Raw genomic sequence first — 144,179 nt, forward strand, 5'->3', positions numbered from 1 at the left:
TCAAAGGGACGGTTTCACGCAAGTCGCAAAAAACATGCGCGTATATGAACAGAGACTGTGATTTTCGATCCTCAAGAGACATTTGTTGCACAAAAAAGCTCGAATATGTTTGTTTTTTTGTTTTTTTTGTGGTCGCACATTAAGTAAAATATATAGTTTGGTAAAAAATAAATAATTGTTGGCCGGACATGGTCCTATCTGAAAACGCGGCATACAAGAAATATCAGTCAATTGAAATATCGTTTTGCAGGATTGTGTCCAAAACCAAACCAATGTCGACACAACACTCCGGTGTTCGCCGTCGCTCATAGATGGCGGTAGTTGTCCAGAGCGTTGCGTTTGCCGGTTGTCTGCTTGCCGCCGTCGCTTATAGATGGTGGTAGCTGTCCAGCGTGTCGCGTTTGCCGGTTGTCTGCTTGCCGTCGTCGCTCGTAGATGGCGGTAGCTGTCCAGGGTGTTGTGTTTGCCTGCGGTCTGCTTGCCGCCGTCGATCATAGATGGCGGCAACCTCGCCTTTCAAAGCCGTATATTGGGAGAGTTTGGCCAGTGGGTGTGGCGACAAAGGCGCCGGAGAGGAGAAAAGTAAATGAAAGAGAGGAGAGCGCCGAAGGAGCGAGAGAGAAAGAAGGGAGCAGAGAGGAGACGACCGCCATTTTTTAGCAACGCTGTCGGAGACTGGTCGGAGAAGAGCACTGCTGAGGCTACGCGTCGTCTGCTACGGGCCGACTTCTTTTTTGCCTGAATAAAATTTTGTGGCCATACGCCGAAAAATCTTCATTTATTAGCTTTTTAACCCACCGAGGAATTACAGAATGTTGTTTTCTTGCCAGAGCCAGCGATATAAAAGGCAACAATCGAGATTTAGATGCCGATCCCACGCATTCCGCCGGGAGAATGATCGAAGATGGCGGCCCTCCCCACTCAGGTGGGAGCAGCCGGGTGTTCACGCGCATGCGCTCATGCCTCTCGCTCTACGCCGCGTGCTGATTGGCTCACTTGGGAGGAGAGCATTACGGCGGCGAGATCATAGACTGACCAAACTCTCCCCATATACGGCTCTGCCGCCTTTCCACTCTGGCTTGTCGACTTCCGGCCGACCATTACTTCATTCCCACCGTAGTACAGCTTCGCTGGTCTTCCTAGGGAGCGTTCATGTGCGCTTTGCTAGGGTGGTGCCATTCTTTGTCATATCACTCGCCGACAGACCGACGACCATTTTGGTTTTCTGCGATAATCGGTGGGGCTTACAGCCCTCCCGGAAACGAGCAGCTTATCTCAGAAGCTTCGCCTAGCGCTGTGGAAGCCACAGGAGGGAGGGAGGGGGGAAGAGGATTAGCGTTCTCACCCTCGGAGGGGCGACCTATAGACACAAAGGCCACTTTCCAGCGCACGGCGAAACAATGGAGAACCGAAATGGCGGTGGGAGAGGGACTGGGAAAGGGAAACGGGCAGTTGGCATCACCCTATGCGAAGCGCACATGAAGGCACCCTAGGTCTTCCTTCTTCACCAAAGTGGAAAGGCTGAGAGCTTTTTCCTTTGTGCGCTGCGGGGCCCTCCGCGGCGGCGGATCTATTGGCGCTCACAGGCGGCACAGGTTTTGTGCCGCTAATCCTTTTATATCATGTTACCGCCAAGGTTGTAGGCTGATCTGTTTGCAAAGTTACTCCGGTTTCTTCCTTCGACGCTACACACCGGCTGCTGAAACAGGCACCGAGTAGCATGTTACAGGGTTACCTTGATCGCTCCGGCCCATGGGCGTTTTCGAGTCGGTTGTACGAAAATGTATTAGGAATTTTCCCTTCAAATTTACCGTCCACCTCTGTGCTGTCAATTTGTCTTTTCCTGACAACCCCGTAGCATTTTTACGCTTTTTAATAGTAATAAAAGTGTGAAGAACGGGTGTGTGTACACCCCATTTATGGCAACTGCGTTGGCGTCAATTTGGCCATATTTCTCGTTTTATAACTTCTAAGCCCCACAAATATCGCATTGTGTCTATGCAGATTCTGTTTGAACATATTGTAAACGTGAATTTCGGAGATTTTAAAGAATATTAAAAATGGCCTTTTTGATGCATATTCAGATATTCCTCTGTGAACCATTCTTGTATTTTTCTCCCGCTAGCGAGGACAACAATATTTTTTGTAACAATGAACTACATACACCGAGACACACTGGAAACGTTTTGAGACCTTGGCTTTTATAGATACGGAGAAAAAAAAATCGTTCACCTCGAGCGTTTTTGCGCAATGTGCTGTATTGCGATTTTGTTTCTCAAAATAACAACCCTGGTACTGGGTCATTAATACTTTTTTTCAATCATTCCTATGCCTAGCTTTCAGTAGATATTTCTAGAGCCGAAGCCAGAACAGTTTTTTGGGCTGAAGCAGCCCGAAACGCCAACATCACGCAATACGCAAAACGCGCACATGGCTGAGAGGGTGAATACAAATTGTTTTCGCAAAGACAATTTTTTTTTTCTTTCCAAAACAATGATTTGTTGCATTCTTCCGGGCATGGGGCCAGGAAAATATTTTTTCTATCAAAATTAAAAATGATCGCCGGACATGGTTGTTCGATCGTATCTGAAAATACCCAGCATAAAACTGCTCAAAAACGAAATATTAGCCTCATAGGGTTGCTTTAAATTGCCCTTTTGGCTCCAATTTGTCTGCGATATTCCATCCTAGAAAGCATTAAGCGTAATCTCTGTAGGTGATTGGTAAAATAGCTGTGGGGGTTTGTTTACCGCTATCCTGCTTTTTTTCCCCGCGCAAAAGAATACAGGAACATGATTACGATGTAGTTCATGTTTGAAAATTCAAACGCACAACGTTTCCAAAAACAACTAAAGGACGGACTGATGCACAGCTGCAACGCTTGTTGGTACATCAATCGCATTAAATCATTCATCTGATAATATGAGTGTGTCAAACTCTCTGACTGACGGAAGGGTATTACTCATATCTGTATGAAAATCTGCACCTGCAATTAAAGTTTTAGTTTTTATTTTTAATTTTCAACCACAAAAGCAAGAAAGTAATCGTAGAATATTAAGTGTTCTTTATATATATATATATTTCCGTTTTGTGGCCAATAGCAAGCAAAAAGCATTGCCCTAAACACAGCGAAAGTTTTTCATAATCAGGAGTAATCACACTGTAACAATCAAGCAATGTACATTCAGTATTGTCGTAACGTAGCAATGCAACCCCGCCACCTCAGCTAAGGGTTGTATTGACCCTTCGCCGAAGCATCGAGCTCATTTGTGCTTTAAGTATTGGTTGCATAATAACGGGAATTGGAAAACAAAATTTAATAAATAATCAATTTAAACACGAGAAATCTGTCGACTTTGTGTTTAAATTATTACATTCATTAAAAGAGGTGGAAACTGAGATACAATCACATTCACATCTTTCGGCTAATAATGACGTTTTTGTTCATTGTAAATGCATGTGTCCCCTCAAACTCTGCACAATTAATTCATTAATTTTTTTTATGAAGGTCATGGTTGCTTTTAATGTAAATAAGGAGTGCTCTGTCAATTTTCCGAACCAAAACTTTTTCGTTTTTTACCAACTAATGGCGTAGTTTTTGTGTGTTTTTTTTGTTTCCTTTTTTTCTGAAGTTTTTTTTAATGAAACGTTGCTGGGCAGTGTTCTTAAGTTTGATTTTATTTTTCTGTCCCATCATTCTTGTTCTGTTGCCTAATATATATAACGATTACTCCACGGACGTATTCTTGTTTCCCGGGTGGCCTATGAGCAGGTACAACATCAGACGCTGTTAGATGAGAGCGCTCAAGCTTGTCAGCCACCTCATCTAGCGAAAAATGCAGGCTGTCAATTTGCGTCATTGTAATTCTGTGGACTTCTATATTGAGCCAACTGCTTCGAAACTGAAGCTCATACAACCCTGGCTGGAGCACATCCTGTAATGCTTAGCTGGTCTCATACTTCAGTTCGAATGTCTTCTTTCTCGTTTTAGGTTTTTAATATCGGTCGTTTGGTTTGTTATGTTTCTCAAATTCGTGAAACCTGTTTTACATGTGCTCTACGGACTGTTCCATTCAATCTACATTTCCGTTTAGACTGGGTAGACTCAGGTTTCTTCTTGGTGGATGCAAGAGGAAATTTCACGTCTAATTCAGTCTGCCTATCATCGCTACCACCTTCCCGGGATGCACCGCTCCTGCACTCTCAACTCTGCCACGACTTCTCTTTGGCTCCATTAAAAAACAAAAGGACTGCTTAGCAATTTACGCAAATTTTGCAATGTTGCACTCAACGTCATGCAACGCCGATAACAAGAGGTGAACAATGAAAAGCGTGCCTGGTACTAAGACACAAGTTTTTTGTGCATTCGCAGATGGACTTCGTGCTATTTAAATCGGGCCTTTACAGTATCCCAAGTGTAGGTTTTTTGGGAACTCGATCTCTCTAGCTAACTAAATAAGGACCTTATATAGTTAACTCTCGGAATAAGATAAGGCCATGCCGGGTGACCTTCCCCCCTTACCAAAGTGTGCTCAGTACCAGAATATCACACGGCATATGCTACAAGTTATAATAATATTTCTAGACCTATGCCGTCTTTTTTTTTCTTTCCCACATCAAGATAATTTAAATTATGTTATGCTGGTTAAAGATGAATCTTGATTTCCGCGCGAAGTGGCACCCAAAACAGTTCGGCATTAGCGTAGTAAAGGAAAGCATATGCTCTAGCCTCACAGCAAAGGGGCAACGTGAACAGTTAGTGCCCTGCGGAAGAAAAAAAAACACAACCTCATTTTTTTCCAGGTTTTTACAGGTAGCACCTCCATCTGAAATATGACAAAGTTGTATTTAATTTCCTGCCGAACAGGTCAGTTACGTCAGCTTTTGTAAAACTAAGGCGAGAGAGGGGCGATGGCATGACCAGTTTAGCGGTGTCCCGATAGAAACGCTTCCTCTCTTCTTTATTCAAATATTTTTTTTTTAAATGCTTTCAATAGCATTATTAGCTTCTGCGTTTTCTCCGTAATAACTTAAATCAGGTGCCCGCTTGACTGCGCCGTAATTGCTGTCAGCGTCCATCCGCAAAGAAAGGTACAGCCCTCCCAGCGTCCGCTAAATATCAGCAGGTATCATATATTTATTATATATGAATTTATTTATTCTACCCACCAACAGACCTCGACCTAAAACGGAAGCGCATGAAAAAGTATTCAACACAACGCTGCAAAAACACATTGTAACAAAAGTGGAATGCTCCTCTTGAACGACAAAATGTCATAATCCAAAATGTCAAGAAACGATGTGTCAAGATGATTTAAGAAGTTCTGCATGCGAACTAGGAGAGGCAAGCAATACATGTTGTTAAAGTAGATGTGGGATTACAGCAAAAATGTCTCTCAGGAACTTTATTCTTGACGTGAGATACTTTGATTGAACAGTCGTGACAAGAAAGCAAGCACATGAACAAAGTATTAGATCACCACTTAGCCCGAAAAAGCACAAACCAGTGCATTTTCACTTTGAAGTCAACATTCACACATCCTAGACCGCCTTTCTGTCGACTAAAAAATATTTGAACATCGCGTTCTTTCCAAACAAGAATTCCAAACAAACGTCCCACAGACGCGTTGCATTTGTTTTTACTTCAATCGTTTGGTAAGCCGCAGCGGAAAATGAATACCATACACAAAAAGTACCGCGTTCCATACGTAGCTTTGGCTTAAAAGAATTCTTTTTCTATTTCTTGCAACTCCGTACCCGCCCAACCTGCGGCACCTAGCCTCACGCCTCCTCCTCCGCATTATAGCTTGTTTAAATCTAGACTGACCCACAAGTAATTAAACAACGAGGCGGTCCACCGAACTGGCAAAACAATTTCTGACATCGACGGCCATGATCGCAGCCAAACACCGGATGATTTTTTTCTTTTAAATAATTATCTCCGCCCTTTACGCTCTACAGAACATTTTATTGTGCGTGAGCGCACGCCGTAGCTTTGGCCTCAAAGAACTGACAACTCAACACATCATCTGCGTAAGCGAAAAACTTGATTGGCGACACCACTAAGCCAGCCCCCCCCCCCCCCCTTTTTCCGTGTTTTAATATCATGCCTCTTTATTTGGCTTCACAGGCAGGAAGTGAGAGAAAGAGTGAGCAGCTCCCTCCTCCCCCCTTTTCCGTGTACTCATATCATGCCTCTTTAATTGGCTCCACAAGCAGGAAGCGACAGACTAAGTGAGCAGCTTCCGCCCCCCCCTTCCCTTTCCGTGTACTCATATCATGCCTCTTTATTTGGCTCCACAGTCAGGAAGTGAATGAAGCAGTGAGCAGCTGTACTAAGTGTCACTTAGGAACTAGGGTAGTTGACGACTTTCTGCGGCGTGTGTTACATAGTCCGGCATAGTTGCTACGGAGGCGACCATCAGTGTCCTGTCGTACTTAGTCCAACATACTTTGTACGCATGTAACCGTCAATGGCGTGTCATACAATTTGGCTTCATGCTCTCTCAGTCTGCAAATTGTGTTTGAATGCGACAGCTCTATAGGGTGAGTGGCGCTCTTAATTCAGGTGGTGCCTGGGGCAAGATGAATTTTAGATTTCAGTGCCTGGGCTGTGTGGTGCCTTTCGTTCAGGTGGTGCCTATGACAGGGTTTTATATGGGAACAGACTACGACAGGAAACCACGCGGATACAAAGTCGTTACGCTGCATTTTCTGGGTCACCATATAAGGAAACGCGTGGTTTCCTGCACTCTCCACTTTCCCTCGTTCGGCGAGCTCTTTTCACACCACCTGCTTCTGCTATTCTCTTTTTGCCCCTTCCACTTCTTTCACTGCGCGCGCTTTCTTGCACCACCTGGTTCTGCTTCTCGCGGTCCAGTGTGCTGGGTCCATAGCTAGGTTCATTTGCGGCTTTCACCCAAAGCGGATTTCACGGAAACCAGAAAACAAAGACCTAACACGGGAACCAATCAAGAACGTTAGTTTTTTCTCGTGGATATGATGGCACTAGTTGGTATAGCTCAATTCGGACTCTAACCTAAGTGGTTGGAATTTGGGGTCCACAAATATGTTTTCGCACATTACCATGTAATATGCGAAAACACGTCCCTGTTGTATTCTCACGAACATGCGTCCCTGAATGCGTGCACGCCAAAGGTCACAAAATTGTCACAATTCATTCCTTTTTTTTTTCTTCCTAGCTTTTAATATGTTTTCTGCTCGTGTTGTGATTCTGAGGCAGAATTATTAAAGAAACGGATGGGGTTTGGCGTCACATGCATACACATCAACACGGACAGATGTGGCGTCAAGTACAGGTAGTTCCTCCTTCTCCCACTAAATTTAGGGAAGACGTTTACCATGTCCAGTGACCTAGACTGTTCAGCACTTCATAGTGAGATTGAACGTACTGTGCGTTCACGGGAGTTGGGCAATGGCGTCTAGAACGCGTTTCCGACTGGGGGTTTTAACGTCCCATCGCGGACATACATCAAAAGTCGGCCCGGAGCGCCAACAAATGACGTCACAGGAACCGGAGCGCCATGCTGTCAAACGTCGCGATCCTGGCGGTTGGTGGTAGAAATGCAGGCGAAAAGCACGAGGAAACGCGAGCGTCGCTGTCGTCGCGGCGTCCCAAAGTCTGACTGCCAAAGCATCCGTGGACGGCTTCATATGAGTGCGACCTGCAGCAGAACAGTTGTCTGCCCCATCCACCGCCGCTGCTGGGAGACCGCCAAGATCGTGTCCGGCTAGAGCATAACACTTTTATGACGTCACAAGGCGGAAATCGAATGACCACATTCTGGGGATGTGAAACGTTCTAGCACCATTGTTTGTTGGGGGCCTGAACTTTCTTTTTGTGCTGTTTTTAACACAGAAAGTGTACATGACCTGGGATCAATAGACAGGTTACGGGACGCCACGAAAACCATCACATATATACTAAATGTAATGAACCTGCGTCTTACAATATTTAGCGTCGGAAACATGTGACGCGCAAAATATCGGTCACCAGACTTGGAGGCCGGAGCTACGTATTGCGCGAAATTTAGCGGAAAGCACAGCGAAGAAGCACGATCTACTTTGTCATAAAAAACGACTCTAGGCGGTGGCAGGTTAAGTATGCAGTAACAGGTCCGCCTTAAGCAAGAACTCCTCGCCTTTTCCCAGCTTCCATTGCAAGTGCCCTAGCAAATAAAAAGTTCGGCTCCTAGAGAATCTTTACTAATGTACTCATTTATGTAGAGAATTAGAATATATGTGTGTATGTACACTTTAAATTATATATATGTTACCTTACCAAGATGTGCACGTTTCAACCGCCAAAAGCATCGCTTCTTCCTCCGACAACCAAGTATTGTAAGAACTAGCACGCGCGGCGTGTGAGCAATGCGTAAGAAATATTTTTCTCCCGAGGTGAAAACGAGTAGAGACATAATTTGCACCAACGTCACATCAGCGGTAATTCACGGAGGCTTGCCTCTGAACGCGTACAGTGGCTAGTAATGTAATCTAGAATGCGCAAATGCCGACCAGACCGCGAAGACCACGCAGTCTACCTGACCGAGAGTGGACGGTTAGGACGGCAGTAGAGGCGTTTCAAGGTGAGTACTAACATGCAGCGGGATGCCTTCCCTACACCCCACGAAAGCACGGTTTCCGTACGACGGAGTGGTCTGTACCAGCCATGGGTAACTTACTTCTAAAAAGTAATTCGTTACAGTTACAGTTACTTTCAGAAAAAAGTAGCCAAGTTACCGTTACAGTTACCGCAACAAAAGAGTAATTCGTTACAATTAAAGGTTACTTTTAAAAAGTAACGACGTTACTTTCAGTTACCTTTCAATAGCACAAAAATTAAGGAAAAAGTAGTGTTTGAAAGAAAATAAATTATAGACACGAATCAGTCGGGCTTCTACCATAGCCGTAAATTCAAACTTGATAATTTAGCTGGAAAATTAGTCAATATTATGAAAAAAATAAACACCAAAATTCAACTGGATCTCAGATTTGAGCACGAAGACTTGTTGTCGGAGTACTCCTTGTTGCAAAGTTTGCATACTGCGATCAAATAGTTAACAACCACCTTCATCACAGAAATATACTCTGTTTGCCGGCCGTGCTATAGTTGCGTGTTCTGTTCTCATCAACATCGATATATCCTTGGTAGCACTAGCACATTGCCGGCTCGTTGACGGTTGCGCTGGGTTCATGGACTCCTTTGATATATTTCAGTTCGTACCCGGCAAACCAGAAACAAGCCCTGCGCAACAGCAGTAAATTTTGCCTCCACCGTTGAAACCACGCCAGAGTAGTACAAATCAAATACGAAACATGCGCAGTGCAGTGTAGTGGCGCTAATCAAAATACGAAACATACGAAGTTTCCTCCGCGTGTATTGTTGTTTCACGGTTTATTCACTCGATTAAAAATCGTGCACAGAAAAACAAAAAAAAAAAAAAACGCAACAGAGATAGTGTTTCAATATACTAAGATGTAAGTGTTCAGTCACAAAGTGCAAGCAAATGCGTAAAGATAACTACATTCTTCTTTCTTTTTTTTTCCTTTTCTTTTCATAAAATCTACAGGTGGCTATATTCGGGTCGTGACTCGCGAGAAAGAACGCATTCTCAAGTTTGTGCAAGGCCAACTGGCACTCGAAATGTCGAAACAGACATTTTGGAAAGTGCAAGGAATTGCTAGATTATGCTCGTTTATGATATATTGTTCACAAAGAACTGAAAAGTAACGACAAAGGTAACGTCGTTAACCCAGTAGCACAGAGCTCCGGGAGAATCTGGGGTTTGCACGGCGCATTCTGGGACTGGGTCGGTCAATATCGGCGCGCAAATTGCCGGATTCCAGCGGCAATACGCCCGCCTGAGAGCGTGGCGTCGGAAATAAAAAACAACAACAAAAAAAAAATGTCGGTCTTTCGTTGCCGTAAACTCCCGCTTTCTGCCGGAGGAGACACGCGACGTTTTCCTCCTCTGTCTCGCGCTCCCTCGCCCTTTCCGGGCATGAGCTCGAAGATTCTGGCAAGCCGCTGCAACGGACATGCGCAAACGGTTCATTTCTGCACTTCGCGCCAAATCCGTGCGCCCGGCGACGCCATCGCGAACTTGTGCAGAAGTGAAAAGGTGCGGAACGAGGAGGATAACGGCAGCAGGTGAGTACAGCGCTTCCTTCAATTAACCTGCATTTCTTTTTGTAGTTTGTTCCGGGCGCTTGCCTTACGTCGATATGTGTCGGTTAGAATGGGAAGACTGCATGTTTTCAGCGCTTCGTCGCTTTGAGAGAACCTGGTGGCCAGGCCGCCAGGTTCACTCAAACGGAATACATTCGAGCGCTCTGGAGCCCGCGCCGGCGCAAAGTTGGTGTTGTTTGCTTCTTGTTTGTTCGGAAGTTGATGTCAGTGCCCGCCCAGTGCTATAAAATAGCTGATTGAGCCGGCGGCCGGAGCCTGAAAGCAAAGCTATGGTTGGTGTAGCATAACGAATGAAAGCATATTCCTGCCAGCACATCGGGGTCCAAAAAGCAAGATCTGTCCTCTCCACGGTGTTAGCTAATGATTTCTAGGTGTGGACTGTGTGCTTTTCGCGGCTACCAGAGGGAAGTTGGCTCGTCGCTTTGGTTTTAAGCGACGCCGGCAGATGTCTCGTAGAGCTGGAGTCATCCCGGGACACTTCTCCCATGCTCTTGGGATTTGTTTTTGCTCTCAGGCAGTCGCGCCTTTCGACGGCTGACATTGTCAGCCGTGGGCACGGTGGCTGCCGGATGATGAGCCTTTCAGATACTCGTCAACCGAACGTTATCCGTTTGATCGCGCCGCACATTTAGCCGCGCAGTTTCCTCACCTAAAGCGTATACCTTGCACCGTTGTCCTTGCGTGTACCCGAAACAGTGGCAATATCGAAAGGCATAAGAGCGAAGTCTCTTTCAGAGAAAGCGTCGGTTGAATTTGATAGCCTTGGCAGCTAGAGACTTCGGACTCCCAATCGGTCGCATCGACAATAAGACTTTTCGAGCAACTGGATGTTTTTCCTGCAGCGATCGCGAGGGGCATTTCGAGCAGAAGTAGATGTGGCTGACATGATCTAGCCCTGCCATTCCCCGCACGCACGCCGGAGTGTTTCTCGGGCAATTGTAAAGCCATATATCTACGTTCTTAATTACTCCCTAAAGATATATGTTCCTAGTGAGCATGGCGGGCTGGGGCTGTGTTTTTGTATTACAGAATTTTTTTTTATTCGTTCGTTTTTTTAGTGTTTTGCAATGCATGTGCAGTAAAATAATAATGTTCGTTGGGTTCTAAATTAACTGCAGTGACTTACTTTACTCCTGCATTGTTGTATGTCATACATTCGCTCACAAACGTTTCTGTATTCGCAGTTATCCCACTACTGCACTCAGAGCCCAAGTTTGGTGAGTCTTCAATGCAAGTTGAAATCTTCAATAAATTAATCCTTTAAGACAGAGGCGATGCACCCTTATTGTGGCCCTTGCCACGCAGCAGTTGCTTGCGAAGTGCCAACTTTCATGCCATGAAATTAAATGCTAATGGATAACCTGACAGATCTATTCATTCTGAGTGAAGTGCACGGAGACATTTCTTTAAATTTACAGTAATGTGTCTCTTCAGAATTGATGTTACGACTGAAAAATGTTGTCAACGCTCCTCTCGACGTACTGGCATATTTTATCTCCAGGCATTTCACATCATTACAAATGGAGCTAACAAAGAAAGAACCTTGCAGTCGTGCCGCTGGCCAAACACCGCAGCCAATTTAGACCACTGGTATGTGCCGTGCAAAATTTAAAAATGCGAAGTTGACTGGAGTGCAACACTGAGCGCGACCATTTAGGCTTTCAAAATGCTTCCACCAAACCTAAATGGCTGCACTTGAAGGCTTTGCTTTCCTTCCAGGTTATAGAAGAACAGAATATATGTATTCACTCAAGGTTCAACTTTATTTTTGCCTCATGCAGGCTGACCAGCCATGAATCCAAAACCAGGCCAATGGTTGGCAATTGTGGGGTTCTTGGGAGAAGAAGCGACCAGCTCTGTGCCGCTTTCCTGGTTGACCGAAGAGCTGACGAAGTGCTACTGGCCGACAAATGTCACAAGTGGAAGACGGTAGTTTATGATCAAACTTTATTCCCTACCTGGACCATGGCGCAAGTTCCCCATACGTGTCTTTGGATATGCATGTAAGTTTAAAACGGGAAAACACATTCGAAATGAAACTACTCTAATACCTGCTTTTTAAAACGCAAATGCTTGCTTTCAGCGTCCTATGAAGAAGCATGCGAGAAAGTCACTCGCTCTCTGGACACGTCTACAATAGACCCTGAGTCAACAGTTGATGCAAATGAGCTTGACAGTGACCTTGAGGAACCTCGGACTTTCATAACCCTGAGAACGTAATATACCGCACTGACCATTTTAAAATTACCCCCACTGGGGTAATTTTCTACATTCTGTTTTTATGTCGTTACCATTCCAGACCTTCGCTCACTCCAGCTGTCCAATCTGTGCCCTCTCTGCTTGCTGGAGCAAAGAGCAGTGGGGTCTGCAGGCAGTCCTTTGACGTCGTTTCGTCCGCTACCATCAACACAACAGCACGAGCCTGTATTCAAGCACCAGTAGTTAACCAGCGTGATGAGAGTGGTAAGTAAACTGAACATTTTGTTCCTTACATGTGATATCGTGCAACATAAATTCAAAGGATATCTTTGAACCTAAGGTTGCATTAATTTGCATCACGGACTAACCTCTTCGATGCGCTAATCATAGCTCCACATTGTCTTTTCGCAGCTCTCTTTAAAAAGATTCTCACCCTTATGGTTGAAATAAAAAATACCGTGAAAAGCTTGGAGGCACGTGTGCAACGGCTACAACAACAGCTGAATGGCCTCTGTCCAGGAACTACACTAGACACTCAGCTGCCTGCTTTCCCACTGACATCAGAAAAAGATGTGGCTGCACTGGAGCCTAAACTTGGGCGCCCTGAATTTCGAAAGGAAATGTTAAGCAAAACATGCAACTTCGTCATTACACTGAAAGGCGTTTTCTCTGCCAGCTTTCATCAAAATTTCCAAGATAACATTTGCAATACATATTCCTCCGTTGTGGCAAGGATATATAATCCTTCATACTGGGCGGATTCTCGCATACTATACATTCCTATCCTGCTGAAACACATTGACGCAAACACTACCACAATTTCTTTATTTAGCGTGGTTATTTTGCCTATCGCTTGTTTCTCTTCATATTAATGTACTTTCATTAAAATTAGGACACCAATTTCACCTAGCAGAAATAACAACCTCAATAAATGTTTCGCTTCGCATACCGGAGGGCGTCATCAGTGCATACAGGAAAATGAGAAAGTTTCGGTCAACGCAGCCCTACCTATCCGGAATGTCCATGTATACTTCCAGAAGGAGGCCACGGTTTTTGTTGCACCCTGACGCATCGTCGCGGATGAATGACTCAAATAGCTTGCGTGCGCCCCACCTATCTCCCTTCGCCTCCGTTGTTGCGGCCGTAACGTTGAAATTATTTCCTGTAGTCCACGCGTAGACCACGAACCCTCTTTTGAGATGAATCGCGTTCGTTGCATACTTTGTCCCGGGATTTTTTTGTTATCAGTTCTCGTTCAACTTGCGGGTCTCCTACCTTGAACGTCTTGGAGGCGAGACGTTCAAAGATGCTGTAGTCATAATGACAAAACGACTCCTCTCAAACGAGGTGATGTTACTGTACACTCTCAAAGGCACGACCACCAAAAAGTGCTTTGAATCTCTGCCTCTCTGTGGATACATGCGAGGTAAAACCTGTTTTCTCTCATATCTCGAAATAATTACAAATTTGATTGGCAAGGGTAAGACTCAAATCTTGATGGTGTGTCGGAAAAGTTCAGGTAGTTTCTCTTAGTGAAAGGCTGCATTTTCATTCAGCGCATTAAAGCGCATCAGTCGTGCGTGTTCTCATCGTCATCCATCATCATGGCAACCAAACCAGTCCTACTCCGAAGTTCATTCATTGTGCTTGACGTGAAGTTCTGATTATATTAATAATTATTTACGCGAAAAGATAAGAACAAAAAGCAGAAAAAACAACATTGTTCTTTCACTGAGACAGCAGAGTAGTTTGTAGATAATCGAAAGGATGTGTCCACGTCCTCCGCGGTTTTTTTATTATTTCGCACAAACTCATTAATCAAGCAGTATTCACTATAGTAGCAACATATAGAAATCATCCTGTTGTTATATATATGTACAGCTGTAAGGTACAGCCCTACGCGATATGAAAAAAGAACTTCCGACAAGGCAGTTTCTTCAGCGGCATTGGGCCCACAATGGCCATATGCACTTTAATTTGAGGGAGATTGCAACAAGGGTTCATTCTCCAACACCGCCACCTGAAACTACCTTGTCGAATGGGACTGTTATGTGGCTAGAGACTGTATGCTCATAATGACTTGGTATGTCACAACTGCGGTGTACACGCTGTATCTTTGTGTTTCAGATGTACTGCTTAAACGCTTTCCTTCCACTGACGGCACACGGATCGCACAACGTTTTGGAAAATTTTTCTCAGGAGCCTCCGACAGAGAAGGCGGTCGGGAGAAACGACGAAAGGTGATGAGAGCAACAGTGGAAAACAGAGCACTTCGTGGAACTGACACACCGACAGATGTAATTTAAGTAGAAAGAACTATGTTGTACCCTGGAAATTACGTAACTGGATATGTTAAAACATGTTGAGCCTCAAGAAGGGACACTAAATTAGTTATTTTTTGGTACGACCCTTCATGTGATAAGCTAGTCACTAATAAACAAAATGTTTAGTCAAATTTTTTGCGCAAATGTCTTTCTTTAGATCCCACCGCAGAGGGATGCAGGTCAGCGAAAATACCGCACGCCGGTACGTTTCGCTACAATAACCCGCTACGAAAACCAGAGGGAGAGACCGATATCGGTCTCCCTTCTTTGCTTTTCGTAACGAGCCTTTGTAGCGAAACGTGCGGACAGTGCAGCGCAGCCCGTAACCCTTCGGTGTTGCAAAACACCTCCGGCCCGGTGTCGGCTGCCCGTGAAAATGCCGAAAAAGGGCGAGGCCGTCCCAGAGCCGGCCTGCACGGTTGTGCTATTGGGAAGGCTCCGGCCCAGCTACGGCGTTTTGCGGTACAGCCGCAAAACTCTGCACACGGCCCGTAGCCGATTGATGTTGCAAAACAGTTCCGGCCCAGTTCCGGCTGCGCCTGAAAATGTCGGAAAACGCCGAGGCCGCCCCAAAGCCGGCCCGCACGTTTGTGCTACTGGGGTACTTTCATGGTTACCTCAGAAAAAGTAATAGAACTACAGTTACAAGTTACGTTCTTAGAAAGTAACTCGTTACAGTTACAAGTTACCGAAAAAGTAACAAAGTTACAGTAACGCGTTACTACCAAAGACTGGTCTGTACTGCCTGGTCGCCGTCTGCGCATTCTAGTAGATCCTATCGCTAGCGCCGCTGCCTAGTTCAGCCTACATTTTGCGCCAGCCAATCTGTTTCTGTGGGTGAAAACGAGTAATAATAAAGAGTTCTAGTATTGAGTAAAAGAGCAAACTAATCCGCTGTGCGCTTTTGTTAACGCTGGGTGCAAAACGTTGCGCATGCGCGTCCTGCTCGTGCGCCACCTCAAGACCGTAGTGGGGGCTCCGCTTACTCGAAGCGTGAAACAAGTATAACGCTAATGCAAACGCACATTGCTTGCGTTCGCTCGTATACACACTGAAAAAAAATTTCTAATTACCAGCAGCACGATGCATTGACGTAACGTGGAAGCCATGTATATGTGCGAAGTGTCAAATATGGGCACTTTAATCGCTGAGAGGGTATGAACGGCATGGATGACTTTAAGTTGTCCTGCCTCCAGCGCGACCTTCCTACTAACGATAAAGCCTCGGTGACTCTTCGAGCATGTACGCGCAACCGAAGCGAATTGGAATCTAAAGAGAACCTACAGGAGATCGGCATCCGAAAGAGGAACACTGTCGTTTTATTCCTGCCGATGACTATAATAACCATTCCACACAAAAATAATGCGTCTCCTAGAATTGAATTTGTACTACAATCGACCTTTTTCCTTCAGGTCTCCAAAGCGTAATGGGCCTCAGCGTGCCAGGTCTTGTTGCCAGCGTCCTCTTCTATGCACTCATCGTGGCCGTGGGCTTCTGGGGTGCCCGGAAGAGGCTAAGAGGGGGAGCCCGGACGAACCCAAGCGAGGACCTGATGCTCGGTGGCCGTAGCGTGAGCCTTGCTGTCGGAGTGTTCACCATCATCGGTATACCGCAAGAAGAATGTCCCACGTTGTGTATACATGGCCTGCACGCAGGGCCGTAACCAGGGGGGGGGGGGGGGGGGGTTAGGGGGTTCTGAACCCCCCCCCCCCCCCCCCCGAAATGTTTTTCTGTGTACGGCCCTGGTCGGTGCACTTGCAGCCAGCCGATTTTAATCTCCACCTCTGCGCACGCGCAGTGGCGCCGGTCGGCTACCGGGTACCAAACCGGGACCGGTTCTCCGGTTTGCTATAACTCTCCATTATATGCCACCGATGCACATGATTCATAGGCAAAAATAAGACAATAGACATTTTCAAAATGGCCGCCGTTGTCCCCGAAACCCCCCCCCCCCCCCCCCCCCCCCGAAATATTTTTCTGGGTACGGCCCTGCCTGCACGAGATATCATCGAATCACGCTGGAGGTTATTCCTACCTTAGGCTCATCGATACTGACAAAGCATGGCAGATTGCCACGAGCCGGGGCAGCCGAAGGTGAAAAAAGTAGGGCGGCAGACAAAAGGCATGTAACGAGCACACCGCTGCAGCGAGACGCCGAAACGTGCTTGTCCCGCCCACCTTACACTCTCAAGAAAAAAGGGTGCAAAATGGTGTATCGTTACACCCTTTTCCCCATATAATACACCCCAAAATTTCAATTCGATGTACAGCACCCTACAGTTGAACAGACGGCCCGAAATTTTACGAGGGGCTTGATTGCCGTGATGGTACAACATTTTAAATAGCTAAAGTACGTATCAAATACCACATAAAGAAAACACCGAGTTTTTACAGTAGGGCCAAGAAAACCTCGATTATTTCTTTTGTAGTCAGTAAAGCGTACATTAGCTTATGCTAATGCTTATAGTCAGCGCACAGCAAACGCTGTGCGCTAACTATAGCCTCCCCGCGAAATGCTCTGTGCTACCAGATCCTCGCGCTCCAAATCTGCGAGCGGGCACTCTATGGCTCCGTCATCGAACTGCCAGACTTTGCGAGTATAGAGGAGGCTATGTTCCTACTTGTTGTCGCAAAGGAAAGCAAATCTGGTGGTGCGGAACGTACGCGGGAAAAGTATGCTGCCTAGAACCCGTGTCCGACTGCTGAGTTTGCCGCGTCCTAAGAAATGCTCCCAAGAGTTCCGCCTGATGACACCATAAATGTGCCATGTTTTCGTCGCTGTCCTGGCAGTCTCACAGCAAGGCCGGTATATGTAGCAGATACCTGTTCTGCTAAGGGTGCTCTCTAGCTTGGCATACCATTAAAACTGGGGCAGCGAGAAGTTGAGACCCAACGCTAACAGTGACACCCGTGATCACTCGTTCTTGCCGGGACTTCTAGCACCAACGGCCAAAATTGTGACAACCAACAACAACAACGTAAGTCGGCTACAGTGACGTCACTTGTTGCAACTTCTGGGCCACTTTTGATGTATGGATAGGATAGGCCGCTAAACACACTAATCAAAAACGCGCTGCAGTCATCGTAGCAGGACGTACACGATCAGCAGCAAGGCCACCAGAATTAGCGCTGATGTGATGTCAGTGCAAGCCATGTATTAAAATTCGAGCACACTGTACTATGAGCGCTGCAATTTTTTGGTGACTCCCCCTTACGGTCCCTTTTTTTGGCGTCACGACAATGATTTGCCTTGCCGTGACGTCGTACCATAAGGATATCATTCAGCAGTTGCCTTGTGCAAGGGGAACCTCAGAGTATGTAGGATGATAAGGAAAGTGGGGATTAATGTATGATGTTGATTAAGTGACCGTACCGACCATGAAGGATCAAAGCATATTGATGAGTGTTGTGTAAAAACGAGTTTTGGAGCGCAGCTCTTCGGCGCCCGTTTGCGGCTTGAGTGGCGTCGCCGTCGCCGTCAATGTAACCGTGCGTTGCATCATGGGTAACATTCTATAATGCAACGCGCAGGACTCACTCTTGACCCGCGCGTTGTATTATGGGACATTTCCCATAGTGACGTCACGAGGGTCACGAGTGACGTCACGAGGTTACCCCGCGTTGCATTATGGAAAAGTTTCCATGATACAACGCGAGGGTCACTCATGACCCGCGTGTTGCAGGGTGGTCGATACAGCGGTTCTGCTGCTGCAGGTTGCTCTCCAGCTTGCCAGTCCACGGAAGCTTCGACACCCAGGAGTTGGGACGCCGCGACGACAGCTACACTCACCTTCACTCGTATTTTTTTTCTCCAAATCTTTCACGCCCCACCGGCAGGATTGCAACACCCGACAGCATGGCACTTCCACGTTTGTGACGCCATTTGTTCACACAACGGGGACCACTTTTGATGCATGGGCGTAATGGCGGCCCAACGCACCAGTCGGGGACGCGTTCGGTACGCCGTTGTATCCGACGCGCAAGTTCCTCTGCTTCTTCAGCAGGGATTGCGGTGACGTCAGAAAAACGCCCAGCTCTGAATGACTCCGACTTGAGGGATAGTTGGTAGACCTCAAGGTAGCTAGCATCGAGGTCTACCCACAATCCCTCTGTCAGAGACATTCAGAGCTAGACGTTCTGACATCAGTGCAACCCCTGCGCAAGAAGCCGACAAACTTGAGCTCCGCAAATTTAAAGCCTGTGCACTGGAATTTCAACATCATCATGGTGAGATTGGGCGAAGACAGAGATTAGAGACGAGTGCTGCGTCGACGTTCGGTTGGGCCTCGTATCCAATCAACGCATTGAAAAATGCTCGGCATCGGGCTTGGGTCCAATTGCTGAGTTGGCGCCATCTGACTGGGATGACGTTCCATGGACCCGTTTAGAACAAACCCACGTACAACGAATTAGTGTCGATATCAAATTCATGGAAAATTTAAATAAAAATGCATGTAAAAAGTACATTTTATAACGAAAAACATATTGGCTATAAAGAGCTTTTTCCCCCCGGGAAGGCTTCCAAAAACGCGCAAACGGACGACTTCTAGCCCTGTCCCTCCCCCCACCTCCCCTCAAAAAAAAAAGTTGGAAAAAGAAAACAAATTTCAAAAGCTCAAGCCGCGAACAAAATTGAGTGAAGAGAAGCAGGCCAGAAGGGGAGAAAGCTAAAAAAAAACAAAAAACACTCAGCACGCACGCACAGAAAAAAGTTCCTCTCAAAGCGGTAGCCCACAAAGAGAAGCGATTAAAGAAAGGAGATAAGCTAAAAAAACAAACTCTGCGCGAAAGCAAAAAAAAAAAAAAAAATCATGAAAAGAATTTTGCGCGGGGTTACAAGCAGAGCTGGCCAAATTACTCATATTTTGTAATTAAATTACATTACTAATTACTTTGCTGAAAATTGCTGAAATGTAATTAAATTACATTACAAATTACCACAGCCAGAAAGTAATTAATTACCATTACAAATTACTTTTAAAAGTAATGAAATTACTTTCGCATTACGTTTGTATACTTTTACAGGCTGCGCCGACACAGGCGCAGCCTGTGTAGGCGCAGTTTCAAACACTGCTGGCGGCTAAATTCTCGTGTTTTCCCACTGCATTTTGTGTTTCATGGTGCATGTATTTTCCCGAGGACATTGGGAAGCATTGTACTACATTTGAAAAAAAAAAGCAGTAAACTATTTTTGTTGGGTACGCGCGTAACAGAACGAATGCAGCTGGAATGTTAGCTTTTCTTTTTTTTTACGGTAAGTTTTTACGGCGCCGTTCGATTAGCCGCGTGTCAAACGACAAAGCGTTTAGCTGTCGAAATTAATTAACAACAGAAGATAGCCGAAAGGAATGCATTTTTCACGCTCACAAATAACATGTTTACCAATAGACAAAGGAACGCACGCGACTGATCCGTTTCCCACCCCAACCCGGACAACTATTTTTGGAGATGTTTGAGGATCCTACGCGGATTATCTCTGGGAGGGGGGGAGAACAATTGTCATTGTTCGCAAAATCGCGTCGAGGGCCGTTCCACCAGGGGACTTAGTTCGACCTACTTCCCCTCCTTCGTTTCCCGAGAATGTCAAGCAGAAAAGCTCGAATGGCAGAAACTTACCACCCCTATTTCTCACAGTGGAAGATAACACAGAGAGGGTACGCAGCATGTATCAGAAAAAGTAAGCGGACACTTTTAAGAGGGGCCAGGAAACGTCGAATGCAAAACCGCAAAACATAGGTAGAGAATCGCGCTGAGCGGGTTTTTACAGTTCAAGAGAGTGGCAGAAAATGTCTAGCTGATAGCGGGCGCGAGAGTCGCACCAGCCGCATTAGCATCAGAAACATGGCGGCGACCAAAGAGCGTTTTTTAGAAAGCTGTAGAGGAAAAATAAAAAGTAAAATAAAAAGAAGAGCGCTCTTGTGTATTGTGGACACAAAAAATATGCCTGGTGCGAAAAAGTAATTAGGTAATTTAATTACAATTACCGTCGCTGGAGTAATTCATTACATTACTAAATTACCTGCTACAAAAAGTAATGAATTACATTACTAATGACTGGTACAAGTAATTAAATTACTGTAATTTCATTACAGTAATTGCATTACTGCCAGCTCTGGTTACAAGGCAGAAGCGAAGAGATAAGAAAAAAAGAGAAGCTCTCACCTTACAACGAAAGAATCGTGGAAGTTCTTTGTAAATGGTTTCTGCTATATTGAACTATTTGCTCAATCGAACTGATCGGGGCGTTTCCTGCTATTCGTTATAAATGGGTTTGACTGTAGGAGGACGTTCGTAGGCTTCAATTATTGCGGGTGGTTTCGAATAGGCTGAGGAGCACGAAATAGCGCTCCAGAGAAACTCCTTACTTGATGCGAGCTTGGCAATCTTTGGGGACTAGCATAAGCCTAATCCGGTTTTGCTCTAAGGCGTTAGTTTGTGCCAGATTACTTTTCTTTCGCGTTTATGGCTTCTTTTTTTAAAGGCTTCTTTTTTTAAAGAGGGGGGGGGGGGGGGCAGGGGCCGCTTGCCAAATAATTGTTCAGTTGCCAGATGTGAGCAAAAGATGCCATCAGGAATGGAAGAACCAGTAGGGAAGGCCAAATTTGGCACTTGTCTGCCAATTTAGGCGTAAAATGTCCCAATAAACCTCCCAAAAAAATTCGGCTCTCGTTTGCAGACTTAATGCTCATTCACACTGGCACATTTTCTTACGTTAAGTTAAGTTATGTGTAAGTCACCGAAACGTTCGTGTCGAGGATGTCGCGTGTCGTGCTTTCTCCTTGAACTAATAGCCTCGATTAAAGGGAAGATGTGGCATATCTACATTTGACAAAAAAGAACGCTTGAATTGCGTTCATTTGGCCTTTAGAATAGCAGATATCATAATTATATTGCAATGCGACGCCCCGGAAAGCCATACGAGCAATTTCAAAATAGGCGTGAAGCCCCGCCTGCCTAGCCTTGGGCAGCCAAAAGATCCGTCGATGACGTCACGTACAGCGACTGTCTTTCGCGTTTGGTTTTGCGTTTAACAATACTTGCGCAGCAAATGGTTTGGGTATTCGGGTTCACGGGGTAGAAATACAGTAAAATCACTTCTAACCCCTTTTTTTTTTTTTCAAGAAGCTCCGTAGCTTCTTTTTAATATGAAGCACACAGGTACCGGTGACTTCAACGTAATATTTCGTAAAGTAACTTAACGTAAGAAAATGGGGCAGTGTGAATGAGCCTTTAGGCTCAAGGATGCTAGATTACAGCCAGACTACTCGCAGTTGGAGCCTAACTTTGGAAATTGTTTGGCAATCTAGGGCCAAGATGCCCATACTCTGGCAAAGAAGGTCAAGTTCGCTCTACCTTGGCTTCCTCGGGCTATCTAAAACCTTAAATTCCCTGACAAAAAGCAAATTTTGGCACAAAAATTCTGTTGTACTTTGGCGGATTTTCTATTTGACTGTCTTTGCGTAGCCACCTGGGTCGACGGAGGTCTCCTCAGCGGCATCGTGGAAGAGACCGCCGTGCGGGGTGTTCTCTGGTGCCAGACTCCTGTGGGCTACTCTGTCAGCCTCTTTGTTGGTAGGTTCATCACGCCTCTCCAGCAGTTTTGTAATGGCGCGCAGCATGGTGCATAATGTAGTACATATTTTAATGGAAGCAAATTTAAGATTTCTGTTGCGTTGCAGTACTGTTCGGTCTTCAGCTAAATTTAGCGAGTTAGCGTCCTGCTAAATTAACAGGGGACGCCGTGTGGGTGTTTTGGCACGTGGATTTGTGTACCCATATCCCTAATTCATTCTGCATACGAAGGTAGACGGAAAGTGCACTTCATCGTTTTAATAACGACTGAACGCGCTACAGACTTAATCTCTCACTATACTCATACGCAAGCTAGGAATGCAGCACTTCTACTCTCAACCACCCAGTGTTTAAATGTATGAAGCGGTCTTGTGCAATCCACTGTCTTGTTAATTAATCTTTCTATAATGGTTACTTTCATCTTTTAATTTTGTATACGGACTCCATCTAAGAGCCCAATCGGCTGACAATATCAATAAATGAATGAATGAATGAACTCTCGCGCTCCTTCTGCCAACATATTTCTCCTCCACAATCCCACATGTCCCAGAACTCGTGTTGGCTGACGCCTTTCCTGTTTGGCCCGCGTTGTGAATCAATGTCGCGGCCTGTACACTCAAGTGGTGTTTATTTGGCACGTTCTTAACTGGTATTGGACTATAGTAGATCTCTTCAAATTATCAAAGGCATCAAATGGCTCGGTTTCGATCTCGAGATATTTAGAGCTGCTTGGTATAAAAGTGCGTATAATGCCTAATGTCCAATGTAAATTAACTTTATTTGTCACTTAATTAGTAGGGCGCTATACACAATTCTCTTCGGCGTGAGCAGTCACCTTGAGTGACTTAGAGGTGTTTAATGGGGCACTTTAAACATTTCTAAAACTACGCATTTAAAACTAGCTGTACTAGCATATTTATTGTATTTTAAAGAAATCTCAGGCAGCCCTTAGCAAAAAGAGACCGTACTTCAAAAGAAGTTGAAATATATTGAATACGAATATTCATTTTGTATTTATTCTGTATTATTTTGGCCGCACTCGAAATACGCGCGAAAGGTATTCAAAATAGATTATAAATATGAATCAAAAAATATTTTAGATATACCAAAAATATTACCCCTTCACACTCAAGATGCCATTTGAGCAATAAAAACCGGTTACACAATTTTTTTTATTTTCGATTTTGTCAGCAAATGTGTCCCTGTGGTATTTGAAGGCGCTACTAAATACATATCACGAAGCTACCATAGAAATGAACGCAAACACAAACACCATGACGCACTGAACAGCTCATTCACAGTCCCGTTGACTGCTCTAGAGCCTTATATAGCCTACATAATGAAGGTAATCATTTTTTTGGTGACCACCTCTGCGCTTATTATGGTTCCAAGTATTCGATCTTCTCCTCGGGAGTCTGTCAAAGGGGAAACAGTGTTTTGAAGTTCGTGGACGATATCTCTTACTAAAAAGCATTCGTACAACAAAAAACAATACGGCGCAGTCCTTAAAACAATATCCACACAAATGGCTCATAAAATACATGTTATTGCTTCTCTGCGTAGCACCACTCAGGACAAAGCGAATCAAGACAGTTTCTTCACTTCAAAATACTGTAAACGACTTTATTTTCTTGAGGACCTAAATCTCGCAAAGCTCGCGAATCGCCTACAATTCCGAAAAATAGGTCACGTGAACAATTCCGGCAAAATGTAAAGACGTTAAAATGTATATTGCGATCCCACCGCGTCGCCAAAAATTAGAATTTGCGAATTATTCCAAAACTCCAACTTTGACCTAAATCGTGAAATATTGAGCCCACGAAAAATAAGTATTTTACACTAGTCATTTTGCCTTTCCTTTTTAGTAGTAGACTATTTAATGTGGTGGTTAATATGTCACTATATTAAAGTCACTATTCGCATCACGTACAATGGTGAGTATACACGTTCAGCGAACTAACATTGCGCTAACAAAACCACGCCAAACGCACCTGTTCACAGCACCTGCTGAAGCTTTCCAGCATCAGCAAATGTGGTTGTAGTTCCCGAACCCCGTTTGTGATTGGTGTGCAAGGAACTGATCAGGTGTGTTCTTGATAGGAAAAAGGAAACAATAACATAAACTGGGCTGATTTATCAGTGCGATGCTGCGCAATTCAGTTGACAAACTAATCAAATGTTGTATTTAGGCGCTTCAGTGTACTCCATATCTGCTTGAAGTGAACTTCTAGAAGGGGAACTTTTCAATATTTTGGTAGGTTAAGTCAAATTACCAAAGTATTGCAGTCAAAAGGTACTTAGAGTATAACACAACAGTATTTACGATTTTCAGGCATTTTAAGAGTATTCTGAACGTATTTTTGATTGCTCCATTTTTTTAGGGTTGGAGTATATTTTGCATGAATTAAATAAATATTTCAAGAAATATATGTGAAAGGTATTTTGTTTCTATTAATTTAGTATTTACATATTTCAAAACGCATGAAGGGAACTTCAAATGTAGTTTAAGTAAAGGTATTTTAAAATGATTTTTAGAAGTATATTTTAGTATTAAGTAAAAAAAAAGAAGTTTATATTTTCGGTCTATTTTTCGTGTACTTACAATTATGAACTGTATTTCAAATACACTCAAATTCGAATGTGGTATATTTCAAACGTATTACTTTTCGCTAAGGGAGGCTATTAAAGTAATAGGTTAATCGTTTACTAAAATGAATACCAAGAAAATATACCTCTGCAGGTTTCTGTTTGTTTTATAAAATTAATACTAAAACCCCTTCAAGAAATATTGGCGGTGGCCATTTCTTGTGTACGGGGGCGTGATTGGATACGAATCCTCACCGGCTGTTGACGCAGCACCAGTATTCCTACAAGCTGGGCCGAGCTGGTCCCGAACACTGACGCTACCCAAGTGTTCAATGCATGCTCGGAGTACGTACCCAAACAAAGACGGACTCGATTAATTGGCGCAGCAGCAACTAGATGGAGCGCACTTTCGAAAACGGTCTATTTTGTGGAAGGGTGCCACAAAAGCGCACGACACGAGAGCGCACGACGGGAGAGAGCCGCGACACGGGAGCGCGTGCCATTAGAGCACGCGTCACGAAAGCGTACGGGCGCGCCTTGAGAATGATCGGTATTAGAGTCTTCAAACGCATATTTTCTCGGATAGCGCAGTTTTTGCACGTAAGTTACTTGCCCAAAAATATTGTAAATTAAATGCAACATACAGGACGTGTTTTTTTTTTTTTATCAAAACAATATTTGTTTAAAAAAGGGCTTTGTGCTTTGTGGATATGGTCTTCGATATATGCTGTTCAAGGTTGGTGGACATTGGAGGTACCGATATATGGTAAAATATGTTGGGCAACGAACTAAAAGTTTATTGCTCAATATATTTTACCTATATTGGTAAAATATGTACGTGTCGATTGAGGACAAACAATCACGTCGAGTCCTGGCCCAATGTTCTCAAAGTCCTTGGGGCTGCATCATCCGGGAACGTACAAGCTAGTGGCCACATTTCAAAGAGAGCAGAGCTTGACAGAGCAGAAGCTGTCGGATGTACTTCGTAAAGAGCCACAAAGGTGCAGCAAGGCCACCTACGTTCGCGTAGCGATGAATCTGAGCAAGCTAGTTGAAGGGTACGACCAAAGGTGCGTGCTGGACTACCTCCGAGGTTTCGCGCAATCATTCAGTCTTTTATTTTTTTATTTCTTAAATATTATGGAACGGCACTTGATAAACAACTATTTCCGACACTCTGTATCTTGCTTCTTCATTTCGAGTTTGAGAAAATTGAATTTTCTAGACTTCCCACAGGTCTGAGTACTCAACCAATAAAAGGGCGTAAAGCGTTCGATCCGGGAAAACATGTATATTTGAAGACTCAAACACCAGTCATTCCCAAGGCGCGGACATGCGCTCTCGTGTCGTTGCGCTCTCGTGTCGTACAGACCTATTTTGTGACACCTGCTCAATGCGCAATTATAAAGTGAACGAGTATTGCGCATTTTTTCTAAAAATTCAACAAATAAAATGTTTTCTGGTACACATTTGCTAAATTTAGAAGGTTTTACTGATTTTCATTGTTCTATAGTTAAACAAATAAGAAGTTTTCTAGGACAAATAGCTTATTATGCAAAAGATGCCTCAGAGATAAATGTTTGAAGAAAAAATTATCTTCCATTTTTTTTTATATTAGCACTGAGAATGCGATAGAAAGCAATCACCCAGTCCTAACTTTTGTACAAGAGAAAACAATTAGTCTTTGTGCTAAATTTTGTGAAGGCTCCCTCAATATAATATTATTTTTCCCCCGTCCCCAAAGAGTATCCCGCGTGTCGTTGAATTTTTGACAGACTGTTAATATTTGTGAACTGATACTGGATTTCTAAAGGAAAATATATGTCGAAAAAAAAGAAGAGTTTTCCGCATGCGGTTAAAGATGCGGCTTGCGGGTTAATATTTTCCCAACTTCTTGTTGACTATACGTTCTAAACGCTCCTTCAGGCAGGACTTAAACACAGTCACAGCGCTGCGCCTGAGTCCCTTCGTCTACTTGTATTTATGTTGTATTTTTTTCGCGCTTTTTTAACTATATGTTTAGTATGCACCATCGACCAACCCACCTCCAAACATTAATGAAATATGTGGTCCGGTCGGTGGCTGTAAAGTGTAATACTCGCGTCTGCTGCTGGCGGTATCAGTTAGCTGCGGGAGTACTAAGGGATAATTTATTTTAGGCTTTGGGGTTAGGGCACACCGACTCAGGGAGCTTGTATTCCCGATAGCGTCACATTGGTTTGAAACTATGCACAGTGGAACTGAAGAAGTATGAGACGAGAGCGCGTGGGGAATGCAGAACGCCGAGTTCTGGTTGGAATGATTGTTCCGTAGACCAGAAGCTAGCTGCCCCTGTCTCCAGTGCACTCGTCGAGCGGGTTTTAATTGGAAATCCAAAGGGCCAACGCCGACGTTCCGCGTTCTAACGCGTTCGACGAATGCATTAAAAACAAAGGTTGCGTCTTGTCTCTCCTCCACTTTCGAGCGCGTTCGAATGCGAATGCAAAAACGCTGGTCGCCGGCGTTCCGCGTTCGAGCGTGTTCGACAAGTGCAGTCGAGACAATGGCAGCTATTAAATTTCGGTCTACCCACTAACATTTCGACCTAGAGCTCGGCGTTCTGACGTTTAAGCGCGCTGTCGACTCCTCCTCTCACCCATTTTATCGGCTCATAGCTACTATACGCGAGAAAGAAAAATGCCACGAGCGGGTTCCAGTTGTTCCACCTTTAGCACAAGCTTGCTACCTTCGACAATACTTTGCCGGCCCATGAACTTCGAGCATGGACACGCAGCAAAAGCGCAACGGAATGCAACGAGCGCCTGGTGGAGGCAGGACACCCGAAAGAAATATCCTGCGCTTCTTCCCACTAGCCCTTTCTAGTATGCGTCGTTTTTTCCGCCGCTTGGTGGCGGGTATATGTGAACGGGTCATTTCTTGCTTCCGTGGTTTATAAACTGCACTTGTTTCTTTTCTGATCTAAAATACTGAAAAAAACTACTTTCATACATAATTGAAACCGTTCGTGACACTTATATTTTGTATCTAGACTAAAAAAAACAGCTTTTAGCGGCTCTGATTAGTAGTAAGTCCAGGACCTAAGAAGTCACAAATCGCGCGCTTTCGGCAACGCGGGTCGCCCTCGTAGGTGCCGGAGGTCTCCGCGTCGTCCGGTTAAAATATGACGCACTGATATTTACTTACTGTCTCGTCGCCCGCTCACTTGCCCGGACCCCAAGAGACGTGGAAACCGCAAAAAAAAAGTTAGACGTTTAAATATGATTGCAGGGCCCCTTTAAGCTTAAACGTACTATAGGAGGTGCTGGCCCTTGCCATCTCTGCTCTTGTCTCTGTCTCTTCTCTAAGGCCCTGGTTGTTCGAGTACAGCAACGCACGCGTGTCTAGCTTCAGCGCATCACGGAAAATAACGTGAAAAGATAGCATGGACGAAGACAAATAATTATTATTTAAAACGTGCCGCGAAACAGACTGGACGGAAGAAAGGCGACAAACAACCAGTGAACTTACAACTGAAGTTTTAATCATCAAGGCGCAGCCTATATACACGATCAAACAAAGGAAACACACAAAGCCAATAACACCTCACACTCTTAGAAAAATTAAGGGTATCGACGGTCCTCCATAAGTGGAGGAACGGTTTTGTAACCTATGTTCCTTTAAAAAGGGAGGAACTCTCGTCCCTGAAGCAGGCGAGCAAATAGTTCCTACGTCGCCTGCATCTCATTATAGCGGCCCTGGATCGAGCAAATCGATCTTGAGGCTTAACGGGACGAGAGGAGCAGCAAATAAAAGCGTAACACGAGCTTTCCGCGAGCTGTGTTTATTTTCGAAGCCAGATTTCCCCGAAGGTACAGAAACTTCCGTTTCGAAAGCAGTTACTCAGTCTTCTTGTCGTCAGCACTGCGATGTTAAACAGAAAACAGTAACCCAGTTACTTCGCGCCCTTTACGTCTTACCTTTGGTGTTCCTCGACTCACAATTCCTTCGCCAACCGCACATCACGAAGGAATGGAAAACCAATCCGCGAAACCAGAAGCCGTTCTCAAAAGAACAAACTTGAAGCCGCTGTTGAGCGCGTAGCTCGAATGGTTAAATCGATAGCAGAGTCAAGCAGAGTAACTGCAACTAGCTAGGCTAGGTGGCGCTAGGTACCGCCCAATTCATGCTCTACACAAAATATTTTTATTTCCTAAGGTCACCATTACGCATCGGGATCTTCGGGAACCTTGATCTGCGACCTCTGCTATAACACATGTAGACACATTCCGCATACTGCAAGCATCAGGTGAACATACATTTATTATAATGGCCGTTTTGAACGTACGGAATATCTCGGTGACTCCCTAAGCAACAATAATATTCCCAGCATGCTCATTTTTTTCCAGCAATGTCTTACCTCTGAGAGTATATCGAATGGCTCAGGGGAAGGATCTCTTATTAAAAAGTAAACGCTCGATCATGCCGTAATTACTTGAAAGCCAATAAATCAAGCCGCTCCAATGCGGTTCGAAGCCATGAGTTTGGTTCCCCGTAAAACACGTCGTTCGTAGCCTGTATTTTTTTGTAGCGTTTGTTTTTCTATTTGGCTGCAATTGCCGTCTTGAATTAGTCTCTGTAGAGCGGACTTTCACTCAGCTGGAAGTGATGCTTCACGGGCAGAGAAAGCGTTTTTCGATCAACCTGAATGCAGTCAAAGCCGCGACTTGCGGCAGGTGTTAAGTGTATTTGGCGACGCCGTGGCGAGCTCGAAAACGTCTAGCGCTCATCCCAGCGCGCCACTTAAAGGGCAGTTTTTGGAGGAACCATAGTATATTTAAACAGGACAATAAAGGGTACCTTTTTTTTCGATTTTACGTACTATTTCTTTTTAATGCTAAAATTCCACACTGTAAATATGCGTACTTTCCGTCACGATTTTGTACTGTTGTCCTTGCCCCATAGCGCAATCGCTCTTGGGGACGAGACAATTCCGAGTTAAATTGGCCACTGTACGATAGGAGCTCCCTGTTCAGACCAGCGTTCCAACATGACTATCCGCAAGTCGATCGATTGCACGTGCCTAATCCCTCAAGTGATCTTAAACTTTTCAATGTAAAGCGGAATGTCAGCCTGCGACACCCCGCCCCCTTCGATCACGGCCCGACCAGCGGCATTAATGCCCGACAGTTTGCGTCATCTCATCCAGTTGTTACACCACTGATACGCGAACATACGGTCGCATCGGCGATAATTCCAGTCTTCTGTTCACAACCCACAACACTGCCATCACGATGTTGCTGCTATATTGCTGACACGCAGAAATACAGAACCACGTTGAACGCCAAGTGGCACTCGGCATCGGAAAACAGATCCGAACTCAGTGCGGAAGGCACCCAGGCAGCCGGCAGCAAAAACCTGCCTGTCGTGGACGCAGTTCCTGCGATTTTCATAACGTCGAAAACGTCAACGCAGTTTCGCGTGGTTCCGCTACTGTAGGTCGGCGTGGGTCCCGCAATCCAAGAAGGCCCATCTTACCCAGTATCCATTTCTAGCGGCTTCGTTTGCTCGTTTGATAAAATTAGTGGTAAAAATGTCAATGGAACCGAAATGTTCTGCACGTTTGGACTAGACGACAAAATTACATGCGGCCTTCGTTGCCGTTGAAGCTCTATCAACCCAACAACATAATTAACAACGTGCGTGACGTGCTCAGAAAACGAACCCGAAAGAAGGTGAGTCGAGAGCGGGCAAGCTTTCCCCTGTCTGCCTGAAGAAGGAGAAAAACGTTTCGTTCCTCCCTGTTTCTCGCATCCGCTTGGGGGCGCGTTAGCAGAAGGGAGGAAGACGGGACGTTGCTACCTTTTTCCTCCATTTTTTCTTAGAGTGCACTGAAACCCGCACAATCATCGGCCATGCTGTCGTCCTGGAAAAAAAAAATCAAATTCTTTAGCCGACAAAGGAACTCACGGGGCGCCACTTCTGTGTTGAGGTCAGGTCAGTCTATCCCGTCTGTTTCGCTGTATGTTTTGAATAATCATGCCTTAAAAAACGCGGCCAAGCTTCACTTCTGAACAAAGAATAACACGACCAAAATATTGGTTTTGTCAACTTTTTTTTTTTTTCCCCGCGGTAGTTTTTTACGGCATTTTCCGCAATGTATTTATAGCGGCTAGCAAAAGCTGTCGATCTCTTTCAGTTGGAGCGCTCTTCTCGGGTCGTATGTGGCGTGCCGGCCACGTGACCCTCTTGGACCCCCTGGAGCAGGCCATCGGGAGCCGCATGACGGCGGTGCTATTCATTCCGGCCCTGGCCGGAGAACTCTTCTGGTGCGGCGCCATCTTGAACGCGTTAGGTGGGCTTTGTCTCTCTACGGTGCACATCAGACGGGTGAACTCAATAGCTTCTAGATGGCATGGTGATAGATTTTCCAAGTCACATACCGAAGGCCAGTGCCAGTGCGAGGCACAGGCATCGGTTCGCGTCAGCGCTTGGCTGCAACTGATGTTCCGCCAACACGATCCCTATCCTGATTTTTACCCAGCACTCGTGTGCAGTCTGGGCCCCGCGCTAAGATTCAGAACCACGGCTTTATTAGAGGAGGTATTGGTGAACTACCAGGATTCTGCCAGGAGTGTGACTCATTCTGCGTCGGTGAGACTGGTCAAAAATGGAACAGCCCCTCAAAGTAAACAAGAGGGACGTACAAAGGGACACATATTCCACGAGGTCGAAAACTGAACTAGTTGATCACTGCTGGAAAACGGGTCAAAGCTTTGCTTTTCAGAGCACAGTGACCTTGGCGTGAGAACAAAGGTGGGGCCCCCGAAAGTGTTTATATTTCAGGTGCATTCGTAATGACGCATCCTCCAGCCATGCCAACCGAGGCCCCATTCATGGATGTCCTTGAATAGCTTTCGGGTCTCTGTACTATTTTCATTCGTGTCCCTGAGCACGCAGCGATGATGGCTGGTGCGTGGGAGACGAAACGTCCGATTAAATTGTTGACGTTGGGAAGTCAAGTCGGTGTAGTGTTCTTTATAATTAAAAATAACAATGCAAGCTCGTACTCATCCCATTCATAAACCAACGTAGTCACACTTGACCCTGTGACGCTGTGCTGATTTCCGGCGGTAATAAAAGAATAAATACGTTATAGTGAGCGTTTGACCAATCGCAAATCGCGACCCTAGTGACGCCTTTCGTCGTAAATGCGGTTAATAGTCACTGAGAGTCTAAGAAATGCAGAGCCTGGCGACTCCCTATCGCATGAATACTGTCAAGTCAAGTCGCGCCATCAGCCGATAAGAACGCCGAAAAACGACCCGAAAATCGTGAACATACTAGGCTACGCCCTGCGTGCTATCAGAGATAAAAAATAAAAGTCGTTTACAATTCCCTGTGATGCCGAATTAGAGCGCAGCTCTTGAGCAGGAGGGGAGGGTATGTGCGTGTACTTTCACGAGGGTGACTCCACTCGTGACCCTCGTAACGTAACACGTCGCCCTCGTGACATCACATGTCACCCTCGTGACATCACATGTAACTCTTGTGACGTCACTGGTGACCCTCGTGACGTCTATAGTGGCTCTCGTGACGTCACACATGATCCTTGTGATATCAGATGTGGCCCTTGTGACGTCACTGGTGACTATCGTAACGTCATTTGTTGCCTCGAGATGTCACTGGTGACCTTCGTAATGTCACACGTCACCATCATGACGTCACTGGTGACCCTCGTGACGTCACTGATGACCTTCGTGACGCCACTGGTGACCCTCCTGACGTAACTCGTGACCCTCGTGACGTCACTGGTGACCTTCGTGATGTCACTGATGACCCTCGTGACATTGTTCGTGGGCGCGGTTACGCCGACGCCGCTCAACCCGCAAACGGGCGCCTAAGAGCCGCGCTCTAAAAAGACGGCAGGCTTCTGTTCCAGGATGCAAGCTTCACGTCCTATATTTTTTCCGTCTATCCCCCCGGAATAACCGCTCATTCACACAGGAAACGGATCCGCGTTCCAGAGGCGGTTGCGAACGCGGTTGTATGAAGATCCAGTTCAATCGCACGCGCAGTTGATGTCATCGGGTGCACGTACAATTGTACTTTATCTTTATAGAACCGCGTTCGCAACCGCTTTGTGAACGCGGATCCGCTTCCAGTGTGAATGAGCGGTAAGAGCGCTCCGTCGCGCTTTTTAACGTGCCAACCGAAATCAATTGCAGGCGCCACGGTGAGCGTAATCACGGGCCTTGGCTACGTGACCTGCGTGAGCGTAGCGGCATCGGTGGTGGCGCTGTACACCTGCGTAGGAGGCCTCTACTCCATCACGTACACCGACGTCCTCCAACTACTCATCATGTCCTTCGGACTGGTAAGAACGACTCTTGAAAGTCACATGTTAGAAGCAGCGGCGTTGTTAAAGGGGTAGGGAAACGAAATTTCAGCGCTCATTTTCTGGCTTTAATGTGTTGCATGTTGCACCCTAACCTCAAAACACCACTCTTCCGTTGAAAAGCACAAGAAAACTAATTTTAAAGCTAAATAAAGGATCTTCAATGTGCACCTGGTGGATGCATGCGGAGCCTATTTGGGAGGTAGTCTAGCAACGTTCTGGAAACTGCTACGTAGTCGTGACGTAGCAGTTTCTTTCGGAGCAGCGCCGCTCTTTGGTATTTCAACATTTTCCTTCTTAGCTTCCCTCCTCAACTCACAAGTCGCGCATTGTACCAAACGGTTCAAGAAGACGGAGAGGAAGGACTCCCCTCTTTCTCGGACCCTCGTTCGTGCAACCGGACATAGCCATTCTCCCCCTAGAAGATTAGCACGTCGCTCAAAACTCGAACAAAAGTTGCTTTCCCCACCTCGTTCAGCCCTAAGCTGACAGTGTTGTGGAAGCTACGTGCTCCTTGGGCCAGCCACATGCTCGTCACCCCACGGGCACTTCGAGCGGCTCGGTTGTAACGCGCTGACGCTATTGACACCATCACAACGCTGACAACGCCACCAAGGGCAAAGCTCATAACCACGCCTGCCTTGCTACTCCACGAACGCGGGAAATCTGTTCTTTCTGTTTTTGTTTGCGCCGGATATCCCATGACGCATCGCGCTCTCCGTTCGCTTCTCTTAGAGCGCTTGCTCGAGTGCACCGTTTGGAACGAAAAATATGGCCAATCGTTCAAAATACAAACGCGCGATTATCATTTACGGTTATTATACGTCATGCTTGATTCATTTCCGAACGAAATCTGAATATTTCAATTTTTGTTTCCGTACCGCTTTAAAGGGGTAGTGAAACGAAATTTTAGCGCCGATCTTTGTTTCATAAATATGGGCTAGGGACAGGCACCACCTCGGAAATATAAATATTGCGCTGTAAAACACAGGAGAACTAATTTTAATCATAATTAAACGATTTCAAATTCTCATCTGGTGGATGGGGGGAAGTTCTGGTGACATCACTTGTGCCATAATAGCAGCGCCGTTCTGTGGCAATACGGCGTGCCGGCAGAATTCGCCTAGGCCTGAACGCGTTTGCAAAGCCTTGGTGGAGAAAGCCAAAGCGTAGTTGGCCACAGTGAGCTCGTTCTCGTTGCGGCTCTAGCACGACACGACCCGAGCATGCTTCTGGCACGGCCGGTATTAGTTGCTGCGAGTCGCGAGCTGCGAGCCGACGTTAAAAAGGATATGTTTGAACTACGAGGGTGTCAGCAAGAGCCACGCAAATACCTGTTCACACTCGGAGCGGACACGCGCGTTTGATCGAAGTGCTGGATTCGCTCTGTTAGACCGCGTTTCGGTAAGCGCTTCTGGACCGATCTTTTACGATTGCGACTCGATACTGACATGACACTCGGCAAAGAAAGGTTAGACCGACATCGCGTAGCTCCGACAAACTGCTATAGCTCGACGGTGACGTAGCGTCGAGTCAATAAAAATGACATACTAATAACAGAGTGTACACACCGAGTTGCGAAGGTAATCCGTATGGCGTTTATTCGAGCTCTATATCACACAAAACAAGGAGATAGAATCAATGAGAGTCCCTTTTCGACGACAGCGTTCGTCACCGCTGTCTCGGAAAACGTGGAGATCGAGATGACAAGGGGAAAATATTGACCTCTGAAATTTAGTTCAGGGATCAAACTACTCATCCGGTAAGGGTCCACAAGGGTCGCGCGGGCATATTCCATTCAGCAGGCCAGCCGGTCATGGACAGAGACGGTCTTGGCCAAGGACCGCCGGAGCAACGGTGCGCCGAGTCGATGTTGCTGCTAGGCCTACTATATTCTGCCAAGCTCGCTCGGTCGGCAAAATCGTGGCCGTTGTAGCTCTTCTCGTGTGTTTGTGGATCCTGCGTTCTTGATCGTCGTGGTCTTTTTGAAGTACTCCTTCCTTTTTTCTTGCTGGTTGAAGTCGGGACGCACGAGAAGAGCACGTAGAAAAATAAATGTCCGTTGGTGGCCGATACCAAGTAACTGAGCGACGCTGTCGGCCTTGTTGATTTGATCGTAAAAAGTGCGTGAGACAGCTTCGGAGCTGTCGTAGGATTCTGTCGTAACCTGCGCAAAGGTTACGACAATTTCGTTTCGAGAGTACGGGTTTTCTCTCAAATTTGTCGTGCGCACTTTTTTCGTCGTGAGCTCGCTTTGAGAATCTGGCCTCGGAGCTGGTTTTGTCAGTGCTGCCGTGGTCCCGTGGTTGCCGACTTGCCGTGGTGCAGCGTGCGTGCAGCCCTTGCACATCTCAAACGGCCACGTTGTCACAGGTCGTCAATCGTCGACGCGCCACCAAGTGGCAACGCTCGTAACCACAACATTCACGCCGTAGCCTTTCCCGTCTGGCACAAGTGACGTCACGAATGCGCCCAATATTCCAAGACGCATCGCGCTCTCCGATGGCCGATTTTTGATCGCGCGCCCAATCGGGCTCATTAGGGTGAAAAATATAGCCATCCGTTCAAAATACAAACGCGCGATTATGATTTATGAATATCATTGATCATATTGAACCTATTTCTGACCATAATAGGTGTATTTCAAGTTTCGCTTCAGTATCCCTTTAAGGACGTTATCGTTTCTGAGCGCAGCTCTTGGGCGCCCGGTTCCGGTTTGAGCGGCGTCGCCGTCGGCGTCGGCCTGGGCGTAACCGCTAGGTGCGTTATGGGACGTTGCCGAAACGTCACTGTGACTTCTACCGAAACATCACGTGACGTCTCGGCACTGCGCCGAAACGTCGCGTGAGGACGCGCGTTTTGCGCATGAAAGGAGGAGAAGGGAAGGAGGAGAGGGTATGGAGGAGGGAAGAGGGACACACCCTCCCCTCAGTACTTTCCCCTTCTCCTCAAGAGCTGCGCTCTAAATCGTCGTTACAGAAATTAAAAACATCTTTCATACATTTTTTTTGTGTGTAACGCGTTATATTAATTTTGTTTAGATTAATTCCGACCTTAGCAGATGCTACGATTTGATCTGGCGAATCAAAGGGTGCCAAATCTGCATTGTCACAATGCGTGTTGTCTTTGTGGGTTTGCCGGGACCGACTAAACAAAACACAAACCAAAAAAGAAAAAGAGCGGGATCGCATTGCATTCAGTATGCGTGATCGGTTGAGTCGATGAATCACAAGGCACAAAACCGATAACCGCCATGATGATGCACTTTTGACGCTTTACGATCGGCTCAATACAATCGTCGCGTCAACTGCGGTTGGACTTGAATTGAAATGGTCTATAACGCACTCCCTAAGATTTGACACGATTAACGAGTAAAATAAATTCGGTGCCATTTTACGCTGTTTTCCACCAAATTACATCACTCGTTTCTCCTTAGATCTAAACAACATTAGTCACGTTGTTGGTCACTTTGAGAGGTCGAACGCGCCATCGGGACATCGCTGTATACTTTAAATTTGAAAAACAAAGGGTAACAATAATATGAAATCGATCTTTAACCGCTTAATTGCCGTCGAAGCTCGTAACCGCGGCTCGTGGCTGCGAAATATTAAAATCCAAAGTAAAAAAAAAACTAACGTTCGTTAGATTTTGCAATTCACTGTAGCATTAGGTTCGTTTTTGGTAGAACCGTATCGAATCTTATTAACGCATTAATTTGTTACCAACTAGCGAGTGATTCTATTTAGTTATTTATTTTCCGTAACGGACAAAATAGTCGTAAGAAAATTCGAGTCTGCGGATAGCGGCAAGCGTCATCGCGGAAATTGGGCTTTTCCAAGAAATGCTCGAGGCATGCGCAAACTCACCGAGGGCAACTTGGAGGCAGCGCTAGCAAACATCTTAGTTATTTGTATGAAAAACACCACAGTGTTTTGGTGCTATTAACGTAGCTTTAGAATAGGCTTTGTACCCTACGAGCGGCATGATACGTTTCTAGATGTAACCCAGTGACAAACAATAAAGGCCTACGGCTTTTTCCACGTCTCATACGTACAGATTTCTCGAATTCGAAAAACTATGGGAAGGGAGGGATTTTCAGGTCACGTGATCAGCTGAGGTAGAAGGAAAGCAGAGTAAACTCATTGAGCCCGCGAGACAGGGCGTATGCAAAACTCTTCTCGGAAAAGTACCTACTGCGACGACGATGATAGATCCTCTATTTGCTTCGAACTTGTTTGTCCCGATGAAGCGGGACAGGCGATTGCCACCAGTGAGCAGATCTTTATCCCTCCCCTCCATAGCGTTTTCGTGTGGAAAGGTCCATTCGCCGCCTAGAATGCGTCTCCCACTTGTGTGTTTCAAGAGCGCCCGATGCATCAAACGTGGCCCCCGAGTAGCAATAAATGACGTCACAAATGTGTATTGCTGTCAGATGTCGCGATCCTGGTGGTAGGAAACAGAAGTTCTAGAAAAAAAACACGCAATATCACGGATGTCGTTGTCGTCGCAATGCCCCAACCCTTGGCTGATGATGCTTCGGTGGAGAGTCAAGCTAAAGAGCGACATTCACCAAAGCAGGTGTCTGTCACATCTATCACCGCTGCTTTGGCACCGCCAAGATTGCGGTCGCGGACAGTATGACACTTCTGTGACTCCATCAGACGAAAATCGAAGGACTACTTTTTGGACGCGACCATCATACTAGACAGAGACGGTTCCTAGGCTTCGTGCCGCTGCGGTTCCGGGCCGTTTAAGTCTCCGCTCCCACGGCGCTCATCTGCTGCAATAACTAAAAACGTATTTTTTCTTTGGTTTTCTTGCAAATGCATACGCTGAAGTAGCCTTGTCAAACTTTTCCCACTGTTCTTGGAGATTATAGGATCAGCTCTTAGAGCCATAGGTCAGCTACTTATTTAGACAATTAAGGAATAAATATCGCCAAGGCATTTAATTTTTCTTTTCATTATTAGTCTTACTTAATATTAAAATAACGGAAGCTTTATTTTAAGTTTTGAACAAACAAAGAAAATATAGTGCTCCAAATAATAAAATAATAAAATTTTAAATCTGACTTTGAAGCAAAGTTTTGAGAAAAGCTCTCGTCTACCTTGTTAACATAATGCTGAGTATGCGATGCAAAGAAAATCACTCTCTTTGTTTGTTTTTTTTTTGTGTTATGGGAGAAAGAGGGAGATTGTCTGGCAATATTTACTGATTTTTTTAAATTGGCAGCGATCTTATTTTTAAAGTTTTATAAGTTATGAAATGCAATATTTAAGGTGCGATTGTTTAAAATTACTTAGAATACATTAAACCGTCGTTTCGGAGAGTGAAGAGTCATTATTTATATCAATCTCTCAAGTGCTTGGATAAGTAAAAATGTGTGCATAGGTTATGTGGGGCGTCCATTTTAATGTTTTAAACAAAACATATTTTCTGAAAGAACAGAATAAACTTAGCCTAGAGGTGCAAGTGAATGTTTTCAAAACTTTTTAAATAATTTTAATCGCAAATATACAATAAAACCGAAACTAACCTTAAAATTTATCGATCCGCCATCTTGTTGGGACGTCAGATGTCTAAACATCAGCACGTGGGCACCATGAGCCTCTTTCGCCCAGTGTCAGAGGCGGTTACAGGGCCGTCGCCGTCGTCCGTGAGAAACAATGCACTACTATTTTTCAAGCTTCTCTGAGTCAACCAATGACCAGCAAATTATACGTTTTTCAGCACGAGATGCTAGATGAAAAACCCTTCGCATTTGGTCCACCGGAACAGCGTGCCAGGGAACGAGCCGTGGCGGCTGTACTCGCGATCCGCCGACATGTGGACCCACATGCCGCTTCAGAAGCAAAAGGGTATGGAAGGTTTTGTTTGCTACCACGGTAAAAACAGTTTTCTAGCACGATGGAACGCTAAGAGCGAGCGTTCGTTTGGAACTGCTCGGACTCACTTCCGTCGCTGACACTTCTCGGTCGGAAACTGAGAAGTCACTGGGAGCATCGTCTAAGAGCATCGTCTGCTCTTAGAATACATTATTGCGCCCCTGCTCGTTGTTGCCAGTGGAGCGGGAGCCAGCGATTCGGGGGTGTAGGCGTAAAGTTCAAGATTGTTTTTCGTCGAAAGAAAATTCTTATTTTGATTGCCAATCTTGTTGACAAACTCAGCAACCCTCGGTGGGCCCGCGAAGACAAGCGTTGCAAAGACCACTCCTAGGCCTAATGCACTTGTACATACACTGGTCGTGATTTTCTGTAAATAAACGATGTTTTATATACAATATTTACATTCTTGTTTGCGTTCCACGCTGCCAGAGCCTTCAACCTCATTTCTTCTTCATCACCTCTCTTACTGCGTCTCCTTCGGCTATACAATGACTTCTTCCAAGACAAAAGCACCACCCAACTCCGCTCACTCCTAAGCCTGGACATCTACAAAGCCTTTGATAACGTCTCGCATGACTACATACTCAGTACCCTCAGAGAAACGCAGTGCGGCCCTCGAATTTACAACTACATCCGCAACTTTCTATCGAACTGCACGGAAGCCTTTAAAATTCCTGGATACATCTACACACCTTTTCCGTTTCACCAATTAGTACCACAAGGCTCCATCCTTTCTACCACCCTTTTCAATCTTGCCATGACCAAACTTCCCGCACAACTCGACGCCATCCCCCACCTCAAATTGTCCATCTACGCCGATGACGTTACCTTATGGACCAACACCGGCTCCCCAGGCCAGTAGGAAGAAACACTGCAACACGCCTGCGACACAGTCGCACGGTATGCCATTAGTATAGGTATGGCCATTCCTCCATCTAAATCTTAACTCCTCGTCATCTTCAAATGCAAAACCAATCCCGAGAGGCCGCTGATCACCGTCCACCTCGACGGCACTCCCATACCCCAACGCCCGCACATCAAGCTTTTAGGCCCCACCATCCAAAACAACAGTGCAAACGATGTCACCATTCAGACCCTCTCCAAACAGATAAATCGAATCAGACACATCCTCGGCCGTGTTTCTTGCCGCCACAAAGGCCTCAAAGACAGCGACATGAGACGAGCCATCGAAGCTCTCATCTACTCTCTTGTACTCTACCATATCCCCTACACCCCGGTGACTAACCGTCAACTAAACACCTCCAGACACAGCTCCGCAAACACACCCGCCTTGCTCTTGGCGTTCAACAGTACGCTCCCCTTGAGCACCTACAACAGATGGAACCCTTCAACACACTCGAGGAGCGAGTCGACTTGCACCGACTGGGTCAACAGCAACAGCTAACCACGCCCCTGCAGGGTTTCTACATTCTCCACTCCCTCGGTTACAACACCATGCACTTCCCTCCCATCGAAACAAACGCCGCCCTGGGATACCGTGCCCCAAATAACCACGCTCCCCATACCCAAACACATGAATCCCGACAGTAAATCGGAACGCCGCAAGCACAGAGCCAAACTCATATCCCCAAAACTCGCCACACTTCAGGCACAGCGGTGCCTCATCTACTACACAGACGCCAGCTACGACCGTAGCATAAAATTCGACCGCACCTCAATTCACTGTCCCCAGACCAAACAATGCTCAGGCGAACACACCGAATCGCCTTCGGCAGACCTCTTGAAGACTCAGGCGGTGTGCTCCGCCATTCACCATGGCGTCGCCAAACCCCACGAGGGACACACCTCCATCACTGTTCTGACAGGTTCCCAAAAGGCAGTCAGCATATTTCAGTACAACCTCCTCCCTAACTACATATCGCGCGAGCTTCGAGCCGCCCACAACCCCCCCCCCCCCCCCCCCCTTTTGGCTTCTACATCTACTGGATCCCTAGTTACGCTCTAATCCCAGGCAATGAACGAGCACATTCACTTTCTGGAGTGACTTCCACTCCGGTACCTGCGATCTACTGGCCTACGTCATATGGTCCAGTGCAATGAAACATACCAACAGCGCTCTGACACACTCCGCAACTCCGCGAATCGAGACTCGCCTTCGTACCCCCGCCTCCCACACCCTCCCGACAACAGGCCAGCACTCTACGCCGAGCACAGACCCACACGCTATCCTCCCCACACTATACTCATCTCTTCCAAGGTGATCAGGGCACAGCTAAGTGTCCCTTCTGCACTGCCTACCCAAACAACACGCACACCTACTGGCAATGCCTCCCATGCACAACCATCCATCCTCTCTACACTTTCCAAGCTCCCTCCCGGGCTCCGGCCTACGATAAGGAAAGAGTGGCTCTCTCCCACAAATCACCAACACGTACCCGCCATCTTCGACGCCCTTCTTCACCGCATCACAACGATCGAGGAGAAGCTGAGGGCCATCGAAAGACGCCACCAATTTCCCATAATCCACCTATCCTCACCCTTCTGAATGGCGTCCTCCTAGACACCACTTTGACACCCTGAACTGATGGTCAATAAAGATGTGTTCTCTCTCTCTCTCTCTTACTACTCAACTTCCTTCTTTTTTTCAACGCGTCGAAGGAATTTCAACAATCTCGTGCTACACATAAACATACACATGAAATATTAAAAAAAAATTATCGAGTTTTTTCTTATATTTCATGTGTATGTTGAGTTGTTGCTTTTCAATTTTTGTCAAAATCATTGTTAACTTTTGTTAATTTCGCTGGCTGTAACTTCTAAATCTCCTTCATTTTTTTCCGCTTCCGTTTCTCGCTGTTGACTTCGACGACAGATTAGAGGTGAACCTCCTCTTGTTGCAGCTTTTTATAAACTCTGTCGTGAGGCGTGGCCGCTTGACCTTACTTGGGGTAAAACGTTTTCGTCACTCGTTGAGTATCATGGCTAAGCATCTCATTATATTCATCATGGAACAGCGCGAATTTTACGAGGACAGAGACAGGAAGTGGACAGGACCACGCTCGTCCTGTTCTGTTTCTTCCTCTGTCATTGTAAAATTCGCGCTGTTCCATCATAAATACATACCAACTCGCCAAGTTAACCTGTTTGCCAAGTCTGTTGTGTTCAAAGTTAAATTCGGACATTTTGTTTTTGTTGATAAAGTCTTGTGGTTCAAGTAAAGCTCCAAGGAAGGGCATTTTTTTGGTTTACGATGATTGTGCGCAATACAGTGATATGATTGGCCACAGCCATTTTCGAGCACCTTTAGGAGCAGCCAAAACAGCTTTTTGGAGCAGAAAATGTGGCCTCTGGAGCAACCCAGACTGTGTTTCGGAGCAGCAAAGGTAGATTTTGGAGCAATTAAAACAGTGTTTTGGAGCAGGAAAAGTGACTTTTGGAGCAGCCAAGGCAGTGTTTCGGAGCTTCAAATTTGCCTTTTGGAGCAGGTATTCTCACAAATAAAACAATAGTCGTTTTAAGCGCTGTACAAACAACCGGCACTTTGTGCTGTGTTATGTTCTGATGTGACGTGTTGTGATGTAACTTGCTACTTGTGTTTTTACTGCTGAGACATCTCACAAGTATACAGTGTTGTATGCATTGCCGAGCAATTCTAAAAAAACGATTTCCACCGTTTTACTGGCTACCGACGTGCCAGAGTTTCGTCAAAAGTAAGCAAACGTGAAACAGTGGATTCCAAGCGTCCCGGCTGGTGCCTCTGTCGTGCTATCATGTTTGCATTCATGTAAGGGCAACTTCGGCAGGTTTGCAGTTACGCGTACTTCGTCGAGCGAGCGGGACAACTGTTCGATCGAGACCGAAACCGTGCCACTCGGCTCTGTTGCCAACTAATTCCCAAAATCGTATGCAAAATGTAACTGTCAAGCATATGACAAAAAACGGTCCAGCGGCGTGTGCTTGCGAAGCCGCCAAAGAAGGTACAAGATAAGCACACAAAAAAAAAAAAAAAAACTACCTAAGCGCATTGATGCAGGACATTGCGAGCCAGAGTCGAAAAGTTCTTGGAGCGCTTTGTGCAACGAATGAACTCGAGACTAACACGCGCGCTGTGGGGATTCAGCGTGCGGAAATTGCCTTATTTGCTTAAGCTCACTTCTCTTCACCAACTTTCTTTCGCGGCAGATTTTTCATGTACAAGGGTTCATCTCGAAAGAAAGCCCACCGTGGGAAACCTAGGTAATCCATACTTCGACACCGCAGTCTTTGAGTTAAAGTGGGATGATTTAAACAAGAATAGAAATGTTGAGAAACATGCGGCGGTACTTAGTTTCAATTTAGAAAGCGCTATATCTATAGCGACGTGGGCACGGTAACACCTGACGTCGAGCGACTCTGGTGACTAGAAGGCAGGGACCAAACATAATTTTCCCACGGCCGTTGCTTTCAGAGGCGAGTGCTTCAGCTCACAAAGTAATTCTGCCGCTCAAAAACGTGGTTTCGTTTCATTGCATGAGGGCATGGCTGGTATCCAACACGCTAGCGTCGGAGCGTCCTCACACACCTGCGTCTATCGTTAAAAATATTTTAACAAAAGGCGTTGGACAAGACCGACCAGGCGACGAGAGCGCGAAACGCGAGATGGCTGGAAATCCATGCAAGACCGGGTAGGCAATTGATGCATGGTGCTTTTTGTGGGACGGCCACTTGCGCCACATAACACATACACGCTCAAGTATGGTCCTCAGTTTAGCTTCGGTTTCCAAAGGCAACCGAAATTGTTTCTTTTTTTTTTTTTTGCGCAGGCTTGGCGCAGATTGCCTATATTTCGGCAAAATGTAGCAGGATGGAGCAGGGTTAGCCCCTTAGCGCAGTTTGGCGCGATTGGCGCAGCAATCACATCACTAGCAATATGAGCAATTTCTGTGTTTTCGTTGTCGTGTTTCGATGTGGTCGCTTTACATTCTAATTCGTTCATGGCAAACACAGCGTTGCCATCTAAAGCAGGTGTGTTCTCGTTCTTTGAAGCCATGCTGATTTACATCGTTTCGCTCTCGATATTTCTGTTTGTGTTTTCTATGTCATATGTCCTTGTTTGCGTGATTCTCGAATATGATTCATTAGTTCTTTTCTTGCATCCTTACTTTACTTGGTGCAAGAGATTCAGTCTGATGAGATGGATTGTGATGGTCGCTGTACACGAGGCTTCGTGTATATTCTTCGTCGATGTCCTTGTCTGGAACTAGAGCTTCTATATCTGTGTCTAAAGTGGGCAGCCGAATCTTCATATTCTACCTAAATGCTCTGTCATTTAATTCAGTTTCGTGATTTACGTTTGATCCAAAAATGTTGAATCCATGTCACTCAAAATGTCCGTTGCTTTGTTTCTGGGCATAGTCTTGTTTTGACGTTCTATTCATTGTGAAATGTAAATCTCCAGTTGTGTAAAAGATTTTCTCAGTGCTAAGTGAAGCGCTGCGTTAACGTTCTTTGTCGTTGATTGATGTTTATCGAGAGATGTCAGTCGTTCAAGAAGTTCTTGCCTTTTGAAAACTAGTAAGTTTCCGTTAGGTTGCTCGATGAGCCTCGGCTCGTCAGTCCGATAATCAAAACATTGTCAACTGAGTTAATCCCTGGTTTCGGCTCCAAGATGTGCAACGCTAGACTGAGGCGCCTGGTTGTGCTTTTGTATAAATAAACTATGTTTCTTTTACAGCATTTACGTCATATGTACGTTCCACGCTGCCGGACCCTCGATCCAAACTTCTTCTTCCTCATCTCTTTTATTACTCAACGTCCATTTCTTTTTCAACATAGGAAAGGAAATTTCAGCATATAATATGCTAATCACCATCACTTTTGCATACTGTATCACCACATAATCGCCATCATTAGACCCGGCACCACGGGCCTCTGTGGTACGTGCTGTTGCCTTTCTGTGGTGCCGTGGCTCTCCTGAGCCAATAAAGATAAATATTATTATTTGGTGCACTATGAAAGTTTTTTGAAATTTGATTACCATCAACATTTTCGCCGCTTTCCAGTGGGTCACCCTTCCATTTGCCCTGAGCAACGATCACGTGAAGCCCCTGGGCAGCCTGTCGCCTGACCAGTGGCTCGGAACCATGGCTCCATGGCAAGTCCCCAGCTACGTGGACAGCTTCCTCATGATTGTCTTCGGGGGCGTGCCTTGGCAGGTAAATTCTCTTTCGACAAGATCACACCCTACTAAAGAACAGAACGGTTTGAAATTCAAACCGGTTCATACCGTTGCTCGTTCAACAATACAGGTAGCAGGTTCGAGCCTTCGTTTAGCACTATAACCAAACTGCCCACCGGTTTGTTCAAACTGTTATTCGGCCATATATAGTCAAACTGTTCATAGGTTTGAGTGTAGCAATATGCGGACTTGTTCAAACCGCATATGGATGTGGCGGGCCAGTTGAAACCTGCTCACATGTTTGATAAAACTGCCATCATCCCGGTCACACTGTTTACAGGCTTGAGCGTAGCGGTATGAGGACCTGTTCACACAGCATAGCGTCGTGGCGGATTGGTTTGAAGGGGAAAGAGCGCGAACCTGCTTTCAGGGAGTCTTGCGAGCGCTATCCCATGGGAACCGGTAGAGGAGCCGCTGGACTTTCGATGTCGGCTGGCTCTGACCTTGGGGGAGCTGAGGAATTTTTCGGCAAAAGAAAAGAAATGCAGTGGCTATGGAGAGGAAGCAGAGATAGGACGTGGGTGGTCGAAGGTGGACGTTCGGCAGCCGGGCGAGGAGCACCCGGGAAATAAAGGAAAGAAAACCAACCTGGACGCTGCGGAAGCTAAGAAACATAAGCGGAACTGCGAGTGTTCGTAGGCCGCATCCCGGAGGGAAACAACGAGGACTCAAAACAAGCTACAAAACAACAGTGGGGCTCTGAGTGTTCCTCGACCGTGTACTGGAGATAACCCAGCTGGACTCAGCACAAGCAAACTTCTGCCTTTCTTAAGTACTCTTCTCAATATACTGTATTTCAAATACTTTTTAGTGCATTTTCGGTAGTTCGCACATTCATTTTGTCCAGAGTATTTGCTACTCTATCTTAATTACATTTTTCATTATATTGTAGTCAGTATCTCAAATACTTTTTTCAACCTTCGGAAATATTTGTCACCAGAACAATCTACGGAACTACGTAGGGATCGTCACAATCCAGGGTGAAGCTATACCGATTTCAGACTTGGAGGCAAGGGGCCAAAAACAGGACAGGAAGCAAGCACGAGCAAAACGCAGTCAACGAATGCCAACAAGAGACCAAATGAATAGCCATAAGTGCGACCACCTTTATGTGTTTTCATGACCAATTTTTTTTTCAATATAAAGTTGTTTGTAATGGCAAATTAAGCTTCTAGCTAGAAAAAAGCTGGTGACATCATTCGGATTTGACATCTTTTGTCTGATGCTAGAGGGGTTCCATCAGCGGAAGGTGGTGACACCAACGCTCGGTACGGTCACAATGGGACCATATCAAGAAATCGCCGGTCAGGGTGTTCTGGTATGAAAATACGCCAAGCACATTTTATACCAAATCACCAACAGATACCACGGCATGAAAACAACTAATCTACTCGGACTGGTACAGGCTTTCATCATAAATATAATAGTCTACGCTACCCCATTCCTGTAACTAAAAAGTGATGAACGTACCAAAATTAACCTGATGATCAAGAGAGCCTACAAGCGACACCGCAGGAGAAACTTTTGAGGCTCTCAGCATACACAATACTCTTGACGAGATCAGAGCAGCTAAAAGAATTTCCCAACTGGAGAAACTTTCGGAGACTCGAGTGGACAGTGCATTCTCCAATCACTCGGGTTTGCATGCAACAGCCAATTGGGACAAAAGCAGGGCATTCCCACAGAGCTCAGAAAGCTCAGAGAACACCCACCTTCTGCACAACCAAGGGCGCAGACAGGAAAGAGTCAGAGCCATACACATACGCTTCGCATATCCTAAAGACGTGGCCCATGTAGACGCGGCCGAGTATAATAATCTAGACACCATAGCAGTGGCCGTACTTGATCAACAAAATCAAAGAAACGCTGCAAACTCAGTCATTACAACCTCGCCGGAGGTCGGGGAGGTGGTCGCAATTGCCTTGGCGTATTCCTCATCCGCGGCCAATTTCATTCAGCGTCTGAAATAGAGCCATAGGAAATTTCGCGAAAGGGCGCATTACGCCCGATGCCCTAAAACGTTTGGCGAAGGTACCCAAAACCCGGCGCAGATGGACACAACTCGTTTGGGCAGCGGCGCACTCCGGTTTCCGAGAAACAAAGGTCCTCAGTGCGACCCGAGAACTCGCCATCCGCGGCCGCACGATACCCTCTCATCATGAGCAGCTCAAGACTCTTCGTCGTTCAGGTAAGGACCGTATGGTGTCCTACAAGGAAATCTTACAATACTACCAACATGGCATTAGGCATTACCCCGCCTCTCATTAAAGCTTTAGGTAAAACGCAATCAGTTACCGGGCGCCTTTTACAAACGCACACTTTCCCAAACCCAGTGACCTGTATCCTGGGCTATGGACAGCCGATTGAAAGTTATGCGCAGGTAGGGTCGATCTTCAACACATCATGTGGACGTGCCCCCTGATAAGTACTTAAAAACGCATCCCGCCAAAACCTCCACTTCCCATCACCACTCCAGACCAGTGGGAGGCTGCACTGCTTAACTCAGACCCGGATATCCAACTCCGGGTCGTCCAGATGGCCGAAGTCGCCGCCAAAACGAAGGGCCTGGCCGCCGCCTGAGGAAGAAGAGGACGGCAGGCCCACCTGCCTAACCCCCATCTCGGACAACATTGAGTTTACTACTACACTGTTAGCAAAAATAACACGCCCAGACGTGTAAACCGTTGTCCCATAGCGGACGCGTCGAAACGTGTTCGTTTTACACGGAGCCATCTGTGTTTTTCGTCTACACATGAGGTGCTGTGTAAAGTTAACACGCTACACCGTGTTTGCCTTCCGAGAAGCACGGTTCAACGTGTTCCTTATGAAACATGGCGGCCAGCAGCCTAGAACAGGCGAGGGACGAGCCCAGCCAGCCGCGCCTTTCAGCCGAACTGAAAGCATACAGGACGCGTTCGTTCTCGTTCGATGTCTTTTATGCACAGAAAACAGTCTCCGAGCGGCGGACGTAGCTACGTGCAAAGGTACCTACGTACATCGTCGGCGGTCGGTGGCGTCGGCAGCTACGACAAAACCGATAGACAAAAACAAAAACAAAAACAAAAACAAAAACAAAAAAACGAATATTGAACTTACATGGATAAATAGCTCAAGCGAACTCTTGTAATCGGGCGGTAACTTGCGCCACCTAGTGCGATTTCTAGCAACCAATGAAAAAAAAAGCAGGAGTCGGTTAATACGCTGGGAACTATCACGAGTAGACTGCTACTCTACATACATCACAGACAACACGAGCACCACGTAGGACACAGCAGCGACACATACATAAACACAACACCGACACTACGCCCGACACTTCCTACTAACAACGGACTCTCCCCGCGGCGTATATATGCTTGACATGTACGGGTGAGCTCTTTGGTCGCTGACCGTTACCGATTTATAGAAGAAGCCACAAAACACGGCAAAATGGACAGCCGTATGTAAGAACTGTTTGCATTTAAAAAGTATGGGGGCAAAATCTGTAAAATTAGTCCTTTGCGAAAAACAACGATGTACTAACAATAAATCTTAAACCGGCCATGAAAAAGTTCAAATTTTTGTTATTTTCATGCTCGACCAGTGTTATGAGCATTCCGACTCGCTTGAATCAGATAGAAAAACAAATGATTGGGATTTTATCAGTACGTATTCAATAATCAATGGAAATTATACTTGCGCAAGGCATTTTTTATATATATTATTGTGAAGGACATCCGCCCAACACTTCACTTCCGCTAGTTGTAGTACGCGTACGGGAGCAGACGCCTTCACTTTTGGGGCGTTTTGATGCAGATTGTTGTCGTATGTCGTGTTGGTGTCGAGCGAAGCGGTGAGGCTTGGGAGTTTGTGACCGGTGTTATTCGTGATCATTAATGTGGCGCTGATGCGTTTTTTTTTTGTTTTTTTTTAATATTTCTATATAGCCACATTGAAAATTCACGAGCCCTAGGCACTGCATTATGCTAAAATCGCGAGCTCCTTCTCTGTTGACGTCGTTTTTCTGGTAGCACTCGTGTATACTGCAAGCGTTTAAACAGTGCACAGTTTTGCCTACATCCGCGGTGACGTACTCGACCTGTTGAAACTTATTGCTTGCGTCATTTTGGAGTACGCAAGGCAATTATCTCGCTGCTCTGGTTTCGGTTATAAAAGCAAGGCAAAACGCTCGTAGTTCCCGCCCTCAGTACACGTTGGACATCTTCCACACTTTGACACTGGATAACTGGATGAACGAGGATTTACATTTACTTCAGAGGTCACACTCGCCGCTTCCTCACCGTCAAGCAGCAGGATCAGCTGGCGACAAGCCGCGTATGAAAGGCTCGAGCATCAACAGCCCAAGTGCACTCGGTGCCGATGGGGGCGATGCGGGTTTCTGTCAACCGCTAGCCCAGCACAGACCGTGACCGTTCCAGCTCTTCGTCATGACACGGTGTTGCAGAAAGCAGCGTATAATACCACTACACGGACCACCGAAGCGAACGCACTGTTATCGTAAATCTTGGCTTGTGATTGCGCCTAAATTTGTAAATAATCTTATTCTGTTTTCTGGAGACGGAAACGAAGGGCATAACAAAATCGTTTGCATATTCCGCATACCTCGCAAAAGCATCAGTCACCTTGCGAGAAGCGCAAAACACGGTGTCCGCACCGTCCTGGATTCCCAGTCTTTTACCTGCTTTAGAGCAGTTTGTACCTGTTAGTAGGTGTGTCTACTGAAACTGCAACTTGAAACTTGGGGCAGTGCCAGAGGGAAAAGAGACAAATTCGGGCCTCTTCCCAATGTAAAGAAAAACCACTATGTTCTCTACGGAAAAAATTGGTCTCAGTTCATGCATCTGTGGGCAGGTAGAAAATCTTGCACTAGTTTATTCACACCGCATGATGAGCGCAACAAACTCACACGAGTCACACGAGATTTACAGGAAAACATCGGTGGTGACTTAAGTTTCCCTGAAATTCTGTATAACCGGTCGTTTGCGGGACCGAATCATCTACTCGAGCGGTGTGCGTCGCTGTGCGAACACGTCGCTGTGCAAATGCAGTCTAACGACACGAAGCATAGAAACGGCAGATTTAGGGAAACTATCCGAAGTCCCTTGTTCAATTAAAACGACGTAATTTTGTTGAAAACGTCCGCAGCATTTTACTCACGGTATGCGTCGGGAATCTTCCACATTTTGAAACGGAACGAAGGAAGATTTACTTTTAAGAACGCTCGCTGCGTCCTCCCCGACCAGCTGGACAGGATCAGCTGACGACGACGGGGCTAAACCCATCAAACGCAACCCCACAACAACCAATATGAGCTCCGCGTTAGTGCGGGTTTCTACCTACAAGCACCGCACCACACACCACGAACGTTTCGGCCCTTTCTCGCATCGCCGTGTTGCCCCAAACAGAACGAGATCGCCGAAGAAGAACGCAGCGCTGTCGTGAACCTTGGCTTGTGGTTGCGCACTCGTGGACCCTGTGACTCCCCTCGCTTTCAAAGCACACACGACGAATGGTACTTTCCGTCTTCCGGGAACGACACAGGGGCACTTCTCCGGTCACGTCTTCACTATGTGCTCGCAAACTGCGAAGCTCTATGCGAAGCTTCTCGCGTCCCGTCAAACCAAAACAATAGCGGCTGCCAGAAATTTCTCCGGTCAAACAAAAAGAACGAAAGCCAACCGGCTCTTGCTTCCACCGTACATCGACGTTGCGCTTGCAGTTGCGCCATGGCCAGATCGGCCAGATCGCTTGAAGTTGAAGCAGTTGAAGGTTAAAGCAAAAACGAAACCAACTGCAATGTCACGTGTTCACATCGAAGACACGCTTTTTATATCCATTTTAACTGTTTTGAACGAATAATTGGACCCATGACTTTATTTGTGGTGTGTAAGAAACTATTATCAAGAGCCCTAAACCAAATGCAAACATGGGCGACATGAGGGAAGCCGCATTGCCATCGACCAGAATATGGCGGCGAGCCACGGTAAGCGCGGGTTTCGCCAACGTCCCGCGACATGGCGTAATTGCTTTTGGTGCATATCTGTTTCCGAGACATGTTTCTTTCCGCGGCATTTGTCTCGACGGTCCTTTCTAAGTGTGTCCCCAAGCGTTCCGGTGCTTCGATAGCCGGCAATGCCGCGGTCGTCGCCGGAGGCGATGCGTGTTATCGAGGTCGGCTACACGGTCATGCGTGTATGACCGAACCAAAACACGTTTTTTACAACCTCTCATGATATCTGAACGTATTATCCGTTACTCATCGTGTAAATTTATGGTAATTTGTGTAAATAGCGTGTTTTTCACCCCAAATATTCACCAAATACACGGCACTTGCTAACAGTGTACTACTACTACTGCTATAATTGATAAAAATAATTCAATTTGCGAACATGGCGGGATTGCAGCCACCGGAGTCCCCTCATGATATTTATTACATCTGGGAATACCGATGCGTAGTGGAACCCACGCAAAATCAACTGTGGTCCACTCGCAGCCTCACACTTGTTGTTCTTACATCACTGATACGCTCACTGCTGGAAACCACGCTACGAGCATCCAAACATCTGGACGAGTTTTCTCGAAGCGAGGGTAAACCTATTTTGGTAAACCACGGTGCATAGGACGGAAAAAGTACCTAGGTACTGTAGTAAACGGCTGGATATAGAACAAATAATTATTTTTGATTGGGCAGTAAGATGCGCTGTCTATCGGCGAAACAAGCCGGTCATTTTGTTTATCCTCTTTTCCCGCTGGTTGCTTTCGATCTAGTAAGGTATTTTAAGTCAAAATATAATAATGTTGTACTTGAAGACCAATTTATTTGCTTCAGGTGGTACAAAAAAATTTTAGCTACTATGCTAGAGTTTGTCGACGAATATTCGAAAATGTAAGAAACATTTCCTTCAATATGTTTCGCCATAAACAACGCATAACTTTCCCGTGTGCCTTCCAATCTGGCAACGCCGGTGCTGTTGTCTCGTTTTTGTTCCTTGCGACGCACGTTTCTGCGATTCCTGCTGATCTCAACAGGGGGGCTATGTTGCGCTTTTTGCACTCCCAGGAGACTAGGGAGAAGGAAGTGACGTCAACAACGCAGCAAATGCAGATTGGATGTTGATTTTGTTTTCTTCTGTCAACATCCAATCTGCGTTTGCTCTAGTCGTTGACGTCACTTCCTTCTTCCAAGTATCCTGGGAGTGCAAAAAGCGCAACATAGCACCCCTGTTTGCCCTCTCTTCCGTTTGCCCAAGCAATCCACCGGTGACGTGAAGCTAAGCTTCTCGTCACCGTTGAATTGCTGGCCACCGGGGATATGTAGAAACCTCGTTGCTGTCGGCATACTGTCGGCGCACTGCGAACAAAAAAACAGTACAATGTCCCAGCTGTTCACCCCCGAAACGAAGACTTCATCGAGGATAACCCCCTTCTCCGCAAAGTAATCGCTGCTCACGAGTTGACGTGCATAATGTAACAAATTAAACGTGTTAGTATAAATGCATATCAACACTCGTTCCAAAACATTTCTTTACTCACCATAAAAACGCTTGCAAGGCTTATGTACCGTCATATGTCTTGGATCTCGGACTGCTGAAGAGTGATGCGTTCGCGGAGTGCTGTCGTCGGTTAGTTTAGTAGTCCCTCTGAACTACCGCTTTGCTTGACGTGCTAATAGGTTGATGGTGCGCCATTAATATAACAGCCGGATCGAACTGAATGTTCGGCAGAATCAAGCAGAACTTTTAGCCCTCATTAAGCGACTTCGCGGCCATTTTGCTTGTAGGTACAGCTCCTCCCTCGGCGCCCTTGCTCTCCCCAGTCACGTGACCTAGAATTCCCCCTTCTAGGGACAATAGTTAACTTTAACCCACGGTTCGCGTTCGAGAAAACGGGCCCTGTGTTGTTTCTGTCGCTCATGTCGCCTTCCAAGCGGCACATGGCGATGAATACATATCAAGCTGTTCTTGAACACGTTTCGCAACCCTGTATTTGTTATTAGAAAACTGCAATTTGCCGTAACTAAATAGGGAAAGTTTATAATTGAATACTAAGCTTCCTTTGCTAATCTATCGATCGCAGTTTCTGGCAAATGTACTATCAAAATATGCTTCGTAAGTTAATGAGTCGTTATTTTTGTTAGCTCATGTGATTCTATTGTAAAGCACAAAAATGGTATCATTTTAAATATTTCGTTTTTAAGATAGTCATTGTCTGTACAGTTCATTGCTTACTTTTTGCATTTACTATGTCAACAGACCTTTTACGGAAATTATAGTGGTAATTGATACTTCATAATTGCCGACGAAATGTTCAATATCAGAAACTGTTCTTTATTTAAAAGCTCAATAATAAACAAACACCTAAAAATAAAGGTACATTGAGACTATATCACAAAGAACTGTAATAGAAGTCTCTTGGCCAGAGGCGTTGGGTGAGAGTATCCTCGGGTCCCCATACTACCAGTAAGCTCTTGTAATGTGAAGAGCTATCAAAGCGAATATTGTGGCACGACACTTTTAAGACGTATTCACAGGAGGAAGAAATCCCTTTCTTTACTCCCCGACATGCACATTGTGTGGTACCACGAACACGCTTTTTCGTGGAGGCGCGCTGACATAGGCATCCCCGGAGAAAAGGAAAGCTTTCGCTCGGGCTATATAAACTGCCCCCGCCTTGGCGGATCATCTCGTCCTAATTGACGGCATTTTGTTCGCGTGCCTTGCAACTTTACAGATCGTGCTTTCCAGGAACTGGCGGTGACATTGGAATCACGACTTGAGCAGGTTGTCGGCTTGTTAAACTTTTCTTTTACTTTTAGAGCGCAGCTCTTAGGGGCCCGTTCCCGGCTTGAGCGGCGTCGCCGTCGGCGTCGGCGTCGCCGTCGCCGTCGCCGTCGGCGTAACCAAGGTCATCCCAAGGTCACGTGACCCCCAAGCTCACGTGACCCCTTCCAAGGTCATCTCAAGGTCACGTGACCCCAAGATGACCCCACGTGACCCTTTGAAGGTCACGTGACCCCAAGTCACGTGACCCCTCTGAGGTCACGTGACCCCCGAGGTCACGTGGTCGCCTCCCCAAGGTCACGTGACCCCCGAGGTCACGTGACCCCTTCCAAGGTCATCTCAAGGTCACGTGACCCCTCTGAGGTCACGTGACCCCCCGAGGTCACGTGACCCCTCCAGGTCACGTGACCCCAAGGTCACGTGGGGGTCACCTTTGGGGCCACGTGGCCTTGAGGTCACCCCCAGGTCACGCCTCCCCGAGGTCACGTGACCCCCTCCCCGAAGTCACGTGACACCCCCCCCCCCCCGGAGCATATTAAAGAATGAGGGGAGGAGGAGGAGAAGGGGGAGGGGTCTACCCTCCCCTCAGTACCCTTCACTCCTCCTCCTCAAGAGCTGCGCTCCAATTCGGCGTTACAGGGATTTGTAAACGGCTTCCATTTTTTCACGAAATTTTTATTATCCATCAATGCAGTCCTCAAGAAGGTCCTCATAACATTGGATATAGATTACTCGTTATTTGTGTTACATTCACGCTTTCACCCAGCATCTTATTTTTTTTAACAGGAAGCAGTTCGTCGTCTCCTGTATCTGATAGCGCTGGTGCCGTAATCGCGTACCGCCATCTAATGGACGCCTCCATTTTCCTACTCTGGACAGCTCGCACCGAGCCTTGCTGTCGAGAGTGCGACCCCTTAAGTCATCTGCTAATACTGACATCCTCTTCGGTCACCCGCCGTCCCTCTCCGAAAGCTGTCTTCGTGTGAATACCCCTTTACAGCGATCTTCGAGGTGCGCTGCATGAATATTTGTTAAGGCGAAAGCCTTATATGCCTCATCGTTCAGTCGACCGTCAAAGTCTTTGAATGAAAGTACATCAGCGACACGAAAAGTACCAGAAACACGTCGGCGACACGGAACGTACCAAAACCAAAAGTACCAATGAAACGGTGCCCAAGTGCGTCGTCAAAGAGCGTGGTGTCTTCGGAGGTTCGCTATCACGTTTACATCGGCATTTGCGCTTTCACCTTCAAGTCGTCTAGGAATAACACAAAAGACCCCGTGAAATTTTACATTTTATTGTCGCGATAGCAAATCAGATTCCTTGTTAAAAGTATTGAGGATCAGGAGCTGGTGCATAATTTCACCTATTTTCCTCCCCCCCCCCCCCCCCCTCACACATGGCGTTGAAATGCCTTCCCATAATTTAGGTGGAAGGCAAGTTCGCTAACTTTATCGTTATACGCTCGTGGGCTACACGGTCGCCTTGCACTTTTGGGGAATTTTTAGTACGTTAGGAAACCCTAGTCTTAAACACGTCGCATGTAAAGTAGACAAACATAAAGGAACGACAACATATCGCTGAAAGCAACAAGAACGCCACAACGCTAAAACAAGATCGAAAAATACTGCTCCTGAACGGCCAACGCCATAGTCACGCCTGAAGAGCGTAGTAGGCCTCGAAACGTAGAGTTTCTACTTTTAGGACTTTGTTGGCTGACGTCCTTTATTTATTGTTCTCCGAACCACAGAGGTTTCTGTCAGATACTTATTTTTAAATGCAAAATAGATCCGCGCGCATTTTCGTGGGCACGATCGACTTCAATGCCACCGAATGGGACCTCCTAGGCCGCGTTCACACTTGCGGAGAACTCTCTAGCCGTCGACCAAACTTACTGTGCGTAATAAACGGCGCCGTTCACATCTGTTGCCACCCGGCGCGTTAGCGCGACTCCGGTCTTTCGCGGATATCAGAGTAGACTGCTTTTGGCTCGTGTGGTGTTTAAAAAACTTCTCTCGCAGACTTCCACTTTCATTTAACGGTGACAAGCAGTGCCGAGAAAATGCCCAACACCCCCTTGGAGAAACGAGAATACAATCATAAAATAACGAGCAAACAGCGACAAGGTGTGTATGGGAACAACGAAAACTCCGGCGGCCATCCCAACAACTCGGACGACTCGGCTAAGATGTGACGCCGGCAAACGTCATTTCTTCGGTGCGTTTCAATTGCCGGCGGCGACACGGAAACGTTTTCTGCGCTGTAACAAGCGATTCCGGACCGAATGCCCCCGCGGTCGAATATTATGTCGCCGGCGAGGGAATTGCTCTCCTTGCGTCAACTTCCCCGCGGATTCGCGTCCGAATCCGCAAGTGTGGACGAGCCGATACTGCGAAAAAGCACTTGGAAAATCGGGGTCATCTATCGGGTCGCCTGAAACGCGGAAAACTTGACTGACGGTTTTATTTTCGAAATCACATATTCCCAATATCGAGCACAGGGTGAAAGAGGTATCCGTAATACATACCCAGATCGAAAGTGTTTCAGAGGAATCAGACAGAGCTAGCGCCGGAGTGTTTTCACAAAGCGATCACAAACTGTGGCAACTGAAACCACCCCGAAAACAAGGCCTGCCCCCCCCCCCCCCCCCCCCCGGATGATGTCAATATACTTCGTTTCAGCTTTAGTCAGGACGCAGCCGACGCTACCAGCTAATGCTACCGATCAAGCCGCGCCCAAAGCGGCAATGACTTGGTCTCTTCTGTTTTCGATTGGTTCAGCAATGATAAAACACGTAGAGCTACATGAAAAACGCCACGAAGGTGCTCTTTTGAGGCGGTCTCATTGCCCGCATCAAATGGTCTCGTCGGCTGCGTCGGGACTTTAGGGGAAACGAAGTGCAATGGATTCACGAAGCGCCGCATACAGGTCGCGTCAGCGTCGCCGTCAGCGTGTCTCAAAGCGCACGCATCTGCACTGCACGCGCAAGACGCACGCGCAAGACGCACGCGCCAGACGCAGCACACGCGCCAGACGCACGCGTCTGTCCCCCTGCAGTGGTGTACCCTAGCATAGCTTCCTGTATACTCCCAAAGCCTGGCAGTTCGGCGACGAAGCCATGGAGTATCCGGTCGCAGATTTCGATCGCGAGGATCGGATAGCACAGAGCCTCAAAGAGTCATTCCTCGGGGAACCTGGACGTCAGCGCACAGCTTTTGCAGCGGCGAGGGCCCGAAACACACTTGTTCGTTCTGGAGGAGTGTGTTTCGGTGTCTCGCCGCAGCGGGGCGCCAGTCACGTGGCTCTTTTCTCATCCGTTGTCTGCTGCTCCACCTTTTCAATTTTGGCAGCCGGTTCTCGTGATCTATCTGGCCGTTTATAGGAGGCTATGACCCTGGCCAAGCTTCCACGTGTTTGCAGCTTGGGGCGGGTCGGGGGTCCAATAATGACCGCGTCATGCGCACGCTTTGTCTTCTTTGTAGAGCCATTGCAGGGCAGGGCGTCATACGGAAATATACATGTGTGAGTCAGCCTTTAAGGGGCGCTTTAACGATGTTTTACTTTGCGCATATGCTACTTAGGATGAATACCAGATATCTGTAACCAGGGCTCTCCGTTTTCGAGAAATCCGATAATATCCGAAAGCACTCGTCGGTAAAATTATTTTGAATTCGTATCCTTCCAACAAGCTCCAAACTCAAAAACTCAGTTGAAAAAAAAAAGAAAAGGAAAGGAAAACTTTAAAATATTAAAGGACACTTTCTTCGTCCCCTTGTTATTGTTTCCAAGTTTAACGTTCCACTTTTCCCTATCGAAAGTTTAAAAATGCATGTCCTCAGAACCCTTTTCAGAAAAGGCAAGAGTCGTTTTCACGACAACGGCCGATCCAAGGTCAAATACATAGCCAGTTCAAGCGGGGTCTTTCCTCCCGGATATGTTTCTAAGACCTCCAGTCACCTTCCTGGGACCCCCTTTGGTGCAGACTGAACCTTTGCACACGTTCCCCTCCCATCCTTGTTGACGACACAAATTCGAGATTCAGTCAGTTGCACTAATGTGGCAATTTGGGTGAGTTGCTTCATGATCGTAGAGAAGCGCTGAAAAAAAAGAGACTAGGACAAGAAGTTGACGTAAACACTGGAGCACTGGAAACTATCGAGCATTCGTTTTTGCCACTAATGATCAAAATTTTGATTTAAAGAAAATTTTCTTTGGAGTTTCACCATATTTTATTGCTCCTCTCAAACATAATTATTTGAAGTTGAACACCCCTGAAATACTAAACACCTATAAAAACTCAGAATTTTGAGTGTTATAAGTGAATGTTCCGAAAAATGAGAATTACGGAGAAAAAAAATGAAATCCGAAAAACGCCTGCCGATTTTCCTCAATCATTGGCTTTGAGAATGCAGGATCTTGTCTATAACCCATAAAAAAGCGCGGTAGTCTTCCTCCTTGTACGATGGTAATCAAGAAAAAAAAAAAAAAAAACTAAGAGCTTTTGAACTCGGAGCCACAACAAACGGCCAAAAGATTTGTAGTCGATTTTTTCCCGCTAATGTTGATCGTAGCCACGCGCTGGGGTTGTCAAAGTACAGGGCACGCGTTGAGGTCCAGACGTTGTGATAGTTCCGCTGCTGTCGCCATTGAAGCGATTTGACGCGATTCCCTACTCTAATGCTTGTCGAGCTATCCACTGATTGTCGCGAGCCTGAATAGAGTGCTCAGGCAATGCTCGGCTCCAATCAATAAGCCGAATTTCAATATCGTCACTGGTTGACTAGATATATTGACTGGGGGACCCAGCGACCCAACGTTATTAGATTAGCCCAGTTAAGGACCTGCTCATAGACGCTGCTTGCTCAAGCAGTAGCCCCCCTCCCCTCTGCCCCCACGAGTCCCCTGGCGTCGTTCGACGCGCCGGACGGCTTCTATGGTAACTGCAGTGTATTCTATGGAATACGTACGTTTCCAAGCGCAGCGTCTGGATGGCGTCCTGCCGTACTCTACATGGACCTAGCCTTCGAGATTTTTTCCGCGCTATCTGCTCCGGCTTTGTCCAAACTCTCGACTTCCCCGCAGAAAAAGCGAGCAGAGACAGTTCTCTCCATCTCCGTATGCGGCGCTTATATTCAAACCGGAAACGGAAACAGACTAGCTTGAAAGCATGTTGCAACGTTACTAAAACACTCAGTTGGGAAACTCCCATAGAGACAGCTTTGAAAGAGTGGCCCCAATCTGTCTCCGAGCACCGAGCTAATGACGAACACAACGCCACCATTTCTCCCGCAGCGGCCACTCGAGGAACTGCACGTGACTTCTATTTTGGCTTTAAGAACAGATACAGCGGAAGAGGTTACCGCGGTGCCACCCCCGTCTCCCCGGCGGACGCGCCGCGTCGAACTATCGAAGTTAAAATGCACCTAGGTCGGGACGCGCTACCTGAAAGGACCGCTGAGGCATGGTTGTATAAAAACAATATTAATTGTGCCGCAAAACCCTGCAAACTAAAGATTTTAAAACCATAACGCGCCCCTCTTTTTGTACTAAACTCCAATAAATTTCCTACAAAAAGTGTCTTTTCCGTTTGTTTTTACGCAAAAACCGGCTTTCAAGAAGCTCAAGGTGACCACAGTACAGACAAACGATAAAGAGTGGCGCTGTTGTCGCATTTAGCTCGGTCTCGGTGGACGCCAGCGGCCCAGGTTTCGACGGCGAGTTTCCCAATTGAGTTTTTTAGTAACGTTGGCACGTTGTCAACTGTGAGCTCGACGCATGAATCTTGCAGTTTCATTGTTATCATCAAAACATATACACGTAAGCCGATTCCTGTTCATTCGTAATTTTTATTAGCAGCTCCGGTCTTTGCGTTCTATCGCTGCATGATACCTCGGAGTGCAAGATTTAGTACGATTCTATATTTGTCCTCTTCCGATACTATCTGAATCGGCGAGGACAGGCCGAGAAATATTAGTCTCATCATCCATGAGAACAGTTTTCTAAACTTAACTTGCGTGCACAGACATTTGTTATACACCCTTTGCGCTTTGAAAAGTTGAACCTTCAAATTTCGATGAACCTCTTCCTTGCCAAAGGTCTGTTTGTTGCGGCGAGATGCGGGGAGCACATTTCGCGCTGCTCCTGATTTCCGTTGACCGACGCTAAATCTGGGTAATGATAATTCGCTGCTATTTTTTGTATTGTTGGGTCTGGTTGTAAGCGGCACCAAGCGACCCACAGTATCAGTCACTACCGGCGAATTCAATGGCCTGAGGAGCGCAGCCAGCGCGCGACAAATCTCGGAGGTCATGCTTTGGAACACACAGGTTTGCAACGAAAATCGAAAGGGCGCTTCAAATGACGGGATACAAACTGAAGGGAATAAGGGGGGGGGGGGGGGGTGGATACCCCCCTTCGCGGTTGTTTCACAACAGAAGTAATCTAGCAACGCCGCTACGACCTCCAAACTTTGTCATGAAGTTTTACGAAAGACAGATTGAAAGAAAACGTTCGCCTTTATTCATGACGTTACACCGCAACAAAGAGGCTTCATGGTCAATGGCGTTGCATGCGAGCATATGTGGGTCCCACTAGTGCCTGTCAGCTCTTCTAAAGTGAAAAGACAAAAACAAAAAACATTGTCACTGAATATCGTCGCACAGCCCATTTGGAAGGGAGGTGCAACGATTTCATTACCTTGCTTATATACCAGTTACAATGCTTCTCTGGCGTGTATAGCACATGAAACACACGTTCGTTTTTTTTTTTCTTCCTAGTTTAATGGCGGAGGCAAAAAGAATTAAAGAAAAACAAGCTACGTTTTTTGCCTCAACTTGCAGCCAGAACAAACGGCCAAGTGATCTGGACCCGGTTATAGACCTTTTTTTAGCTTTCTCTCGTCCCCCGCCACCTAATAAAAGTATCCGGTATAAGCGGAAGAAAAAAAAACACTGCTAGTCTAGACTACTTGCGAATAACAGAATCATAATTGGAAGGTTTCTAGCGCCCTAACTCCTAACTCCTCCTCCCTGTAACGCCGGATTAGAGCGCAGTTTTTGAGGAGGAGGAGGAGGGGAAGGGTGCTGAGGGGAAGGTATATCCTTCCTCCCTCCTCCTCGCCCTCTCATCCTGTCTGCTACTTTTCCCTCCGAGTGGCGTCGCGGTCGTCTCACGAAGGTCATGTGACCTCACGGGGGTCACGTGACCCTCGTGAGACGACGGCGACGCCTATGAGGTCACGTGACGATGACGATGACGTTATCAGTGACGTCACTGGTGACGTCATCCGTGACAATGCCGATGCCGATGATGTAATTAGTGACAATGAGGATGACGGTGGGGATGCCGACGACGTCATCAGTGACGTCGTTGATGGCGTCATCAGGGACGATGCAGATGCCGATGACGCCATCAGTCACGTCACTGATGACGTCATCAGGGACGATGACGATCCGGATTCCGATGACGTCATCAGCGATGTCACTGATGACGTCATCAATGATGTCACTGATGACGTCATGAATGACAATGACGTCAACAGCGACGATGACAATTCCGATGACGTCACTGATTACGTCATCAGTGACGTCACGCGTCCCGTAATGCACCGCGCGGTTACGGCGACGGCGACGCAAACGCCGCTCAAGCCGGAAACGGGCGCCTAAGAGCTGCGCTCTAAAATTCAATTTGTAAATAGTTAAAAAATAAAGGGGAGGCAAAACGAGACAGAGTTACTGCTAGGCTTATACCCTGAATGTCTTCTATTGGCGTGCCGACGGCAAAATGACGTTTTCGCTTGTACCGGAAGTGACAAAATTCAAGACGGCGGCGCGTTTGTGGAAAAGGTCTTTATGTTGTCGATGTTTATATCAGCCGCCCGCTGGAGGCTGCAGAGCACAGGGTACGCGCTGAGTTCAAGACATTGTTAGGGTTCGGCTATTGTGTCATTGCAGCGATTGGTCACGAGCGACTACCTGAATGCGTGTCAAGCCATTGATTATCACGAGCCCGAATAGAGTGCTCACGCAATACTCGGGTGAAACCTATGAGCCGCGTTCAAATATCGTCACTGGTAGACTATGCCAACACTGCGTCCCCCAAACTACATCATCAAGTTCGCGAAGGAGACATTGAAAGAATATGCCCGCTTTTATTCTTCAAATTACACCGCAACAAAGGGGTTTCTCGGACAATGTCGATGCGTGCGCGTCAGCGTCAGGCATGTTGGCTTCATACATTTGTGTTCGGAACATTTCCTCAGACAGTTTGCTTGAATTCGTGTGAAACGTTGTGATTATCGCTCCTTTACTCTAAAAACGACAAATGAGTCAATCTTATTCTGTTTTATACGTTCATTATAAATGAAAACTGTGCATAGACCTTATTAGCATCACTTTTTAAAACAAGATAATGCGACATCAATTTTGGTTTCGTTTCGGTTTTAACTGTGCTCCATGAAGCGCATCTCAACTGGAGTTGTTAGGTCCATGTATTGTGTACACCGGACAACTTAGTTGAACTCAAAGACAGTTGGGAGCTGCCAACGATCGTTGGCTTAATATCAGTTGAGATCGCTTCTGTAACTAGGGTAGTGTCCGCAGTTCATTTGCATAATGTATTATGAGTGTGAGCTCGTCTTTAGAGTGTCTTGTTTTTTCTCGCGTCCATGATCACGAAGGGTGATAACCCAAATACCAATACCCTGCCCCTTGTTGCGCCCTGTTCTTCCTTTTGTCCTCGTCCTTGCTGCGCAAAAGATTGCATAAGATGTCAAACCAATTCGCCTAAACAACCACTCTTCTGGAATCCTCTCACATTTGCGCGTCGGCAAATATTCCAGAACGTGTTGCAGAGGGTGCTGTCCGCGAAGACCGAGTTCCGGGCCAAAGCGATCTGTTACGTCGGCGGCGTGGGCTCCCTCATCCTGTGCGTGCCTGTGCTGCTTCTGGGACTCGTCGCCAGGACTGCCCGTAAGTTCCTTGGTTCTGACAAAAATTGGCGGCGACTTTTATCCCCACAGCGCTCGTGAGGCATTGCGAAACAAAAAGAAGCCGCAATATACGACTTGCGAGGTGAGTACCTAAGCTCATGTTACGAGATTTAACAAAAAAACAAAAACATAACAGCCTTTCCACTCTTGTGAAGAAGGAAGACCAGCGGAGCCGTACTCGATAGACTGTGTGCTTCTTCTTCGTCGTCGTCTGTTTTTCGCGCTGTTTCCTACAATGAATTCCCACCAACGCGCCCAACTATCCATTCTTCTATTATAGCTGAAAAGGTTGGCGCCATCTACGAGCGACGGCGGAAACCATACTGGTTGTGTGCTTTCCGCCGTCGCTTATAGATGACGGTAGCTGTCCAGGTAGGTTTGTGTCGAAATATATGGACACGATCCTGGGGAACCTAGCCCTTAACAACCCCGCTGTAAAAAAAAAAAAAAAAAAAGAAAACACTTAAACTTCGACTGGATACTTGCGTTTCCGGCTCGTCGCTCGCCCTCCCGCGGCGGATACGAGGAGCTCTCTAGTGAGGGTCTCCTCGATCTTCCCCTCAGCGGAGACGGCTGAACTGTTCGCGACGTTGGCTCGCGAAATGTCATTTCTAAATGCAAACAACTCTTCGGTGATCCAAAGTAGTGCTGCAGCGTGTATAAAATTGTACCTTGTTATATAGTTTTAGTATTGCGTACAGAAATAAATGCAAGCATTGTACGTTTGCGTCAGATTTGCCTGCTCCACGCTGCGCATACACGTCGTCGCCATGCGCCAATCCAAGACTGAAATTTTGGGCTTCGCGCACTTGCAATGTGGAACACGCAATGTTAACGCAAACAAACAATCCTTGCTTTCGCTCGTATACCCAATACTAAATCTCGCTTTTGTTTCATCAGTTTCCAACGCCTTCGAAACGTTCTGCAATGAGCAGACGTGCAAGCATTCCTTCGAACTGGAAAGGTTGAGATTTACAAACCGACGTCGCGTAATAATAAAAGAGACTAAATGTTCATAAAAATAGGTACTAAAAAAAAAAAAAAATACAAGAAGAGAATTTGCTCTTTTATTTTATTTTTTTAATTTTTTTATTTTGGGGCTTTTGGTCTGGAAGGATCGGCGCCTACTTTGGAAGCTTTGCCGGTTGCCAAAACGTCGTGACTCTGATAGTACCAGATGCTTTACCCACAGTTAATGATGTTTTACGTGGATCTTTCAGATTAGCTAGAACGTTTTCATTTTTTATTATCTTATATTATAGCTTGTCAGATAATAATTCTGCAATTGGCAATAGTGATGATAATTGGCACACTTTTGATTGCCATACTTGTTCGCGCGTTTGAAATAAGGTCAGAAGCAACAAATTATATTACAGTTTCAAACTGCGTATTAAAATATCTTATTTGTATTATTATTATCAATACAAACTGAGGCAATGTAGGCCCCCAATAAACGCCACGATCACAAAAAATATGCAATTTAACCATAATGCTTCTCATAACGGTATAAGTTTGTTTTCTTTTTACCATTAGAAAAACTGACATCGTTATCGGGGTCGAAAAACAGTCAAACACTTGATGTTATATAAAGTAATATGCGCCTCGTGTTTCCTAAGAAAAATTACATTTCTGTTGTTTGATTTACATTCCGTCTTTGGGTTTTTGTATTGAGAACTGCTTTTCTTAATTTATAAGTTCTCTGAGCATATCATAAAGGCATTACCCGTGGGGATATTTTGTAAATTTTGGATTGATTCTGTTATTTTTGTGTGTGAGTAGTGTTAAAGCAATTAATCGTGTTAAAACCCAATAGCTAGTTAAAAGACCCACGGTTACATATTTTACATTAAAAATATCTGAGCAAGAAAAGGCAGCAGGAACGCACAAATATGAGCACTGCTATTATTATCAAATACAATACCTTATGTTGATCGAAGGTGTATGAAAGGCGCTGTATTTAAAGGGTGACTGGACTCTTCGAAATATTTTATATACCTGGATCGGACACGTATGCCACGAAATGAACTTTCCGAGAACTTCTTTAACTGAATAAATACGCTGTGAGACACTTAATAAATTATGAAAGAACCAGAAATTACCCCCTATAGTAATAAATTAAATCCAAAATAGACGTTAGTTTCGGTTTCGTTCCAAAATTAAAACGGCCTCCCGGAGTCAATATTACGCTACGAACCGTTTTTGTTCTCAGGATAAAGAGATGACCTGCGCTCATAGCACTCTAGCTTCCGTGTAGAAGCGGGAATAAGTTGTGTCGCTCAGTGAAGCCAGCGCACGAGACAGGCCCAGCAACTGGTATATCCCGGCACACACCTCCAACCAGCACTATAACCGCCTTTTTGGAAAACGAGTGGCGCCACCTATAGTGAATTGTAGTCGCGAATAATGAAGAATTGGCAATATTCAGCGCTTCGTGGGAATACCAACACGCCTAACGCATCTTCCACTTTTTTTCTTTTCGTTATCCGCGTCACTTTTTTCTTGTTCTTTCTCTTGGAGCCACTGCCACCAGAGCTCACAGTTTTCCCCAAATCGCTCCTGTCTATTACCTAATGCTCAAGTACTGGAGATCGGAACGGACACACATTGGATTTGAGTGTTGCATCTGAGTTCAACTGCGACTCGTGTACTCGCTCATTTAACACGGGCAGTGCCTCCTGCTTAGTTTCAGTGCCTGGCAAAACGGCCTCTCGAGGCCGTCGTGCGTCCGCACATGGCGAGCGCGTGAGGGCGCCGTGTTAACATGGTCCGCCTAAAAAGTCCAGAGTTAAGAGAGGGAGCAACTCAAACCGTGGAGAAGTTTAATGATCGAATGGCGGACGCGTCCTGAGAAGACTTCTGGTAAGTGAGCATGCGTTCTGTTGTTACGTGTCAGGAAGGAAGGCGGGCGCAAATGCGGAAACGCTTGCAAGCGCCAGACGCTTTCGTCGATCTCCTCGCAGCCAGACAAAAGGTCCCAAATATAGCGGTCTACCACGCCCGACATCAAAAAAATATCTGTTTTTTTTCCTTTTTTACGTTTTGAATTTATTTTTAAAACTTTTCGGCCAAAAACGGTTTTTTTTATGACGTGAGTGTTTTTTGAACGTTTAAAATTGGCATACAAGTAGGCATCATTCAATAATTTAGGGAAAATGACATCTTTTTCTAACCGCTGCACAATTTATTTAAGTGATGTGAACGGCATCTTAAGCTTGCTGTGTTCATACAATTTCAACAAATGCGCTCTCCACCAATCAGACGTCCTATACTACCCTCGCCGCCATAAGGCCAGGACCCACGGCTCAGATCCTTAACAATAAGAAAGAAGCTGTGGTTTGTTGAAGAGCCGGAAAAAATACACGAATTTCAACAATCTCGGGAATCGCCAAAACGTGCTTGGCCAAGACACTTTCTCTAGTGCCAGAGATTAGATGAAACAATCTGACACGTGTAGACGCCTTGGGGACACCACAAGCATCACGCGGAGGATGTGTGGTACCATAGCCTCCTATATACTCACAAAGCGACGCAGATCGCAACGAGAAGCGGCCGCCGAAATGGAAAAGGAGGAGCGGCAGACAACAGATGAAAGGAGAGCCATGTGACCGGGCGCCCCGCTGCGGCGAGGCGCCGAAACACACTTCTCTCGAGCGAACAAGTGTGGTTCAGGTCCTCACCGCTGCAAAAGCTGTGCACTACACTCTAAAAAAAAGAGAGGAGAAATGGAGGAAAAAGTGATTTTTCTCCCTGTCGCCTACGGGAGGGAGGAAATCGCACCCGTTCCTCCTTTTCGCCTATTTAGATGCAGCGCAAGCTGGTGGCGCTTGAAAAAGGAACGAAAATTCCTCCCCCATGCTCGCGGCGGCAGCCGCGGTTAGCCGCCGCTGCCGCCGCGAAGATGTTCAATGGCGGTGACGGCAACTTGAGGGATTGTTTACCGTCACCAAGAGCAATCCCACTACTGCCCATGCGCGGTGCTAGGAGAGAAAAAGCGGAGCTGCGGGGGCTAGCGGAGGTACACTAGTTTAACAAAACAAAAAGCGAGGCGCGTAGCGCGGCGTGCGCCTCGCAAGAATCACTCCGTATGTGCCCGCTTCGAGATCGCGCTTATTCATTGTGGATGAAACCTTGCAGCTGCGATAAGTACAGGTGGCGACCTATCACTGGCATGGCAAGTACGACCGCTTTCGTCGCGTTACTTGCTACATGACAAGTAGACATAGTGACCCTGGAGCGGGGGAACAAAAAAAGGACGGACAGACACGAAACTATCTATTCTTAAACAGCTCGCCTGCCTATTTGCTTTAACTTTAGTAACAAGTAGGGCGCACAAGAAATAATCGTCATAAGCGTGGAACTTTTTTTTCCTTAATCACGTAGTTGCTAAGATCACTGCTCTATTCGAGTCGACACGTCTATACGTTCCTAGCCCCGTCACCTCCGCGAGAAACATATACTCTTGAAATAAAGCGTACGTAACATACAGCGAAAGGTAATCCGCGCGGCGTTTATTTTAGTTCTGTGTAAAACAGAACAGGGCATATCCAGTCGATAGGAACGAGAACTGCGTTGCGGCGAGCGACTGCCGTCCGACACACGTCGTAGTCCGTCAACATCGGGACCACGACCGGCTTGCGGGAACACGCGATATTTTTTTTTTATTTTTTCAAAAACCTGATTCCCGCGCAAGAAAGGACACTGAAATGACGATTCGGCGAAGGAACGAAGCAACAAATCCGGAAGACAAGGTCAACTATTCATTCGGGAAGAGTCCACTTTTAAGAAATGGTAGTACAGACATTCCATCCTGGTGACATTGGAAAACAAATTGGCACTTCACCAACTTTTTTTTTCTGTTTTGAGCGCCATCTGGTGGAAGTTATATGAATTACACGAGGGGAGAAAGTTTCCTACATTGGGCGAAAAAAGGTGGCGATTTTCCTCCCTTCTTAGGGGAGGAACGTTTTCTCCACGAGCAACAATAGGTGGCAACTTTCCTCCCTTCCTAAGGGAGGAAATTTCCTCCCGTTTTGTAGGAGGAAATTTCCTCCCTTTGTAGAGCAATATATAATACACGCGAGTTCCTCCTTTAAGGGAGGAAGTACTACTCCCTTTTTTTTTTGGAGTGTAATGTACAGGTTCCCCGAAAAATGGCTCCTTGAGGCTCTGTGCTACCAGATCCTCGCGCATAAATCTGCGACTGGGAACTCTATGGCTCCGTCGTTGAACTGCCAGGCTGTCTGAGTATAGAGGAGGCTATGGTGCTACATACACTTGGCGTTCCGGGAGCCGATTGGCTACTTCGCGGAGATTCTCACGATGCTGCCGTGTGCATGCTAGCGGACAAACATCACTCGCGCTCAGAGCTACTTCATCTAGCGTCTCGAACCTCGGAAAGATGATCCGGGGTTTCCGAATACGCCGCCAAAGCTGGAGACACGGTAACGGTACCTATTTGCGACTCCAGTAAAACGGACAGCTCCTAACGCGAAAACAATGAACTGAACAAAGCAGGTCCTTTCGCTATTTCCGCTCGTTCCTTGTGGCTTCCGTGATTACATGTCGTCGACTGCTGGCGCGACCGAACACTAGTCCCGGTGACTCTGTCGGTACTGTCGTGTCAGCGTGCTAATCAGGTCGCTGTGAACGCAACCCAAGCAGCCGCGTGAAATAGACATTTTATGTTTATCAACCTTCATCAGCACCGCAGTCTTTCTATGACAAGAGGAACAAGACTTTGGAAGCTCGCTTACACCAGCATATCGCTGTAGTTTTGAAGCGTAGTGAATACAAATAGAGGCAAACCATTTGAGTACACTGCTTTCCTGCTGGAACACGAACGTTGTGCGTTGAGGTGGCGCATGGCACAGCTACTGATCTGTATTATAGTAGGCTGGATCACGAATAGGGAGCCCCTCCATGGCACCACCGGCGCCCTTTGCTTGGCACCAGGCAATACACGCAAGTCAATGGTAGAAACACACAGAATTAGGAATATTGAAGCTTCTAGGCGGTGCTTGAAGGCAAGTACTTTGTGAATTTCTGCGATCATTATATCGGGTGCTTGGAGACCGAATCCACATTCATTAAACTTTCGAACACTGATAAAGAACAATATGAACTTTGCCGGCGTCACTTGCTTCAGTTGCTAAATACATTACACGTTCAACAAATTAACTACACTTTCTGAGTTTTAGTTCTTCACAGAACCCCTCACTGCAGTTCAAAGCAAAAGCTTGTATAGGAACTACTATTTACAAGCGCTGGAAACGATGTCAATGTCCCCAGTAAAAGGCTTCGAACTTATCGTCTGCCAAACTATGATGACTTTGAGATCATGAGCAACTCCATATTGACTCTTGGCAATCCTTGTCTTATGAACTGCGTTACAGTTTACGCACTACGAAGTCGCAACCCTCAACCCAAAAACATTCTTCAAAAAATCGCTACTCCAGCGCTTTTAATATTTTCGCCCTGATGATGCACTGTCATTACCGGAAAAGGGGATAAAAGTTTCATCGTCGAGAACAACCTACTAAGGCATGAAATTGCAGTTTTCGCGTTTCTCCCACAGAGTCGCACGCATTAGCAGGTATCAAGTGATGGCTGCCGTTGGTGCCGCACGACCACAGCAAGACAATCCTCGATCCACGATCCAGCCTACTACAATAGACACGAAGCTCTCAAGTTTTGAACAGCGTCCCTGGCGAGCAACATCAGATATTTCTAGGTCGCGTTTCCGCTGTGCTTAGCGTTCCATCCTTTCAAACGCTATGCAAGTGTGCATGAACCATGAGCAGGCGCTGAGGAACGGTGCTCCCAGACGCTCGTTTACGCCTGTAAAAGGTGCGTGTTAAGATGCTGGGATGCCACTTCACGTCAGCATTAAGTGGTCGCGTTTCGCGTATCCTAGCGGAGGAGCCTCTTTTATGGTCGCGTCTTGTGTACGCTATAACGCGCCCTTGCCGAGAGCATCGGGCCGATAAAGATCAGTGGGTAAGGCACGACCTGTTTAAGACCACCATATCTGGCCGATAGTGGCGACCCCTTAAAGAGATGCGGAACTGATGGATTTTCAAAAATAAGGCAGCAGAAGTGTTGAACGGGACGATAATAACTACAAAAGATCAGTCACACATCGATATCTTAAACGGAAGGCGGTATTTCATTTAAAAAACGGCGCGATCAAGCGAGCAATGTGACGTCCAGATTCTCTTAGAACAGTTAAGATGAAGGGGAACAGGCCTCGCTTCTGTCCTCCTCGCTTCGGTTAGTCCTCTCCAGGGGGCCAAGCGAAGAAAAGAAGGAATGAGAATCACAACGTCACATATCTCGTCTGTGCCGTCGGCCGTGTTCAATCGCGCAACTCCTTTATAAAAATGCAGCCACCCGGTAGAGATATTGGGGTATGAGTAATGTTTTATTTTTTTCATTTCGCAACACCCCCCCCCCCCCCCCCCCTCCAGCCTTGTTTTGTGAGCTCTACACTTCGGTTCATCATCTCTTGAAGGTCGCTGGAGTCACGAATGCTTTGTTGCAGGTGAAGAAACCCAGGGCAAGATTTTATCGCGAAGCCCACCACCCTTTTCTCCTCGGGCCTCACCTCCCTTGCGGTGTCTGCGCTGCGAAGCGAAAAGGCTGGTGGGTTTGGCGGGTGAAGCTTGTCCGGCATCTTAACCTCCAACAGGGTATGTTCTGTACAGCTTATGTGAACGGCCTGCCGTTGTTAGCAGGAGCACTTGGAGACTCTGCTGGCCGCGTGAAATGTCGTGTCATGAAATTCTCGCCCTCGGGTTATGAGATGATCTCTGGACACCAAACTTCCGTAGAAAATATACTTTTCATTTGTGTTGGAAAAACAAAGTTTGGCACATACCGCAACATATAAAAGCATTCTGAAAAAAAAAACATATCGGAAAATGCTTTTCAATTGTGTTGCAACGTGTCACGTTCTTGGTTTAGCACTTGTAATTTCCAGGCTAGTAACGTTCTCAAGCTCGGACTCTGGGTTTCTTCACCACTCTCATCCACTACAGATGGTTTCACCCCATTGCCTCCACCCATTCCTCTCCACCCCTTTGCCTGCTCTCCAGCTCACTGACTCACTGAACCCCTGACTTTCCCCGTCGGGTGGGCCTGGGTTCGCAGAGTATGGGGAATGACTGGTAGCGGGTAAACTGAATGGGCGTATAGGTCACGTCATGTCACGTGATGTCAAAATTTCCGCTAAATTTAGCGGGGAAACTGAATTTGTGCGTTGATCAAGTGGCACGTAGTGATGCGACGTCATTTTCCCCGCAAAATTTTTTGTGGAAGCGGAATTGATGATGAGATCACGTGAGGTCAATTTTCCGATACATCTAGTGGGGAAGCAAACTTTGCGTAAAGGTCAAGTGACGATGTCATGTGACATCCCGTTTTCCGCTTAATTTAGCGCGGAAACTGATTTGATGTATGGGATTACATGACATGAAGCCATGTGACGTCAGTTTTTTCGCTAATTTAACGGAGAAATTCAGGGTTACTCTTTTTAAGGCTTTACTTGACCAGAAAACTAAGCCTATAGACGTTTCACTTTGAAACGCCGCCTCGGCGACGCGAAACACTGTACTACCTTAACAAAGCCCCTGCTGACACTGACCTAAGAAAAGGGTGAATTCTTGTTACCTGACGAAAAAAGTGTACAGCAAATGTGACGTCGTGCTACTCAAAGGTATGCAATCTGTGTCTCAAGAAGTAACATTTTTCTGTGATGATAACGGCGGTGACTCAGAAAAGAAACTCGATTTCATTGCCAACAAAGTAGCGTTTTATTGAAAATATTGTGGCAACCTTAAAATTCGACAGAGGGCTGAGGCGGTGGTTCGCCGCCCTGCCGTGCCTGTACAATTGGCACAGCAGTGGCGGAGACAAACAACCCTGTTTCAGTGGCTCACCTAGCGGCGAAGCGTTCCACTTGCGACGACGGTGGTGGCTCATTGTTTTCCGACTCTTTTGCCAAGCACTACAACTATATTGTAGCCACTGACACGAGTCGCAGCAGACGCTTCATTCGTTTTCTAACCTGAGCCTGGCGTTGGCCTCAGTTTGATGATGTAAAAAAACCAACGCTAAGGCCCTGATAAGCTTTACCTCCCTTCTATTAAGGGTGGCAAGATACGTCATACAGCAGCGCTGGAGGCGGCAGTGTGTCCCCGCTGGACGATGAGTCCCAGTCGTCCCTGCTACTGGCCCTTACGATGCAGCACCTCACTCCGGCCTCGGTGTCCTTCCTGGGGCAGGGGGCCGTTGCCGCGGCCTCCATGTCCTCGGCGGACGCCTGCATGCTCAGCACCGGAGCACTCTTCACAAAGAACGTCTACGTACCGCTGATACGACCCAAGGTCGGCATCGTCGATCTCGGGCTTTTACGTGGTACCAGTCCCTCTAAGGGAACCGGTTTGAAGAACCTATTTTAAATTGACGGGATGAGAGAGGGAGAAAGTAACGTGTGAGAGACATGGGATGCGACTTGGTTCCTTACGAGCGTGCGGATTCTTTTTAACGCAGATTCGCTAAACTCTGCGAAAAAAGAGAGGACGGAACCACAAAATAGTGTGAATTAAGAACGTTTCTTTCAATAGAAAGGCTAAAGAAATGTTACCGGTATAAAGCGAAAATACGGAGAAAGCTGTCTGGCTCAGCTAATCGTCTCCCGCTGATCGGGGCAGCTTTAATAACAAGCCGCATTAAAATCTTCATACATGTCTCCCAAGGCGAAGAATTCGCCAAGCTTTGCACACTAATCGACCCGCTACAGTGTTCGAACCAACGCGTTATTTTTTAATAACGTACTAACGTTCTCTTTAGAATGCCAAACGACAAACGAGTAAAGTAAGCTCGTTATTATTTTACAGTATCCCCCGTCAAATTGCGTTATTCGTTACTCGTTAGTTTTGAATTAAAATAGCCGCATGATTGAAAACAAGAGAGAGAGAGAGAGAGAGAGAAAAAACTTTTAATAAACAATTCGTTTGGCTCTTCCGAGGCGAGAGGAGCCCTCATTCCAGGGCCCCTGTAGCTGTCGCTGCGGCACGGGCCCGCGAGACCAGATTACGCTGGTCGTCCGGATCCCAGCTGGACAGCGCAGCTTCCCACTGCTCGGCGTTTGGGTTGGGAACTGGGGGGGCAGCCTGAATCTTAGGGCATGCCCACGTGATGTGATATAGTGAAGCCTTTTCGGTGCACAGGGGACATTTGTTTGTGGGGTATACTGTATCTTTTTTTGTACACTATGAAAAAGTGGCGAGAAACACAAACAAAGCCTTGCATATGTGTGGCGTCATTACAAACTCCTTCGGAAGACTCTTTTAACGCTCCCACGACCTGGCCCAAAAGGAGCGAGATTATTGCTGCGCGGAACCCTATAAGCGTCCTTGGTCCAGTCTTTATATATTAGCTGCTAAGATCACCGTTGCCGTACTCTGAGAAGCCATCGCGCTGGAAAAAGGCATCCGTTCAGAAGGCAGCAGTCTGCCGCCGCTCGCCGAATAGTTTCTCAGCGTTCCTATATACTCCAACTGATCACATCCCTCCCTTAAAAAAAAAAAAAAAAAAAAAAAAATTAAGGAAAAAATTTTGTTCTGTTAACAACAAAAATAATAATATCTCCGTTTGGAAGTGTGGACGTTCCCCCGCTTTGAACCAAAATAAATGTGTTAGCCGTGGCCCGGTGCTGACGTATCGTTAGTTGGAAAGCTATGTTGGATTGTGAAGGAATAAAATAACATTTATTTTGCCGGATTAGCTTTAAATGCATAAAGAGGTATATTTTGGGTCCGATGCGGGGCGTGCATGCGGTCGTTCTTTTCAAAGGGGTTTCTTCTTCCCAGGCAAGTGCTAGAAGCAAAGTTCTGTTTTCCGAAACGCGGTCGCAAAGCGTCGCGTGTTCGAGGATACCGTAAAATCCTCTATTTCCTCGGCCCCTATTATTCGCGAATCAGTCACAGAGGACGTGATCGCGGTCACTAATTTTCGCGAATTCCAAACGCCTGCATTGAAACTCGTAAAGATAGAAATTTTCGCGTGCCGTTAAATTTTGCGAATTTTTCAATTCGCGAAATTCCAAAAAATTAAGGGCTCCCGAGCATTAAGGGTTTTACCGTATGCAAAGAGAAAGTGGTCTGCTATTTGCGCAAGAGTTGTGGTGACGACAGAACGACGCGGAGCTCTGATTGGCTTTGATCGAAAGGATAGTTTGTAGACCTCGATGCTAGATGGTTCGAGGTTGACCCACTGTTGTTTTTTAATCAGCCATTAAGAGCTCGGCATTCTGACATCATCGCAACACCTGTGCATGAATCAGACGAACTTGCGCTCCGCATACATTACACATCCTGCCGACAGTGCGTCTTTTATTAACCTGATCAATTCAATCTGAGTGTCTGTGTATGTATTTCTGGCGTTTATTTAAATTTTAGCTCTTATTATTGTGTGTTGTTTTGAATCGTTTATTTATAGTCTTGGTCGCTTGCTTCTGCTGCTCTTTCTGTGAGATTTCAATGTATGGGGTGTCGCAAAAAAAAAGTTACAGGACTTTTTTTTTCACCGCAAAAATAAACTAGGCATTGCCGAACGCTCATTCTCCGCCCAAAGGTAGCGCTAGAGGTCACAACCAGATTCCATAGTTTCAGCCCGATCCGATATCTTATTCAAAAGTTATAAGTGATTTTCTGAAAAGTTCAGTGGGAAAATGGCGGCCGACTGAGTTTTCGAATACTCGGGGCTCTATGGCGCCAGAAACCGAAAACGGGCGAAAATGAGCTCCTTTTTCCCAATGAAATTTTCAGAAACTCACTGATAACTTTTGAATAAGGTGTCCATTCAGGCTGAAACTTAGGAATCTGGTTGGTACCTCTAGGTCTACCTTTGGGCAGAGAATGAGCGTTCGGCGATGCCTCGTTTATTTATGTGGTAAAAAAAACTGTAAATTTTGTTCTGTGACACCCTGTATAAATGTGATCTGTACCCAACTCCTCTTCTGTAATGCCCTGGCACTGCTGAGTTAAGAATCACCCTGAAAAAGTGTATTAATGGCGAACTTCATGGAGGTGGTTTATTATAGACAGCTGTTATATACTAACTGTGAAACACAAAGTAACGACAAACTAACGTAAATGTAACGCCTCTTAGTCGTGGCAAGTAACCTCACCGGTATTACGCTACATTTGTAAAATGGTAAGGCAGCTCTGTAACGCGTCAGCCTTCTTCCAAGTTAACGACTAACGCTATTTCATATCATATTTTCGGTAACGGGCACACCGCTATGCTGAAGATAAAATTATTGATAGTAATTTCAAATAGTAAAAAAAAAAAACAAGTCTTTATCCTTCAAGGTCTTTTAATTCATAAAATGCACTATAGGGAATTGATGTGTTAAGTGGTTTAATTTTTATTGCAAATTTAGCGGGGAAACTGAATCCTTCAATAGGTCATGTGACCTCAGGTCACATAATGTCGATTTCCCCCGCTAAATTTAGCGGGGAAACTGGATTTGTGTTTACGTCACGAGACTCGAAGTTTCCCGGAAAATTTAGAGGGTAACTTATATGGTGTATTGGTCACGTGACGTCAATTTCGCACTAAATTTAGTGGGGAATCTGAATTAATGTTTTTGCGAGCCACTTGACGTTAATTTTTCCGCTAGGTTTAGCGGGTAAACTGAGGTCGGGACGTGTAGGTCACGTGCCCTCGATTTCTCGTAGCTGTCTAGGTGACGTTACGTCACGTGACGCCACTTGATCGCAAATTTAGCGAGGAAAATGCATTGGTGTAGAGGTCACGTGACCTCAATTTTGCCGCTATATTTAGCGGGGGAGCTGAGTCGGTCTGTATGACCCGTGACGACAAGTCACGTGACATCCATTTTCCAGCAAACTTTAGATCATGAGTTCAATTCGGGTTTTCCCGTGTATCGTGATGTCAATGTTTCCGCTCAATTTTACGGGAAACGCACGCAAGGACGTTCAGACAAAGTTTTGAGATCTGTATAAAGTTTATACTTTTTGTCCTTCTGCCTTTTTTGTGCATTGCAATTAACCTGTCGCATTGTCGTTTTGCTATTCACAAGACAGTAGCCAGCATGCCAATCATCGAGACCGCAACCTGGCTATAGAGCAGTAACCATATTTTATTCTATTCACGCAGGCGTCAGAAAGAGAAAAGGTGTGGGTGCTGCGTTCCTCCATAGCATTGACGGCCGCCATGTCGTCCGTCGTGGCCATCACTGTGGACTCGGCGTACGGTCTATGCCTCCTTGTGGGAGACATGGTGTACGTGATGCTGTTCCCGCAATTGCTGGCGGCTGTGTACTTTCCTTCTCTCTGCAATGCTTACGGGTCCCTCGCAGCCTTCGTGGTCGGGCTCACCCTCAGGTCCATCGGGGGCGAGCCCATACTGGGGATCCCGGCACTGTTCCGCTACCCGCTCTTCGACGAAGAGACCCAGCTGCAGCTCTTCCCGATCAAAACGGTGGCCATGCTCGCCAGTCTGGCCACACTGGTCATCGTGTCCGCTGTCTCCAGGGTGGTGCTCTTGTCGCCAAGTTACGACCTGTTGCGCCGCCAGTTCACCGGAGAAGCCCAGGTCAAGGCGGTACCCGTGGAAGAGACTGCGGACACTGAGGGGGATGACCAAGAACGTCCCGCTAATTGCACGAGCCGTACACTAAACCCCCCAACGGAAGCCTTTAGTAGTGTGTAGGGGACCCATTCGCGTATTGGGAAAGCAACGTGAAGTCCATGAAAATATTCCATGTCACCAATTGGCCTCTTTCTTCTACGTCACAGTTTCGAGCTTCATGGACGAAACACGGCGGTCTCCTTACTTTTCTGAACGACGCAGCCCAATACCACCTATAGGCAGTATTCACTGGACGCCATATTTGTGGGTGCAGTTTAGAGCGCATGCTCAGAACGAGCTCACATTAGTTGATTGCTAAGACCGGCAATCTTGATGGTGCGGAATGCACGTTGCGAAAGAACTGTGAAAGCTCGCCGTCAGCACGCGCTCAGCTGTAGCGCACACATCTATGGCCGCCAGTGAATGTTCCCTATACTTCGTTCACCCTTAAATTGACACCAGATGCTCCGCCTTCAGCGCGAGCTTTCTCCCCTCGCTAAAGCAAGAATGAACGCGCAGGCACGCGCAACGAAAGCACTGCAATAGCCTGCGAGCTCGCGCTGAAGGCGGAGCTTCTGGTCTCAGCTTAAGGGTGAACGGAGCAAAGAAATAAATGCGTGGTGGCTGAATCTAGTCCACCTCCCCTTCAAGGCCACTGCGGAGCACATATGTTGTGCGAGTGCTACGTTAGTGTGCAGCTGGAACACGCGCTCACTGAGAGAAACCACGGCTCCCAGCTGAACACTGACACAGCTATCTAGTCCAATATATGGCCTGCGCTGGCCCTCAATAGGGAACGCACTAACTTCAGCACTACGGCTTTACATCTATAATATTTTTCTGTTTTCTGTCGTTATCACTCAAGTAGTTAGCGCATCTGGTATGCGCGGCAAAAAAAAAACAAAAAAACATTTCATCCTGGAATAACCGAGAAAATATAGGTAAGGCAAAACAAAAACTTGTTACAATCACACATTTTTCCTAAACCCCTTCCAGAGGCATGGAGAGATTAAAGCAATGCTTGAGCGCATGCAAGAAGTGTCGACGTTCAAGATGGTTGCGCCATTGTGGAAAGGCTAAGGCTAAGAGTTCAGTCGGAGCTCCTCCAAACCTTCTCCTTTGTGCAGAGCGGTCACCGGAGGGAAAAGAAGTGAGGAGTTTCCTTTGAACTCTTAATCTGTCACCAACTATTAGCCCCACGAAGATTGCTTAATACATAGAGTTAATACAATAATATAGAGTGAAAGGTCCCATACATTTGCGTGGCGCCCCCTTACGGCGAACCGGGGTGTCGTCACGGCCGAGGACAGAATTTTTTCCCAACTCGCCCCATTCGACCAATGATGGCTGTGACGGCGTTAGCTGTCGGCGCGCTTGTTTCTATTCAAATATTTTTGTTCGCGTTTTTCTTCGGAAGTGTTAATTTTCACATGTGGCTTTATTGAGGTATGGCCTATATCTACGGCTGAAACTTCAACTAACATTTCAGGCAAGGTTGACGGAGCAGGCAACACATGAATCGCAGCTGGTATATGGAAATGTAGAAATATCACAATTGCAGGAGTATCACTATAGATTTTCATCTTACACAATCAATGCTTGTGATGGTCTGAATGAATCGGCAGGTTATGTATACTATATCGCTTGTTTTGTTTTTGTGCGTAAGTACAGGGGCAAAGTAAAAGAAAACAAGGAACATTTATTCATGTACATGGCTCGCGTTTGATCTTTGCTGGATTCGGACACAATTTCGATGGACTCCACTGGTGGTATCTGTGGACTTGCTTACATCATCTCTCAAGTAAAGTATAACAAACGCAAGTGAAAGCGCCTAGCCCGTTATTAGTCCCTTAGGGTCTAAAATTTTGATTTTAGCTTAATCGAATTGTCCTGACGCTGAACTACCAGAAGCTTTTCTCACGTAAACTGTCACCCTTCACAGGTTCCACGTGTTCTGCTACTAGTGTAGCATCTACCACTGGAAAGCCCCTCGAATGCTTGCTCTTCCTCCTGTTCTTTTCTGCTGTCAAAGAGTCCAGTTGTAGACAGTTTGGAGCCCGAGGAACCTTTTGGGGACCTGCAGCAGTGTCTCTTATAATTGGAAATGATAATTCAAACTAACCAAGGCAGCACACCAATGTCGGTCCGACATTGGCCTAACATTGGCAAAGACCGGCCTCAATATTGGACAATATTGGAAGCGCTACCCTTTCCTATGTTGGCCCAGTGATCGGTGCCAATGTTGGGCCAATGTTCAGCCATCGTTCCAGCCGATGTCGGCCCCATCATTGGTGTCAATGTTGGGCCATCGCTAAACCATGGTTCCAGCCAAGGTGCTCCCACATTGGCGAAGACCGGCGTAATATTGGACAACACTGGAAGCGCGACCTGATCCAATGTTGGCCGTCATGCTGATTTTTGGCCATCGTTGCACTCGTCCAGCTCTTTGCAAGTGCCCTCGCCAAGTTGTTTGCAAAGAGGAAGGTAAACAGACACAAGGGATTGTTTTGAAATCTCCTAACAGTTTATTACACACAGCTTATTCTGTAGACAAGCACAATCTCAGCAATTCGTAATATGTGAAGAGGTACTACTCAGCTGTGATACAATTAAAAAGACTGCAAAGCAAGCAACAACCGGGGTAATTCTTGGGTAGTGTCCAGTCTCCCGGCAGCTGACAGAATTGTTTCGCCAAAATTCTACCACTAGTCGCCCCTCATTGGCGGTGCAATCAGTTCATCGAACTACATTTCATAGACAGATCGTTTCATCAACACGCGATGTTTCATAAAAAAACTCAAAATATGTTTTTTTTCTTCTTTTTTTGTTGCAATGAACCGCTTCAGATTAGCATGAAGCGGCGTGAAAGGGTGGGCTGGTTCGGTGAGCACGCGCCTCAGGAATACACGCGCGACGAAATGCCCCTACAGCGCGCAATTCGCGTAACGAATGTCGATGAAACGTAAATGTCGACCAGAAAGGTGGCAACGAAACGTGTTTTTGCGAAACGCAGGTAGAATAAAAAAGTCAGTATTCTACCTGCGGTTGTGACATTATTTCAGACAGATAATGGCAGGCGACTGTCGGTAAGATTGCGGGAAAATTATTCTCCCAGCTGCCAGGAGATAGGCAATGCCCAATTCTAGAGGTTATCCGGAAGATTGCCCATACAAGAACGGACAATGATCATCAAGTAGGTTTCAGGACACTTACGTTGAAAATACTGGACTTGAAAGATGTAATCCGACTTATATGTCAACACGGGCACTGCAGAACAACCACTCAAACACAAAAACTACAAGGAAGTGATCCGTGAAGATTCAACACAATGTAGCACACGCTGCCATTTGCCGAACCGGACACTAAACTGTTCACAAGAATGTCTTGGGCCTGTTTGAAGAAATCGACACGGGTAGGACTTTTCGAACGAGATACCATTTACCACAGAAGCGAAATCCACAGCGGGCCTGCACCCCGCAGGCCGCATCACGCGCGAAACTAGGTCCGGTCCTTGCGACGCAGGCATTCCGAGTTTGTCAACGGGTAATGTGTCATCCGTCAAACCACATGATCACACTTCTGCCGTTACCCGCGCACAGAGAGCGGATTCAAGTCCGGCAAATACGCACAGCAACCGCGCCTTCAGCTTAGGGAGAGAGAGAAAAAAGAGAGAAGGAGTACAAAGCAAGCAGGCCAGAACGGGGGTGGGGTGCGCTTACAAAGGCTTATCTTCAGGGGCATCTGAACAATGAACGGAGCGAGAGAATTTGTTACTTCTACCCAAGGTTGATAGTGCAGTAGAAGTTATGCGTGACCTTGTGCTTTAGGCAGGTTCCGTGCTCTGCCTTATCGCCAGCTTTGAGACAGTAGTCACGTGACCCTAACCGGAGACAGGATTGGCCTTAAACACGCATAGCGTCTACCTTGCTCTCATTACCAATTTAACAGGACAGCTCTTTGAAGGTCAGCTTTCGAACTTCTAAAGAAACTGTCCAGTCCAAAAGTGGTTCTAAACGGGGCAAGTGTGACGACAGTATGTTTTGCGTCGTATAACTTACATTACAATTTAGAATGAAGAACTAAGCGCGACTATTTTTTGCGCACGATGTACACAAATATATCTATAAATATGTAAATATATTTTTTATCAATAAATTTAAACTGTTTGTACACTGTTAGGTTCGCGTTTTTAAACTTCAAATTTTTTTACGAAAGAGTTGCACATAAAAGACACCTCGAACAGCACATCGTCCGACTTTCAACACACGATGAATCACCGACGCTCGCAGTAAGAAGGTTGCGATGCTGCGCGAACGGTTTCTGAAATATGCTGCGTAGGGTACGCCGGGCGCAACGGCTTCGCGACCGTTCGAAGGGCAAATGATTCGCGACAACAAAGTAGCGTCTTGTAGCATCAGTAAGCTAACGGGGCTCGAGAGTCCCACGCTCACCTTTCCGCAGAGCGAGCGCGGCCGGCCAGATCGAGGCGCAGTATGCTCTCGCGTCGCGATTGCTACGTCGTTGCTCTGCCTACACTGATGACATGTGCACTGGCAGTCGAAGCAACCCTCTTGAGACTTCACTCGAGTTTAATATATGACTTTATAGCGCGATAGACTCTCGTAAAACTAAAAGTAGAAGTCACTTCGGTTGCGACGTAAGCGGTGGCTTTATGTTTGTTAACACCTGCGTCGACAATGACTAAATATGCACAGAAACATTAAATATAAAAATGGAGCACGCACAAAGAAATACAAACATGGCAGGGGCACGGACAAAGAGAAGACGTTAACGCTACGTATACATACAAAATACATGAGAAAAGACAAAAATACTTAAATCTAAAAAACGGAATTAAGTTGTCACCGCCGAGCTAAGGCAATGCGAAGGGAGAGCAGCCGGCAAAATACTGCAACAGTCCTATAGGCAGCTAAGGACGTATTTGTGATCGCGGTTATAAAGCCCCGGCGACGCACGCCCCATGAAGTTGGCTAAATAAAATTCTCGCCCGAGCAAGCTCATGAATGACTCGTTTCCAATTTCCTACCTCTGCAATGCAAAAAAGAGGGTCGCGGGTCTACAGCCTAGGCGACACAAACACCGATAAGCCATTGGCTATGGCAGTACAATATTGACCAGCCTATACCAGGACATCACCAATATTGGAAAACTCTTGGCTTTGACAGATTAATATTACCCAGCTTAAGCCAGCGTATATTCAATATCGGAAAACCATTGGCTCTGACAGTCCAATATTGTACAGGTTATGCCGGCGTATATCCAATATAGGAAAGCTATTGGCTTAGACAGTCCAATATTGGACAGCTTATGCCGGCGTATAGCCACTATCAGAAAGCTTGTGGTTCCGACAGTCCAATATTGGACAACTTATGCCGGCATATATCCAATATTGGAAAGCCATAGGCTTTGACAGTCCAATGTTGACCAGCCTATGCCAACGTATCACCAATATTGGAAAAACATTGGCTTTGATAGTCCAGTATTGTCCAATGTGTTTCCAATATTGGGAAACATATGGCTCAGTTGGGCCATTGTTGGGCCATTCTTTGCCACCTCAAATCCAATGTTGGCCCAATGCTGTGTGCTGCCTGGGAAGCGGTGCATTTCCGAATACGCAAAGCTGGAATAAGAAAAGAATATAAAGAAAAACCATAAACATTCCAAATTACGGTACTAGCTGTGCATATTTTGTTAGTTCAATACATCTCATACAAGCGACTGGGGCATTTCTGCCGTTCTTCCTGCTACCATAAGAACTAATTTCTAGTAATTGTGCATCGTATAAAAAATAAAACATGCATTCATACGTGTACGAACCATATCATTTGTTGGGAGCTGGGACGAAACGAACCAGCTAGAACAGCGTTTGAATTCAAATTGCTTTTATTGCTGGCGCTTCAGAGGCAGCTGAACGTCGTCGTCGTCGTTCACGGCGTAGGCTGGCTTTGAGTGTCACTACAAGGCTCCCCTCTGTGGAGCCGTGGGTCCTGGAAGGGTCCATGTGATGTGTTTGGTTCTTGTTGCAAGCGCCGAAGATGGTGACGGGGCAGGAGCGGTTGCAGGGGATGCAGGAGGTATGGCTTCTAGGTAGGCCGGCTTGACACGGTCGGTCGTGACTACGTCACGATGGCCGTTTATGTCTAGCGTAAAGGTCTTGGCTTGCCGATCCGGCAGTCTCAACGGGCCGTCGTAGGCCGGTTACAATGGTCGACGAACCTGGTCGCGAAGTAAGAAAACACGCAAGCATGTCTCAAGGACTTGGCTCACGAATACGTCTCGATGGCTCCGTCGAGCTGGAAGCACAGGCCTGAGGAGACGAAAGGTTTTTCGTAAGTCGTCGACGTAGCCGGTGGGGTCTTCACTTGACTCGGAGGGAAACGAAGAGAAGAATTCGCCAGGTAGGCGCAGTGGTGTGCCGTAGACTAACTTGGCTGTAGAACAGCTAAGATCTGCCTTGAGCGCTGAGCGAAGGCCTAGGAGTACGAGGGGAAGATGGTCTGCCCAACGTTCCCGCGGCTGGCGAGAGCTGCCTTCAACTGGCGGTGCAGCCGTTACACCATGCCGTTTGCCGAGGGATGATAGGAGGTGGTGTGAATGTGTCCGACGCCCAGGACGGTGACGAAGGCGGCAAAAAGGGAGGATTGAAATTGTCGTTTCCTGTCGGTGGTGACTACAGCAGGGCAGCCGAAACGGGACACCCATCCGTCGATGAAGGCTGTAACGACTGTCTTTGCTGTCATGTCAGGGACGGGGAATGCCTCGGGCCATCTGGTGAATGTCTACACACGTCAGCAAATAGCGGGCTCCCCGTGATGATGGAGGGGTTCCCAATAAGTCTATGTGGACGTGTGCAAACCTGGAGTCCGGTGGTCGGAAGGGTGAGATGGGGGTGATTGTGTGTCACGTGATCTTGACGCGTTGGCACTGCACGCACGTTCGTGCCCAGCAACGGACATCCGCGTTCATGCTGGACCAGAAAAAACTAGCAGTTATTAATTTCTGTGAAGCACGGATTCCTGGGTGGCTCTTGTTGTGCAGGTTGTTGAAAAGAGCGCGACGAAATGCTGGTGGTACGAATGGTCGGGACACACCAGTTGTCGTCTCGCAGGTAACTGGTGTTGGAGAAAAGGGCAGAGGAACGTCAGCAAGCTTCAGTGATCCAGGAGGAGGAGGAGGAGGAAACTTTAATATTTTTCCGGGATCAGGTATTGGGGGTGGTGGAGGCCCAGAGGGCCGCCGCGATCGCCAGGGCCCGGGAGGTGGTTAGGACTTGGGCTGACTCCTGCGGGTCGCGCAACATCTGCTCCCAGAGGTGAGGGGAAGGAAGAGGGGGATATGGGTCTGCGGGGCATTCGCAAAGGGAATGGTAATGAGTGTCGAATGCCCCGCAGGCACGACAGGCGGGGGTGGTAAAGAGGTGTGGGTGAGTGTGTATTAGTTGTGTTCGGTGGGGGAAAGTGTGTGTTTGTAAGAGGCGCAGCATGTGTGCTGCCTCTTGGGAGAGGTGGGGGTGCGGAGGTGGGTATTGGCGGCGGAGGAGGCGGTAGTGTAGGGTAATATCCCTGTATTGCAGGAGGGAGGTAGGCTTGCCTGCAGGGGCATCGCCTGTAGGCGCAGTTGAAACGGCGGCTCGGTCGTTAAGTTCGTGAGCACGAACGTGCACCATCTCATTAGCGCCTACGCCTGTGTGGGCTGGTGTCCACAGCAGGGTCACGGTGTCGGATGGAGGGTTGTTGGTGAGAATTTGGAAGGCCATTGGGGGAGATATTGCCGCGAATAAAATTGCGGATGGACTGCTGAGAATCAGATAGGACGAATCGGGGGGTGGGGCTCTGGGCGAGCGCAAGGGCAATGGGCGCTTCCTCCGCCCTGGTTGCGTTTGTAGTGAGGATGGTGGCCGCCGTGACGTTTGGTGGTGGATGTTGGCCGAGAACAGTTACACAGTGTGCAGGTTTGTGAGGGTAGGGTGTGGCATCAGTGTATAGTGTGCATGGTGATGGTGGGTATAGTTTGGCGTGGATGTTGGCTCGTGCTAGTCGCCGGGCTTTATGGAAAGTTGGGTGCATGTGGCGAGGGATTGGGTGGACTCAAATGCGGTTACGTATGTGCGGTGGAATGGGGAGTGGGGGATTGGGATGGTGGGGGGGAGTATGTTTATAGTGTTAAGAATGTAGTGCCCTGTGTGTAAGGACGCGAGGCGGGTGAGTTGGGACATGTGGTGGGCGTCTAGGTGTTCGCGTACAGTGTTGTGTATGCCGAGGTCGAGCAGGCGGTGCGTTGCGGGGTGAGGGGGGAGTAGGAGAGCATGTCTATATGTCTTCCTGAGGAGCGCATCAAGGGAGTCGAGTTGGGTGGGTGTAAGGTTAAGGTAGGGTAGCTGGTATAGGATACGGTTGAGTAGAAAACTGTGGACGAGTCGGAGGCGGTCCTGTTCCTTGATGCCGTGGTGACTAGTGGCGATCCTTCTAATGAGGTGTAAGGTTTACGTAACATATTTCTTTACGTATTGGAGGGTGGGTGCGGGTGATCTGTTGTGTGTGAGGGTGAGGCCTAAAAGTCGAACTTGTTGTGTGTATGGTATCGGGTCAGAGTGTATAAAAAGTTGGATGGGGGGGCTTTGGAGGGGTTTGTGACGAGGCGGCGTAAAGGTGAGAAGAGCGGATTTGAGTGGGGAGCATTGGAGCTGCAAAGGTTCGATGTGATGTAGGACTTGGTTGAGGCCGTGTTGAAGTGTTACTTCAATGTGTTGGTCGGAGCCAGAGTGGACCCAAAGGGCAATGTCATCTGCGTACAGTGTGCTGCGTAGTGTGGGGATAGTGAGGAGAGTACGGGCAAGTGGGATTAGGGTGAGGTTAAAGAGCATGGGCGAGAGGACCGCTCCTTGTGGCGTTCCGCGGTCTGGCATGTGGAAAGAATCAGACTGGACATGGCCCAAACGGATGGTAGCGGTACGTTTTGCGAGAAAGTTATAGATATAGTGGTAGAAGTGTAGGCCTAGGTTTTGGTATGTGATTGCCTGAAGGATGCTATGGTGTGAGATATTGTCAAAGGCTTTTTGGAGGTCTAGTGAGAGTATAGAGGTGTGATCTCGTTGCGGGGGGTGTTGGCGGAAATCATGATGATACTGTATAAGGGCGTCTTGAGTGAATAAGTTGGGTCGAAAGCCGATCATATTAGGTGGGTAGGTTTGTGTGTATTCAAGCTGCGCATTAACGCGATTTCGCAGGACGTGTTCGAGAAGTTTACCCAGACAGGAGGTGAGTGAAATGGGGCGAAGGTTGTGTATGGAGGGTGTTTTTCCAGGTTTGGGGATAAGGGTGATGTCAGAGTGTTTCCAGGTGGAGGGAAGGGTGTGGTTAAGCCAATGTTGGTTGAAGAGCTGCACAAGGTGTTCTAGGACCTGCTCATTGAGGTGACGTAAGAGGGTGTTTGTGATGTTGTCATGTCCTGGTGTGGTGTTGCGTTTGAGGGCCTGCACCGCCGCTTGTAGTTCTGCAAAGGTGATGGGGGCGTCGAGCTCTGGGTTGAGGTTGCCAGTGTATTGTGGAGGACCAACAGGGTGTGATGATGGAGGTGGGATGTATATGGAGCGGAGGGTGTCGCATAGGGCGGTGGGTGAGAGCTGAGTTTCCGCTATAATTTGTGTGGTTTGGTGGCGAGATTGCGTCTTAGTAGTTCGCGGGTCGAGTAGGGCACGGAGGATGTGCCAAACCTTTTTAGTGGAGAGCTGGCCTCGCATTTCGTTGCAAATATTGTTCCAGTTGTTCCTGGCTAATGTGAGCGCGTGCGTCGCGATCTTAGTGCGGAGAGTTTGTAGTTTGAGGCGAAGGTTGCGTCGGTGTTTATGTTTCCGCCAGCGCTGCTCTTAGCTGGTGTAGGCCTCCCAGAGGTTACGGTGGTGGGTATCTACATATTCCGCTGGGGGAGGAGGGTGGATAGTTTTGGTTGCAATCTGTTTAGCTGAGAAAAGGTGGGTCGTCCATTGTTCTAGGTCGGAATCACAGGTGGTGGCGGGTGGGAGTGGGCATTCGGTACGGAATAGACTCCAATCTGTGTGTGTTGATGGTGGAAGCGGGGGGCTTGTGGAGATGCCTTTGAGGGTAAGTCACGTGCTGATGATGTAGTGATCCCTGCCAAGTGTGTGTGGTGTTGTGGATGTGTGAAGGGTGAGTCGTCCGGTGCTAAAGGTGAGGTCGGGAGTGGTATCGCGCTGGGCACTGTTGCCAATGCGTGTGGGGGAGGAAGGGTCGGTGTGAAGGGTGAGGTTCAGGGAATGGGTGAGTTCAGAGACTAGGCGGCCTTTGCGAGTGGTATAAGAGTAGCCCCACTCTCTGTTAGGGGCGTTGAAGTCATCTACAATTAGGAGAGGGTCACGTTTAGTGAAAGCGAGTGCCTGCTGGAAGATGTATTTGAAGGATATGTGTTTGGATTTAGGGGGGCTATAGATATTAAGAACATGCAGGTTTGTGACAGGGGATTTGGGAAGGTGGAGTGTGGTGAGTATATGTGGGATCGGTGAGGCGAAAGTTACGTGCTGGGTGGCAATATTGCGATCTACAAGGGTGGCTATCTGGGGGAAATCCGATGGGGAGTGAGATGCATAGTCTTTGAGCTTGGGTGAGTGGTATGTTTCCTGTAGTGCTATGAGGATGGGGGGGTTGGGTACGGATGCAATGTGTGCTTGAAGGTTGGCACTTTTAGTTCGAAAACCGCGGCAGTTTCATTGCCAGATGTATTGTGGGTTAGAGGTCCGGGTCATTTTTGTGGGCTATAGGTAGGGGTGTGGTAGCTGGGGCGGCAAGGTGCATCCATTTTAGGACTTCTTGATGTAGGGAATGTACCGATTCCTGGATTGCATTGATTTGGGCAGAGGTGTGTTGGCGGTGGTTATCGAAAGCCATTTCTATTTCGGCGCGTAGGGTGGCTATTTCTGTGTTGCCTGAGGATGTGGGGAGAGGGTCAGTATTGGGGGGCAGTGCCCGTTTCTTATTCGGGGAGGAGGTGGTTAGCTCATCGGGTGACGGGGCTGGAGGGTTGTGGGAGGTTTGGAGGTGCTGTTTAAGGAGACGGTTTTCCGCTTGTAGACGCTCATTTTCTGCGCGAAGGAGGGTGATAGTGTTACGCAATTGCTGCATTTCCTGGCGCATTTGACGCATTTCGTTTTGCCATGTGGAGGGCGGTGGGGGGGGGGGGGGGGTGAATTGGGGGATTTGGGAGCAGAGCTGCGTGCACCTGGCCCTGAGCGGCTTGGCTGTAGGTGAGTCCGGGTGTGGTGAATATCGTGGTGTTGCGGTCAGGTCCGGTCTCGGGGGTGAAGGGGGGTGTTCGAGGCGGGGTTTAGGCCGCACGTCCGGAAGCTTCCTGGCTCGAGACGACGTCCATTCCCCGAAGTGAAGAACCCAGGGGTTCAGTGGAGGTGGGAGAACTGGTAACGTAACGAACGGTTTAATTACATGGTAGCGACACAGTCGTCAAATCAGAGAAAACAATGGAGCAGCCTCACGCTCCGCCTTATACAGGGTCCGTTTCTCCCTCACTCCCCGCCAGGGCAGCCAATGCGATGCAGCAACCCGCCGTCAAGTGCGATGCAGCAAAGTCCGCCGCCCAGTGCGACGTAGCCAAAGTTCTCCGCAGTTAGGCCATGCCTCTCTCCCTTTTCCGAGCGCACCAACCACCACGCACACACACACGTCCCGCTAACGTCACGGGCGCGTTGAGACTTGTTGCCGCAGGCCCCATCACGCAGGCGACGGTCCCGGACTCGTCGGGACTCGTTTCGCGCAGGCCCCGACAAGCGGGCGACGGTCCCGGACTCGTCTTGACTCGTTTCCGCAGCGCTGAAACTCGGAAGAAGGTCGCCGAAGGTTCCATTCTTAACAGCCCCTCCGGGGCCAGGGAAACCTCGAATGGCCGGTGGTACTATCGCTGGCCTGAAGAGGTGGGCTTGGAGTAGGCCTTGAGAAGACGCTGCAAGCACTAAGCAAACTCCCAAACCTCTCACAACGGAGGCATCAGCTGAAACGTCCCCCACAACACCACGCCACACCGCAGTCAAACGCTCGGAATCCGCCAGAGACCCGCCAGACTGGATTACGGATTACCAAAATCTGCTAAAACAATGCAATTTAAAACCTTAGGACAATTTCGGGTATCGAGACCCGCTGTCGCCGAAACAAAACTCATTTTTCCAAAGAGGTCACTATGAACAAAATACAAAAGACAAAAACTCTTCGCAATTTGTGAGGTCATTTTGGGCAAAGCGCCCCCACTTTGATCCTCATACCCGTGGATGACGAAAACCTCTGAGATCATCCCTACTCTTTTTGATGATATCAGAAAAATCTGCTCAACCTATCGGCATTGCCGCTAAATTTGCCTTTCCTCTTTCTTACGCTGAAGTCATAGTGATCGATTTTCATGTGATTTCTAGACGTGAAAATGCGGTCCTTATAGCGCCGATAAAACAATCCGCCTTTTTCATGCCCCGTCACATTGGTCCTAGCAATCTCCTGAGCAGTACCGCGAAACCCTGACACACTAGGGTCGCTCTTCTGCTCGACTGTCAGAGACACTGTCTACTCGCAACAGACGATCAAAACTACGTGACGTCGGAGCTACGAGAGATCCTTTAATGATCCCGTCTTCCTCCGCCTTTTCCGCCGGCGCGTTGGGACGGCGTACGCTTTCTAGTGCTACGAGGTCGGGCTGTTCTACAACCCGGTCCCCTTCATCCCGTTTCTCTGCCTCCAACTCTGGGAGTGCTTGCTTCCAGTCAGCTGCCTTTGGCTCTGGCTCACTCGTTAACAAAGGGGCGAGCTGGCGCGATTTGGACCTCGTACACGACTAAACGGGTCCTTCTCCCAGTTGTTGACCCCTTTCGCGCACCAGGAAATCTCACCGGTTAGAAAAGAAATAAGGATACTCCAACGGGACTGTTTGCGAGACAGCCGCCTCTGTCACTAGCTCTCCGAACGGGCCAGTTATCCTTACTCTTGCCATAGGCAGACAGACACTGTGCTTCTCGAGCAGCTGCTTGATCCAAACTACCTTTCCAGTAAAGTCGGATGTCGCCACATATGACGGATGAACAACGTTCATCGTCGCTGCACTGTCCCGAAGCACCCTGCACGGCTTTCCGTTTACCTGGAGCTCGTGAAGATAGGGACGAAGAAGCTTCAGGTCCTTGTCACTACCGTTCACGTACGAGAACACAACCCGCGGTTTGTTACACCTGGCCGCTGTGTGTCCCAACTCCTGACAGTTGTAGGACAGGAACGGCTTCCTTGACTCGAACTGCCCTTTTTGGCTTTTCCGTGCCTCGTCTCCGTTCGAGGGATCCCCGCTCTTTTCTGGGACCTTTTGTCCTGTTTCTGGCTTCTCGGGCCTTTTTTTCTCGCCAGCCGTTTCCCAGTTGGAAGGGCTTGCGCTGATCGCTCCGGCCGGGTTCGCTGTCCTCTCCGCTCAGCTTTCTACGCGTTGCGTACTCTTCGGCTAGCTCAGCGGCCCTTTCGACAGAGTCGACTCCTACCCTATCCTGCACCCAGAGCTTGACTTACTGCGGAATGCTACGAAAGAACTGTTCGAGGCACACACACTCGACTACCTTGTCTCGGCTTTCGTACACTTCCTCGCTCTTCAACCATTCTATCAAGTTGGTTTTAAGCCCGTACGCGAACTCCGAGTAGCCCTCGCTGCTCTTTTTGGATGCGTTTCTAAACCTTTACTTACTACGATGAAGTTTAAACGGGTGTTTATGCGTACTTGGTCTTGAGCAAAGTCTGTTATCTTGGCTTGGTGGAAGATGCAGTCGGCTAGCTGGGCTGCATTAGTTGTGCTGAGGTCCAGACCGCCCTGAGGACGAATGACAACCTTGAACTCATCAGGGGGGAGCGGGTCTTCTGGCGGGGTGGTAGGTTTCTTGCGATGTTGTCGGCGTTTTTCTTGGGGCTTGGTGGGTTCAGCATGAAGTAGCGGTTGTTGCTGCGATGCGGGAGCGAATTGTCTTCCATCCAGGTTCACGTAGGATGTCGGGATCGATTTCGTCCCCTTCAATCATGTATTCGACACGCTTTGGCGTGATTAGAATGGTGGTGTTAGTCGGAGAAGTTGGGAGCTGCTGCGGCGGCGAGTTGGCGGTAGGCGGCGGCGGAGAGCTTGAAGTTCCTGCGTCGGCAGCTGGTTGGGAGGCGCTCATGTCGGTGCGTTGAGTGGAGCGAACCGCACGTGCGCAGGTGGTTGCTGCCTCTGTCGCTAAGGGCTGACGTCGAGCCGGCGGCCGCCTCGCCAAGCGAAGGCGACGTTAGGCTTAGCGAGGAGTGCCGGCGTGGCACCGATGTGGTCCTGGTGACGTTAGGAACACTTTGGTATCAATTCGACTGGTGTGGTTGCGATGATACAAGGCTATAACCAGGTGGAAGCGGAGCCCATGCGGAGCACGTCCAGCCGGGGCGCGAATCTTTTTCTTCTTTCCTCATCCAGGAGCGGCACGCAAGCGTTGCAGCTCGGGATCGTTTGCTTGAGCGGTTGCCAGCTCTTCCCAGTCCACCGGATCTGCTGAAGAAATAGCGCTGACGCGGGAGAGTGCGTCCGCAGCAGTGTTTTCATGGCCTTTGACATAGCGGATATCGACGGTAAACTCTGATATAAAGCAGAGGTGCCGGATGTCACGTGCTGTGTGGTCGCTGTGGTTTCGTTGGAATGCGAACGTCAAGGGCTTATGATCTGTAAGAATATGGAAGTACCGGCCCTCGAGGAAGTGTCGAAAGTGTTTGATGGAAAGGTACACTGCTAGAAGTTCGCGTGCGAAAGTACTGTACTTTTGTTCTGGGTTCTTAAGTTTGTGGGAGAAAAATCCGAGAGGCTGCCAGCCATTGACATTCTGCTGAAGAACCGCACCGACCGCTACGCTTGATGCGTCGGTGGCGAGTCGTAGCTCCGCGTTTGGAACGGGGTGAATAAGCATTGCAGCGTCAGCGAGCGCCTTTTTCGCTGGAGAAAAAGCAGACGCTGCATCTTCGTTCCACTCAAGAGGCGCAGAGGGTTTTTTCTTGGTGGCGAGAAGATCCGTCAACGGCTTGATCAGTTGCGCACAACTCGGTAGGAAACGGCGATGAAAATTTAGGAGACCTAGAAATTCGAGCAGTTTCTTCAGAAATGTTGGCTGCGGAATTCGATGGTCCCAGAAATTCGATGGTCGTCACACCGAAGGTGCATTTGTTCTGGTTGATGACCAACCTGTGGTCATCGAGGCGGGTGAAAAGAGCGCGCAGGTGCTCCTCATGCTCGGTCTCTGACGTGCTGGCGACCAAGACATCGTCGAGGTAAGCAAAGACGAAGTCTAGACCTCGAGTGACCTCGTTGATGGTACGTTGAAATGTCTGGGCGGCATTCTGCAAACCGAACGGCATCCTCACATACTCAAAGAGGCCAAGTGGTGTGGTGATGGCGGTCTTTGGGATGTCGGCCGGCTCCACCGGAATCTGGTGGTATGCCTTCAGCAAGTCGATCTTGGACAATATCTGGCAGCCAGCCAGGGTCGTGGTGAAGTCCTGTATGTGAGGAAGTGGGAACCGGTCAGGCTGGGTGTTGGTGTTGAGTGCACGGTAATCACCGCATGGTCTCCAGTCGTCGGCAGTTTTCTTGGGGACCATGTGTAGTGGGGAGGCCCAGTTGCTCGATGATGGTCGAACGATGCCAAGTTCGAGCATATGCTCAAACTCGCGACGAGCAATGAGTAGGCGTTCTCGAGACAGCCGTCGAGGACGAGCGAAAACAGGGGTGCCAGAGGTGACAATATGGTGAGTAATGGTGTGCTTCACCGGTGACTCCCTTGTGTGTGGCCTCTTAAGGTTCGGAAAATTCTCGAGAATTTTCTCATAGGCCGTTGATGGTGAAAACGCTCTAAGTCCTGTTGCCGTGGTCGTAGAGAGCACGCAATCCACGGAGAGGCGTGTCGTCAGGTAGATGAGGCGTCGTGAATGAATGTCGACGGCCAGTTTGTAGAAGTTGAGAAAGTCCGCTCCCAGGATAGCCTGCTTGATGTCGGCGACGATGAACAGCCACCGGAATGTGCGGCGCAGTCCAAGGTTGATTGTGAGGGACCGCTGACCATAGGTAGCGATAGGTGAGTTGTTGATCGCTTGGAGCGGGGAGGTCTTTTGATTGCGTTGTCGGTCCAAAAGAGAGGCTGGTAGAACGCTGACCTCGGCTCCTGCGTCGACAAGGAAGCGATGGCCAGCTACCTTGTCAACGACATAAAGGAAGCGGCTTTCCTGTCTACCGGTATCACCTGCCGCCGCCAGTGTCCGGTCTTCTAGTTTTCCGCCGAAGCGCAGGGTTCGGTGCACTTGCGGGCACGGTTGCCGAAGGTACGGTGGTACTAACACCTGCCCGAGTCAGAGTCGACCTGACCGCTGTTGGAGGAGGTGGTGCGCTCTACCGGACGTGAGTGAGAGCGTGGGCACCGGCGGGAGTGGGACCGTTGTTGGCGACGTCGTGATAAGGGTGCAAGGGTGGCAAGCTGCCGACTCAGGGCCTCGATACGGTCCTCAAGGCGCGACAGTCTAGAGTCTTCTGATGTTGTTGCGGGCGTTCTATGGGCGACAGAGCTGATGCCAGGGGCCCGCGAGTAGTCGGCGACACGATCGGCAAGCTCAGCGAGCTTGTCGAGCGACATGCCTTCCGCGGCCGCCAGAACCGGGACCATGGTCGATGGGAGCCGTTGTAAAAACAACTCACGCAGGAGGTGGTTGTTGGGGTCTTGGTTCTGCGTTCCCAGCAGCTGACGCATTCGGTGGAGAAGCTGGGACGGTCGTCTGTCACCGAACTCCTTGGTGTTAAGGAGTTGCTGAAGCCTGCTGCGCCCCGACTCGGTCTTGCGGTCAAGAATGGCGGCCTTCAGTTGGTCGAAGGGGCTGACCGGATCCGGAGTGGCCAGAATGTCGGCTAGCTCCGCGGTGACATCGGCTGGCGATGAGGACACGGTGTGAAGGTACCGCGTCTCCTGGCTAGTGATGAGCCGGAGACGGAACTGGGCCTCAACTTGCATTAGCCATACGATCGCATTTTTCGGCAAAAATGGTGGCAGCCGAAAATTCTGGATCACTGCCAAGGGTGAATGAAGGGCGTCACCGTCAGGAGCGTTGGACGTGCCGGCATCCATCGGAGCAGCAGGGTTTGAAAGAGCGAGTCCGATTCCGGGTCACCAAATCTCTTGGGAGCTGGGACGAGACGAACCAGCTCGGACAGCGTTTGGATTCGAACTGCTTTTATTGCTGGCGTTGCAGAGGCAGCTGAACCTCGTCGTCGTCGTTCATGGCGTAGGCTGGCTTTGAGTGTCGCTACACATTAATTCACGAAGACGCTACATTTATGTAAAACAATCCTGTTTAACGAGCACTTCAAAGGTCTTCAGACCCATGACTTTAAAACATCTGCGAACTAGCGCATGCGGAGGGGCACGCGCCGAGTCGTTGTCGCGAGCTTATTTGCCAACCGCCAAAACGCCTTCGATATGCATTCCATTTGAAATGTCTGCAAAGCAGGCTGCAATATTCTATTTACTCATAAACATGCAAGGAACAGAATTCCAGCGTCTCAAACACTTACACTGCCGCATCACCGACCCCTCGCATGCCTTGTGCCGTGTGGACTGTCAGGGAGCTTCATCGGCGGAATTGCCTCCGCCGATATCTTTCGGGATTTGTAACCCGTTTATAAAGGTAAAAGTAAGAAGCACGCTAATAAAAGGTACGGAAGCACGTCAGTATTCGCATATACCCAGCGCCTTGTACACCGGGTAAACGAGGTCCCGCTTCTCGAAGTGCATGCAGCACACAACGGCCAAACCAGGAAACCAGGGCAGAGAAGGGAGCCGGATGCAAGATCGCAGAGCGGAGCCCTTCCTCTGACGTCACGGTATACCTAACCCGATCAGGCACGGCGACCGCAGCGACGCCACTGTTCACTCTCGGGGCTAATAGGTGGTGTTCTGCCTTCTTTCCTTGTTTAGAAGGGGAAAAAAAGAAGGGTGAGCGAGAAGGTCGTGGCACTTTCATTGGTTACGTTACCACGCCTCCAGGGGTCCGCAAAATTGGTTATGCTCATCGAAACGACTTTTAGCGTGTTTCTTGGGTCATTACGTTCCATGTTACCAGTTTCACGTGGTTGAGCTTTTAGGCCAGGCGGTTCGGTCGCCAAAAACGTTCTTTAAGGGGTATCCACACGAAGGAGAACTCCGCGGACGGATGTCGTGACGTCAACAACCCGGGAAACTCCGTCCCCGCTCCGCCGCGTGCACCTGCGGAGCTTTCGTGCTGACAGCACGAAGCCGCCGCGCCTCCGCCACGGAGGAGAACGGGAGAACGACGCCGTCAAAAAGGGATGACGTATGTCTCACGTGATTCGCGCTCCGCGGAGGAAAGGAGCGGATTTCTCCTTCGTGTGGATACCCATTTATCGCATAAATCGCCAGCCATCGTGTCTCCAGCACCCCTGTGTACTTCGCGCTGCACGCGCACGCATTACACTCCCTCGTGGCTATTGATGCGCTGTTCGGTCACGCGGGTTTTCTCGCCTTAATGTCTTGGGGACATTGCTTGGAGGTCAGTTTAGATAGTTAATTTTTGACTGTGGCCATCTGCGCTACAACTCCTTCCATTTCACTGAGACTTGTCACGCAGAGCTGAAATGAGGTGGTGACTGTGTGCAAACCTTACCAAAATACCGAGTATAAGTTTTCACTTTCTGAAATAGGGAACTGGAAATCTAACTGGAATTGTTCCTGGAAACTTGAAATTCAGATTGCATACTAATAAATAGTTTCTGAAAACCCGAAATCCAGAGAAAATCCAGGTAGATTTCCAGTTCTATAATCCGGGTTGCGAAAAGTTATAATTGGTTTTTCGGAAGGAAATAGCACTCAAGAGCTCCGGTCGAGAACTATTCTTAGGGTTTTGCCGTAGCTTCCAGATCAAATCAACGCACTAGCTATACGAATGCAGTCTTATTAATAAATATATTATTTAAATGCCATAAAAAGATAAGGCGTTATTTGTTTTTAAATATATGCAGACCGGAAGTAGGTTAGAGATTCTCGATACATGGGGCAAGTCTGTTGCCTCGTTGCAAGCAGTCATAGGCGGTCATTACACATTCGCTCTCTATCAGCCGCAAATATCTTAACCAGCCTTCACTGGGATGAGTCATGTTATAAAAACAACGAGCGCGAAAGGTGACGCCGTCTGCTGCTTCCGAAAGAGCGGGATGTTCAAGTGGGCCAATCAGGGCGCAATAATATTCTAATGCGTTTGCTCAACCGTGAAGCAGCAAACAAAAACGGTCACCAATCTCAGAACGATGAAGGGCTGTTCACAAAGAGTACGACTCGCTGCGACCTGTGTCGTGGGCGGCTTTCATGGACTAAGTGAGTAGTTTTTTTCCCCGCTTCCAATCCGGTTTGGACCGAATTAGATGGGGGGGGGGGGGGGGGGGGGGGGAAGCGACATCTAGTTTGCGTCGTGAGAAGAAGCTTATGACTAAGGACGCAGCCACTCTTACGGCCAATGCCTCTACTATGGTGCCTGGAGCGCGTCTTCGACTGGTGTGTTTAGCGTCCTATCCCGCCCATACATCAAAAGTGGTCCCGATGTGGCAACAAATGACGCGAGTGTCATGCTGTTGCCTGTCGCGATCCTGGCGGTTGGCCGTAGAAATGCTGGCAAAAAGCACGAGCGAACGCGAGTGTCGCTGACGTCACGGCGTCCCGTTAGGCGTCCCAACTTCCGGCTGCACTAGCTTCCGTGAACTGTAACAGTGAAAAGCGACCTGCAGCAGAACACGCATCTGCTACATACACCATAACTGTTGGGATGCCACCAGGGTCGCGACCGGCGACAGCATGACACTTCTATGACGTCATCAGGCGGAAATCGAGGGACCACTTTTTTGGCCGCAGTAAACACACCAGTCAAAAACGTGATCCAGGCACCATACCTCTACTACTGTTGTAAGCCCCGAACCTCCCAAGAACAAGCAAGTGGAGGAGGCGAGGGTGATGACGAGGATAAGTCTTCTGGATCGCGGCCTAAAGTGTGGTTCCTGTCCTCATTAAAATCATGCGCACGTGCCAAATTGGATAGGATTCTTGAAGATCGTGCGAAAGACAAATCGTGTATTGTGTGTACACTCCTTAAAGGCCGACGTGAAACCTCGTTTCTTTCAGCAGGGAAAATAACCCTCTTAGCGCTCCCCTCACCTAAGCAGCAAATGGGAGCCAAGATGGGGCAATGTAAGAAGTAGAGAGGACATAGGATAAAAGGAGGCGGGCAAAAGTTTAAGGCATGGAGTACACGTCGGTTTTAAATGGATACAGAACTGAAATTCGGAGCTCACAAGACAAAACTGGAGCGATAGGCGGGACGCTGCAAAACCTCTCAAAACATCTTCATAGAGCGATATCCCTAACGGATGGCACTATTTTTAGAAAAATAATTCCGCGATTGAACACGGCCGACCAGGCCGACGAGACATGTGACGTCACGATTCCCATTCCCTCTCGTCTTCGCTTGGTCCGCGAGCAGGTGAACCGAAGCGAGGTGGAGAGAAGCGAGGGCGCTTCCCCTTATTTTCAACTGTTCCAGGAATATCGTGACGTCATAGTCCTAGCTTGATCGCGCTTTTTTTTTTTTCAGACTCGGCCATCCGTTTGAAATATTGATGAGTGATACTTTGGAATTCGTAGCGTCTCGTTCAACACTTTAGAGGCCTTATTTTTTCAGGTACAAAGTTTAGTTCAGCCTTCGTTTAACGGAAAACTGACGAGGCTTCATGTTGTTGTCAGAGCCAGGTGGCGTTTGACATGCAGGTCTCCAATTTTTTTTTAACTGTTCCGGGAGCGTCGGCGGCTCGGTCGGTTGGTACCGTACTAAGGTACTGACCGCTGCGACTGGAGTTACTGAATATGTAATACGTTCGACGATATAAACCAAAGTAAACGCATGCGCACGAAGCATGCCCCTTTGCAAGCGTCATCTGCCATGCTTTCCTGCTGACTATGCACCGCCCCCGCTCTTCCATTGTTGGTAGGGCTATCCGCCGCAGAGGTTGCATACAGCCAACAGAAAGACATGGCTTACGCATCAGCATGCCTTGAGCCCACGCGCTTATTCTCGTTCTTACTGCCGCACCGTTACGTGGCACGGCACTGGCCAGCCTACCTGAGGATGCTCCATTTATCTGATTAATGGCTTATCATTAGTATCTACATGACCGGAAAATCGTATTGCGTGTTTAAGACGCCACGCCTTCGGATTCCCCCGTCATGGCGAGAAGGAGGCTCATGTGGCGATGGCGAGAGGCAGGGGACAGCACGCGGCGGTAGCCCATGCGCGCGCGAAAGCTGGGGCATATGGCTGGGGCAGAGATTCCCAGCGAGTCTGGACTTGCAGGTGTGCGAAGCGCGTATTCCGTGGCTTGTGCTACAAAATGGTGTGTGAACCAAGTACTAGCGCTGGTCCAACTAGGCGAGCAAACTAAAAGGATTTTGATCGAAGACGACGTGATGCCGTAACCGGTGAACAGCGAAAGCAGCGTCATGCAGCGGATGCCTCTGCTAAGCGTACAAGGCGAGCAAACGAAAACCCCCAAGGCCGAAAAAAATTAAAAAAAAGTCCATAGCAGGATCCTTAGGCAATGCGTTAGCATGGCTTTTGGGAAACGCCACGCACATCCCCATTTTGGAAACGTTAACACTGACCCCATAACGAAGCCAAAAAAGGCAGCAAAAATGTAGGATGCAAATGAGAAAGCCAAAACAGAAACGTGAAGAAGTCAGAATTAACGTTTTCTAAAAGGGGAAGTGTGCGGGTTTAACAAGGGACATGCTCCTAATTTCCTAAGGATACACAAATGAAGTTTTCTTTACTTAAAATTAGAGAGCTCCGTAGTTCATCAACCTCTCTTGATGTGCTCTTTCTATAATATATACTAAGCATAATACGGCTCATTGAAACATCATACTCTTCATGCATATCAGCAAATTTGGAAGTGTGCTTAATATATATATATATATTTTTTTTTTTTCATTTCATCTGTTTATTTTATGAAAATGCTAGAGTATGCATTACACGAGCGAGAATTTGTAAAATTTTAAATTGAAGTACTAAGCAAACACTACATGTAAATATGCCATATCTGCCCAATTAGGTAGATAGTATTCCTGTGATTAGAAGCTATAACCAACATCTCAAGTTCAAAAACTTAAGATTTATAGTATCAGACGACATACAGCACTCCTCATTAAATCATACTTAGAAAGTCGCCAACAGTTCGTTAATATTAGCGGCCATTTATTCGATACAAAATCAATTAAATCTGGAGTACCACAAGACAGTATACTGAGGCCACTACTGTTTAATATATGCATCAATGATGTCGTTAACATAGCAGCAAACGTAAAGTTTATCATCTACGCTGATGAAACCAGCCTCTTTTTTGTCAGCTAAAAATTGCGATGAAATATCTTGTGTTGCTAATAAAACCATAAAAATTCTCGAAACCTGGGCTAATTCGAATAACCTTATCATAAACAAGAAAAAAAACTAAGGCGACCTTTTTCAGCTCCAGAAATAAGAATATCATCCTAACAAGTGACATTGTTTTAGACTCGTGTCCAATCGAAATAGTAAACACACTTAAAATTTTGGGGGCAATTTTCTCAAAGCACATGTCTTGGACCAAACATGTGAACTATTTAATTTCTAAACTTGCCAGAATAACTGGTATGTTACATAGACATCGCCCTATCCTTCCTGCTGGAGTTAAGCTGCTTTTATATAACTCCTTATTTTTATCTCACCTGAACTACTGTCATCTGGCCTGGGGTACCACCACAAAACCTAATCTTAAAAAAACTATTTTTACTGCAGAAACTAGTGCTAAGGGTCATATGCAAAGTGCCATATAATTTTCATACTGACTAACTTTATGTTGGGCTGGGTGTTCTGAATGTATTTCAACACTATGATTTTAGATTGTGTGTAAAATATAAACAGGAATGTCGAGATATAAGTAGCTTTTAGATACGCTTCGCATTCCTTAGAAACAAACCTGTAATATATTGCACTCCCCATTCCGATTTCTGGGTAGTAGATGCATCTCGTACTGACTATGGTTTACACATGATTCAAATAACACAGCGAACGCTTCTGAACAAAATGATTCGATCTAATTTTGATATAGAATCCCGCAGCACGTATGATATTAGGAGCCATTTTCTATCGAAGTAATTATGTGATTACACTGACTCCCTCGTAGGTGTTTTTCTTTTTTATTTGCTCTTTGCTTTGATATTAGGAGATGTTTTTCTGTCAAAGTAATTATGATTTCCTCGTATCTGTTCTCTGTTTGCTCTTTGCCTTTATTGTTTTTGTTTGTTTGTTTTTTTTTGTTTTTTTTCCGCTTATATAATTTCTTGTGTGTGCTTCTGCAACCGCTGTGTACCTGTGAGGGGGCTGAGGACTATTCAGGCTGCCTAGACAGCTTTTTTCCTCAGCTCCCACCATATTGGTATGGTAAATAAAGCTATTATTATTATTATTAAGTATATAAAGTGTTATCACTTCGGCCGAGTCACCGAAGCATGACTTACTGTTATCCGCCTTTTGTTTGTTTTATTAACTGCGTTGCCATTGGTCCGTGGAGCGCTATATATATAGTTCCACGCGGGCCCGAAATAAACCGTTCATACCCTGGGAGCCGGCCTGTCTGTTTGGTCCTCGCGGTTCTGTCATACTGCGAGATGTCCAAGTGACAACAGTGGCGACGAGGCGCCGAACTCCGCCGGGCAGGAGGCAAGGGCTGCTCAAGATCCGAGACGGGGGCAATGGCGACGCCGACCAGCTTTCAAGTGCCTGCCTTCGACGACAGCAGAGATAAGTGGGACTCCTACATCGTACGCGTTGAAGCATACTTCGAGGGAAATGCTATTGCCAGTGGAAAGACCAAGAGAGCGCTGCTAGTTTCGGCACTCGGCACGCATACGATAGAAGTCTTAAGTGGTAGCTATGCCCCGCGAAAGGTGAACGAGTTATCGTATGAAGAAGCTGTGAAAGTCCTAGAGCAGCACTACGCGCCTAAGCGCAATGAAATAGCCGAGAGCTATAAATTTTTCAACCGCGTGCAACAACCAACTGAGAGCGTACGGGAGTTCGTTGTGCAGATCCGCAAAATTGCGGAAAACTGCAACTTTGGCATGAGCCTTGACCGGATGCTACGGGATCGAATTGTGTGCGGTGTGAGAAGTAGAGACGTCCAGCGAAGGTTGCTGTCACGGCGGGACCTTACGTTGAATGAGGCGGAAGAAGTAGCAGCCGCAGCGGAAGCAGCTGATTCCGAAGTAGAACAAATGCAAAGGCCAGAAACGAAGGAAGGGGCCATACACAAAATGGTGAAACAGCCGTCAAGAAATGTGTACGGGCGGGAGAAGCACCTTTCGGTAGCAGCGTGTGGTCGCTGTGGAAGTTCATCACACACCGGGGAAAACTGCGGCCACAAAACGAAAACGTGTTTTCGCTGTGGAAAGCAAGGGCACCTAGCCAGAAAGTGTCGAGCTACGGGGTATCGGGAGCGAAGCGGGAAACCTGATAAGGAACAGATGTCGTCGTTGTTGGCGGACGCGTCAGCAGAAGATGATGACTTGTGCATTTCGTCGGTGTACGCAATCAAGTCGCAAGCTGCAACGGTCTGTTTGGTTCAACCAGTCAGGAAGAAGCTTTGCTGGGGAGGCATTGACGTCAGCATGGAAATAGACACTGGCTCTCCTGTCTGCGTCATTCCTCGGAACGTGTATCTTCAGTGCCGAAACCGCTGGCCTAGCCTTGCAAAAAGTGAACTGAGACTGAATTGTTATCTCGGGAAATTGCCCATCTTAGGAGAGCTGCATCTGGACGTTGCTTTCCAGGGCCGCACGGTTCCTGCAAACCTGGTGGTGTTGGATTGCCTTGGACCCAGCCTTTGTGGCCGGGATGTAATCAACAAGTTGAACTTGCTTGGCGCAGAAGTGGCCTCTGTTTCCGCTCACCGAGACCACCAGGATTTGGAATCCCTGCTGAGCGACTTCCAGGACCTGTTCGAGCCCGGTCTAGGAGCCATCGAGGGGCCCCCCGTACATCTCTACCTGAAGGAAGGAGCTCGCCCGAAATTCATGAAGGCAAGACCCGTTCCTTACGCTCTGAGAGATAAGGTCTCTGAGGAGTTAGACCGTCTTGTTCAAACGGGAGTTTTGTCTCCAATAACGCATTCAGAATGGGCGGCGCCGATCGTTCCTGTGCGGAAAAGTGATGGATCCGTTAGAATTTGCGGAGATTTTAAGTTGACTGTGAATGCTGCCTGTGCTACTGAACAGTACCCTCTGCCCAGCATAGCAGACATTTTTGCGTCGATGCGTGGTGGGGCAGTGTACAGTACGTTAGATCTGCGAGACGCGTATAACCAGGTACCGTTAGACAAAGATTCCAAAAAACTGGCGGTGATTAATACACATCGCGGGCTCTTCCAGTACAACCGGTTGCCGTTCGGGGTTGCATCGGCTCCGGCCATTTTTCAGAGAAAAATGGAAACCATGCTGGCCGGCCTGCCAGGAGTGCAGGTGTACTTGGATGACGTGTTGGTGGCTGAGCAGCCGGGAACTGAAAATCTAAGGGCAGTGCTGCAACGATTTCAAGACATGGGTGTGCGGCTGCGGCAGTCGAAGTGTACGTTTAGGAAAAGTGAAATTTGCTACTTGGGCCACAGAGTGGACCAGGAAGGGCTTCACCCCATCGAGAAGAATCTGGACGCCATCCGACAGGCCCCAAGCCCTACGAACGTCAGCGAGCTCCGGGCCTTTATTGGATTGTTGACGTATTATCATCGGTTTTTGCCAAATATGTCTACCCTGCTGGCACCGCTTTACGAGCTCTTAGAAAAAAATAAAGTATGGCAATGGGGACCGAGACAACGAGACTCCGTGGAAAAGGCCAAGACAGTATTGCTAAAATCTCCCGTGTTGACCTTTTTTGATCCAAGTAAACCACTCCGTCTGGAATGCGATGCCTCGCCAACAGGAGTAGGAGCTGTACTGTCGCACCGATTGGGGTCTGTCGACCGACCGATCGCCTTCCGTTCCCGAAGCCTGACATCAGCAGAAAAAAATTATTCCCAAATAGAGAAAGAGGCACTCGCCTTGGTGTTCGCCGTGACCAAGTTCAGGGATTACTTGCTAGGTCGACAGTTCGTTCTCGTCACCGACCACCAACCCCTGGTGGGTCTGCTGAGAGAGGACCGGCCGATACCTCTGCTGGCATCGGGAAGAATTCAAAGGTGGGCCCTTCTACTCAGCGACTTCCAGTACAAAATCGAATTTCGCCCCGGGAAACGCAACGCGAACGCGGACGCCCTCAGCCGATTGCCCCTTCCACAGACCGAGGAGAGCCGAGAGGAGGAGCTGCCAGAGTACGTGTTCGCGATACAGTGCATGGATGAAGCGTTCCTGCCGGCACAGCAGCTAAAAGAGCTCAGTGCCGAGGACAGAACACTGACTACAGTAAAAAGCTTCGTAATGCGTGGCTGGCCGAAAATTCTAACCAAAGAACAGCATGAGCTGCATCCTTACTTTTGCAGAAGGCAGGAGTTGACTGTCGTCCAGGACCTGCTCTACTGGGGACAGCGAGTCGTCATTCCAGGGGCAGCCCAGAAAGAGATGCTCAATCTACTCCACGAGGCTCACCAGGGGGCGACGGCCATGAAAAGGGTAGCCCGGACGTTGTTTTGGTGGCCCGGATTGGACGGTGAGGTAGAACGACTGGCTCGTCTTTGTCACAACTGCACACAGGCTGCTCCTATGCCTCCAGCAAGCACGCCTGTTAACTGGCCAGAAACGGGAGAAAATTGGGCGCGCTTGCACATTGATTTCGCTGGGCCAATTGAAAACAAAATGCTGCTGGTGGTAGTGGATTCACACACTAAGTGGATCGAAGTATGCGTAATGCGCTCGGCCACCACTGAAGCCACCATAAGGGAGCTCAGAGAGATGTTCAGCCGATTCGGCTTACCACGTGCGATTGTGTCAGACAACGGGACTCAGTTTACTAGTCAGCAGTTTGGCGAGTTCCTGGAACGAAATCACGTGGAGCATTTAAAAACCGCCCCGTATCACCCACAATCTAATGGATTGGCAGAGCGGGCGGTCAGAACGGTAAAAGAGTCCCTAGCCAAGTTGTCAACCGGGGATTTGGAAGAGAAGTTGGCGAAAGTGTTGCTGTCTTACCGTCGCACTCCACTGTCGGACGGGAAATCACCGGCCGAGCGCTTACTCGGTTTCCAAGTACGCTCGCGCGTCGACACTGCTGTGCCGTCAAGACGTGTGTGCTCGCCTGACTTACAGGTCCCAACCATTCGCCCTCATGCTGCCGTGTGGTACCGGAACTTCGGGCAAGGTGAAAAATGGTTGCCCGGGGTGGTGGAGAGCAACCATGGCGCTCGCATGACTGTGGTATCTACTCCCGGAGGCAACGTCCGCCGTCATCTCGATCAACTGCGGTTACGGGAGGTCAAGGCGGAAACCAGCGAGGCACCCGCCGCCAGCGGTTCAGCAGTACCTGCACCCTCTCCCAGGAGCCCTGCTGACCAGTTGGCCCGAGCCGCAGCCGCCAGCGGTTCAGCGGTACCTGTACCCTCTCCCACGAGCCCTGCTGACCAGTTGGCCCGAGCCGCGGTACCTGCAGCCTCGGCCAAGAGCCCTGCGAACGAGTTGTACGGCGACGCCACGACCTCAAGCGAGCCCGAAGACAGCTGTGTGCCGTTCCAGCTGCGACGGTCCACTCGGACTCGGAAACCCATTGATCGCCTTCAATTATAAGAGAAGGAGAATTGTTATCACTTCGGCCGAGTCACCGAAGCATGACTTACTGTTATCCGCCTTTTGTTTGTTTTATTAACTGCGTTGCCATTGGTCCGTGGAGCGCTATATATATAGTTCCACGCGGGCCCGAAATAAACCGTTCATACCCTGGGAGCCGGCCTGTCTGTTTGGTCCTCGCGGTTCTGTCATACTGCGAGATGTCCAAGTGACAACATAAAGCAACATCAAGGTACGCGACATTTAGCAACGAACATTGATGGATTTTGCAACCACATACCCTATTGAAAAAGGCCAATATGAACTCGGCTTATTGGAAATATTGTATTCCAATGAAGTTGATGGAAACCAATAAAAACTTATTGTTATCCGATTAACCCAAAACGCACGATGGGAATTCATATCTGAGCACAATATCCCGATATAGTATGCGGTTATTGGTATACAACAGGATATTGGAGCACAATATCCCGATATAACTTGCGGTTATTGGTATACAACACGATATCGAAGCACAATATCCCGACAGAACTTACGGTTATTGGAACAGAATACGACACCGCGTGCATATTGATGACCGACATGGAAATACTGTGCGGCCACACGATATATAAATATCGGTCGTCGGTCACGAGCCCAAAGGAGAATACAATATCGCGTGGATAAATCTCAGAATGAATTCCAAGTTACCAACATGAATTACGTCGGCATATACCGCGGACTAAGAGGATACGTAACACAGTATTGATCGCCCGTGAAGCAACATGTGGATGTCGGTACGCCCACATGTACGACATCGCGTGAATTATATCGTAGAACAGCAGGAGTTACCATACGGCAATACGAGAGAGAACGATATTGGAGATGGATACACACAGAACACAAACATTCCGCGTTGCAAACACATTCACATTGATCGAAAGCGCAAGTGTACGTACCGCACACAGTACACAGAGCCTCCAGCGCTTGAAACGCTAGACAACCACCAAACCATTCAGAATAACTAGCTGGGACACCCGCGACCTACCTTTCAATGAGAAAGCCTAATAACGACGTGCTCATTGGAGTGATCGTTTTCAAACAAATGTTTATTGCAGTTTTAATGCAACAAAAGTTAGGTTACCGATGTTGGAACCCAAATCGAACGCGATACGTGACAATGTCAGTTCGCACGATAAAATAATGAGGATTAATGGCCTTGACAGGTCACGTGCTTGTTGCCCGCACATTTATCGATATTGACCCACCTTTCTGGGTAATCCTAGGTCGTACACAAAACCCACAATCACACACAAGCACATTTCACCCACCACTCTTCGACGCCTGTTTCGCAAGATTCACACACTGTACAAAACGACGCGAAAAATACGTGCATTTGCGCCTTCAAACGATAGGTTACAGACTCGTTTTATGAGAAAAGTTTCCATCGTCGACCCGCGCGCGCGAAAGCTCGAGCGCTCGAGCTTCGGAGGCAGTTCGAACTCCGAAGGGAGGCGAGCCGAGCGAGCGGCGAGTAGCCCATCGAGCCAGACGACCGGCTGAGCGAGCCGCCGAGTGGCCGAATCCGCCGATCCAGCCAAGCCTAGCCGAGCCGCCGAGATTGCCCGATTGCGCCATTGCGCAGCGACCGCGACCGCGCCAACCCGGCGAGACGGCGGCGATGGCGGGACCGACGGATAACAGCTCGTCAAGTTCGTCGCGCACTTTGCTTGTGGGTTCCAAGTGAAACCAACGCACTTTCAATCGCTTCGAAGGGTACGTATAGACGACTTTATTACTTGTAGCATTGAGTTCTTTGGTATACACAGATCAAAGTGAACACTGAAGGACAGAAGGGAGACATGATGTTTTGAAATCGCAGCTTATTTGAACGCATGCGTCCCCTGCTGAAAGCGTCTGGCTGTGCTCTGTTGCAGACGTCATTTCGACTGCGCGTACTCTGATGTAACGTCAGTCAGTGTTTACACTCGGCTAGCTATCACTCGGCTTGTTATCTCATGTGCGAAATAGACGTAGAAACCAGCGCCTCGTCTCTTTCGGATATTCAACCTCCAGCCCCTCGGCTCCCAGCGTGCTTACCGGCGCAAACCGTTCGACGTGTTGGATTCGTGGGCTCGTTCGAAGAGGCGTTGTTTTAACGCTCACGAGTCGCCGAAGTGTTACCGGAGCTTCTCTTTACGAAAGTCGCGATCGACGCTGGGCTCTGAGCTCGTACCTTTTTCTTCCCCGGTAGACTAAGGGTGCCGACCATTCATCTGTGGTGCCGACTGGCGCCGTACGAAGTTGAGAAAAGCTAGCGAATCTGTCAGATTTTCGTGACGCCGCCCAACTGCTCTGCTACCGGCTGCGCTCAACAAATAAGGTAAAAAAAAGCGTTTCCTAATTTTCAAATATATATATTTTTTTTGCCATGTTTTATTTCAGTCGCCGCAAAGTAAATGGCGGCCGTACATCGGTTGACTCACGATTACTGTCTCTACATCGTAGATTGTCTCACCACAATGGTGCCCGTTGGTGTGATCTTATTCTGATAACGTTACACCTTGCTTTTTCATCTTGGCACACTTCTAGACGACCTTCTACACGTTGCACTCCTTGTCAAAATGTCGCTGGTGTTAGAGACAAATCTGAAGTCGCTGTTTGCTCACTCCTTGGTGCACATATTTCATGTTCAACATCAGGTATCTGAAGGAGGGGCCATGAAACCCTGGAGTTTGTTTAGAGGTACCTCAACATACTGTATTCAAGTGTCGTTTTGTGTGTTATAGTTTCCTACTAAACCAAATTGCACTTCGTTCGTAATATACCCTATAACTGTTCACTACAATTAAAGTTGCTATGAAACATTGGCCACGAGAGGTGACTCGGCCAACGCAGCCTGAAAATTTCTCGCATAATTTTCTTCATGGGTCATTTTGGACATTGACAAATTGTCTTGTGAAAAATGAGTGTTATGCACATGTGTTCTACTTTTCGTACAGGTACTTCAGTTAGATAAACCCCAGCAAAGGCAGCAAGACAGTCTCATGGGGTCAGACTAAGGATAACTGCATTCCTGCTCGAGTCCCGAGTCTTGTCACCAAACTTCACTGAACATAATGGTACATTCCCTTTCCTTAACTTTTTCTTCTGAAATGTGTTTTTTTTATTGTTGCTTTTTTCTATTGAAAAAAGGGTAGTACAACGTTTAAACAACCAATGTTTTTTTTTTCTTTTTGTAAAATGTGCAGTACATCGTTTAAACACCCAAGCGTTCATAAATGGTCTCTGTACCAGACAATAGGGTGTCTTATACCCTGTTTCATACTTAGGGTGCAACGCTGTCAAAGGTACTAAAGTGGTGCGCATGAAAAAATAGAAAAAGTGTTACTCCGCGCGCTTCGTGGACGAGTGGTAGAAGGCGCTGCTCTGGCGATATTGACGTCTCGGTGGCCGTGGTTCGAACCCATTTTACGCGCAATGTTTTTTTTTTGTTTTTTTTTTAGACATATTTTTTGTGCAAGAGTGTGCGCATTGACGAAGTGCATATTTCAGTTCCTCCTCCTTGATTTTTATTTATAAGTCGTCGAGAGGCCAGATTTCTACCATCTGGTCTGCCGCTTTGCAAGTGTTATTTGCCTCCAGCACCGAGTTATATTTTTCTTTCGTGCAGCGTGGAATGAGGAATCGCCCTGATAGCGGCCTTGTCCCAAAATTTATAATAAAACATTAATCGACAATAGTTGTGGCCTGTACAGTTTATTTTGAAATAGCTGTCAAGGGTAGGAATCTCCCTCTCGGAGCACTTGCGATGCACCTTCAGGCGAATGGCGTTCTGTGTGAACTCGTCATGCTTGACGGTCCCCGTGCTCGAAACTTTCTTGTTGCGAGGTCTTTGCTCCGGGGACGCCACCTTGCCAGATAGGCACTGCGCCTTGCACTTCGCGACAGTACAGGGAACACTCCAGTGTCGTTACTGACCGTCTCCAGGACTTCACGACCGAATTCTCCGGGGAATGTGTTCTTATACTCCCGTACACATTGGCGATCATCTGCTTGCACTCTTTCAAGATTTTCGCACAACGAATCTTCAAAAACATCCGTACAGGAGAGGTACTTGAGCTTGCTGCGTAAGACGCCATCTTCTCAAAAACAGCCAGTGCCACACAACCCGAAAACCCACAGCGGCTGCCACACGTATGAACACGAAAACAATTTAAGGTGGTTTACATTATCTTTTCCTTTTTCTTGAAAAAACATTTGTGCTCCGTTGAAATCCTAACGCCAATATCAGTAACTAGCCCCGAGGAGGCACATCGAGTCACCCAGCCGGCAGTCTCCGCCGCGCCATCCAGATCCGTCTTCCCCCCCACTTATTCGGTGGACACCCAGCCCCCCTTCACCCGGGCCACGACCACCGACGCCTGGCCGCCACTTCACGCAGGCGAGTTCCAGCCAAGCGCCGGGACTCAGCACGCCGCTGCTGGGTTCCCCACGAACTTCCCCCCTCACATCGCCCCTCCAAGACCTCCTTACGACGCCGGGGCGTCGTTTGTACAGGCTCAGTCCACCGTCGCTGCCCCCGCCGACCCTCGCGGTCCCCATACCACCCGACAGCGACTATTCAACGTCACCGACCCCCCGACCCGCAGGGACATCGCGGAGGCTTTCATTTTCGTACAACAAGTTGCAAGACATTCCCAACACATTGGGAGAAGAGAGATCCAGGAGCTTCAGCTCCTCGAGCTCTTCGTCGACATTTGGGACTGCAGGTGTATCGGACTTCCTCCCCGCAGCAAGCTCCGCGTCTTTGATCGAGTGCGGCTCCTCTACCACGTCGCCTTGTCCGGGTGGGGAGCCGCACTCGATGGCTATGCTGACCCCTCAGCAACCTTTTTGTTGGGACCGCCTGCACCACGAAGAGTGGCCACCCACCGTGGAAGTTCCCCGGACCGTTCAGTCAGTCCGCCCCGAGGAACACGTCCCAACACCCGCTCGCAGCCCCAGCCCCCGAAGTCCCCCCGCAAGAACCCTCCCAAGAAAAAATGAGGCTTCAGAGCTACCCCCCGACTTCCAACCTCCCCAAGAGTGTTTGGACCTTCTTCAAGCCATCGACGCACTCCCAACGGGCCTTCCCTGTCCGCTCGATGTGGTGCTTGGAGAAGCACAGACGATCGCCGTAGTCGTCGACGGCGTTCCGACGTTGGGACTTCTCCCGGACGTCCTCCTGCCGGAGGATCTCCTGGCGCAAGCGTTGCGCGAAGACGGCGTTCCCGGCTCCGTTAACCCTTTGGACCCTGCTGCCTGGCCTTCCCTCGCAGCAGTGCCCAACGTGGATCCTGCTCCCCCACCCGGGGCCTTCCCCCGGCCGGCATCGCCCTCGACCACGGCCTCCTCCGCTTCGGAGTTCTCAACCGATTCTGAGGTGGCCAACGATCTTGCCGAGGACGATAGCCTGGCTGATGCTGCACTACGAATTCTTCAATGGCTGCAGCGCCATCAACCGCATCCACCACCCGACCAGGACCAACAAAACGACGACGATGACGACAGCCGGCGGCCGGCGGCCTTCCCGCTTCTGCCACCGTACCCCCCCGTCCGACCGAGTGAACCAGTACCCAAGGTCAGATGGGACTTTGTCGCCGAAACTTTTGGGTTTAACCCCCCTTTTGACCCTACCCGACTTCAGTTTTTTGCCAGAAAGTCTTCCGTTTTTAATGGCCGCTCCCCCCCACCCGGACCAACTCCCAGTGCTCCGGCTGGCGGTAGCCTCCATGCTTTCAGCACGCATAATTGAAGAGACTACCCGCGGACCTTTTTTGTCGCCTATCCAACTTGTACCGAAAACGTCCACAGCGTCGAGATTTGTTCTCGACTGTTCTCACTTAACGGCTTCCTTGCCAAGCCCCAAGTTTCGCTTGCCTCCACTTGCTCAGGCCCTTAAGGCCTGTCCTTTGCCAGCGAAGCCCTTCTTCGTTAAGTTCGGCTTACGTGACGCGTTCTACCATTTTGGTTTGGCCCCCGCTACCCGTGCTCTAACCACGTTCAGGTTAGATGGCCGTTATTATCGGTACAGAGTTTTGCCCTTCGGCATTAGGCCCGACCCTTTTTTTATGCAAGCTTTTGCAACCGCCCTCGCTCGCGAGGCTCGGGCTCGTGGTTTGTGGGCTTGGTCGCACCTTGACAATTTTTTATTTGCCCACCCTGACCCGACTTTTTTAAAGCAACAGCTAGACATTTTTCTTGCACAGCTCTCTGAAGCTGGCATCCGTTTAAACCCCAGCGACTCGATGTTCCTCCCCGCAAACCAGGTTAAGTTCCTCGGTTTTTTTCTTGATGGAGCATCGGGCACCATTGGGCATACGCCTTCGAGGCGACAGGATCTTCTTTTTGTGTTACGCGCACTTCACCGACCCCAGACACAGAAAGTGTACCAGCGAGCCGCTGGTTTCTGGGGATTTTATTTTTCACTGTACGCGTCCCATTTTCATGCTTTGCGGCCCCTTCATGTTGCCGCCGCTACGGGCACCCCCCCTCCCCTTCCCTGGCTCCATCTTTTTGAAAGTGTAATACAGTGCCTGCCAGTTGCCGTGCCTTTTGACATTGTGCCCATCGAACGTGACGTCTACGCGGACGCCAGCTTTTCGGGCATCGGAATCTGCTTGCTCCAGGGCAACATTGCCATCCTGGCAACCCGACCAGCGCCCATCTACCTTCGAGAACTTTGGGCTGTTTTGCTGGCCTTGCTTCTGGCACCCCCTCGAACCAGGGTGATCACCGACAACCAGGCTGTGTACCAAGCCCTAACACGCGGCCATGGACATACTCTCACACCGTCGGAGGCTCTTGCAGCGACTGTACTTATGCTGAATAAAGAGGGTTGGGTTGGGTGAGTGCCCACCGACCAGAACCCGGCCGACGGCCCCTCTCGCCTCCACCGCACTCTAACCGTGGGGACGAGCGGGGTCGCCGCCAGGGGGCCGGAGCCTATATATTAGGGTGCCGTGCCCCTGTCGAGTCAGTCGCTGGGTTCCCGCCTCACCAGGACCCAGCGAAGCAGGTTTCAAAAACACATTTTCCGACTTTTTAAATTTTTTTTGCAGGGGACGCACTATCTTGTGGGGCGAACGTAGGCACGGTCAGCAATGCAAACCGGTGCGCTAGCTTTGACTGCGTTGCACGCTATGTATGAAACAGAGTATAGGATCGCTTCAGACGGGGCAACCTTCCAGCAATTTTGGGGCTGCTGGCGGGTGTTCCCTAGTGTTCCCTAGATCGACACGAATTGCTGAGATTGGGTCCGGCTCGAAGCGAACGAGCGGCTCTGACTACTCGGAGATGTTTGAAGCGGCAGCAGCCAATCAGGAACGCAATATTTTCACGTGACACCCCTGTGGTCGTGATGATGAGAACTGAGGACTTGGTTCTGGTTTGAAATGGATCATTTTTGAAAATAAACTGTTTAAAAAAGATGAGTTAGTATTCTCAGCGCAATTTAAAGATATAAAAACATGTTTTTAGGATATAACTGTGCGTCTAAATACTGTAAGAAAAATAAAATTTCATGATGATGATGGCAAGTCGTAGCAATTCGGTTGCTGCATGTGAACGCAGGCGGCCCGTGTTGCTAGTGTTGCGGCATGAAGTTGCTGGGCGAAATTGTTCCGTCTGAAGCGGGCTTTAGGGAACTGAATTCAGGGGCCGTGGAGCTCTGGGTGCAAGCCCACCTGGAAACATTTTATTTCTTTTTTGCCTTTTTTAGTATTTAAATATATATATATATATATATATATACATATATACTTTTTTTAAGTTTTAACATATAGATGCATAATTTACACACTAATTCATTTTCAGAAGCGCTTTTATTCACACTCTGTGGCTTTCTAGTGCTTGCCATAGCTTCTCGGTGAGCTAATGCCAGCTCTGCAAAGGGAGAGGGATCTTCCCACGCTTTGCAGGCTGTAAAGCTGTGGCTTGCACAGCTCTAGTGTGTCACACCTCGCTCACTGGCTCCATCGCGAAGCATAGGTGCTTCATGAGTCGCGCCACACCGTAAGCCCAAAAAACGGTCGGGTGACAAACCTGGGACCATTTGTCACTGCACTCAGCTATGGTATGGTGGCATGGTCGGGGCATGAAGAAGGGGTACAACTTGGAAATGCTGACCTTCATGACATTTTAAACACATTTTTCATTACTTTTGTGTCAAGTTGTCAGTATTCTAAAGGTGAGAAAGCAAGCAGCAGCGACAGCAAGAAAAGAAAAATTTAAGACCGTTTTCAACAAGAGTCAATTATGAGCACTAGAAAGGCATGGTGTGTAATTAAAACGCTTCTAAAGGTGAATTATCGTATAAATTAAGTACTTGTGCCTCAAAAATACAAAAAAAAATGTAAATATAGTTATAAGGATAAAAATATACACCAGGAGGACTTAAACCAAAACTACAGTCTGTAATTTTGAAATTTGACACCTTAAACCACTTGGCCACCACCCAATTTTATTTCCGGGTCGTTCATCGAGGTATATGAATTTTGTTTGCAGCTGTCGGCTGCAAGAGAGATTGCCTTATTTTCACTTACTTTACTATTCCCACCAAATATGACAAGTGATAAAGAATAGAACTTCATTTGGTTGACCGAGGCACTGTGCTTGCATCAAGGCAAACTAGCCTGTCTTGCTGGGCTCATATTTTGTTTCATCACCTGTTTAGGATTCTGTTGTCGCTCATCAAAAGAAGAAAAAAAAACTGACTAATTCTGACTTATTCTGGTGTGCAGGTACCCTTGGCAGTAAACTCTGCTAAATGGGGCAAAATATAGATACTTTTTTTAGCAAATATGCATCGCTTTAGCAAAATGAGCTACACTATTTGACTAACGTGAAACAGAACGAGCCTCTCCACTTGGGTCTTTTTTCATCTCTCGCAGACACTTTTGCCTGCTTTTTGTGGTTTGTATCAGACTTTTGTATTCTGTCCGGCCAAAGCATCTGTGTTACACTAAGACTGGGTTCTTTAGGATATCTACAGGTATTCTTCACAGCAAATGGCTTCCAATGAGGAACACGAGCTTGTCCTCGGCCACCGACAGCAAATATTTTCAAGGTGAGCTATTGCCCGCCTATATGAGTTTTGTATTTCATTCCTCTTGAATGCCATAACCTATGTGTAGTGGTCTTGCATTAGTATTTTGTTGTCTCTCTTCTGCAAAAACGCCCAAGTTTGACTAAGACCGGGTTCTTTCTTATACATGCAGGTCTTGGTGGCAAGCACCAGCCAATCGAGGCCAGAAGTTTGCTCTTTGCCGGGCATGGCAAGTGTTTTCAAGGTGAGTGATTGACGCCTATCTGAGTTGTGCGTTTCATTCCTCACAGACACTCTATGTCCTGTCTTTATAGTGGTCTTGTGTCAGGCTTTTGTGTCTCTGCCCGGTCAAAGCATCTGTGTTAGACTAAGACTCGGTTCTTTAGGATATCTGCAGGTATTCTTTGCAGCAAATGGCTGCCAATCAGGAACACCCCTATTGGAAAACCCCAATATAAACAGCGTATTATGGATATTGGTAAACAATATCTTTTTATTGTATTGCAATACAATATAGACAGTGTATTGGAAAACATTACATTTATTGTATTGTATTACAATAAGGATTTGGTATGGGATTCCAATATCCATAATACGCTGAAAATATTGGAATCCAATACCGTATAAACCCTTATTGGATCCCCATGTGTCGTATGGGGATCCAATAAGGGTTTATGATTCCAATATACTCAGCGTATTATGGATATTGGAATCCAATATATTATATCGGCTGCCAATAAAACTATAAACGAGTTGGAATATCACGTTCAGCGCAACATTTCTCTGCAACGCAGTCTCTTCTTGTGTGTATTTCTGAGTGATAAATTAAAAAAAAATGTTGCTGTTGTGAAATTGTGAATGAAGAAGCAAAACACTGGACTTATCCATACCAAATATATTTAACATATTCCTGAACTGGAGGATCTGGCATTTACTGCAAAAGAAAGTTAATTGTTTAGGACTCTCATTCAAAAACTTGATGTTTGAAAACAGAATGTGAAATCCTCACCTTAATGAAAACAGCACCTGCTAGCTGTAGTTATATAGAAACTGCAAAATAAAAATTTGTGATTAGTTCGCGACAAGTAGCAATCCTTCACCAAGCGGGTAGATTCAAAATTACGCCTGCGTTTGATTGTGGAAAAATAAGCTTCAATGCCACTGCCACAGGTCATTCTGAGCTCGGTCAATTAAATATACGTATCCGCTCATCTGGCTTCACTATTCCTGCTTCGCACCTAACTAGAGTATCTGGAATGCTCACCTTTGAGGAAAAACGAACTGGTGCTTGCTTGCTTGTAGGCCGTGGAAACTGGAAGAGAGATTTGCGGTTAGTTGCGTCCAAGTAGCAGTTACTTTGAGTAGCCACGTAAAGTACACTAAGTCTGAAAGATTCAAAATTACATGCGCGGGACATAGATATCCTCTTGCGACGTAACTGGGCACGTGTCAATGTCGCCCGCTTGTATTACAGAAAACTAAGCTTCAATGCAGGAGCTCCCAGTAGTTCTGAGCTCCGTCAATTAAAAATGCTGTACCGGTCGTATGGCTTCAGTATTCCTGCTTGGGGAATCTGGAATTCTCACCTTTGAAGAAAAGCAAACTGGGACCTGCTGGCTCTTAGGCTGTAGAAACTGCCAGAAAAATTTGCGATTAGCTGCGTCCAAGTATCAATTTCTTTGACCAGCCACCTACAGCACACTAAGCCGGATAAATTCAAAATTACATGTGCGTGACATAATATGCCTCTTGTGACAAAACTGGGCACACGTTTTGTCGCCTACAGCAACACTGAAGCCAGACAGACAAGCGGTACGGCACCTTTAATTGACGGAGCTCAGAACGAGTAGGGACGCTTTCACTGAAGCTTGTTTTGCTGCAATACACACGTGTATTGCAGCAAAACAAGCTTCAGTGAAAGCGTCCCCAGTCGTTCTGTCAATTAAATATGCCGTACCGCTTGTCTGGCTTCAGTATTGCTGCTTCAGAGCAATCTAGAAAATCTAGAATCCTCACCTTTGAACGAGAACGAGCTGGCGCCGGCTGGCTTGTGGGCCATGGAAACTGCAAGAGAGGTTTGCGATTAGTTACGTCCAAGTAACAATTTTTTTGGGTAGCCACCTACAGCACACTCAAAATTACATGCACGGGACACAGATGCCTCATGCGACGGAACTCCCTTCGTTCTTGTTTTCTGTTAACTCTGCTCACCTTCACCACTCGCCTCCAATTTCTGCGCTACTTCTTTAATCTCAATTCCCTGGTTCCCAAAGGCCATGCCATGGCTTGCGCCAGTCACGGATCTGTCAGCTCTGCGACTGGTGCTATTGTGGCAAAGACGCCACAGCACCTGGCGCTTGATGTGCTCTTTCAATATTTTGAGCACGGCTCAAAACAGGTGGATGGGTGTCTGGTATGCCCTTTGCTTATTTGCGGATCGTTCCGAATCAGAGGGTAGGCGCTTCTGCGACCTGGGCGCATGCTCGGTATTTTACAATAGTTGAAACCGAACTCTGCAGGAATCTTGAAACATAACAAACATAATGTGCACGCCAAAAGGCATAGCAAATGAAACACCCACCATCTATCTATTTTCGTTTCTTGTCCGCAAGAGGCTGTCGTATATGTAGCCTCCCTTGCTTAAGCCGTTCCTCCCTAGTGTCCCGGTTGGGTCTCGTCCTGATGAATCGTCGGTGGACACCTGAGGAGCGGTCAACATCAGATCAGACCTTTTTGAGACAGAACCATATACTTGCTGAGAGGAGGTACACCCAAACAAATCTCAGGCATGTCATTTATAGTGCGTTTTAAATTGAGACGAATGATGTAAAATGAGACGTCAATACTGACGCACACCTTTTGCGAACCCAAAATTATGAAGGCCTTGTCCCGCTCGCTAGGGGGACAAGGCACATGAATCCCGGCATGTGGATGAAATTTTTCCCTTAACATCCCGACTCAATGCCCATCCCTGAATATTCGACCACCACTCTTTTAGAAAAAAAAATATTTTTTTTAGAAAACACCGAGTCATCTACCACCTTTACAAACGCCTGAACCAAGCATACTCGTACCGTGGCTTGTTTGCTCAGTGCCGCCCCCGAGTTAATTCGGGCCGACAATGTTGTGTTTTTTTTTCAAATGGAACCCACATTTTTAGTTTTGGTTTGTCTTGTAGAAGCAGGTGGATACTTTTATAAAGCTTCCTCCCTATGCGCTTCCGAGTCAACACTTTTGCAATGGCCAACCCCCGGGCTTTGATTTTGCGCTCCTTGATGAATGCTGAAACTCATATAGGCGGGCAATAGCTCGCCTTGAAAATACTTGCTTTTGGTGGCCGAGAACAAACTCGTGTTCCTGATTGACAGCCACTTGCTGCCAAGAATTGCTGCACATATCCTAAAGATTAGTCTAACACAGATGCTTTGGCCGGGCAGAGACACAAAAGCCTGAAACAAGGCCACTATACAGACAGGAAATAGAGTGTCTGTGAGGAATGAAACAAACAACTCAGATAGGCATCAATCACTCACCTTGAAAACACTTGCCATGCGCGGCAAAAAACAAACTTCTGGCCTTGATTGGCTGGTTCTTGCCACCAAGACCTGCATGTGTAAGAAAGAACCCGGTCTTAATTAAACTTGGGTGCTTTTGCAGAAGAGAGACAACAAAATACTAGTGCAAGACCACTACACACAGGTTATGGCATTCAAGAGGAATGAAATACAAAACTCATATAGGCGGGCAATAGCTCACCTTGAAAATACTTGCTCTCGGTGGCCGAGAACAAACTCGTGTTCCTGATTGGAAGCCATTTGCTACGAAGAATAGCTGTAGATATCCTAAAGAACCCAGTCTTAGTGTAACGCAGATGCTTTGGCCGGACAGAATACAAAAGTCTGATACAAACCACAAAAAGCAGGAAATAGTGTCTGCGAGAGATGAAAAAAGACCCAAGTGGAGAGGCTCGTTCTGTTTCACGTTAGTCAAATAGTGTAGCTCATTTTGCTAAAACGATGCATATTTGCTAAAAAACGTATCTATATTTTGCCCCATTTAGCAGAGTTTACTGCCAAGGGTACCTGCACACCAGAATAAGTCAGAATTAGTCAGTTTTTTTTTTCTTTTGATGAGCGACAACAGAATCCTAAACAGGTGATGAAACAAAATATGAACCCAGCAAGACAGGCTAGTTTGCCTTGATGCAAGCACAGTGCCACGGCCAACCAAATGAGGTTCTATTCTTTATCACTTGTCATATTTGGTGGGAATAGTAAAGTAAATGAAAATAAGGCAACCCCTCTTGTAGCCGACAGCTGCAAACAAAATTCGTATACCTCGATGAACGACCTGGAAATAAAATTGGGTGGTGACCAAGTGGTTTAAGGTGTCAAATTTCAAACTTACAGAATGTAGTTTTGGTCTAAGTCCTTCTGGTGTATATTTTTATCCTTATAACTATATTTACATTGTTTTTTTTGTATTTTTGAGGCACAAGTACTTAATTTATACGCTAATTCACCTTTAGAAGTGTTTTAATTACACTCCATGCCTTTCTAGTGCTCGTAATTGATTCTTGGTGAAAGCGGTCTTAAATTTTTCTTTTCTTGCTGTCGCTGCTGCTTGCTTTCTCACCTTTAGAATGCTGACAACTCGACACGAAAGTAATAAAAAATGTGTTTAAAATGTCATGAAGATCAGCATTTCCAAGCTGTACCCCTGCTTCATGCCCCGACCATGCCACCATACCAAAGCTGAGTGCAGTGACAAATGGTCCCAGGTTTGTCACCCGACCGTTTTTTGGGCTTACGGTGTGGCGCGACTCATGAAGCACCTAGGCTTCGCGATGGAGCCAGTGAGCGAGGTGTGACACACTAGAGCTGTGCAAGCCACAGCTTTACAGCCTGCAAAGCGTGGGAAGATCCCTCTCCCTTTGCAGAGCTGGCATTAGCTCACCGAGAAGCTATTGCAAGCACTAGAAATGCCACAGAGTGTGAATAAAAGCGCTTCTGAAAATGAATTAGTGTGTAAATTATGCATCTATATGTTAAAACTTAAAAAAAGTATATATGCATATATATATATATCTATTTAAATACTAAAAAAGGCAAAAAAGAAAAAAAAATGTTTCCAGGTGGGCTTGCACCCAGAGCTCCACGGCCCTTGAATTCAGTTCCCTAAAGCCCGCTTCAGAGGGAACACTTTCGCCCAGCAACTTCATGTCGCAACACCAGCAACACGGGCCGCCCGCGTTCACATGCAGCAACCAAATTGCTACGAGTTGCCATCATCATGAAATTCTATTTTTCTCACAGTATTTAGACGCACAGTTATATCCTAAAAACATGTTTTTATATCTTTAAATTGCGCTGAGAATACTAACTCATCTTTTTGAAACAGTTTATTTTCAAAAATGATCCATTTCAAACCTGAACTAAGTCCTCAGTTCTCATCATCACGACCACAGGGGTGTCACGTGAAAATATTGCATTCCTGATTGGCTGCTGCCGCTTCAAACATCTCCGAGTAGTCAAAGTTGCTCGTCCGCTTCGAGCCGGACCCAATCTCAGCAATTCGTGTCGATCTAGGGAAAACTAGGGAACAACCCGCCAGCAGCCCCAAAATTGCTGGAAAGGTTGCCCCGTCTGAAGCGATCCTATACTCTGTTTCATACATAGAGTGCAACGCAGTCAAAGCTAGCGCACCGGTTTGCATTGCTGACCGTGCCTACGTTCGCCCCATAAGATAGTGCGTCCCCTGCAAAAAAAATTTTAAAAGTCGGAAAATGTGCCTCTTTGGGGCTAGTAACTGATAGTGGCGTTATGATTTCAACGGAGCACAAATGTTTTTCAAGAAAAAGGAAAAGATAATGTAAACCACCTTAAATTGTTTTCGTGTTCATCCGTGTGGCAGCCGCTGTGGGTTTTCGGATTGTTTGGCACTGGCTGGTTTTGAGAAGATGGCGTCTTATGCAGCAAGCTCAAGTACCTCTCCTGCTCGGATGTTTTTCGAAGATTCGTTGTGCGAAAATCTTGAAAGAGTGCAAGCAGATGATCACCAATGTGTACGGGAGTATAAGAACACATTCCCCGGAGAATTCGGTCGTGAAGTCCTGGAGACGGCCAGTAACGAAACTGGAGTGTGCCCTGTACTGTCGCGAAGTGCAAGGCGCAGTGCCCATCTGGCAAGGTGGCGTTCCCGAAGCAAAGACCTCGCAACGTGAAAGTTTCGAGCACGGGGACCGTCAAGCATGACGAGTACACACAGAACGCCATTCGCCTGAAGGTGCATCGCAAGTGCTCCGAGAGGGAGATTCCTACCCTTGACAGCTATTTCAAAATAAACTGTACAGGCCACAACTATTGTCGATTAACGTTTTATTATAAATTTTGGGACAAGGCCGCTATCAGGGCGATTCCTCATTCCACGCTGCACGAAAGAAAATATAACTCGGTGCTGGAGGCAAATAACACTTGCAAAGCGGCAGACCAGATGGTAGAAATCTGGCCTCTCGGCGACTTATAAATAAAAATCAAGAAGGAGGAACTGAAATATGCACTTCGTCAATGCGCACAATCTTGCACAAAAAGTACGTCTAAAAAAAAGAAAAAAAAAATTGCGCGTAAAATGGGTTCAAACCACGGCCACCGAGACGTCAATATCGCCAGAGTAGCGCCTTCTACCACTCGTCCACGAAACGCGCGGAGTAACACTTTTTCTATTTTTTCATGCGCACCACTTTAGTACCTTTCACAGCGTTGCACGCTGTTGTGTCGCGCCGAAGCGCCAAAGAACAGACGCTCCCACGCAGAGCAGCAGGACACAAAGAACAAATTTAATATGGCGAAGACACATTTTACAGAGCAAAGACCAGCGCTCCCTGGTGGTGAGAATAGGAACCTGTGACATTGCTTTATACATACACAACACTCCTCCACACTTACATAAAGGAACACTAGTACACCAGTCTATTTGGAGGGCGTCGAGCTCTGCTCGACCGTCGAACTTCCTGAGCAGCTAGGCCACTGCCAACATTCAGTGGCATAGGCACCTCACATTCGCCCGGTTCATCAACACTCTCACTGTCACTCGATGCACTCTCTGAAGAGGCTGATCGGGACGAGCCCTCACTTCGAAAGCGCAAGTGATCAGCATGCACATAACGGATCTGGCTAGCCACCCGCACCAGGTATGTAACCGGACTGATTACTTTCTTTAAAATGCCTTTGGTCCAGTTTACTCTCTCCCCCCTCACATTTCTGACCCAAACTCTGTCGCCCACTTGAAAGAGTTTCGTTGGACCTCTGCGCTTGTCAGCCAGCTCCTTTTTCTTGTTTTGCTTCTCTCGTCGTGGAAGGGACGTTGCACCTGGCTTGAGCTGCGACAGTCGGGTCCGCGGAAGCCGTCCCAAAAAGAGCTCTGCAGGTGCCTTTCCAGTACTTGTGTGTGGTGTCGTCCGGTAGGCAAGTAGGAAACACGACAACTTCTCATGGATATTCCTTCTCTTCCCTTGGAGGTCGTCTTCAAGTACCTGCTTGAGCAGCGCTCGCTTGACTGTTTGCACAGCCCTCTCCGCGGCGCCATTCGAAGCCGGGTGGTAGGGTGGCGTCATGGTGTGCACCACTCCTTGATCCTTCAAGAAGTTCTTGAACTCCTCACTTCGAAACTGGGGGCCTCCATCAGTCACCACTTCTTCGGGTAGTCCAAACTGTGCGAAGACAGCCATAAGTTTCTCGACTGTCTGGGGTGCGGTTGTGGAAGACACGGGCAGTACCTCAACCCATTTAGAAAAACTCTCAACCAAAACAAACAGGTTGGTTCCCGACTTGGTTGCAAAGTCCAAATGAACACGTTCAAAGACCCGCGAGGTCATCTTCCATGGCTGGAGTGGTACTGGAAGAACGTCGTTTTGGACCGCTTGGCAGATCTCGCATGACTGCACCTTGTTCTCGATCATGGCATCGATTCCGGGCCACCACACATGCCCTCTCGCAAGTTGTTTCATACGCACCATTCCTGGATGTTCTTCATGCAGGCTCTTGAGGACCGCAGCCTGTAGTGCCTGTGGGATCACGACTCTAATCCCCCAGAGTAGGCAATCTTGGTCCGTTGACAGCGTCTCCCGCCTGTGCCAGAAGGGTTGCAACCCTGGATCTTGCACGGATGTTGGCCAACCTCTCTTGGTGTGTTCAAGGACACGTTGCAGCAAGGGGTCGCTGAGGGTCTCTTTCCCCACATCAGAACTTGAAAGAAGCGATTGCTCTGTGGGTGAAAAATATTTCAACATACTTTCCTCTCCTACAGTTGTTTTCAGAGGAAGTCTCGATAGGGCATCAGCATCCCCGAGCTCCCCGCCCTTGCGGTACAGGATCTTGAAGTTGTACTCTGCAAGTAACAAGCGCCACCTCTGGATCCTCGCAGCAGCTATGGCTGTGGTAGAATACTTAGGTCCCAGGATCGACGTTAGCGGGTAGTGGTCAGTTACGAGGGTGAACGAACGCCCAAAGAGATACCGGTGGAATTTCTTGACCGCAAATATGAGTGCCAAGGCCTCTCTTTCCACTTGTGCGTAGTTCTTTTCAGCCACAGTAAGCGTCCTAGACGCAAACTCCACAGGTCTGTAGTCCCCGTTTCCCATGTCTTGTGTTAAGACTGCTCCGAGGCCGTAGCTGGATGCGTCGGCCGTCACTCGAAGTGGTAGACTAGGGTCGTAGAGGACAATTACCCCAGCACTGCACAACTGATCTTTGCTTCTGTCTACAGCCTGTTGGCATTCTTCTGACCAATGCCACTTCTTGTCTTTCTTTAAGAGTTCATACAAAGGTCCCAGTGTGGCAGCTAAGTCTGGGAGGAAACGAGCATAAAAAGCTAGCAGCCCCACAAATGCCTTAACCTCCGTCACGTTACTCGGTGCGGGTGCCTTTTTGATAGCCTCTACCTTCTCAGGGCATGACTTTAAACCCTGGTCACTCAACAAGTATCCCAAGTAACGCACTTCGCGTACAAAAAATTGACACTTGTCCTGATTCACACAAAGGCCATGTTCCTGAAAGCGTTTCAACACTTCCAAGACTCTCTGGTTGCAGTCATTTTGGTCTACGCCACCCACCAGTACATCATCAAGATAGCACGCTACCTTGGTTAGGCCCAACAAAATCTTATCCATTACACTCTGGAAAATTGCTGGTGCGCTCGAGACTCCGTAAGGCATACGTAAAAACTCAAACAATCCTAGGTGAGTGGTCACTGTGAGCAGTTTCCGCGACGCTTCGTCAAGGGATAACTGCAAGTATGCAGTCTTTAGATCCAAAATAGCAAAGATGCCACACCCCCGAAAGTTGTTGAACACCTCATCTACCCTCGGTAATGGGTAGTGCTCCACCGTAACCTGTGGGTTTACGGACACACTGTAGTCACCACAGATGCGAACTTTACCCCCTGGCTTGGGAACCACAACAAGGGGTGTTGCCCATTCACTACTTTTTACAGGCCTCAAAATGCCCTGCGCCACCATTTTCTCAAGCTCACTCTCTACTTGCTCTCTAAATGCGTATGGCACCACTCTGTTTACAAAACACCGGTTGAGAGTTTTCTTTCAGTACAATCCTTGCCTGAAAACCCTTTATCGGCCCCACTGGACCTTCAAAGACGCTAGGGAACGACCTTTTCAGTGAGTCTGTCATCGTCTCGTTCTCAATACGACCTACGCCCGACCAGTTAATTTCTAACTGCTCGATCCAGTCTCTGCCTAGAAGAGCTGGTAGCTGGGCATTCGCGGACTTTACCACAATCAAAGGTAACTTTTCGCTAGATAGCTCCCCGTTTTTTACATTAACGCTCGCTACACCCTTGATTGGCACTAGAGCCCCGGTGCACGTTCGGAGACGCATGTCACTCGCCTCAAGGGGCACGTGAGAAAAAAAATTCATATACATTCTTTCTGGCATCAAAGTAACTGCTGAACCAGTGTCGATTTCCATCGTCACCGGTTTTCCTTCGATTTCCAAAACCTTCTGGAATGCCGCAGACGCGTCATTCTTCCACATACAGGTTACGCTCCAAGGTCCGCGCTTGGTGTTCGAAGTAGGCTTAGGCTTGGCCCTACAGACCGCCTTAGTGTGCCCCTGCTTCCCGCATTTGAAACGCTTTGCTTTCGAAAACGGACACTTCTCGGAAGCATGCACGGTATTAGCGCATCTAAAACAAGGGCCTACCGTACGCTGATACTGGACCTGTGGCGATGCAGTGGCGGAAGGTGGACACCCGGAGTGTCCTCCACCATCACCTTGAACGCGGTGCACGTCCATTGAGTCCGGAACGCCGGGCTGCCGTATCTCGTCCGTTTTGCGCAGAGAAAGTTCTTTGGCCAGGCCCACCTTTAGAACTTCGTCGAAGTAATCGTCGTCGAGCTGGATGAGTGTCCGCTGTACCTCAGGGTCGCGACACCCCGCCACGAGCCGGTCCCGAAGAGCCTGGTCGAGGTAGTCCTTGAAAGCGCATGTCTGGGCGAGCTTCTTGATAGCCAAGGAGAAGTCCGCTAGGCTCTCGCCGACCTCTTGATTTCTCCAATGGAACTTCGTGCGCTCTGCAATCACTAAGCGCTTGGGCGCGTAGTGGCGTTTCAGCACCTCGGAAAGTACGTCGTACGATTTCGATACCGGCGAGTCTGGGACGAGCAAGGTTTTCAGAACCTGGTACGACGCTTTCCCGATGTAGTTCAGCAGCGTCACGGCCTTGTCTTCCGTCTTGACAGCGTTCACTCGAAGGAAAATCTCGAAGCGTTTGAGATATTCGTCGACGTCGTCCTCCTCCGGCTTGAACTCCGTGAACTTCGGCATTGTGCTGTTTGCCACGTTGTTACTCGGTTCGTTCGATCTTCCATCCGAGCCTCGTCGCCATTGTTGTGTCGCGCCGAAGCGCCAAAGAACAGACGCTCCCACGCAGAGCAGCAGGACACAAAGAACAAATTTAATATGGCGAAGACACATTTTACAAAGCAAAGACCAGCGCTCCCTGGTGGTGAGAATAGGAACCTGTGGCATTGCTTTATACATACACAACACACTCTAAGTATGAAACAGAGTATAAGACACCCTATTGTCTGGTACAGAGACCATTTATGAACGCTTGGGTGTTTAAACGATGTACAACACATTTTACAAAAAGAAAAAAAACATTGGGTGTTTAAACGTTGTACTACCCCTTTTTCAATAGAAAAAAGCAACAATAAAAAAAAAACACATTTCAGAAGAAAAAGTTAAGGAAACGGAATGTACCATTATGTTCAGTGAAGTTTGATGACAAGACTCGGGACTCGAGCAGGAATGCAGTTATCCTTGGTGTGACCCCATGAGACTGTCTTGCTGCCTTTGCTGGGGTTTATCTAACTGAAGTACCTGTGCGAAAAGTAGAACACATGTGCATAACACTCATTATTCACAAGAAAATTTGTCAATGTCCAAAATGACCCATGAAGAAAATTATGCGAGGAATTTTCAGGCTGCGTTGGCCGAGTCACCTCTCGTGGCCAATGTTTCATAGCAACTTTAATTGTAGTGAACAGTTATAGGGTATATTACGAACAAAGTGCAATTTGGTTTTGTAGGAAACTATAATACACAAAACGACACTTGAATACAGTATGTTGAGGTACCTCTAAACAAACTCCAGGGTTTCATGGCGCCTCCTTCAGATACCTGTTGTTGAACATGAAATATGTGCACCAAGGAGTGAGCAAACAGCGACTTCAGATTTGTCTCTAACACCAGCGACATGTCGACAAGGAGTGCAACGTGTAGAAGGTCGTCTAGAAGTGTGCCAAGATGAAAAAGCAAGATGTAACGATATCAGAATAAGATCACACCGACGAGGCACCATTGTGGTGAGACAATCTACGATGTAGAGACAGCAATCGCGAGTCAACCGACGTACGGCCGCGATTTACTTTGCGGCGACTAAAATAAAACATGGCAAAAAAATTTTTTTTTTGAAAATTAAAAAACGGTTTTTTTTGTTTTTGTTTTTTAATTATTCTTTGAGCGCAGCCGGTAGCAGAGCAGTTGGGCGGCGTCACGAAAATCTGACAGACTCGCTAGCTTTTCTCAACTTCGTACGGCGCCAGTCGGCACCACAGATGAATGGTCGGCACTCTTAGTCTACCAAAGAAGAAAAAAGTACAAGCTCAGAGCCCAGCGTCGATCGCAACTTTCGTAAAGAGAAGCTCCGGTAACACTTCGGCGACTCGCGAGCGTTAAACAACGCCTCTTCGAACGAGCCCACGAATCCAACACGTCGAACGGTTTGCGCCGGTAAGCACGCTGGGAGCCAGGGGGCTGGAGGTTGAATATCCGAAAGAGACGAGGCGCTGGTTTCTACGTCTATTTCGCACACGAGAAAACAAGCCGAGTGATAGCTAGCCGAGTGTAAACACTGACTGAAGTTACATCAGAGTACACGCAGTCGAAATGACGTCTGCAACAGAGCACAGCCAGACGCTTTCATCAGGGGACGCATGCGTTCAAATAAGCTGCGATTTCAAAACATCATGTATCCCTTCTCTCCTTCAGTGTTCACTTTGATCTGTGTATACCAAAGCACTCAATGCTGCAAGTAATAAAGTCGTCTATACGTACCTTTCGAAGCGATTGAAAGTGCGTTGGTTTCACTTAGAATCCACAAGCAAAGTGCGCGACGAACTTGACGAGCCGTTATCCGTCGGTCCCGCCATCGCCGCTGTCTCGCTGTCTCGCCGGGTTGGCGCGGTCGCGGTCGCTGCGCAATGGCGTAATCTCGGCGGCTTGACTAGGCTTGGCTGGATCGGCGGATTCGGCCACTCGGCGGCTCGCTCCGCTCGCTCAGCCGCTTGTCTGGCTCGATGGGCTACTCGCGGCTCGCTCGGCTCGCCTCCCTTCGGAATTCGAACTGCCTCCGAAGCTCGAGCGCTCGAGCTTTCGCGCGCGCGGGTTGACGATGTAATCTTTTCTCATAAAACGAGTCTGTAACGTATCGTTTGATGGCGCAAATGCACGTATTTTTCCCGTCGTTTTTTACAGTGTGTGAATCTTGCGAAACAGGCGACGAAGAGTGGAGGGTGAAATGTGCTCGTGTGTGGTTGTGGATTTTGTGTACGACGTAGGATTACCCAGAAAGGTGGGTCAATATCGATAAATGTGCGGGTAAGAAGCACGTGACCTGTCAAGCCCATTAATCCTCATTATTTTATCGTGCGAACTGACATTGTCACGTATCGCGTTCGATTTGGGTTTCAGCATCGGTAACCTAACTTTTGCTGCATTAAAACTGCAATAAACATTTGTTTGAAAACGATCACTCGAATGAGCACGTCGTTATTGGGCTTTCTCATTGAAAGGTAGGTCGCGGGTGTCCCAGCTAGTTATTCTGAATGGTTTGGTGGTTGTCTAGCATTTCAAGCGCTCGAGGCTCTGTGTACTGTGTGCCGTACGTACACTTACGCTTTCGATCAATGTGAATGTGTTTGCAACGCGGAACGTTTGTGTTCTGTGTGTATCCACCTCCAATATCGTTCTCCCTCGTATTGCCGTATGGCAACTCCTGCTGTTCTACGATATCATTCACGCGATGTCGTATATGTGGGCGTACCGATATCCACATGTTGCTTCACGGGCGATCAATACTGTGTTACGTATCCTCTTAGTCCGCGGTATATGCCAACGTAATTCATGTTGGTAACTTGGAATTCGTTCTGAGATTTATCCACGCGATATTGTATTCTCCTTTGGGCCCGTGATCGACGACCGATATTTATATATCGTGTGGCCGCACAGTATGTCCATGTCGGTCACCAATATGCACGCGGTGTCGTATTCGATTCCAATAACCGTAAGTTCTGTCGGGATATTGTGCTTCGATATCGTGTTGTATACCAATAACCGCAAGTTATACCGGGATATTGTGCTCCAATATCCTGTTGTATACCAATAACCACATACTATATCGGGATATTGTGCTCCGATATGAATTCCCATCGTGCGTATTGGGTTAATCGGAAAACAATAAGTTTTTATTGGTTTCCATCAACTTCATTGGAATACAATATTTCCAATAAGCCGAGTTCATATTGGCCTTTTTCAATAGGGACGTGTTTGTTCTCGGCCACTAAGAGCAAGTATTTTTAAGGTGAGCTATTGCCCACCTATATCAGTTTTGTGTTTCATTCCTTTTGGATGCCATTTCCTATGTGTAGTGGTCTTGCACTAGTATTTTGTTGTCTCTCTTCTGCAAAAGCACCCAAGTTTAATTAAGACCGGGTTCTTTCTTACAGATGCAGGTCTTGGTGGCAAGAACCAGCCAATCAAGGCCAGAAGTTTGTTTTTTTGCCGCGCATGGCAAGTGTTTTCCAAGGTGAGTGATTGATGCCTATCTGAGTTGTTTGTTTCATTCCCCACAGACACTCTATTCCCTGTCTGTATAGTGGCCTTGTTTCAGGCTTTTGTGTCTCTGTCCGGCCAAAGCATCTGTGTTAGACTAATCTTTAGTATATGTGCAGCAATTCTTGGCAGCAAGTGGCTGCCAATCAGGAACACGAGTTTGTTCTCGGCCACCAAAAGCAAGTATTTTCAAGGCGAACTATTGCCCGCCTCTATGAGTTTCAGCATTCATCAAGGAGCGCAAAATCAAAGCCCGGGGGTTGGCCATTGCAAAAATGTTGACTCGGAAGCGCATAGGGAGGAAGCTTTATAAAAGTATCCACCTGCTTCTACAAGACAAACCAAAACTAATAATGTGGGTTCCATTTGAAAAAAAAAAAAAAAACATTGTCAGTTCGAATTAACTTGGGGGCGGCACTGAGCAAACAAGCCACGGTACGAGTATGCTTGGTTCAGGCGTTTGTATAGGTGGTAGATGACTCGGTGTTTTGTTAAGAAAAATATTTTTTTTCTAAAAGTGTGGTGGTCGAATATTCAGAGATGGGCATTGAGTCGTGATGTTAAGGTAAAAATTTCATCCACATGCCGGGATTCATGTGCCTTGTCCCCTTAGCGAGGGGGACAAGGCCTTCAAATTTTGGGTTCGCAAAAGGGGTGCGTCAGTATTGACGTCTCATTTTACATCATGCGTCTCAATTTAAAACGCACTATAAATGACATGCCTGAGATTCGTTTGGGTGTACTTCCTCTCAGCAAGTATATGGTTCTGTCTCAAAAAGGTCTAATCTGATGTTGACCGCTCCTCAGGTCTCCGCCGACGATTCATCAGGACGAGACCCAACCGGGACACCAGGGAGGAACGGCTTAAGCAAGGGAGGCTAAATATACGACAGCTTCTTGCGGACAACAAACAAAAATAGATAGATGGTGGGTGTTTCATTTGCCATGCCTTTTGGTGTGCACATTATGTTTGCTATGTTTCAAGATTCCTGCAGAGTTTGGTTTCAACTATTGTAAAATACCGAGCATGCGCCCAGGTCGCAGAAGCGCCTACCCTCTGATTCGGAATGATCCGCAAATAAGCAAAGGGCATACCAGACACCCATCCACCTCTTTTGAGCCGTGCTCAAAATATTGAAAGAGCACATCAAGCGCCAGGTGCTGTGGCGTCTTTGCCACAATAGCGCCGGTCGCAGAGCTGACAGGTCCGTGACTGGCGCAAGCCATGGCATGGCCTTTGGGAACCAGGGAATCGAGATTAAAGAAGTAGCGCAGAAATTTGAGGCGAGTGGTGAAGGTGAGCAGAGTTAACAGAAAACAAGGACGAAGGGAGTTCCGTCGCATGAGGCATCTGTGTCCCGTGCATGTAATTTTGAGTGTGCTGTAGGTGGCTACCCAAAAAAATTGTTACTTGGACGTAACTAATCGCAAACCTCTCTTGCAGTTTCTATGGCCCACAAGCCAGCCAGCGCCAGTTCGTTCTCGTTCAAAGGTGAGGATTCTAGATTTTCTAGATTGCTCTGAAGCAGCAATACTGAAGCCAGACAAGCGGTACGGCATATTTAATTAAAAGAACGACTGGGGACGCTTTCACTGAAGCTTGTTTTGCTGCAATACACGTGTGTATTGCAGCAAAACAAGCTTCAGTGAAAGCGTCCCTACTCGTTCTGAGCTCCGTCAATTAAAGGTGCCGTACCGCTTGTCTGTCTGGCTTCAGTGTTGCTGTAGGCGACAAAACGTGTGCCCAGTTTTGTCACAAGAGGCATATTATGTCACGCACATGTACTTTTGAATTTATCCGGCTTAGTGTGCTGTAGGTGGCTGGTCAAAGAAATAGATACTTGGACGCAGCTAATCGCAAATCGTTCTGGCAGTTTCCACAGCCTAAGAGCCAGCATGCCCCAGTTTGCTTTTCTTCAAAGGTGAGAATTCCAGATTCCCGAAGCAGGAATACTGAAGCCATACGACCGGTACAGCATTTTTAATTGACGGAGCTCAGAACGACTGGGAGCTCCTGCATTGAAGCTTATTTTTCTGTAATAGAAGTGGGCGACATTGACACGTGCCCAGTTACGTCGCAAGAGGATATCTATGTCCCCGCACGTAATTTTGAATCTTTCAGACTTAGTGTACTTTACGTGGCTACTCAAAGTAACTGCTACTTGGACGCAACTAACCGCAAATCTCTCTTCCAGTTTTCACGGCCTACAAGCAAGCAAGCACCAGTTCGTTTTTCCTCAAAGGTGAGCATTCCAGATACTCTAGTTAGGTGCGAAGCAGGAATAGTGAAGCCAGACGAGCGGATACGTATATTTAATTGACCGAGCTCAGAATGACCTGTGGCAGTGGCATTGAAGCTTATTTTTCCACAATCAAACGCAGACATAATTTTGAATCTACCCGCTTGGTGAAGGATTGCTACTTGTCGCGAACTAATCACAAATTTTTATTTTGCAGTTTCTATATGGCTACAGCTAGCAGGTGCTGTTCTCATTAAGGTGAGGATTTCACATTCTGTTTTCAAACATCAAGTTTTTGATTGAGAGTCCTAAACAATTAACTTTCTTTTGCAGTAAATGCCAGATCCTCCAGTTCAGGAATACGTTAAATATATTTGGTATGGATAAGTTCAGTGTTTTGCTTCTTTATTCACAATTTCACGACAGCAACATTTTTTTAATTTATCACTCAGAAATGCACACAATAAGAGACTGCGTTGCAGAGAAATGTTGCGCTGAACGTGATATTCCAACTCGTATATAGTTTTATTGGTAGCCGCTGAGTATATTGGAACCGCAAACCCTTATTGGATCCCCATACGACACATGGGGATCCAATAAGGGTTTATACGGTATTGGATTCCAATATTTTCAGCGTATGATGGATATTGGAATCCCATTACAAATCCTTATTGTAATACAATAGAATAAATGTAATGTTTTCCAATACACTGCCTATATTGTATTGCAATACAATAAAAAGATATTGTTTACCAATATCCATAATACGCTGTTCATATTGGGGTTTGCCAATATGGTACTTACAGGTTATTGCGTAAATATAAGGTCATTAGGAATTTACACTATTTTACCTAAACGCGAAATGTATGCGGAATACATTTTATGATGTAATATTGCCTGTGATATATATTACCTGATCAAAAGTATTATTTTGATCCAATTTGTTAACTGAAACTTGGTTTATATCACATGATGGTTATCATCTTGATAGCTATAACTGTAGTCGACTTCCACTATAACTGTAGTCGACTTCCACCGTTATATCATTTAAAGGGAGCTGCGGCTAAATCCTGATACTCACTGATTTGCTTCCAATATCGCTCAACGCATTACAGACATAGCTGAACTAGAAACTCGAAAACCAAGTAACGACGATTATTTTTGCTAAGCTGCTGAAGTTTCCGATTTTGTCTGAGAGTGTGACAGGGTCTACTGGAACACTGACCATGTAAAGTCAAACGTTGTAATGAAAGGCGACATTACAGCATGTTTCCGATGGGTTATAAGAAAATGTTATGGTGTGAGACAATGAATTCTGAGAAACTTCACTCCGGAAAAATAAGAAAGAAAAGCACAAACATCGCCTAGCTGCAGTATTTAGAGATTTGTGTCCTTTGTCCCTCTTTTTCCCGTTCTCCAGAGATCACTTTCGTCATTCTTGTTCAGCTTGCTTGCGTCGTTGCATATTGCACTACCGAAACAGTGTCGCGGAGTTTCGCTCGCGCGAGTGCTTAGTCTAGCTTCACTTTATATTTTTGCCCTCTCCGAGAGTTCCTTACGTCTTCACGGGACGGCTTATGAATTCCACCGGAGTCGGGGGGCCCCAAATGGGGGCGAACGTGAACGCTGTAACGCTACACTTAGTTTACGGAACCCGCGTTGGAAACGTTTTGTCTTGTGTATGTCTGCTTATGGGATCTCTACTTCGGAGGTAGTTTTGCTCTGTGTATGTTTAACGTCTCTGTCTACGAATGTGCTTTCTACGGATGCAAAAATAAAAATTATTATTATTATTATTGTTTATGACTGCTCTTGTGAGCTTTGTTTGGGATGTGTTCTTTCTTGTGTATGCGCTTGTTTGTGGAATGTTCGTTTTCGGCTCCGTGCCTTTTGATTGGTGAGAAAATCCCTCTTGGGGGATTGGTCCTTCCAAAACTCTCTGTTTGGTGAACTGGAGGACCCCAGAATGCTGTTGAACTCAATATATGCGGCCACTGAAGGGGACTTGGCTCCCGGATACAAAGCCCTGGACATCAGACTGCCTCTGGAGCCCAACTTGTACGTCCGACCCCCCTTTGTGGAGTCTTCCGCCCGCTAACTCGCAAACTTGGGACCCCTTACGGCTGTGGAGGAGTTCGGCTCGCCCGCCTTTGTGTGGATCCTTGTTTGTCGAGTTTGGCTGTGGTCGGGGCACCCACTGAAAGTGTGGTCGAGGAAGACGGCAGGAAAAGTGTCCAGAGGTTGGGAGTATTCTCACCAGCATTTATAGACGAATTGCTTGTAATTGTTACAAAAGAGTATATCTCATATTTCTTAAATAAACCGTTATTTGTTGCCATCAGTATCGTTCATTAGCGCAGAAGAGAATTCCTGTTTTCTTCGTTACAATGGTGTTTAAACCACATGCTTGAATTTAAAGTTATATAATATGTGACGTACGTCACTTAACTACAAAGCGCGGAAGAATTGTGAACGTTGGTTTTTACATCACGTTCGTTTGCCGCATTCTATTTTAACCTGAGAGATAATGAATTTTGCGACGAAAAGAATAAAGCCTTGGCATTCCGGAAATGTGCTTAGATTGGGCAGGTAAAAAACAAAAACCGACGAAGCTCTCCTTCAATGATAACTTTCAGTCCATTGCTTCACTGGTGGGGGTTACTGTTGGAAAGTTTGACTTTGAGATTTTGCTAAAAAAAAGTAACACAGGCAAGAAGAAAAACAATCACGAGTGCGCTCGCGTGTTACGCCGCAAGAAAATGTTTGCGCGAGCACCCGGAGACTCGTTCTACCCGGCGCGACAATGGAGGCGCCTACAACGTACAATTCGGAGGGAAATTATTGCATAATTTGCCACAGGGACTATCAACAACAATATTTCTGCACTTTCATTATCACAGACAGCGAAAAAAGTATAATTCCTAAAATCCGAGATTACTAGATTACTGACACCTCGTCGTGACTCCCTAGCCCATTTGTTTTAACAAATTTTATAATAAATCCCCTTTTCTTCATCAATTTTCTCCTTTCACACATTCGAGAACTTTAATACCTTAGGGTGGCGGCTTATATATTTTGTGTGATTCTAAGTTGTTGCTAAATGAAAGAAGATATGTCTCCGTCCCCGTCCTTTATGTTTTATCCTTTCATGTGTTCGTATCTATTCACCAACACGCTCGTTTTCAAATATTATTTCTCTGTCTGTTAGCAGTGCTTCATCTAAAACACATGCTTTTTTTTAGAGCGCAGCTGTTGGGCGCCTATTTCCGGCTTGAGCGGCGTAGCCGTTAAATTCCCGCTAATTTTTCCGCTAAATATAGCTGTAAAACTTCCCGGCTACATTTTGCAAAACAAATTCCACTCTAGATTTAGCGGGAAAAAGTTTCCGCTGAATTTAGCGGGAAATGCAGCGAAAAGTTTCTTCCAATTGGGAGGAAAGAGGGGAAGGGGAGGAGGGAGAGGAGGGGCATACCAATCCTTGGTGCCCTCCACTCCTCCTCCAAGAGATCTGCGCCCTAATTCGGCATTGCAGGGAGTTATGTTTTTCATTTTCTCCCCTTGTTAACTTCTCCGGATTCAATCAAGAAAAAAGTTTTCAAAATCTGGCAGGAAATGTATTCATTTGCGAAGGTATATAAAATTGCTTTATATGACCTTATTTCTAACATTTTCAACCATGAGACTGTTACAGAACAACAAGGATTTATGCTTGGTACGTCTCTTGATACAAATTTAATATAATTTTAAATTCTGTTTCACTTGCTGTGTGTCAGCGTGCACAAGTGAATACTACATATTTCTACGTTTCCAAAGCCTTTGATTCAATGGATCATTCAGTACTTCGGCATAAAGTATACTTTTGCGGCATGAGCACTGCACTTTGCACCTTGTTTGTTATTTACTTACCCAACAGACTTAATTTCGTACGAGGTATTGTACATCACCCTCTTCTTTATACTCGATCTTCTGGTCTACCACAGGTGTCCATACTTTGGCCTGTTCTACTCAACTTCTTCATAAATAGTTTAACATCCTGTGCTCAGAGGTCAGTAATCCTGTATTATGCTAACGGTGTCAAACAGGTATCATCGTTAGATAATTGTGTAAGTTTCATGAATGATGTTGATTCTGCGTCTAATTGGAATGATGTCAGAGCATGTAATGGGATGATGTCAGGCTGTTCCGATAGGCATCCTGTTCAGTGCGCAATCGTTTATGTCAATGCACCAAAAGACTCGTCATAAATTTTATGCGAACACTTTATTTTAAAACTTTTCCAACATGAATGTTTATTTATTTACCGAGCTTTTAGAAATACTTGATTAAATGTTTACATAAAACGATAACCGCCTCTGCTTACATCAGATGAAGGACGGCAAAGGTGACGGGCAAGACAGAGCCCTCCACGTTCTCATATTTGTACTGTTATCATTGTCAAGGTCTTTTTTATAAATATTTAACTTTCCTGTACGACTATGTACACAACGTTGGCCCATTCGATGATTTAAAAAATGCAGACCTTTTTGTGTGCATTCGGTCTTGGCGAAGATAACTGAACTTATAAAAAATAAAGTAGTTTTGGGGTACCTGAGTTCAGGTCAGATCTTGGTGCACCAACGGTTGTTTAATAAGTTACCTCATAATGAATGATTAGTAATAAAAAAAAATTTGCAAAAGACTAAAAAATATATATAAACACGCTTCTAATAGTTCTTGAGTTCGGGAAGGGATTCTACTGCATTGCTTTGTACTGTTCGAAAATATTTTCTCTTGCTTACTTCGGGCAACACTTTGGATATAAGTTATGACTTACCTCAAATTCCAAGCACAGTATTCCAAAATAAAGGAAAGACACTTAAACTTCAAATATCATAAATAATGGGTTCTTTGGGGATCTGTTCCTTGCTCAATAGTATCTAAATTTTCTATGAATAAAACGGTAAACTTACGGAAAAGCCTAAACTTAGTATCATTTCAATAAGATAAAACTGTGTGCTTTTCTGATGTGGACACGCACGACATACTTAAAAAGGCAAAATGTAGACTGATGGGAGTAGACTCATGCTTTATGTAATATTAAATTCCATTAATCTTAGGTATAACGAAAATGCTGATACTGTTCAAACCGGAATGAGTAAGCATGTCTTCAATATCGCTTTTAAAATTGCAAGACGCTTTTTTTAGTCAGTTATCAACAACTTCATTTTTGGGTATTTCGTTTATGAAAACTTACTGTGTACATCGAAGACTGACTCATGAGAATCGAACTTCGTCCAGCCATTGTAGTTTTAAGTGAAGTAAAACGCATCTCCCGTCAGGGTAAAAAACAGGAAAACTGGGCGCTTCTGCTGTAATGTTCGGCGAGTTCCCGGGACAGCGGGGCATTGACGAGTGCACGCAAGCTTGCCCGGTGTTCAACTGTTTTAATCTCGTGCGACATGCTCTTTATATACCAGGTGTGCAGGGGGCGCCACCTGGCTGTCTATCACATTCCTCCCCCCCCCCCCTAACAAAAATGAGCCAAGGTCCCACCGATTTTCACGGTGAAAAGCGCACAGGAGGCGTCGTGCTCGATTACTTCTCCTCGGTAGTGGAGTAGCAGGACTCCTTGGTAGCGGAATGCCAGGAACAGGCTGAGTGTCGTCATGCTGGTATTCAGCTGTTACGGTTTGAGGTACCGCTTGGGCAGAATCCTCTAGTGGTACAGGCACATTCACATTAGGAGGAGCGGCCTGATCCACCGGCTCTGGTCGCGGACCCGATGATGCCCTAGCTTGGGATAGGTCAGGACGCAGATGTCCTTCATGACGTCTCCAACACCGACCATCTGGGAGTGCGATATCTGTGATGTGGTCACTGGGAGTGTCGATCACAGTTGCCGGTACCCATGGTGAACCTTGTCGAAAATTTCTCGCATACACGGCATCACCCGGTTGGACAGTTGGTATCAGTCGAGCACCCCTGTCGTGCGCCATCTTCTGGATGAGTTGTTTTTTCGATACGCTTGACCTCAGGTCCGGGTGAAGTAGAGCCAAAGCAGTCTTCAACTTGCGGCCCATCAGTAACTCCGCCGGAGTGCACCCTGTGGTTTCATGAGGTGTAGTTCTGTAGTTGAGCAGGATTCGGGCCAGCTGACATTGGAAACTTCCATCAGCTGCCTTCTTCAGCTTCAACTTTATGGTTTGAACCGCTCGCTCAGCGGCTCCATTTGACGCTGGGTGATATGGTGGTGTTAGAATCTGCCTTATTCCATTTTGTTGAAGGAAGTTCTTAAAGCTACCGCTTACAAATGCCGGCCCGTTATCGGATACGACGAGGTCTGGTAGTCCGTGACAGGCAAACATCACACGCAGGCAAGGGATCGTGGCTTCTGCCGACGGCGTGGACACAGGAACAACCTCAATCCATTTTGAGTAGGCGTCGACCACGATGAGTAGATATCGGTTCTTCATTGGTCCAGCAAAGTCGATATGAAGACGAGACCATGGCTTTTCTGGGAATGGCCATGGCATCATTGGTGCTGGTCGTGCGAGTCGCTGGTTTTCTTGACACACACGACATCCCCGCACTGTAGCCGCAATGTCTTCATCTAATGATGTCCACCATACATGACTCCTAGCCACGGCCTTCATTTTGGTGATCCCTGGATGACTTTCATGCAAGAGTCGTAGAACCTCTGGTTGTAAGGATCCCGGGATGACGACTCTTGACCCCAACAGGATACAGTTCTCTTGTACGCACAGCTGAGTTGTTCGAGGAGCGTACGGTTTTAAGTCTGGGTCATGCAGTTCAGCTCCAGACCACAAATGATCGCGAAGCTTCGACAAAATCAAGTCTTTTGAAGTGGCGTCAGCCACGACAGACGCAAGTAGTACGCGAGGATAGGCCCCCTCGAGCATAAATACCTCGGCTGGCCGCTCGATGGAACATGGAGGAACTGGCAGCGGCAGCCTACTCAAGGCATCCGCATTTGCTATGTGTGAACGAGGTCTGTATTTCAGTTTGTAGCTGTAAGCCGACAGCATCAGTGCCCAACGCAGCACCCGTGGCGAACAGGTCTCAGGTACAGGCTTGTCCGCAGCAAGCAGCCCCAGCAAGGGCTTGTGGTCTGTGACCGCTTCGAAGTCACGGCCCCACAGGTATTGCCGGAACTTAGTCACACCAAATATCAGAGCCAGGGCTTCCTTGTCAAGCTGACTGCAGTTGCGCTCAGCCGGCAGAAGACCTCTAGGTGCAAACGCAATTGGTTTCTCAGCACCTGAATCTTCTCGGTGAGCAAGGACAGCCCCAATTCCGTACGGCGACGCATCGCAGATAAGCACCACTGCTTTCTTCGGGTCATAATGCGCCAATACCGCGGCAGACAGCAGTAACTCCTTGCTCTGACGAAAAGCCTGTTCCTGGTCCGCACCCCAAGTCCAAGGCGTCTTTGCCCCCAGAAGATGGTTTAACGGATGTAGAACGCTGGACAAGTTAGGCAGGAACCGACGATAGAAATTGACCAGTCCCAGGTAGCTCTGCAGCGTTTTTACATCGGTAGGCCTTGGAGCTTTCAGTACTGCGTCAGTCTTTTCTGGGTTTGGTTGGAATCCCGCAGAGCTAACGACATGACCCAAGTATTTAACCTGGGGAACCAAGAAATCGCACTTGCACAGCTTCAGCTTCAGCCCAGCTTGCTGCAGCCGACTCAGCACTTGGTTCAGGTTTTCCAGGTGGTCTTGATCGTTTCGCCCTGTCACGAGAATGTGGTCGAAATATACAACGACGTGCTTAAGTCCTTGCAATAGGTTCTCCATCTCTCGTTGAAAGATCGATGGTGCAGAGGTCACACCGAACGGCAGGCGAGTGTACTGGTACAGACCTCGTGGAGTGTTGATGGTAACCAGTTGTGACGACTTCTCATCAAGTTTAACTTGTAGGTATGCATCTTTTAAGTCCAACTTGCTGAATTTCTCGCCTCCGCTCAGCTTAGCAAACAGGTCCTCCACTCGCGGGATGGGGTACTTTTCAGGTACAGTCACAGGATTCACGGTGACTTTGAAGTCTCCACAGATGCGAATCTGCCCATTTTGTTTCAGGACCGGTACAATAGGGGCAGCCCATTCCGAAGTCTTCACTGGACGTAGGACTCCCTCCCGTTCCATGCGTTGCAACTCCTCGTTGACTTTGTCAAACATCGCAAATGGAACTGAACGAGGCTTGAAAAACCTTGGTTTGGCGTTGTCCTGAAGATTTATCTTTGCGGCCACCCCCTTGAAAGTTCCCAGACCTTCATCAAAGATACTGGAGTATTCAGCAACGAGGTTCGCAACAGAAGTCACGAAGTTGACATCCTTCGCGTTGGAAAGCTTGATGCCAAGGCCTTTCATCCAGCCACGTCCTAGCAGAGATGGGCAGGTGCCAGGGACAACATACAGGATGTCCTGACATTCGTGGTTTCCAAGTCTCACCGTTGCAGTAAGGCTTCCCTGAACTGGGGAAAGTTCACCTGAATAGCTTTTCAGCATGATGCGCGACGGGTCCAGCTGCCTTGATGGAAATTCGCGTCGAAATGTCTCCTCAGACACAACAGACACGCTAGCTCCCGTGTCAAGTTCCATCAGCAATGGAGTCCCGTTCACCGTAACTTCCAATTGGAAAGGTTGGCCGTCGACTGCAGAAGATGTCATTTCCCACATCTCGTAGACTTCTGGCAGTGAGACATCTTGCGACTGGCCCGCTCCGTCCAAGGTGTGGACCGATCTCGGTATTCTAGTGGACGTCGTCGGGCCATCGGCGGTTGCATCCGCTGTCTTCCCCTTGCACACTCGTGCCAGATGCCCCTTTACCCGACACTTGTGACAAGTGGTACTTGCATGACGGCACTGTGTGGCGTAATGCTCGCCTTCGCAACGAAAACACGAGATGGTGCCAGTCTTCCACTTTGGGTTCACAGCTGCATCGCGTGACACTGTGTTAGCTGACGCGAGGTTTGGCTGGATAGACGTCGACAGCATCTGCGAATTTTTCTTCGCTGCTTCCATTGCAACGACCGTCTTTTTTGCGAGGTCAAGGGTCAAATCTGGAATCTCCAGGAGTCGCCTTTGTATCATCTCGTCGTTAATACCTCCGACGATGCGGTCTCGCAGCATTCTATTTCGGAACGCGCCGAATCCGCAATCATCCGCCAGCTTGTTCAGACAAGCAAAGAAATCCGCCGCTGTCTCACCGTCATGACGCATCCGTGAATTGAACTTAAAGCTTGCGACGACTTCCGAAGGCTTCGGTGAGAAATGCTCGCCTAATACCTCAAAAATGGTTTCTAGGCTGGCCTCCGACGGTTTGACAGGAGCCAGAAGATTTCGAAGCAACGAATATGTGGCGGGTCCAAAACACGTAAGTAAAACTGCTCGCCTTTTCTCATCCCTGACATCGTTGGCGATGAAGTACTGTTCAACCCGCTCCCGGTACTCGCTCCAGTTCGTTTCAGTGTCAAACGGCTCTAGTTTGCCGACCACCGGCATTCCAGAACAGGCGCACGGTCCGACGGCAGCCGTTCAACACTTCCACTTCCTCGTCGCCACTGTAATGTTCGGCGAGTTCCCGGGACACTGTAATGCTTTATGTAATATTAAATTCCATTAATCTTAAATATAACGAAAATGCTGATACTGTTCAAACCGGAATGAGTAAGCATGTCTTCAATATCGCTTTTAAAATTGCAAGACGCTTTTTTTCGTCAGTTATCAACAACTTCATTTTTGGGTATTTCGTTTATGAAAACTTACTGTGTACACCGAAGACTGACTCATGAGAATCGAACTTCGTCCAGCCATTGTAGTTTTAAGTGAAGTAAAACGCATCTCCCGTCAGGGTAAAAAAGAGGAAAACTGGGCGCTTCTGCACTCCTCTTTATTTCTTTCTATCAGTGCAGTAGCTACGTCCCAAGCAAATTTGGAGTCCCTTCTATCTCTACAACAGCGGGCGTTACGACTACATGTAATACACAATGTTTTAGAGGTGTTACACTATACTTGAAGACAGAATATTAGACTTAAGACGTTTTTACTAATGGAGTTTAGCAAACAGGCTCCTAAGATTTTCGTCAGTATCAGTCAGATAATGGCTGTTTAAAATTAAGTGCCATGAATTGTCCCTCGTGATTTAGAAAACGACTTATTAGTTAAGCCACATTCAAGAATAAACTTTGGTTACAAGAAAGAATGTTTTCATGCACCAGAATTATGAATCAACGCTCCATTGTATAAGATATTTGGGGTTTTATTTTTATAAATTGAGAACTATTGCTTTAAACATTGCCCGAGTTTGGCAAAGTTTTTATCTGTTTAAGTATAGTTTAATTTATTTTGCAGGGGTTGTGTTGCAGTATAGTTGAAGTTGTGGTATGACCTCAACAGGAAACTTTTGATTTTCGTCAAGCTTCTATATTATAATGCTATCTCAGTGAAATTGCATTGTATGGGTGGTTGTGCCACGTCTTAGACAACATCACCACTTAAACGAAAGAAGCTGGCTCTCTAACAGTTGATACCCAGGAGACCCTAGGCTTTGCCCCAGGGTTTCTTTGCCAAACAAGGCCTAACTCCCTCCTCTAAAAAAGATCCAGTACGCCATGTTTGCCAACAGAGCCGCAAACCGCGTAGCAACCCCTGCATCAATCGCATATTTGGGAGCGCCATCATAGCCGTCACCACCGTGCTGGAAGTCCTCGATGTCCACTTTGCAGTTCATGGTCTACCCGGGGCGTAGTTGAGCGATACGAAAGCCTCAATCAGTCGAATGCTGCCCCTGTTACGTCAGAACAATGCCAAGGATAGGGGCGCTGACACGAACACCATCTACAGGTTGGCCCGCAGCCAGATCCAGGCCAAAATTATCTATGGCGCCAGCTACCTAACCTATAGTTAGTTTGTGACAAATTAAGGAAGCAGCAGATAGTCCGCATCCAGTGCGACGTTCCTGGTTCTGTTAACACTTCGTACGTACGCGCAGCCATAGCCCGGCAAAAGGCAGCGAGCGTGTACTGGACGCGTGGCTTCTACTGCATTCCTAGCCTGTCACCAACTATAAGATTAATCGAGACCATTCAAGAACCTCATCTAACTCCATAAAACGTCACGCCCTCAAAAAGATGGCGCTCATTAAGCAATAGAGTTCGAGACGGAAGTCGAGCGTGATAAGGCGCCTCGATTGACGAGTGTTGAGGCAGCACTCGTACATATTATGTGTCTGCTCGTAATTCGATGTCAAACTTCTGGTGCACATCATTCTGGATGGTGCTGGACGCAGTGTGAAAAGGAATAGAGCGCGGTGGTGATAGAATACGAAATATTTATAACAGGACCTTACATGGAGGAAAGGATTCGTGGAGAATATGTATGGTCAGTGGCACACCAACTTCTTTTCGAGTGACGAGGGGGGGGGGGGCGGTGCCCTTGGTATCCCTTGGGCGCCACCGGCCAGTCTTTGACCTGCCCAGTGGCGGCCGTTTCAAGGGGGGCAACAGATGCCTTGCCCCCACCACTCTGACAACCGGGGGCCAACGCCCCCCTTGCCCCCACCCCCCCCCCCCCGGGTGGTACACCCATGTGAATGGTATTTATGCTTTGCTCCTTTTGCGTGCCATTTTATGCTGTTCTCCTTACTTCAAACTCTTTATAGATCACCCTAGTAAAAAATACACCATGCCGAGGGCTGGTGTGACTTGATGTTACACCAGACTTTTTCATTGCTGTGATTTGGGACATCTTCACTCCAGCAATCTGGTGTTCTGGTGTGACACCAGAAATCTTGTGTTGGTGTGACACCAGCAATCTGGTGTTCTTATGTGGCACCAGTAATCTGGTGTTCTTTTGGGACATCAGGTTTTGTTGTGGTGTGATACCAGAGCACCTGTTGACTGGGTGTTGCTTTACTCACAAAAAGGGCACAATGATAAGTTAGAAAACAATGCTGCTGTCATAATTACTTTATTCAAAAAAGCAAAAAGGTACAACTGTCAAGCTTCAGAAGCTTTACTGCTGTAGGGAGTTGCCCGTTATCAACTGGAGTTTGTCCGGAGCAACTGCCCTGCATCGAAGAACCGGACGCCCTGTCGTTTCGCAGTTCTTGGCCTTTTAGCTTGCGGTTGACTCGTGTCTTTAGTTATGCTGATCCGTTCCGTGTACTCCTCTGCGCCAGAAATCTCCTCTTCTAAGGCATCATGTTCGACAGATGGCTTGATTTCCTTGTCCAGCTCTTTAACGGAAGCCTCTTTAAGTAGAAGAATATCAAATGTTTCTTCGAGCTCACCGATGACGGTTGGATCCGTGGCCAGCAGGACGCCAATGTCGTTGATGGTCATTGTTGTGGCGGCTCGCAGGGCAATCCACTTTCGCTTCAGGCGGTCGACGCCCTCCTCGCTCGTAACAGACATGATCTGGCCGTTAATTCCCGGTTTTCGGCACCAAAAAACGGTAAAAATTACTAGCTTTCTTTGCTGTTTTGCTACCAAACCAATCTCGTCGGAAGTCAGGAAAGTGCACCAACACACATCTTTTCGGCTTCGACTCACAAAGAACACTCCTTTATTTTCTCGAACTTAAACAAGATACGGCGGAAAGGGAAAAGGAAACCCTCAAAGAGATGAGCCGGCGAGCGCCCCAAGCTGCACAAGGCCGCCCGGGAAAGTGCTCGGGACAAAGGGGACACTTCTTGAGCACAAAAAAGCTCGCCGCGGGGTCTCCGGCGACCACCAAGACGGCAGGAAACAAGGCACCACGTCGGGGGACTTGGCGGCAAACAAACTAATAGAAAACATGTTTGCGGACGGGGGGGAAAACCAACAAAAACACAACTCCGGTGTCACATGAAACTGCGTGGTGTGCACACCAGCCTGCCTGGTGGGCACATGAGTCCTTGTGGTGTGACACCGGACTCTCTTGGTGTACCCAACAGGCTGGTGTGCGGGTACAGCAGCATTTCTGGTGGGCACACCAGAAATGCTCGATACTTTATCATTGCTGGTGGGCACACCAGATAATCTGGTGTCACACCAGGATTCTCTATGTCCCACCAGGATTTCCTTGTATATTTTTCATTGGGGCATTATTTCCGCTCAAGAAAACTAGTCGGCTCCGGTGAACCACATAGTTACCGAACGGTAAAGACTGCGTGCCATGCTTCACGAAAGGCGTCTGCCCAAATGAAACCTGTTTTGCCGTGAGGGCACATTTCAAACGGTTGTATTATAAGCTTCCGAGGCACCCACAGTGTGGGGAGATCGAACAGAACCATATTTTTCTTCAGTCAACTTCTTTACAGCGTTCTCTCTGCTGAATTGAAAAGACTAGGGGGCTTTGTAAAAGGAGCTGATTTTCTTATTCTTGTCTGCAACCTTTTTAAACCATTTTTTAATGTCGGTTGACTGAGATGGATTATATTATGGATTGGGTTCATATTGTAAATTACGAAGCAACTTGCACCAAACAGATGTTTTGAATCTTATTAATTTATATTAAAAATGACAACAAATGTAACGAAATACCTAAGTCTGCCAAAGTATTGCGATACATCTTAAATGTATTTCACTATTGAAGTACAAATACATTTTTCGAATATATCTAAATACAGAGAAACAGACACTCGAAAGTATCTCTAATGTATTATCTCCCCGAAGGAAAAATCCATCAATGTAACCCTGTTTGGCAGTCAATGTTTTCTAGTGGACCGCTGACTGTGCCTGACTGTACGTCAAGCATGTCTGATTGGCCAACAAGTTACTCTGACCGACAGTCAAACTCCAGTCAGACT

General features: G+C 47.3%; 3 protein-coding genes across 8 annotated transcripts; 2 read left to right on the forward strand and 1 right to left on the reverse strand.

Annotated features, from left to right (window-relative positions):
• Positions 1-6,344: 6,344 nt before the first annotated feature.
• Positions 6,345-76,895, forward strand: LOC115328303 (high-affinity choline transporter 1). 5 transcript variants are annotated; one of them, XM_040218571.2, is made up of 9 exons: positions 6,357-6,546; positions 16,146-16,337; positions 22,198-22,305; positions 31,067-31,222; positions 33,096-33,244; positions 45,153-45,305; positions 62,949-63,078; positions 72,246-72,481; positions 76,284-76,895. In XM_040218571.2, exons 2-9 carry the CDS (start codon positions 16,160-16,162, stop codon positions 76,836-76,838), a joined length of 1,665 nt encoding a protein of 554 aa, XP_040074505.1. In that variant the 5' UTR covers positions 6,357-6,546; positions 16,146-16,159; the 3' UTR covers positions 76,839-76,895. The 5 variants fall into 5 exon arrangements, with proteins under 5 accessions (XP_040074526.1, XP_040074505.1, XP_040074518.1 ...); XM_040218578.1 differs by lacking the exon at positions 6,357-6,546 and adding an exon at positions 10,162-10,171; XM_040218592.3 differs by lacking the exon at positions 72,246-72,481 and having other exon boundaries at positions 6,345-6,546.
• A 24,093-nt stretch (positions 76,896-100,988) lies between these two features.
• LOC115331590 lies at positions 100,989-104,776 on the forward strand. Of its 2 annotated transcripts, none has more exons than XM_029993709.2 (2): positions 100,989-101,985; positions 104,200-104,776. In XM_029993709.2, exons 1-2 carry the CDS (start codon positions 101,029-101,031, stop codon positions 104,671-104,673), a joined length of 1,431 nt encoding a protein of 476 aa, XP_029849569.2. In that variant the 5' UTR covers positions 100,989-101,028; the 3' UTR covers positions 104,674-104,776. The 2 variants fall into 2 exon arrangements, with proteins under 2 accessions (XP_029849569.2, XP_040074497.1); XM_040218563.2 differs by lacking the exon at positions 100,989-101,985 and adding an exon at positions 103,327-103,608.
• A 31,118-nt stretch (positions 104,777-135,894) lies between these two features.
• Positions 135,895-139,411, reverse strand: LOC120846646. The gene is made up of 2 exons (XM_040218483.1): positions 138,597-139,411; positions 135,895-136,021 (listed from the first exon to the last, which is right to left on the reverse strand). Exons 1-2 carry the CDS (start codon positions 139,409-139,411, stop codon positions 135,895-135,897), a joined length of 942 nt encoding a protein of 313 aa, XP_040074417.1.
• Positions 139,412-144,179: the final 4,768 nt, after the last annotated feature.

This window comes from Ixodes scapularis, unplaced genomic scaffold (genome assembly GCF_016920785.2).
Source record: "Ixodes scapularis isolate PalLabHiFi unplaced genomic scaffold, ASM1692078v2 PGA_scaffold7__128_contigs__length_106722199, whole genome shotgun sequence".
Taxonomy (NCBI): domain Eukaryota; kingdom Metazoa; phylum Arthropoda; class Arachnida; order Ixodida; family Ixodidae; genus Ixodes; species Ixodes scapularis.

What these genes read in the sequence shown, in the direction of transcription:
- LOC115328303 (XM_040218571.2), top strand. Translation starts at nt 16,160, where the DNA reads ATGGGCCTCAGCGTGCCAGGTCTTGTTGCCAGCGTCCTCTTCTATGCA. An exon ending in CGGAGTGTTCACCATCATCG is followed by an intron (nt 16,338 to 22,197) that starts GTATACCGCAAG and finishes GTCTTTGCGTAG; the next exon opens with CCACCTGGGTCGACGGAGGT. An exon ending in CGCCATCTTGAACGCGTTAG is followed by an intron (nt 31,223 to 33,095) that starts GTGGGCTTTGTC and finishes AATCAATTGCAG; the next exon opens with GCGCCACGGTGAGCGTAATC.
- LOC115331590 (XM_029993709.2), top strand. Translation starts at nt 101,029, where the DNA reads ATGAGCCTTGACCGGATGCTACGGGATCGAATTGTGTGCGGTGTGAGA. An exon ending in CTCGCCCGAAATTCATGAAG is followed by an intron (nt 101,986 to 104,199) that starts GCAAGACCCGTT and finishes CCTGACTTACAG; the next exon opens with GTCCCAACCATTCGCCCTCA.
- LOC120846646 (XM_040218483.1), bottom strand. Translation starts at nt 139,411, where the DNA reads ATGGAAGCAGCGAAGAAAAATTCGCAGATGCTGTCGACGTCTATCCAG. An exon ending in CAGGACAACGCCAAACCAAG is followed by an intron (nt 136,022 to 138,596) that starts GTTTTTCAAGCC and finishes GACGACACTCAG; the next exon opens with CCTGTTCCTGGCATTCCGCT.